This window comes from Stenella coeruleoalba (genome assembly GCF_951394435.1).
Source record: "Stenella coeruleoalba genome assembly, chromosome: 1".
Lineage (NCBI taxonomy): Eukaryota > Metazoa > Chordata > Mammalia > Artiodactyla > Delphinidae > Stenella > Stenella coeruleoalba.
In genome coordinates, this window is record NC_137169.1 from 2,169,773 (window position 1) to 2,298,436 (window position 128,664).

Sequence of the window (128,664 nt, forward strand, 5' to 3'; positions counted from 1 at the left end):
CGGGGGACGCGAACCATGGAGCCACAGGTGTCGGGGCCTGAGGGAAGTCTTCGCCTGAGGCGGTCTCTGCGCGTAGAAAGCAATCCCCAGTGCACGACCCACGTGTCGCCTTGGACACCCGTGCGTACCTGCGCAACGCGAAACGGAATCCGGCCCCGGGGGCCGGGGGCGGGATGGGAGGCGGCGGCGACCCGGGAGTGTTTGCTTATAGAATTATTATTCCCTGGGGGCCGTGGTCACATCCTCCGCCCAGGAAGAAAGCAGGCTGGGGCCGAGAGTCGCGTCCAGAGGGTCCCCGCGGATCCGTAATGCGGGCCGGGGCCGAAGCGAGGCCGTGACCTCCGCTGGGTGAGCGGTGTAGGTGGCGCGCCCTCCGGGGCGAAGGAGCCCGGCTAGTACCACCCGGAAGCAAGCGGCTCCATTTAACCCCGGATCCTGGGGTCGCGACCTTCACCCCTGTCCCTAGCAGGTCACAGCCAATGCGGACACTCCGCAGACCTGGGTGGCGGCGTCCCTACGGTGCGCGGCCCTTCCCCTTCCCCTTGGATCCCCAGCGCCCGGCGCCAGTGGGGGAGGAGGAGGGAGACCCGGAAGATGCGATGTCTCGGGGAAAGGAAGGCGTCGGGACGCGGAGTCTGCATCTCTGCCCCACATCCCGGTTTCCGCGCGCCCTTGCCCTCGCTCCCAAGCCGGTCGAGGGTCGCCGTCCCTTCTCCGCAGCAGCAGGGCCCCGGCGCCCTGCCCGCGATCAGCCCGAGGCAGGCCCCGCCGGGGCCGACAGGGGCGACGCGCGCCAAAAGGCGGCGGGAAGGAGGCGGGGCGGAGCGTGCCCCGGGACCCCGACTCGGACGCGGCCAGCTGGGGGGGCGGAGCGCCGGGCTGCAACCTTGGCCCCAGCCTGGCCCCGCCGCCCAGCGCTCCTCCTGCCAACGGCTGAGCGGCCCGCGCTGCCTTCCCGCCGGCCGGCTACGGAAGGCGCTAACGCCCGCGGCCACCCCTCCCCGCGGCGCCTCCCCTCCCCGCGCCCATATAACCCGCCTCGGCGGCCCGCGCCCGCCCTGCCTCCCCGCCCGCGCCCGCGCCCGCCCAGCTGCACCCGCCTCTCGGCCCGCGCCTGCCTTGCGCCCCCGAAGGGGTTACGCGGCTAAGCCGGGGCGGGCTAGGGCATAGCTTCCTGGGGCTCCGACGGCACCAGGTAGGCAGCGCGGGGACCTGGCGCGAGGGGCTTGGGCGCGGTTGGGCTCCGCCGGCGGGGCCTGAGCTCAGGGCAGCCGGCGCACTGGCTCGCGGCTCTGAAGCTGGGAGGCGGTTAGAGGAGACCGCGTGCACGAACTCGAGAGAGGGTGACATGGAGGCTACCCCGCGTCCGACCAGCTCGTGGGGCGGGGCACGTGGGGCGGCGGGGAGCCCGGGTCGGAGTCCAGCCGGCCAGGAGATGCGGCGTCCTGCCAGCAGTGCGGCGGCCTCTGGGGCCTGGAGCAGCCTCCCTGGGATTCCCAGAGGGCCTGCCTGGGGTTAACTCCTCTCCACCTCCGCTTCAAGGGGACATGGAGAACGCGACCCCGGGGAGAGGCTCATTCGGGGGTGCAGGCTCCTGTTGCTGACGAGCCCCTCCCTGCCGGCCCCCACTGCCTCTGCACCTGCGAGGGCTGTTACCGATCTGGAGGCGTTAGCCGCCCCACTCCTCACAAGGCTGAGTGAAATCCAGGTCTTCCCCTGGACCCGGAAAACTGGGCATGCCCCCTAAGCTGGTCCCAGGGAGCCAGGTTCCAGAGCGGCATCTCTTGGCGGCCCTGAGCTGGCCCGGGTGCCCCACCTGTCTGCCTCCTGAGTCTGTTCCAGCCGGGGAGAGGATGGGTCAGAATGTGGTCCCTGGGCCGCCGGCCTGGCCAGAAGTGACACCTCTTTCCTGGATCCTTTCTCTCCGGATCCTCCTGGCCTCGCACTCACCCTCCTTTTAGGCCCTGGATTGCGGGGTGGGGGGTAGTTGTTATTACCTTCTTACTCAGCTCGTAGTTTTGTCTGGTCCCTAAGTGGATTTGCACAAAGTATGCACGTGTCTACATGAATACCTGGGTGACAGGTAGACCATTGTCAATCAGCAAGGGGCTGGGGTGGGGGCGGGCGGGGGAGGTGTGCTGTTCATCTCTCACCAGAGGTCATTTGGTCCAAGTATCCTGTGGCCTGTTTATTAAATACTGGACATTTGGGAGCCATCAGCTCAATGGTTTTCTTTTGTTTTGTTTGCTGACGTTGTTGCTGTTTATTTGTATTAACCTTAATAATTAGCTTTGGGGGGAAATGCACTGTATACCAAAAATCCAGCACCCATCTTTCGATTTACTCAGTAAAAGTGTAAAAAGAATTGTCTTGAGAACGAAAAGACAGTATTTAAAAACTTGCCACGTGTGAATGTATGGAGTATGCATGTGATTTTAAAAATAAGACAAAAAGGTGTGCGGGTACCAGAAGCTGTCAGGGTGTCAGCAGGAGGCTACCAGAGGAACGGGCGCAGGAAGCTCAGCCCTGTCTCGAAGTCCTGGTGAAGGTTCTGGAGAACAAATTCCGCAGGGCAGCCCCATGGAAGGGCCAGTATGGTGCAGTGGTTAATCGTGTGGGTGTGGAGGTCAGAATGTTAGGGTTCAAATCCCCTCTTCGCCACTTACAAGTCAGGGACCTTGAGCAAGTTACCTAACCACTCCAAGCCTCAGTTTACCCATTTGTAAAAAAGGGCGGTAATAGCCCCTGCCCCAGAGGATTGAGAGAACAGTAACCAAGATGCCACGTCTAAAGTTCTTAGAATGATGCCTGGCGCCCACACGTGGGCCCCGTAGTGCCGGCTGTTGGTGCTGCGCCAGAGACTGGAGAACCAGAAGTCCTTGGCGAGGTGGAGGGCACAGTTCCCTAGTAGCCAACAGGTCTCCCCTGGGAGCGGGTGGGGGGAACGGAATGGCCGGCAGGGAGGCAGGAATCTGCCTGTGGTTTGGGTGGAGGCTGATGGCCTCTGTCAGGGGTACTGCAGCAAGAATGCCTCCTTTAATAGTTATTTATAGGGTATTACCCACATCCACAAGTGGGATGCAAAGGACACAGCCAAGATGGCGAGGAAAAGGAGAGGCTGAGAATTTGGGGACAGGACCTGGCGGAGGTCCTGCCTGTAGCCAAGGACGGCATTCATCCCAAGATTCTGACCCCAAAAGGGAAATCATTTCGTTGGTGGCTGAAAGGAAGCTGCATGTTCATCTAACTGGGAGACAGTTTCCGGTCACCAAACTCAAGGGGAATTTATCCTCCAGAGACTTGTATAAAAGATATTGCACACAGGTTGAACTTTGGGTTTGCAAAGAAAACTCCAAAAAGCAAAACCCAGAAACATTCTTCAGTTGTGCGTTTCTTCTGTCCAGCCCCCATAAAAGGTAAGGGCACATCCTTATTTTCCAATTTGGGCGTTTCTGTGCGAGTGCTGAGTCAGTGTTTTAACACGAGTCATTTTCTGATGATTTAGTTTCGCACAGCAAAAAGGAAAAAAGAAACCGAGAGGTGTGGTCCCTTGTCACCCCGACCATGCTTCTGTCTGGACGGTAAAGGCCTAACTATGATGGGGATTGTGTCCCCAGGACACTGTGTGACAATTTACCCCTGCAAATTGCTGTCAGGTGATCCCATGTCCTGCCCGGATTTCTAGAACATGGAAAACACATCTGGAGCTAGCAGCATCCATTTGTGTGTAACCAGAACATACAATGTCTCTTCTGTTTTTAATTTGCCTTAAGTAGGTTACATAGGACGCCGGGACAATCGTTTCTCTGTGTGTAACGCAGAGGAAAATTGATTATGTACAAGAAAATCTCCCTCTGCTCGTCGGGCTTCAGGTTAAAGACAGCTTTCACCGAAGCCGGCTCTGAGAGTCTGCACCAGTGGGCGTAAACTTTCCATCTGTCCCCACCCTTCGTGTCCACTCTCTGGCTGGGGTATTCCTTTGCAGACCAGACATTTGCTCCTCAAAAGTGCTTTCTTTTCCTGGAGATGCTCCCCCGAATCAGAGACCCAAAGAGAACAAAGCTTCTTCCCAACGGAATCACTGATATTTTCAGTGTGCGTGGCAGCTGCTATGGACATCGCAAAATTTCGTTTGTGCTTGTCACTGAGTTGAAACGAGTCGCCAGACGTGCCGCCTGCGGCCCCACCATCACCATCTCACAAATGTGCTTTTATTCTATTTTTAGTTTGCCTGAGCCACACGGCTTGTGGAATCTTAGTTCCCCGACCAGGGATTGATCCTGCGCCCTCGGCAGTGAAAGCGCGGAGTCCTAACCACTGGACCGCCAGGGAATTCCCCCAAATTTGCTTTAAAATATCATCATAACTGTGTTAGTTTCCTGGGGCTGCCATAGCAGGTGACCACGAACTAGGGGGCTTAAAACAATTAAAAAAAAAACACATTCTCTCAGGGTCTGGAGTCCAGAAGCCCCAGATCCAGGTGTGGGCAGGGCTGGTTCCCTCTGGAGGCTCTGAGGCGGAATCCGTCTGCGTCTCACTCCAGCTTCCTGGGCTTGTAGACGCAGCACCCCAATCCCTGCCTCCGTGTTCACACGGGCTTCTCTCTGTGTCTGTGTCTCCCCTTTGCTGCCTTTATAAGGACACTTGTCACTGGATTTAGGGCCCACGCTAATCCAGGGTGATCCCATCTTCAGATCTTTATCTTACACATCTGCAAAGGCCCTCATTTCTAAGGCTCTGGGTAGACATATCTTTTGGGGGGGGGTTGCCATTCAACCCACTAGAATAACCATAATTCAGTGTAATTGGTTTTCCTTTGTAATTTTTTTTTTTTGGCCTGCACCGCGTGGCTTGAGGGATCTCAGTTCCCTGCCCAGGGATCGAACCCGGGCCGCCCACTAGGCCACCAGGGAACTCCCTGAAATATTCTTCTGAGAAGCAGTCCTAAGCCTTCGGGCTGCCCAGGGGCCAGGACACAAAAGGTGAGGAAACGTTCTAAGCCACGTCCCTCTTTGCTCAAAGAGGCACAAGGGACACCCCAGTCTGTTCTAAGCACAGCCAAGGGTGCAGGGGCCGCTCCCCGAGCTTACGGGCTCTTCCTCATGCCACCCCTCCCCACACATCTACAGCCCCTGCACCCTGGAAGGCAGGCTTCAAACCCCAGCACCCCCTCTCCCTGGGGACTGCGTGGGTCACCACAGCCCCCAGAGTAGGGAGGGAGAACAGACACACACACAGCGGCTTTGGGCTGTCGGTGCCAGAGAGGCGCTTAGAGGTGGGCAGGCGGGCGGGACGTTCAGCCTGCGGGCGGTGGAGGATTGGGGAGGAGCCTCGGAGGGAACCGGACCCAGGAGAGAGGTCCAGCAGCAGGGAGGGCTCTGCTAGCCTCGGAGAGAGGAGATGGGGGTCCCGAGGCCAGGTCTCAGGGCCGTGGAGTGGACGTTTCGGGCGGCACCAGAGGGTCTGTGGCTGGGACACTCTGTGGACCTTGGACTTGGAATCATGTTCCCCAAAGAGTGAGCCCCGGAACGGACCTGGGAGCTGGGGGGGGCGGGGCCCCCGGAGGGAGAACCGTGCTTCAGCCCCGCCCGCCTCTTCTGTTCTCCCGGTCCGTGTTTTGGGTCCGAGGACGAGTTATAACCATGACAGTAGATATTCATACGTGCCCCCTCTGATACACACGCATCCGGGCGCTCACCCCACTTGCAGATGTGAAGCTGAAAAGCTCGGATCAAGTGACTAAATCGGACGCAGGGGTTGGTCTGGCCGCCCACGCCCGGCACACCGAGGACTGAGGGCGCAGCGGGCAGGGCCCTGGGCTGGTGGTCCAGATAGCTGCTCCGTGCCTCGGTCAGGTCCCCAGGCTCTTCGCCCAGGGGGGTGGGGCACACACCTGCCTCCTCGCTGTAGGAGCCCGAGCCGGGGCTCCTCTGAGTGGCCCGTGGGAACACACCTGACAGCCCCGGAGGGCAGACACAAGGTGCCCCGGGAAGGCTGGTCCAGCCCCTCCGTCCCCAACAGGCAGGCACAGAGCACCTGGGCATCACCCATCCTGCCTCTCACCAGCCTGGGTGCAGGGCCCTGGGCGGCAGGGCTGGGCTGGGTGCCCAGGGGTCCCTCCTTTGTGGTCCTGCTCGGGGTGGCTGCACGTGGGAGGGACCTGTCCGTGGTGTGTCCCCGCCCAGCGCCAGCCAGCAGGTCACTCCCTGAGGCCCTGGGTGCCTGTGGGGAGGGGCCGGGGGCTCTAATTGCTCACCCCCTGCTCCGAGGTGCCAGGCCCTGTGGGGCGGGCATCTGGGGAAGCCCCTGGCTAATTGGGCAGGTGGCTTCTCCTGGGTGCAGGGATGCCTGGCTTGCGAGAGGTCCTTCGGAGCGGGCAGAGGAGATCCCTCTCACCCCTCCTGCCTGGTTTCCTGCGATTTTAGACGTGGTTCCTGGGCTGTTTTCTCCGTCAGGGCTGAGACGCGTGGGGAGAAAGTCCCTGGGGTTTCTCTTTGGCAGCCTCCCGGCCTCCGGGCTCACCTGGGCAGTGCCCATTTGCCAGACGGAGGCTGCTTCCACATGTGTGGGGGACAGGCCAGCATGGGGACCAGGAGGGCAGCCCGGGGCCCCGTGTGTTGATGTAGGAGCGGGTGGCTTGAAGAGTGTCTGTCGGCCACGGAGAGGGGTCTCTACAGAGCCTTTGGGCCTACAGGAGGGAAAGCTGTGCTCGCCGTTTTAGAAGCCTGTGCTTCCCAAGCAGGACACAAATAAACAAATCCAATCACCCTCTCTGCACCAGGCTGCTCCGCACTTAGGGTCCTCGGTCATTTGCATTATGCGCAATGCAAATTTAGCACAATTCCCCACCAGACCGAAGAAGGGTAGCTACTCATTAGTATGCAGATCAGAGGAGGAACCCCTAGGTATTTACTGCGCTGTGATTTGCAAGGCACTGTAATTAAAGGCCCCTCTCCTTTTTACTCGCACCTCCTCTGCTTCTCTCGCTCAGTGACAACCAACAAAACCCCCCCGTAATTAGGAGAGACTCCATCTTCTTTTTTTTCTTTCGGAGTCAGGCAAGCTGCAACTTGCTCCTGGCTTCTTAGTTTCTGATCAGGGATGCTCCTTGCCTAATTACTTGGCAGTAATGAAGGAGGAGAACACGGGCTGTGAAAGTCTCCCCGAGCCTTTAGAATGAAGCTGCAAATTGAAAACGAGGTATTGGTAAACAGGACGCTAACTGGATTAATGTGAAAATAATGCATTCTGATAAAAATAGCCAAAGAGACAATTGGAAGATTGAGGTCAGTGTAATTCCAAGAACACCGCCTAATCGTCATCTGGTCCACGTGATGTTTGAAAAGGATGAGAATAAGAGTAAGAGTCTACTCTTGACAGTGGAACATGCAGGTTAAAGAAAGTGTAAGAAAGAGCCCATGTGAGTAGAGTGTGGGTAGCGCCTGCGATCCTGGCAGGCTGTCTTTTCAGAGTTTTGGGGACTCTCTGGCCAGGGTCATTTTGAGTGGCCAACAGAACCTCAGGTTGCCGACTTCCTCTTTCTTTCCTCTGCTGTCATTAAACCTCTTTCCATTCCGTTTCTCTCCTCCTGACGAATCCACTCTCCCTGGAAGTGATGGCAGCTGTGCCTCCAGGGACGGGAGCCGTGTCTGGGAGAGACGGAGTGGGAGAGATCAGATTGGCCCTGCCTGGACCTTTTGAAATTTTTGCTACTCGACAGCATTTCGTTGACAAAAAAATCCACAGAGGTAAAAAGTGACAGAAGTCACGGCGAGCGTGGCCGACTTTGGAATCAGCCAGCGCAGATCTGCCATGCGACCTGTCAAAAGTCGGCTTTGGTCGATGAGTGGAAAATACCTTCCCCGTAAGGAGAGGATGTGACCAGCTCAGCACTCAGTTGTCCCAGGGAGGGACCCTTATCTGGGTGTCTCGGGGTATAGCCGGGCCCTGGGGCTTATGAAGAATTGGTGTGGCCTCCCCACCTTATGGTCCAAGTTAACCCTGAGCCCCTGATATTTCAGAATTCAGATGAATATTTTTCCATTTTAGAAAAGTAACATAGTATCTGAGTTGTTTGTCTTATAACACTACAAAGGGATCTGATAGAAGCGCTCCACAATCGAGCTCACCCATGTTTCTGCAACGACACACACAGATGTTTACCCTAAACGGCAACAAAGACCACAAAGAGCCTTGTGTCCGTCCGCCCAGTGGCGTGGGCCCCAGACCTAAGGAAAGGCTTTGGGTTTTCTGAGCTTTTTGGATTTCAAAGTTCAGAAAAGGGATGTGGGGCTTCCCTGGTGGCGCAGTGGTTGAGAGTCCGCCTGCCGACGCAGGGGACGCGGGTTCGTGCCCCGGTCCGGGAGGATCCCACATGCCCCGGAGCGGCTGGGCCCGTGAGCCATGGCCGCTGCGCGTGCGCGTCCGGAGCCTGTGCTCCGCAACGGGGGAGGCCACGACAGTGAGAGGCCCGCGTACCGCAAAAAAACAAAAAAAAAAAGAAAAAGAAAAAGGGATGTGGAGCAGTATTCTACAGGGGCCTTAACTCTTCATCCATCCATCCATCCATCCTTCCATCACTTGTCATTCATTCCTGAGCGCCCACGGTTTACCAGGCTCTGTTCTGGGGGCTAAGAGCCCACAGCCTTGACCCTCAGTGATATCAGCTTAAAACCAAGATGCCTGCTCCTCAGAGGCCAGGCAGCGAAAGGGGAAGCAGGGCGCTTGCTGGAGCCCAAGCCTCCCCCTGCCGAGGGCCCCTGGGAGCAAGCGTGGCCCAGAGCGTCCTTTGTTCACGGCCACAGGCGGGGACGGGTCTTGAGCACCGGGACCAGGATGGGCTGTGCCCGGAGCTGAGATGGCAGGACCTCTGAGCAGCTTTGGGGCAGCAGCTTCTCCAAGCCCGTCCTGCCAGCATTTGGAAACTAACATGGGCGGCGGGGAGAAGGTTGCGGGACACACAGCAGGTGAATCAGAAGTTTGGTCAAACTGCTCCTGGAGTCCCCTGCGCCTGCGATGGTGGTTCAGTCCTGAAAAACAAGCGCATCCCAGGAAACACGGGAAGTGCGTTGCGCGGGACGCATCTGAAATGGGTAGTTTAGTCAGATGTTTATTTCCTAATGGGTTTTAGGCCCAGCTGTGCTGTGTGACGTTGGATAGGTTCCTCAGCCTCTCTGTGCACCAGTGGCCTCATCTGTAAAACGGAGATGGCAGTCTTTCTCCTGGGTTGACGTGATGGCTACATGGTTCGTGTTTGTCAAGTGCCACGTCCAGGGCTCCGTGCGTGCGCGGGGAGTCACGTGTCAGGTGGAGCAGCGAGGGTTCAGGGAGATCCGGCTACTGTCGACTTTCAGACACATTTTTGGGAACTTATCCTTGTACGGGGAGGGGCTGCTGGGAAAGGTTAAGAGCTGGAGGGAGGTGGGAGGGGTGTGGGGCGGGCCTCGAACGCCCCTCTGCTGCCCCCGCCCCGCAACCACACAGCCGCCACCCTGCAGGGAGCAGGGGTTTCTGCTTAAAGGCGCAGAGCAGTTTTAGCTATAACCCCGCACAGCGGGCCCCCAGGATGTGTCTTGGAATGAAGGACATTTATGGAAGGCAGAAGAATGGCCCCCCAAAGGTCCTGATCCCCAGAACCTGTGACTTACTTCACAGGGAAACGGACGGGATTAAATCCAGGACTGGAGATGGGGGATGACGACCCTGGGGAATCTGGGTGGCCCAGTGTCATCACAAAGTCCCTCTGAGAGGGAGGCCGGAGGGCTGGAGCCAGAGAGAAGATGGGATGGAGGCAGAGGGTGGAGAGCGGCAGTTCAAGATGGGGGGAGGGGCCCGGAGCCGAGGAATGCAGGCGGCTTCTAGAAGCTGAAGAAGCAAGGACACAGATGTTGTCCTGGAGTCTCCAGAAGGGACAACCCCGCCAGCACCTTGACTTCAGTCTCATAAGACTCTCTCTTTTTGGACTCCGACTCCTGAGCCACAGAACTGTGCGAGAATGAACAGATGCCGCGCGGCCATCTGTTCTGGCTGCAGAAGGGAAGTGAAACGAGCTGGTAGCTGCAAGGCTCCCGCCCTCCTCTCCGTGGTGATGAGCAGAGGCCTTGCCCTGGTGCTCACACCTGGGCTGACCCTGGGTTCCGGCCTCGGCAAGGAGGAGCTTTCTAGTCGTGCCTCATGTTGGGAGAAGGGGTACGAAATACTGGTTGAACTCCTTGTTGAATGCCCTACCCAGAACTGATGGCCAGAGGTCCAGCTGTGACCGTCACTCAAGGGTCACCCACCCATCTTTGGTCTCTGACATCCTTGTTTCTGCTGAGGAAGAGCAGAGTTTGTCACCCGTCCCAGTCCTGAGGGTGGGGCCCCAGCCTCCCGGAACTCAGGACTTTCCTGTCTCCATGGGGGAGGGGGAGGGGTGGGGGAAGGGTGGGCCAGGAGGTCACCCCACCAGAGCTCAGGATGGTGAGATGCATCCGTCTCGGCTTGAGAATGGGCAGTAGGGGCTTGGCTTCAACGAAGACCTGCCCACTGTGGCCATCAGCTGGCTGGGGGTGGCTGGCAGAGCCCGGGGTGGGGGCAGGGGGAGCCTTGGCATCCCTCTGGCTTCTCCGCCTCTTTTGCCAGGACCAGGAAACACCTGCCTCCCCCCAGTACTCACTCTCGCTGTGTGGTCATAACGCCTCACGGCTGCACGGGTGTGTGTGACGTCCCGGAAGGGCGAGGGCTTTGGCTCCCGTGCTGGCTGTGTCTTCAGTCACCGCCTTTCTGTCCAGCCCAGGGCTGCTATTCTGCAAAAGCGTCTTACACCCCAGGGGTTTCTCCTCGGACTTAATGCGGCACTAATGCCCGTTCCAGGGGCCCCGGGAAATGGGAAGATCCCTGCAAATGATGCTTCCCAAATTTGTGTTACGTGAGACTGTATCCGTTTCCTACGGCTGCTGTAACAAATTACCACAAACTCAGTGGCTTACAGCACCACGGACTTGTTTTCCTCTGTTCTGGGGGCCAGATGGCTGAGATCAGTCTCACTGGACTGAAGTCCGGGTGCTGGCGGGGCTGCCTCCTTCCGGAGGCTCCAGGGCAGAATCTGTTTTTTGCCTTTTCTGGCTTCTAGAGGCGCCCGCGTTCCTTGGCTCGCGGCCCCGTTCTCCCTCTGCAGAGCCACAGCTCAGCACCTTCTCTCCTCCCCAGCGTCCTGCCTGCCTCTGTGAGGACCCTTGCTGGTGACCCTGGGCCCACCCAGATAACCTAGGGGCTGCCATCTCCAGGTCCTTAATCCCACCTGCAATGTCCCCCTTACCGTGTCCGCCCAGAGCTGGGCTAAGCCTTCTGCGCTGCTGCCCGCCGTGGGGGAGGGAAGGGACAGTGTGTATGACATGGATTAGTCTGCCAAACCTGTGTCCTCCAAGTTCTTCTGGCCAGCAGTTAAAAACAGGTCCTGGAAATTCAGAATGTGGTATTGTGGCTGTGTATTCTGTTGAATTATCTGAATTTACTCTGTGTGTGTGTGTGTGTGTGTGTGTGTGTGTGTGTGTGTGTGTGTGTGTGTGTGTGTGTTGGTAGGAGAGAAGGAGCTGAATAATTTCATGGTTGGACCTGATGTCGACATAGATGGGTCCTTGTCCGTTTGAAGCATCTACTGATGTACCACAGGTGAAATGATAGAATTTGTAGAATTGGCTTTGGCTGGTGGACAGACTGATGTTGGGGCCAGGGGACAGATCAGTGGATTCATTGCACCAGTCTCTCTGCTTCTGAGTGTGTTTCTGAGTTTCGACAAAGAGGAGGAGAAGAAAAGGACACAGACACAGTGGAGTCGGCGGCTCCCCTCCGGCTTCCATGCCTCCAGCTCTACTCCCCGCGGGCGGGGCTGCCTCTGGGTCACTGTGCAGAGGGCGTGGCATCCATCTGGAGCAGGGGACACAGGCTGGCCGCTGGCCCCAGGGCTCCTGGCCACGCTCCGCCCCGTCTGCCCCGAGGCTCCAGGCCCGCCACGCTGCTTCCAGGGCTCCAAAGTCATCGCCTAGGCGACCGGGACGCTGCCGCCACCGCCTGCCTAGCCGAGGGCCTCCCAGCTGTCCCCCTCCTCACAGACCCTCCAGGGCCCAGGCTCCGCCAAGGTAGGCTTGGCTCGGGCTGGCCCTCCTCTTTCAGGTGCCAGTTGGGGCTCCCTGGGGCCACCCAGGGGTGCAGAGGCCCCTCCCTACTGGCTCCCACCCGGCGCTTGGAAACAGGGTGTCCTGGGGGCAGCGGTGGCAGATGGGCCATAGCGGGGAGGCCATGCCTGTGGGTCCCCTGATGGGACTCGGGCAAGCTGGAGAAGCCACTGCTGTGTGGCACTGCCATCTGCCCCCAGGGGGGTGCGGGGCAATTTGCATGGCCCGGGGGTGGGGGGGGGGGGTGGAACAGAAGTCACTCTGGTGCTGCCGCCCCATGGACCCACCGGAACTCTCTCCACTTCCTGCCAAAGAGGCCCTGCCCTGGCCACATGGCCAGGCTTGTCCCGGCTGGGGGCCACCATTCCTCAGCCCCGCGGGGCCAGCCCAGAACGGCTTTCCCCGGCTCGCTCACCCACCGGGGGCCCCGGAGCCCGCCCTGGCCACGCTGGCCCTCACCCGGCTGCCTCCCAGGCATCACTGAGACCTGGGCAGCAGGAGACGGCTCCCTGTGCTGCCCGCCGGCCACTGCAGTCCCACCTATGCGGCGGGGCGCCCAGGGAGCCTCTGGGGCCACATACTTTTTTTTTTTTTTTTGCGGTATGCGGGCCTCTCACTGCTGTGGCCTCTCCCGTTGCGGAGCACAGGCTCCGGACGCGCAGGCCCAGCGGCCATGGCTCACGGGCCCAGCCGCTCCGCGGCATGTGGGATCTTCCCGGACCGGGGCATGAACCCGCGTCACCTGCATCGGCAGGCGGACTCTCAACCACTGCGCCACCAGGGAAGCCCTGGGGCCACATACTTGAGCGGAGGGGCTGGGGTGGGGGATTCACCGTGATGAAGGCAGAGTGTGTGCGTGTACAGGTGTGTGTACACGTGTGTGCCTGCACGTGTGCGTGTGCAGGTGTGTGTACATGTGTGTGCCTGTGCACGTGCAGGTGTGTGCACACGTGTGTGCCTGCACGTGTGCGTGTGCAGGTGTGTGTACATGTGTGTGCCCGCACGTGTGCGTGTGTGTCGATGGTGCTGGCAGGGGCTGGACACCAGTGGCTGGTTCAGGAAGTAGCCTCTGGAGCTTGAGTGGAAAGGGGGATGAGGGTTTGACTGACACAACTGATAGCAGATTTCCAAACGGCTCCAGAGGTCAGACAGGAGCCGCGTTTGCACCCCAAGACACCCCGGGAGTCCTGCTAGAGGCTTCTGTGTAGGTCAGCCCTGCATGGTGGGTGTGACTTCCCTCTTCTCCGGATGAGAAGACAGAGGCCTGACCGTGCACGCAGCTGGAGGGTGGCTGAAGGCGCCTGAGTCTACAGCCGGTTGAGGGCTGAGCTCAGAAGTGCATTAACCCGACGCGGATCGGCTTGGCAGGGGGGGTCCTCATCCCTTCCTGCCCCCTCTTGCGTCCCTGCGGCCCATGCCCCCACCGCCTCACCAGGACCCAGCCGAGGCCTGCCTCGCTGACCACCAGCCTCTGGGTTCGCCAAGCCCACGATGTGCCCCGCGGGTGACCTTCCTCACCCAAATCCCACTGCATCCCTCTGGGAGCCGAGCCCCCCTCTTCGCTCCCCGAGGCCCACGGCTGCAGGTCCAGCGCCCTTCCTGTGGCCAAGGCCTCTGGGCATCCTGTCCCCTCTCCAGCCCACCTGGCTATTCCTGCTGCCCCCTGACCTGAAGGGCCGTCAGGGCCTGTCCTGGGCTGAGCTCTGCCGCATCGGTGCCCCTTCTCCCAGCTTGTGAAACCGAAAATGACAATCATGTGGACCTTCATTTACCCTTGGGCTGACCCTGGGCCTGTCCACACCGCTCAGGGTGCCCTTCACACTGGGGGGGGAAAGGCTGGTTCTCTTCTCTGCCTCCCAAGAGAGGCCCCCGGAGGGTGGGGCTGCCTGGTGGGAAGGGGTTAAGTGGATCCTCACCAGAGTTGGGCTCAAATCCAGCCTTGGCACTTCTGAGCTGAGTGGCCCTGGGCAAGCGGTCCCCTCGCTCTGCGCTTCTGTAAGAACATCTGGAACGTGGGACGCAGCAGTGCCTTTGTCTCGGGGTTACTTTGAAGACTGAAATCAAGGAATACAGAGGACTCCAGGCTGGGGTTGGCACTGCGTGAGCACACGATAGATGCTGGGTGTCGTTATCGGAAAGAGCCCCAGGCCCAGGGGATGGGATGGGGGCACGTGGGCGATACGGAGGCGGGCGGCACAGAGGTGGCTCTCTGGGACAGATGTTCCTGGAGTGAGTGAGCGATGGATGGACCAATGCCATGGCAACTTGGCTGAAGTCACGTCAGAGGTCAGCTGACTTCAGAACCAGAGAGGAGTGGAACTCATGAGTCAGATGGAGCTCGGAAAAAAAATCACGGCCCCGATGGACGGGGCGGGGGCGGGGAGCTGAGTGGGGATGGGTAGAGAGTTCAGGAAATTAGTGCGTCCTGGGCCCATAGTGAGGACCCCAGGGTAGGAGGCAAGGAGTCTACACAGGGCGGGGACACAGCTGAGTGGGTTCCCTTCAAGGAATGTGGAGGAGTCCGGAGAAGGGTGGCCAGGCGGGGCCAATGGTTTGGGAATGACCGTGCAGAGCATGGTTGAAGGAGCACAGATGCTTGTCCGGGGAAGAGAAGATTCTGGAGGACAGAGCATGGCGCACTGGCATGTAGAGGTGGGACCCTCAAGAGGGGAGGAGGGGAGCCTTGGAGGAGACGGACGGAAACGGCAGGGGTGCCTGGCAGCCGGGTGGGTGAGAGTGTTACCGAAAGCGGGGTCTGGCTGCTCGCCGCTCAAAAGCCAAAAAAGGGCCAGGCCGGTGGAAAGGAGAGGTTGCTTTATTTCGGAGCAAGGGCTCCATGTCCTCCGAATCCCCCAAGGGCTGACTCCCACCCACCGCCCCCAACTGACAACCGGGGCTGAGAGCTTTTGTAGATGGAGGGAGGGGCTCCCTGCAGAAACAGCACAGTCAGCTCTGACGGCCACCTTGCAATTGGTCATGTGGTGGTCTGACCAGCGTCATCCTGATTGATTTAAGCACAGCTAGTCTTCAGTTCCGGGGTCAGTTCGTTCCCATTTCTTTGAGGCCAGTTCTGTCTGTTTGTGTTTTTGTCTTGGCTGCACTGCACGGCATGCGGGATCTTAGCTCCCCAAACAGGGATCGAACCTGTGCCCCCTGTAGTGGCATCGCGGAGGCTTAACCACTGGACCGCCAGGGAGTTCCCTGAGGCCGGTTCTCAGAGTTATGACACCTTATGTCATAGCTACAGTCTGTCATCGTGTAGTTGACTTCTTCCACCGGGTGGGGGGGTACAGGGGTGGGGCGTACGACCTCACATACATCTGGCCACTGTTGGTCCATCCGCTGAGGCAGAAGCGGGGAGCCTGGCTGAGAGGCTGCTGCCCTTACGGGGGCGGGGGTGGGGGGCTGAGGGGATCTGGGACTAGGGTGGCCTTGTGGGTGGGAGTGCCGGATTCTAGATCCCTGTGGAGGCGGGGTTGGAGGTGGGCAGTGAGACGGAGAAGTCCAGGATGTGCCCAGCCACTCCTCTGTCCAATCCTGGCCGCCCTTGGCGCTCACTTGGAACGCGCCATGGCTGAAAGCTCAGACACCTGCTCTACCGTCAAGCGTCTCTTCCTCTCCAGCCTCATGAGGCTCCCAGCCCTGCAGCTGCCCGCCTCCTGGGTCCCCTTCCTGTGCCCCATGCTGGTCTGAACCTCCCTCACCGACACCCTCACTTCTGCTCTCACTCCTCCAGTCAGGCCCCCCCAACAGGTGGCTGGGTGCTGCCGTGGAAGCCTCCCCACATGGTGACGCAGGTGGGATCGCGGCATCTCCAAGCTCAGGGGCACTGTGCCAGCTTCCGGCCCCAGTAGGAATCCATTATTTTGCCTCTAGCGGGTGGGTTGTCTCTTACCCCTGGGTTTCTGCTGCCATGGAGTGCTGGGTCCCACTCATCCTTCTGCAGGTGCCTCGGTCTTAGAGAGACCACTGATGGGGAGGTCCCTGCAGCTGAACCAGGGACAGACCTGGCCTCTGCCCTCTGCTGCCCCTGGGACCAGGGCAGGTTTATTCTTCTTCCTCCGCTGCAACCCTGATCCTCAGTAACCACTGGTCAATTGCAACTCACTCCCGTCTCTCGAGCTCCAATCTGTGCCTGTGTCAGCGCCCTGCGGAGTGCTTTGGCTTTTTCCACACATCACAGGAAACAGGCTCAGAATGGGCAAGACACCGGTCCAGGGGCCACACAGCTACAGAGCAGAGTGGCAGAGGTGCAGAGGTGGGCTATGTGGATGGAGGGGGAGGGGGGGGTGGCCGGGAGTGTGGCAGGCAGGGCGGAGCTGCAGAGCAGAAAACCAAGGGACAGGAAGCCTGGGTCCAGGTCTGACCTGCATTTGTTGGGGGTGGAGGCCGGGATGGGGGGTGGGGGGGCGGGGACCGGATGTGGGTAGGGCCTCATTGTGTGGGTGAAGAAGTAGGGGTGGACCAGGGACTTCCCAGCAGCGTGTGGTGAGAAGGCAGGCCGGAGAGGGGCTGGACCTCCTTTGCTCACCTCCTAGAGAGGCCAGGTAGAGGGCGAGGTCAAGAACAAGGACGTTAGAGCTAGCTGCTGGGTTGGACTCCCTGCTCTGACCAGCTGTGTGCCCTTGGGTGGGTGACCTAACCTCTCTGTGCACGGCTCCACGTCGGTCAGTGAAATGAGCTGCGTGGTGCACTGCCCTGCGGGGACATGGCGCGGCTCAGCCGTGCTCCAGTGTTTTTTTGTTTGGTTTGGCCGCGTGAGTTCCTCCACCAGGAAGCTGGGCGTGGCAGTGGTAGGGTGAGGGGGCGTGGGGGCATGCGCCACTGGGTCCCCAACCCTTAGCTCGGCCGAGAGCCCCTCCCAGCAAAGGTCTGGAGCCTGGCAGCCCTGGGGGATTGGTCAGCCATTTCCTTCCAGAAGTACGTGAGGCCCACGTGGTTAGAGGGCCGCCACCCAGCTCCCTGCCCCACGTGGGTTCTAGACCAACCGTCAGATTCAAACAGAAACTGCTGGGCAACCCCACGGTGCTCCAGGCCGGGCCCAGGTGCCGGAGGGAGGCCGTCCCTGCCCCTGGCCTGGCTGCGGGACCGGGACCGAGGTAAGAGGCAGCAGGGCTGGGGGATTCCTGGGGCCGCTCCCAGGCTCTGCGTCCCCCGCCTCCCCACGGGCCCCAGCCCAGGAGGGAGAGAGGGCGGCTTAATCGGGCACCTCCAGCTGTTTTCGTATTTCACAAGCGCACCCTGCCCCAGGGTGGGGAGGCTAAATTTGTCTCTCACCATCAGTGCGGGGCTTCCCCTGAGCAGGCAGAGGGGGAGCAGGGAGCCCCCCCCCCCCACCAAGGGTGACGTTGGCCTCGGCCGTGCCCTCCTCCCAGGCCCCGCAGGCCCAGTCTCTCCGCAGGAGACCCAGGTGCCGCCCTGGCCGAGGGTCCTGTCCTAACCCCACCCCAGCCCCTGCAGGGCCAGCGAGGACAGAGGCTGCGCAGGCTTCCATGGCCACGTGGCCGGGCGCGGGCGGGAGGGGCAGGTGAAGATGCCACTGTCCTTTGCTCTCTGAGGGTGACACGCTCCTGGCCACCATTCCAGGGGGGACTCCTGCCCCAGCCCCACCGGGCGAGGGCCTCCCGTTCCCGGGGTTGGCTGAGGTCACAGAGGCCCCTCAGCTCCAAGGGCCCAGGAGGCTGGGCGCCGGGTGTCCTGCTGGAATTCGGCTGGGCCGCCGCCCGGGGACAGCGCCATGTCACAGCAGGGCCTCCTGCCTCCTGTGACCCTGTGTGATGGCCGCCTGACCCCTCTGCCCAGGTAGGGGGACTTCTGGACGCTGGGACGTTCTGCTGTCCCCTCAAGACAAGGCCACAGGGGATGGGAAGGGTCCCTCCTGAGATGGTGTAGGTTTATCTGCCCCTTGGATTTCAATCCGCCATTGTTTACTGAAATAACCGGGGACGGACCCACCGGAATAACCAGTATGTGACTGAGGACCATCAAGATGGATTGTTTCGGGGTGGGTGGCAGGGTGGAGTTCTTCGGGTCTTTCCCCACTAAACTGAATGGGGCCGCACGCCCTCCCCCAAAGCTGGCATCCAGATGGCCGTGGAGGAGGGGCGTGTGCCCCAAGCTGTCCTTCTCTGCACGCGGGCCAGGCGTCCACTCTGGACCAGGGCTCTTGCAGGGGGGTGGGGGCCTCCCTCTGTGGATGGGGTGTCCCTTCTGGGAGGATCACAAGGACCCCAGTTTACGGAAGCTGGTTTCGGGGCCCTGGGCAGGGGTGGGCCCAGGGGACAGGGAAACCAGAGTCCTCAAAGTCCTGCCCAACCAATGGGGCTGCCCGTGGGGGCCACGTAGCTGAAGGGCTGTCTGTGCTCTGCCACCTGCCAGGTGATGGGGGGGCAAGATAAGGGGCGTCCTGACCTGGAGTCGGGGAGGACAGTGGCTTCCTGGAGGAAGCCTGGCCTGGCAGGACAAGGATGGGGTGGGGAGTGGACGGTGGACCAAAGCTGAGCGTGGAGGCCGCCCTGGCTGGGGTGCGTGGGGACAGGGCCGGGGGCAGAAGGGGACCTGTGGGAACAGGGCCCGGAGCCCACGGCAGGCTGTAGCTCTCGCCGGGATTTGTGGAGGACGAGGTCAGAGGGTCGAGCAGAGCCGGCCAAGGAACAGCTGCTGCCCCCCGGGGCCTCCAGCTCCCACCAGCCTGGGGCAGAAGGTCTGCACTCGCTTGTGGGGCAAGGTCTCCAGCTGTCTGGGCTGCGGCTCGAGTCCCAGCCGGGACCCTTGGTAGCTTGGGCCTCTGAGCGCCTGCCCCGGGGTGGCGGTTCCTGCCCGACAGGGCAGTGTGGGGGCCTGGGGCCCCGGCAGCAGCTGGCCCGCTTCTCCCCTGCGGCACCGGACCTCTGGGCTGGAACCTCTGCCGTGGTGCGCTGCAGGATGTGGGACTGCATCCCCTCCCTGGGGGGCTCTCAGAGACCTCGGGGCATCCCCGAGCCACCCAAAGTCAGTGGGGTGTGGGGCTGTGTCTCCACTCCAGCTTGAGTTGAGTGTGTGGGCCACACAGCCCCTGCCCCGCCTCTCCAGGGTCAAAAATTTTTGCTGGAAATTCCTTGAGGTGAACTGGTGTTGGTGGCCCCAGCCCACGGGGAGCTGGGGCAGGTCGGAGGTGCCTGAGCCCCGGCCCAGCTGCTGTGAGAAGGGGCCACACGTTGCCCTTCTCGGGCTGCCTCTGACTCGGCAGTTCCCTGTGGGCTGGGGCTCAGGGATTCCTTGAGTCCAGCCCCCACCAGCACCGTACCCCACCTTCTCACACCCACGTCTCCCTTGGAGACCGGCCCTGACCAGGACTGGACCCCTCCTGGTGCAACAGGCTGCATTTTTTTTCCCAGAGCAACTTCATGGAAAAGCAAAGCTGTCCACCGTGCATGTGCACTTCGTGGCATCATTAATGCCACCTGAAGAGGTGTCATCGAAAGTCAGTCTCCCCTCACACACGCGATTTTTTAAATGATTCGCGTCGTTTGCAAAAGCAGTTTCCACCGTGAGCACATTTCCAAATTTGAAGTGCATGTCGGGGAAACTGGATTTAATTTGCAGGAAGTGATTTTAGAATTGCTTTCTTTTTCTCACCTCTGCAAACCTTGGCCACCTTGGCCGAAATGCTGCTAGTGAGTAAAGGGAATATACTGTCCCTGCCCTAGGGGAGAGAGGGCTGGGCCCATGGAGCTCTGGGGGAGGTTCCAGTTGCGGGGGGCAGCCTGAGGCCGGACATCAGTTGTGCTGCTTCCTCACGCCCAGCTCCGGCCCAGGCGGGTGCTCCCTGGCGCCTGCCGGAACCAGGTCTGCGGCTCTGTCACTCGTAGCCCAGTGCAGCCTGCTCTGCAGAGTTTTCCAGGGAAGTTGGAGGTATGGGCGCTGCATGGCTTCCTGGGTCAAGTCCTCCAGGCCCTCTGGGCAGGGCAGGTTTCTGGACCCGTTTTGCCGATGGAGAACCTGTGTGGGAGTCACCGTCAGAGGCTGGTGCCGTCCTCGGGTGGACACAGCCAAAGGGGCCCCTCAGTGGGTGAGGTGAACCTGTGTGTTGCTCTCCCCGCCCCGCGGCGGGCGGGGAGGTCTGTCCTAGAGTCACTGTGAGTCCTGGGGTGTTGGCTAAAAGCAGACACAGAGTCCTGGGTCTGAGGGTGTACTGGGGGCAGAGGCAGCAGGATCTGCTGAAGGCAGTGGAGTTTGGTGACCCGGGACCACCCCTTGCATCAGTAAGGCTGAGCAGTCTCCGTCTTCAGTCCTGGTGGTGAGGGCTGGTGGGGTGGGTGTAGGACAGCCCCCCCTCCACCGCTTCCCCAGAGGGCCGGGCACCTGCAGGTCTGTCACCGAGCCAGAGCCGGCCTGTGTGGTGCAGGCGCCTCTGACCCCGGCAGCTTGGGGTGAAGCAGGGGGTGGGGTGAAAATGCTGGTTGTGTCCCCCAGAGTGCGGGCCTCTGTCCCCCCTCCCGGCTGTTCTGTGGGGAGGGAGGTGTGGGAGCCAGGGGAGGGAGGGGGCCTCGGGGAGATTCCCAGTGCTGACTTGCCTCCCCAGATGCTGGGTGGCAGGGGCTGCTGAGAACTGGGGCTGGGCTTTCGGAGAAACTGTCTTTAACTTCCATGCAGCTTTATTGAGGTGAAATTCACGTAACATAAAGCTAACCCCTTTACAGCAAACCCTCCAGTGGTGTTTAGCTCATTCACAGTGTCGGGCAACCATCGCCCCTGTCTTACTCCAGCAGTCTCCCCCCATGCCCTGCCCCCAGCCCCTGCAACCGCCAGTCTGCCTTTCGCCTCTGTGGACTCAGCTGTTCCGGACGTCTCATAAATGGACTCGTATAGCACGTGGCTCTTTCACTCAGCATGATGTTCCGAGGTTCATAGTGACATGGCCGGTGTGCGCGATCATTGCTTTTCATGATGGAGTAATATTCCAGCGTGTGGACCGACCAGGCTTTGTTTATTTGTTCATCCGTTGATGCACCTTCGGGCCGTTTCCACCTTTCCACTGTTGCGAATGGTGCTGCCGTGACCAGGGACAGGATCTTGCCGTCCACTTGCTGTGTGATGTTAGTCAAGGCGTTGTCTGTCTCTGGGCTTAGATGGTCCATTAGCAAAATGAAGGGGGTGGGACCAAATGGCCTGGGCCAGTTGAGCCTCGTGTTGGTACACCCTGCCCACACCAAGAGGCCCCTCTGACTAATCTCTGCTCATCCAAAAAGGACCAGCCTTGGAGAGTGGGTGAGGGTGCGTTTCCGCCCAGCTTCGGCACAGTGACCTGCTCCGGCCGGCATGTTCTGCTTCCTACCAAGTCCACCCCGTTCTGCGTTACCACATGGCCAGCTCCGCGCCTTACTCAGCTCTGCTGGGTTTTGGATAGCTCAGCCCAGGATAGGAGTGATCTCCCCAGCACAGGAGGCATGCAAGTGAGCGCTGACCCGCCTCTTGTTAAAATCCTGTGGATTGTGTGCTGAGGGTTTGAGGTGAAGGGGGGAGGAGGCATGACTACGTTAATTTCCAATTCTGAGAAAACCACTTGGTTGTCCCTGCACTTACAGCTATGCTGTGTGACCTCGGCATGTCACATAACCTCTCTGAGCCCTGGTCTCCTGAGAGTGGGTGGAGTGGCCTCCGAGCCTGCTGGAGAGTTGGTCTGTGGCCAGCACTTTCCAAGCTCTTTGTCCCGGCCATCCTCGCTCGGCCCCGCCCGGCCCCTCCCAGCTCGTGCCGCTGCTCCAGGGACGGTGGCCTGGCACGTGGCAGCCCCGGGAACAGGCCACCGGCCTCTCTCGGGGCCCACCGCCTGGGAACAGACGAAGTCTGTCCGAAAGGTTGCAGGCCGCACCCTCCCTCCCCCGACGGCCGTGGGCAGGTCTGGGCCTGCCCGCTTGGGCCCGGGCCTGCCCGCTTGGGCCCTGCCAGGCGGTGGCCAAGCTGATTCCCGTGGCCCCTTGCCAAGAGCCTGGAGGCTGGCCCAGGGGAGACATCACCTTGGCCTGGGTGGGGGCAGTGGGCAGGGTGGGCTCTGGTTTCCCTGCCCCTCCCCCCTACCGTAGGCTAAGGGTTCAAGATGTGCCCGGTGTGGTCACCGCCACCTCCTCCTGGGTGGCTGTTTCGGGTGGGCATGGAGGCCCTCAGGAGGGGTGACAGTGGGGACAAAGGCCAGCGGGCACTGAGTCAGGATGCCCCAAGCCCTGGGCATCTCCTTGAAGGGGGGCCACTCGTGCAGTGACCCCTCCAGTGACAGAAGCTTCTCGGCCTCGGCCTTGGCGGCTGCCTCGTGGGGTTGACGCTGCTTTTGTGTCCAGGCCGTACGCAAGGATCCCACATCAGAGGTGAAAGGCCGCCCAGCCTGCAGCAATCGGGCACAGCCAGGCTCGTACCAGGGCCTCAGCTCCAGCCTCCGGTGCGCCCTGCACACGCCCTTCCCGGGGGCACCTGGGATCTAAGCTGTCGCCAGCTGCTGGGGCCTCAGGAGCCCCCAAACCTGGCTTGAGCCACCCCCCAGGCCAAACCTAGAGATACAGTTCGTAATAATAATGACCACGCGTGTTCCAGTGTAATTATGACCCGGGCACAGCAGAGACTTTATTTTTTTCTTTTGTTTTAGTTTTTAATTTATTTTTTATTGAAGTGTAGTTGAACTGCAAAGTAGTGTTAATTTCTGCTGTACAGCAAAGTGACTCAGTTACGCACACGTATGCATTCTTTTTCATATTCTTTTCCATTACAGTTTATCACAGGATATTGAGTATAATTCCCTGTGCTGTACAGTAGGACCTTGTTGTTCCCCTGTTTATACATACTAGTTTGTAGCTGCTCACTCTAAACTCCCACTCCATCCCTCCCCCAGCCCCCTCCCCCTGGGCAACCACAAGTCTGTTCTCTGTGTGAGTTTGTTTTGGTTTCGTATATAAGTTCATTTGTGTCATTTTTTTTTAGAGTCCACATGTAAGTGATTTCATATGGTATTTGTCTTTCTCTTTCTGACTTATCTAGTAGAGACTTGAAATTCGTGCTCCCAAGGGGCCCTGCAGCAGCCCCATGAGGGGATGCTGCTGTCACCCCCATTTCACGGGTGGCGGCTTTGAGAAGCTCCTGCTGCCCAGGCCCCCAGCCGGGTCTGAAGCCAGGCTGCCCACCCCCAGGCCTCAGTTCCCACCCCCAGAGAGGGCAGGATGAAGGGAGGGGCTGGGTGAAGGGCGTGTGCCTGGTTAGCACGCCAGGGTGTCCTCAGGTGGTCCTTGTCGGCCCCGCCTACCACCTGTGCCCGAGGATGCTGGTTGAGGAGCGCAGAGGATGCCCTCCCAACCCGCACTCTTGTCCTTTCCTCCTGGCAGAGCGAGCTACCCTCGGCCGGGAGTGGGAAGATGTCGCAGTCCACCGCCACCGACGAGGGGGCCACGTTCCAGCACCTCTGGAGCTCTCTGTGAGTACCTCGTCTGAGCCCGCTGGACTCGGGGGCTGCGATGGACTCGGGGGCTGGACAGGGAGCTGCTGCCTTGGGCTTTCTCCTGGGGACGCAGGGTCCAATGTCTGGGCTTCTTCCTCTGACCAGCCCTCCAGAGGGGTTGGGTCCAGGGGACAAAGCCTGTGTGTGGCCACGCCAGCCTGGCACTCACACCAGCCCTGGAGAGGCTGGTAGGGTAAGGGGGCCGGAGGCTGCAGGGGCTGAGGGTCAGGGAAGGAGTGGAGGAGACAAGGGGCTGAAGGAATCCGTGGAGGTGGGAGAGGGAGGCCCCCCCCCCGGGAGCTGCGGGCTGGCGTTGAGCTCCAGGCCTGGGCCATCTGGGCTGATGGCTGTGCTCTCTGTTCTGTTTCCCTCTTCTGTCTAGGGAGCCGGACAGCACCTACTTCGACCTTCCCCAGCCGGGCCAGGGGAATGATGAGGTGGTGGGCGGTGCGGAGGCCAGCATGGATGTCTTCCACCTGCAGGGCATGACCACTTCTGTCATGGTGAGTGGGCTGCCCTCTGCGGAGGACTCGGGGTAGGGGCAGTGAATGTGGACTGTCCTGTCCTGGGAGCCTGCAGAACCAGGAAACAGGCTCTCGGGTGTACGGCTTCCTCTCTGGGCTTGTCAGCACATTTCAGATGGCAAAGTGCAAGATGTATCAGCTCATGTAACTGTCAGTCCAGGTGTAGGAAGGCCTTCAGGCATGGCTGGATCCAGGTGTAGGAAGGCCTTCAGGCATGGCTGGTTCCAGGTGTATGAATGAATTCAGGCATGGCTGGATCCAGGTGTTCCAACAGCTGCCTCTCTGTCTCTTGCTCTGCTTCCCCCGTGGTGGCTTTGTTCTTAGGCAGCGTCTCCTCTCATGGTAGGCTCCATCATCATCCCCCTCCCTGTGGGGAAGGACCCCTCTTTGCCCAGAGTCCAGCATGCCTACCTCTGAATGCCTATCGCTGAGCCATCCCTGTGCCTCTGATGGCCTGGGTCCCCTGAGACAGGGTCAGGATGGAGTGGAGTGGTGTGGGCTCTGCCCACCAACCGCACTGACTTATGGGGAAGAGCGCCCCGAAGGAAGCTTGCGCTGCTGTTTCCAGAGGAGGGAGGCTGGGTGGGGGATGCAGGGGCACCTGAGGCCCTGACAGCCGCCAGCCCTGCGGCGTCTCAGGCCTCGCCACGCTGGAGGAGGGTTGTGATAACCGGGTGGTGGCCACACTCCTGTCTCTCTCCCTGGCCGCCCACTGCCAGGCACTGGTGGGCCAGGAGGTGGGGGGCAGGAGAGACACAAGAGGGTGTATAAGGACCCCTGGCCCCGGGGAGGCCCAGCGACGCCTGCCATCCCCAGCGCCCCCTGTGGTCACCTCCTTGGGACAGCCTCTGCGGGACCCGGGGCTGCTCCGTCCTGCCCACAGCCTTGCTGTGCAGCTCCCTCAGACGGGGACTTGTTGTGGGACTTTGGCTAAGTGCGTGAGGGAAGCACCTGGATCTGCCGCTTGCAGCTCCCCAGATGGGGGCCCCCTGGATGGCGGCTCACTGGATGGCCGCTGGCCCCCAAAGCCCAGCACAGTGGCCTTGGGGCACCACACCAGGCCAGGGCCAGGGTGCAGGAGGGAGACGGAGCTGGGAACTCTGGAGGCGGGCGGGCGCTCAGAGTCTGGGCCCCTCTCCCTAAAGCCCCCTTCCAGATCGGAGCCCTCACCCCAACACACACCCGTCCAAGGCATCTGGTGAACAGTGGAGACCATGGGGGCTCCGGTCGTGGGAACGAGTCAGGGTATAGGGGGTGGGGGATGAGGAAGGGTCCCTATGTCCTACGTCAGTGTCCGTCTCGGATGCTGGGCTGGCCCAGGGCCCGCTGGCCCGCATGGGGCAAGGAGAAGGCACCTGCTCGGGCAGTCGCAACTGGGGCAGGTGGGGGTCTGGGGGGCAGTGAGCTCCCTGTGACATCCTTGCTTCTGAGGATCCTCTCAGAGTGGCCCTGAGGAATCTGCCTGCCCAGCCCAGGCCTCCTGCCTCTGCTCAGGACACCATCAGAGCAGAAACATCTGCCTGTTATAGTCCCATTTTACAGGTGAGGAAGCCGAGGCAGACGCTGGGCCTGGGCGGGGCCAGGTAGTGCTGCCCTGTCCCTTTGGACCATTTCCTGTCTGCCAACATCTCCCCAGGGGCCAAGGGTCCTGACCTTTCACGGTCCCAGTCGCCCCTCCTGGACATCAGCGTCCTGGTGCCACTGTCGTGGGTGGGTCTCAACCTGTCAATAGTGATGCTCTGGGCTAGGATGCCTGGGGTGTTCACCTGAGCCCTGCTACCTGCACTGCGGGGTGGGATGGCGGGGGAGAGAAAGAGAGAGAGAGAGAGGAGACCCAGGGCTCTGCCTTTATTGGGGCTGAGGATGGGGTGCCTAGGGTTTGGGGGGTTGATTCATTATTGGTGAATTTAAAACATAACAGTGGAATTAAACTGTGAAAGGGAGAAGTGGGGTCACTCCAAGGTCCATTATCTGGTCACCCAGGGCTTTCTGAACGGGAGCCTTCGGGGATGAGGCAGCGGGGCTCTTGACCTATAGTTGTATAGCTGTCGAGGTGCATGTCTTCTAAGTGGGTGCCTCACCCATCCACAGCCTAATGTCAGGCACTTACTTTACAATCAAAAAGCAAATTGTCAGGCAGGGCTTCCCTGGTGGCGCAGTGGTTGAGAGCCCGCCTGCCGATGCAGGGGACGCGGGTTCGTGCCCCGGTCCGGGAGGATCCCACATGCCGCGGGGCGGCTGGGCCCGTGAGCCATGGCCGCTGAGCCTGCGCGTCTGGAGCCTGGGAGAGGCCACAACAGTGAGAGGCCCGCGTACCGCAAAAAAAAAAAAAAAAAAGCAAATTGTCAGACACTCACCCTACATCCACTCTGGGGAGGGACAGGAGCTGCCCCCAGGCTCCAGGGAGGGAGGGCCTCTGAATGCGGTCTCCTAAGAGGCCTGTCTTGTAGTTGCAGAAGCCTCCACCTCCCCTCCTCCCAGCTGCCCAGCTCACCCCCTGGAGGGCAGTAGGCCCAGGAGACCCCAACGACCCAGTGTCAGGAGCGGACCAGCTCTGGGCTCCTGTGGGGTGGGACGCCCCCCCTCCAGGGAGGATGTCTGATGCTGAGAAGGTCTGGGCCAGGGAGGGCAGGACACCCCTCTCACCAGCCGTGGGGTAACCAGGATGGGGCCTCTCACCTCTGCCAACAAGAGGGCCGAGTCTCTCAGCTAGTGCCACGCCTCTTAGTAAAAGTCCTGCAGGTTCCCAGAGGTGGGGGTGCCCAGAACCACGCTGGCCCTGGCTGGGGGCAGGGGTAGGTGTGGGGAGCCAGGCCCCCTCCGAACGCCGCATCCTGACCCCTGCCTGACATCGTGTAGCCCAGCCCTCACCCTCATGTAGCCCAGCGCAGCCCAGAGGGAAAGGCGAGGCTCAGAGACACAGCTGGACAGCTGGGCAGCTGGCTGCAGAGCCCACTGCCTAGCTGCCTTGCAGAAGGGCCTCTGCCTGATGCGTCCAGAGGCCTGGAGCAGGGGCCCACGGAGTCCAGGGTGCAGGCAGGAAGCCCCGCAGAGTTGAACTGGGTGCTGTTGTCTTAAAGTCCAGACTGGAGGCTGAGAAGACCTGACCTTCTGGCCAGAAAACAGCCCTGGCAGACGCTGTGCTGCTGAGGGTGACCTGGTGATGCTGGGGTGCGGGTGGGGACTCCTGAGTGCCTCAGCCCCACCCCCGTGGCTCCATCCCCACCCACCAGCAGGTCCCTCGTCAGGGAAAGCCTGGGGCTCAGCGGGGAGGGAGGTAGCCCCTCCTCCAGGCTGGTAACAGGTCAAGTGCTCCCCAGGCCAGGCTCCAGGTCAAGAAAGCAGCAGCTGTAGAGTCAAAAGTTCGCACTCGCCACCCGCCCTGTAGTCACGATTCAGGCCCATGTGAACGCGTGCGTGCACTCGTGCACACACACGCACACACACACGGGCCCCCATGCCGCTCCCTCTGGCCGCTGTCCTCTGAGATGAAGGGTGCCCGTACCCCAGCCCCGGGCTCTGGGGCCACCCCCCCAGCCGGGTCGTGGGGCTCATCCAGGAAAAGGCTGAGGCCGAGGCAGGCACAGCCGTCGCATCAGGGGACACTGGTCCTTGCGGGTGGCACACACTGTGGTCTGGGGGCCTTGGGTCTCCACCCTGCTCGGTTGCCGTGGTGACCAAGCAGATTACTTCCTGCCGGACCTGCAGGTTCCTGAGCAGCACCCCGGCCCTGTCAGGAAACAGGCCGTTGCGGACCCCCGGGACGCCCTTAACTGCTGCTTCAGTGGCCGGTGGGAACAGGCGGAGTGGGAGGGGCCTCGCCCGAGGAGCCAGTCTGTCCCGGGTTCGAGTCCCCATGTCTCTGAGCCTCGGTGCCCTCACTTGGGGACCTGGGGTGACAGGCCGTATGGGGTCCCAGCAGAGGCTCCGCCAGCCCTGTGGGGCCTCGGGCCACCCTCCTCCCATGCTGGGCAGCTGAGGAAGCCGAGTCGGGCAGTTAAAGGAGAAGGAGAAGGGCCCCTATGGGAGCACTTGGCCCCTCGGCCTTGGAGGAGTCCCAGAGCACAGGTTCTTGGTGGGGACGCTGAGCTCCCTGAGGTCGTTGCAGCCAGGGTCCACCGCACCACAGGGCCGAGATGGTGCAAAGGGCGTCGGGGGCTCGGAGGTCAGATCCCACCCCTGCCTCTTCTTTGCTTGGAGAGTTATTTGACCCTCTGGGCCTCAGTTTTCTTGTCTGTAGAATGGGCCAGTGAGGATCTAAGCCAAGGTTGCGAGGAAGATTGATGGTGCCTGACCTGTAGGAACGCATGACAAACACTAGACGTGATGCTGAGACCGGGGACAAGGGCTGAGTTTAAGAGAGCTGTTCCCCCTGGAACCCAGAACAGTGGAGCCAGGGAGGGCCCGGGAGCAGCTGCTTCCAGCCCCAGAGCCCGCTGTGCCCGGGAAGGACCCGGCGCCCCAGGTCCACCTTGGGGCCCTTCGGTGGAGCTCCTGCCCTGTGTGGTGGCCTCCAGTTCTAGCTGTTCCTGTAGACCCCCGGCGGCTCACCCATGACAGGCACCTATAAAATAGGCCCCCACCTCCTTCAAGGGGAGAGAGGGGAACACCCGGCCTCCTGTGGGCTCGAAATGAGGGCTGCCCAGAGGACACGAGGTGGGAGGTGACTCCTGGGCCCCCAGCGGGTGTGGTGACAAGGGGAACCTTGTAGGGTCTCCCCTGGCCCTGGAGGCCCTCACAGTCTGAGAGGAGCATGGACAGGATGAAGCCCCCCATGGTGAGTGCTCATGGGGTCCCGAGCAGGCAGCGGCCGTATGCACCCCGTGCTGGGTCTGGGCCTGGGCTTTGGGCCATCCAGGCTTTCTGATTCTCAGTGTCCCTCAGGACAAAACGGGGGCAGGGGGACTTCCTTGCCGGTCCAGTGGTTAGGACTTGGTGCTTTCACCGCCGAGGGGCCTGGGTTCGATCCCTGATGGGGGCACTGGGATCCCGAAAGCCTCCAAAAAAATGGAAGGGGGCAGGGTTCTGGCCAGCTGTGACGGTGCACGAACGGTTGAGATGGAGGAAAGGGGAGCTCGGTTGAGGATGGGGCTGGTTGAGGTTGAGGCTGGCGGGCTCTCCTCCCTGACCATCCCTTCCCTGTCTCTCCCGCCCATCCTCCCGGAGTCTGAGCACCTCCTGCCACCCTGGCTGCCCATGCCTGCCCCCTCCCTGCATCCCTTCCCGCCTCTCCCGGCGCCTTTCTCCGGTGACAGCTGTTGTGGGCGCCTGGGCCGTAGAGGGGGCTGTGTCTGGGGGCTGATCCACCCTGGAGCCCTGCCGGCCCCTCCCCAGGTGCCCAGTGAGCTACGCAGGGGACAGACACCAGGGTTAGAACCTGCAGCCACTCGGGACCTTGAGACCCCAGCGGTCATGCAGGACAGGCCTTCCTGGCCTGGGGAGGGGGCGTTTCTCCCCAGGCCTGGGAGCAAGGAGGGCGCAGTCCGGTAGTACACTCCCTGGAGCAGGCATTGTCAGGGAACAGAGCCAGCCCCCAGAGGGATCTGGTGCGCTGAGGGAGGGCCTGCCGCCCCGAGGACGTAGGGCCGGAGCTCAGGGACGGTGAGCCCCGCCAGCTACCGGATCACAGAGCCACCTGCCTGTGGGTGTCCGCAGGTGGTGTGAGGAGTTTGACCTGGAGTTGACACATCACTGGTGCCCTTCTGGTGACTCACCCCTTCCTGCGCAGGTGGGCCGTGCAAGAAAATATCCCCCCTGCCCTGCTGCCGCGAGTCCTGCGGAAGTAGTCAGTGAGGTGGGGTCCCGGTAGGTTAAACTCAGAAGAGCAGGTGCCGCGGGCCCGGCGGGGTGACTTGGGAGGGCAGCGCTGGCAGCTGAGGACTAAGCCAGGAAGAGTTCCTGGGGACAGGGGCCCCGGCTCCCCCTTCCCTGTCCCAGGATGGCCAGGATTTTGGATAAATGCGCAGGAAGTGGGTGATGCTCTGGGGCAGGTGCCGGAGCTCCGGCACTTTGAGAGCTGGAAACGTGCTCTCGTCCACGCTGGGAATCCCAGTCTGGCCCAGGCTCACGCTGTGGGGACCGTGCTGGTTCTCAGGCCGCAGGTGCCCCCGCAGTGTGGGTGGGGCGTGGCACCTGGGCCTTCAGTGCTTCCAGCAGGGCTCAAGAGAGGAGGTCTTCCCGACCTGACCCTGCCTCCCTGTGGGCAGCCTCCAGTCTGGGCACACGTGTGGCCAGCCCCTCCTGGGCCCTGCCTTGTGCCCTGCAGGCCTGAGCCCGAGTGCAGACCGAGGCCAAGGCTGCCCTTCGGCCGCGCCAGCCGTCCAGGGTCCCGCGGAGCCCTGGCCGTCTTCTGCCCAAGGTCTTTGCCTGCCTGCTCGCTCCCCAGCTGCATTACTCAGCTGTGCTGCGTGACACGTCACCGCCAACAGAGGGGCTTAAAGCAGCACCTGTTTATTGTCTCACGGCTTCTGTGGGTCGGGAGTCCTGCGTGTCCCCACTGGGCCCCCTGCTCAGGGTCTCACCAGGCTGTACTCAAAGTATCAGTGAGGACTCTGCCATCTTGTCTGAGGCCGGGACCTCTTCCAGGCCCTGGCTGTTGGCAGAGCTCAGTTTCAGGTTCTCACTGGCCATTGGCCCAGGGCCACTGTTCTCGGCTTCTAGAGGCCGCCCGCCGCACCCTGCCACGCGGGCCCTCCACAGCCTGGCGGTTTGCTCCTGAGGCCATCAGGAGGAGGCTGCCCTGATTAGTCAGGCCCACCCAGACAGCGTCGCTTCTGATCAACTCGAATTTTACCCCATGCTGCGCAACGCCCTGTGCTTGAGCCCAGGCCCTCCCCCTCCTCTCCTACCTGCCTGTGTGTCCCTCCATCCAGCCACCTGCCAAGCCCCCCGGCCCTCTTGGGAGAAGCCCTGGCAACACCCACGGGAATCTCACTGACCGACAGTCTCCCCCCCTCCCCCCCTCCCCCACCCCACCCCGGCCTTCCCGCCTGCGGGCATCCTGTTAGGAAGGCTCTCGGCCGCTGCCTCTGGCCAGAACTTGCAGCCGGGGCCCCGCTGCAGACCCCCTTCCTGAACATCGGTCTGCCCCCCAAACCTTGATGTCTCATTGTGAGTGGGGGACACCTGTGCATTGGGAGTAACAGCGATGGCCACACGCAGTCACGGGGGCTCAGGCCGCATGTGCTGAGCTGTGTTTCTGGCTGCAGCCGCCGAGGCGCCCAGAGCCTGAGCCGGGGGCTCCCGGCCCAGCCCCTTGGGGGCAGCGCCTGGCTGCACGTCCCCTGCCTGGGATCCCCCTTTCCCTCAGCCAGAGGAGCTGGGGGGCTGGACACGTCACGGGCTCCTCGGGCTGGCCTCCCTCTGTGCAACCCCGCTGCTCCCAGCTCCCCGGGATGTGCCGAGGACAGGCCGGGAGAGAGACGGGGTCTACATGCCGTCTTCTCGGCACCTTGCGAGTTTTTAAGCTCTCCTTGGGGGATGGAAGCAGCTGGGCTCTGGGGGCTTGGAAACTTCACATCCACTTTCACGTGATCTGGGCCCGGTTGATCTCCCAGGGATGATCCCAGCCCCTGTGCCAACTTGGTGTCAAAGACGGTTAAGTTACAGTGGTTGGTCCTCCAGAAAGGGAGTGGCTGTGAGCACCGCGAAGCCGCCGGGGAGGCAGGCCCCCATCTCTGAGCCCCTGGCAGTGCTGAGGGCAGTGCCGGCCATGCACTGCGATGGGCGGGGCTCCAGCGGTCCTGCTTCTGGACCACCTCCCTCTCACTCCGGGGGCTCGGCAGCAGTGGGGACACGGCCAGCGGCAGGCCGGGCAGTGTCTGGGGTGCGGGCTCTGGGCTGCGTTGGGCCACACCCAGATGCTCACTCCGTTGCCAGGCTCCCTGTGGGGTTCCGCAGGCAGCAAACCTCCCTGAGTGCGTCTCGTCTCTGCTCAGCCCTTTGGAGCAGCCCTGGAGGGCCACCGCATTACCTAGGCAGGAGTGAGATTCGCTCCACCCTGGGCGCAGGGCCGGAAGCGCCATCTGTTCCCTGCCCGGTGGCCTGGCTCTGCCTCCCGAGCTCTTGAGGGCCCGGGCTGGCCCCCTGATGCTCTGGGGTGGAGGCCTGTGGCCCCCAGGGCCTCCCGTAGGCAGCATCTCAGAAGGAGCCAGGCGCAGCCTCACTGCAGAGGTGGCCCATGGCCCCGCGGCCGCCCCCTCCCTGCGCAGCCGCCTTGGTGCGGTCCGACCCAGCAGTGGGCAAGCTGAGGCCTGCCCTGGACTTTGATGAATAGTCATGAGGAATAAAGGGGTGGGCCGCCCGTTTTGTTGTTAGATGCAGCTAGTTGACAGGACCAAGGCAGATGGAGAGGGCCAAAGTGCCCACGGCCAGCCCACATGTTCTGCAGCGTCCTGTGCTTCTGCCCGCCTAGCCACGGAGCCTCTCTGCCTGGGTCCACCCTGCCGGGCAGCCGCACCCCTGCCCCCGGCTCCCCGGCCGCCCATCCCCATGCCTCGCCCCGCAGCACGCCAGCTCCCCGGCGTGTGCAGACCCCCGTGCGCCCACCATGCTGTACGTCAGTGACCCCGTGCAGCACTTCGCCTCGGTAGGTGCGCGTCGTGCATCCTTTTCAGGGGGCCTTGGCGGGGCTTTTGCCGTGGTGGAGGATGCACGGGGCATTCTCTTGTCTGTCGCCCTGCTCGGCACCTGGGGCCGGAGGGGATGCCGCCATCCAGGGTGAGCAGAGGCAGGCAGGAGGCGCCGACGGGCTGGGGCCGGCCCCAGGCGCGGAGGCAGGAGCCTGCCCATCCTCAGAAGCTCTGGGGACCAGTGCCCACTGGCTGGGCAGGACCGACAGCCAGGGGGAGGAGGGTGGGTGAGAGTCCGGTCAGCTGGTGGCCTTCCCCAGAGACGTGCAGGTTTCCCTCACTCCCCGGCTTTGGGCTGTCTGAGGCTCAGGGCGGGCTGCCCCACCTGCCCGGCCCTGCCCCCGGCTGCAGGAGCTCAGTGTGCCCTGGGGGCTGTCTTTGCTCCCTGGGCTCTGGCTGGCTGTTGGGCTGCCACCACCTGCTCCCAGGACAAGAGCATCCTCACCTGGGAAGCTGCTCATTTGGCTGTGGGGGCAGGAGTGTTTCCTGCCGGCCAAGCTGCGGGTCAGCGGCTCACAGAAAGCTGGCTTCGAGGTGTCCTGTTGCCCCTCACGATGGCGGTGGGCCGGGCAGAGGGAAGGAAGGGACCGCAGCTTGTGCCTGGCCCCTGTGGCCTGAGCCCCGGGAACCTGGTCTCATTTCCAAGTGTGCCCAGTCCCTGGGGCCAGCGGTCACCAGGCTGCTAGTTGAGCAGGTTGAGCTGGGGCTCAGCTGCTCCCCACCGGGCCTTTTTCCTGCCGGGGAGGTGGATGGCGTGGGGGCCACGGGTACCACCTGCCCTGTGGGAGACCCAGCAGCGGGCAGAGGGTTGGGATGGACAGCTGGACAGAGTCCAGGTGTCGCCAAGCTCTGCGGGTGGAGGACAGGAGCCATGAGCGCAGAGCCACAAAGAGCTGCGGTCCCTTGGCCCTGTGCGCGCCCAAAGGTGTGTTTGTGTGTGCGTGTCTGAGCGTGTGAGTGACAGTGGGTGTGTGTGCTCTTGTTCGCATTGTGTGTTGGAACAGGTACGTGTCTTTGTGCCTGCAGGTGGGTGTCCCCAGGCAAGGCCATGGGAAGAGTAATGCCGTGTGTGGGGGACCCAGGAGGGGTGAGGGGTGTACGGCCCGTCTACACGGGCTGACCCAGGCACTGGCTCCGTTCACTCACATCTGGAAGCTTCATGGCCTCTCCCACCCACGGCATGAGCTTTTCATCTGAAACCCAGCCCTGGAAAAGGGTGCAGCCCCGGGCGGGCCACAGCTAGAGTCCTCATGGCTCCCTTCTGTCACTTATTCCGTTACTGACTCATTTACCCACTAGCACCTGTCACTGGGCTCATACAGTGGCCAGGGGCTCCCCGGGGAGCAGCCTTGTACCCCCAGCCTCTCCATGAAGATGGTGCGTGAGCCGGGAGGGACTGTCTCCCTGCCGCCTGGGGGTCTGTAGTCATACACGGAACCCAAGGCAGAGCCAGAGGCCCGGGGACCTGGAGACCAGTGTCCCTGCCCGGCCAGCTGAGAAGCCCCGCGGACACGCAGGACTCTGGTATAATCTTTTCTCTCGAACAAAATGGGTGTCTCGGTGTAAGTCAGCCGAGGCTGCAGCTCATCGCCTTTCAGGGAGTGGGAGGGGTCCGTGATGGGAGGCACGGGCCCCCCCCACCCCGGCTCCGGGCCTTGGAGCGTCGCCTTCCTGCAGGAGCTGTCGGCAGCAGGGGGCCGCTGGCGTCCACCCTGCTGCCGCCGCCGCCCCACCCTGGGGACCAGCAATGGCCAATCTCATCATCACCCGGCTTCCTGTAGACCCAGGATGACCGTGGCCTGTTCATTCGTTCGGTCAGCAAGTGCCTAGAGCAGCTCTGATGGCAGGTAGAGGCTGCTGGAGCCCCTTCCGGGCCAGCTGGGCTGGGCTGGGTCGCACGGATCTGTGAAAGTGTCTCCGTTTCCGTCCCGGAGGGAGAGTATCTGTGATCTTACCACTGCATGCAGAGGGGAAGTGGTATGAACAAAAAGGGTTGAACTTGAGGTCGTGCGGTCGCCTTTGTGGTTATCGCGAGCCCACTGGGCAGGGAAGGGGGCGTGGAGCTGCAGGATGCTGTCGGGGCCCCTGCCTGGGTCTCCTGTGGGACCCACCTTTCTTTTTTTTCTTTACCTCTTTTTTTTTTTTTTTTTTTTTTGCGGTATGCGGGCCTCTCACTGTTGTGGCCTCTCCCACTGCGGAGCACAGGCTCCGGACACGCAGGCTCAGCGGCCATGGCTCACGGGAACAGCCGCTCCATGGCACGTGGGATCTTCCCGGACCGGGGCACGAACCCGTGTCCCCTGCATCGGCAGGCGGACTCTCAACCCCTGCGCCACCAGGGAAGCCCCACCTCTTTTTTAAAAAAAATATTTATTTATTTATTTGGCTGCACCGGGACCTTTAGTTGCGGCATGTAGGATCTAGTTCCCTGACCAGGGATCGACCAGGGATCGAACCCAGGCGCCCTGCATGGGGAGCACAGAGTCTTAACCGCTGGACCACCAGGGAAGCTCCCCGGGACCCACCATTCTGAGCCCCGGTTCTGATGCTGCTGCCCGTAGCCCACGCTGTGCCAACGGCCCACAGCTTCCCGGTCAGGGCTGGACAGCCCCCTGCCGTGGCCCACTTACTGGGGTCCTTCAGCTGATGCCGGGGTGGGCTTACTGCTGGTCCAAGCATCTTCTCCCACCTACACAGACCAGCAGCTCACGGGGCAGAAGGGAGTCAGGGGCACGCCCCATGGGCCCCTTCTCAGATGGGATGAGCGCGGAGAGTACCCAGACTCTCCAACTTTCCCCGTCCACTCCTCTTTTGGGTGGGCATCCAGGGACCCCACCCAGCCGCCTCCCAGGCTCCTGTTTCACTGTGTATCAGTTTAGACTTGCAAGAGATGAGAAGGGCTGTGCTGGACAGCACTGGCTCCCCCATGCCTGCCTCTGTTGACGGGCCCAGGTCCATCTGGGCCGCAGGGTCATCGAAGGCTTGGTCTCGGGTGACTGGGCCTGGCCCCATGCCACAGTCCCATGGGCCAGGCCCATGGTGGGCGTCGTAGGTGTGTGCCCTGAGCTGGGGTAGCACGGGAGGGCACAGCGCTTGGGTCTCCCCTGCAACCTGGAGCAGGGTCCCACCTGTCGCTACGGACGGGACAGCTCCTATAGGAGGGGCAGCCTTGGACAGGAGGACCCCAGGAGGGGAAAGTCAATCAGTGCTTTAAGAAATATTTGCTGAGTGCCTGCTACTGCCTATGAGGGCACACAGGAGGAGGGCGTGATCCCTCGTGAGTTCTAGAGGCTGCCTGGGCTGCAGTGCTGAGAGCAGACCACAGGAGGGCAGGGCAAGGCTGGGAGCCGGCTGGAGGCCCGGGATGGAGAGGGATGTAGGCACCTTGGACCCGGTGGGAGCAGGGGAGGGGCTGAGAGCCCTGGGGTTCCAGATGGACGGGGTCTGCTGATGGGCTGGGGGTTTGGACCCAGGTGACTGGGTGAAGGGAATGATCACTTATTCAGCTGGGAAACTGAAGAAGTGGGATTTGGGGTGAAAAGTAAGCGTTCTGCGTTGACTGTGCCGTGTGTGAGACGCAAGCAGCAGACGGAGGACCGTGGGAGGTGGGATGGAAGTAAGCGTGGAGTTTCTGAAGCCGCGGGAGGGAGGGAGGGAGGGGATGTGCGGTGCGGGCAAAGCAGGTCGAGCCCAACAAGGGCCGCCCAGTGGAATGGAGGCATCACGGGAGGTGGTGGGAAGTGATCGGTGAGAGGGAGGCTGTTTGATCTCTGGAATAAGGGCAGGAGAGGACCGAGGCCAATGCCCAGGCTTCTGGAGCCTCGCGGATGGGAGGGCGGTGCGGAGCCGGGGCGCATTGGCTGGGGCAGCGCTTGGACACCTCGGGGCAGGAGTCCTGCGTGCTGGAGGGTGTGGGTGGAGGTGACCACTGGGGAGTCTGGCACAGGTGGGGTTCACAGTCAGGGCGGGGTGGGGCCCCACGCAGGGAGAGGGTCGGAGCCGAGCACAGGGAGAGACGCCACCAAGCAGACGAGAGGGGTGGCCTGGGAAGCGGGGGGAGGGGCGGCACGATGCTGGGAGGTGGGAGGCGACGAGGACAGAAAAAGGACGGGCCTCTGGGGACCTGGCAGGAGGCAGTCCCGTTCCGTGACTGGGAGAGGACAGAGCTGAACTGGGAGCAGGTAGGCCCTGGGCTGGGGACAGAGCAGCAGCCTCTCCCTACCGCGCGCTGAGAGGGTACAAGGCTCTCGGGGCTCGGGGAGGGACTGACCTTTCCGGAAGGAGATGCCGGAGCCTGATTCAGGGGGACAGAGGGGTCGCCCCATCAGCCGGGCTCGCTGGCCCGGCCTCCTGCCCCTTCGCCAGGTTCTAGTTCTATCCCCGCAGCGCCAGCCCTCTGGCATCCCCACTTCCACGTAATACATCCCCCTCTGCCCCCCATGGGTGACTGTCCCTTCTCAGCTGGCGGAAAATCCACCTTCCTTCCTTCTTTCACTTGGCCAGCACCTGGGAGCTGTTCCTGGGCCCCTCCTGCGGCACCCAGCATCCCGCTCTTTAGGGCCTGTCAGCCTGACCGGCATCGTGCTGGCCCCGTGCAGCTCCCACTCGACTCGGAGCTAGAGGGTCCCTCCTGCGTTCAGTCCCCCGTGGGCTCCCGGAGGGAGGGTTCTGCTCCTCTGAGCAATGTCCCGCCCTCGGCCCCGCGGCTCTCTGGCCCTCTCAGACATCTGGGTCTAGACCTCCCCAGTGCCTGGGCAGGTGGTGGCATCTTCCTGGAGGAGCACCCCTGGCCCGGCCGCCCCCCGCTGGGTTGCTTTTGTCTTCTTCCTTTGCCGTCAGCCTGTTCTGAAGCCTGGTTCGCTGCTTCTCTGCTGTCCCCTCATGAGAGTTAAGCTCTGGAGGCTGGAGGGTGCAGGGTACGGGCTGCGTCTCTGTGCCCACCGCTGTCTCCCAGGGCCTGGGCGGTGCCCGGGAGATGTGTGTTGAAGGGCTGAGCTGCAACCCCTGCCGGGAAGCTGGTCCTGGCTTCAGAGCTGGAGGGAGGGGCCGGGGTCGGCCCTCAGGACTCACTGAGTAAGTCCAGGCCGTCCCCAGTTCTGTGGGCTGCCCCCTCCTCCCCTCTGTGCCATCCCGCAGCACCCTCCCTGCCCCTTCGTTGCACTTGTCACAACTGTCCCCACTGAGGAGGGCCGCCTCCCCGTGATGGCCCCCTTGGTGTCCTCAGTGTCTGGTGCAGGCGGGGCATGCTTAGCGTCTACAGGATGGACAGACAGACGGACAGAGTGGTGGATGGATTAAAGGATGTCAGGGGACACGTGGCTCAGGCTCTGGGGGCGCAGGCAGGGGGTGAGGGCAGACCGCCCCCCAGTGGTGCTCAGGGAGGAGAGAGGAGCCCATACCCCTGCCATACCCCTCGAGCTGGGCCTGTGACAGATCACCAAGCTCCCCACTTTCCTTCCAGGCTCTCAGCATGCTGGGAGGTGAGGCGTGGACTGGGCTCGTTTCCTGATGGTTAAAAAAAAAATCTCTGCATCCCATGGGTCACCTGCCTGTTTCCTGGCAGCTCCGCAGAGCCTGGCAAGGGCGCAGCCTGAGACTCCAGACCCCCCGGGGGACCCTGTGGAGGCTCTCGGGTCCAGGCTGCGCCCTCACTGTCTCCGCAGCGCCGTCTGCAGGCGGAGGCTCCGGCTGCAGGTCCTGCAGGCACACGCCTCCCTGGCAGCCCAGAGCAAGGTGTGGAAAGTTCCACATGGCCCTGACTAGGATTGGGCAAGGCCCCGTGAGAGGAGAGAGCGTATGTGCATATTTTCAGGAGGAGAGGGAGCCTTTCCCCCCAAGCACAAGTCGAATCTTGTTGGCATTTCCATCCGTTTAATCACAGACTCCTGGAGATGCTGTGGGAAATACCAGCAGGATGGAGGTCCTGCTCCGAGTGGGACGGGTTATCTCCCAGCCAGAGCCTAGACGGCCTGTCAGTCACTTACCTCTGGGCGAGGTTGCACCCAAGCCCAGACATGCCTGCCAGCGAAGATCACGGAGTTGGAAGTTTCATTCTCTATTTTTTGAAAGTCTGGTTTTGGTATCCTCCGGGGAGCACGGGGACACTGGGGGTCAGAGCAGACAGAGAACGCCAGAGGAGGGGCACCTGGCCGACCCTCCCCAGGTAGAGCCTCTGAGATCAGACCCCAGGGCCTCAAACCTGGGGTGACAGTGGTGACAAACAGACGCATGTCTGCCCCACTCTAACCCTAACCCTAACCTTTCCCCAGCACAGGAACAGGATGAACTGGGTCACGCAGGGTAGAAGCTTGGGTCAGGAGGTGCTGTACCTGAAGTGGGAGTGATGGGCTGGGGGCCTCACTGCAGGAGGTGACAGTTGAGCAGGAGGGGAATGGGGAGGGGCCACAGGGCAGGGGGCCCGGCAGAGCGCGGGGGGCAGGGGGCTCCACCTGGTGACCTTTGCACCCAGCCCCCCTCCTATTTGGATGCACACTCTGGTCCCATGACGAAGACGCAGATAACACTACAGTAAGTCCCCTTACATACGAACCTTCGAGCTGCGAACTTCCAAAGACACGAACGTGCGTTCTTGTGTCCAATCACGTGAGTTAGTTCATGTGTCTGGCGTACATTGTACGTCCATTGTACGTTGTAGAGGACGCGTGCGTTCTCTACAAGCGGTTGTGCTTCTGTGTACTTTACTGTACAGGACTGAATCGAGTACAGTAGTACAGTACCTTTATTTCAAGCCCAGGGTGTCCGGAAGCAAGCGTAAAGCAGCGGTGATGTAGCTGGTCCTGTTGAGAAGCTCCAGGAGAGACAAGAGGAAGAAGTAACTGAAGAACCGAAGAGAGTCACGATGCAGGAAATGGCAGGGGATTTTCTATATTTGAGGAGGCGCTGTTAGGAGTTGAGGCACAGGACGCAAATGTAGAACAGTACGTGAAGGTTGCAGCAGCCGTTCAGAATGCAATCCAGTGCTACCGTGTCATCTAGGACGAGAAAAAAAGAGCTACTACCCAGACATCGCTGGATCGTTTTTTCAGGAGGGTGGATGGAATTGAATCCAGCAAGGAACCAAACCCTGTGCCATCAGCATCAGGCGTGAGTGACATTGCAGCTCGCCCTCCCTCTCCTACAGCTGACGATCCTTCAGCTCTACCCTCTCCCACCTCCTCTCCCTCCTCCAGTCAGTAACTCTTCTTGCCTGTTCACTCGACGCCAGCCCCTGTATGCCAGCTGTTGTCCTGTACTACTGTACTTTTCAAGGGACTGTACTGTAAGATTAAAAATGTTTTTTTGTTTTTTTTTTTTTTGCGGTACGCGGGCCTCTCACTGTTGTGGCCTCTCCCGTTGCGGAGCACAGGCTCCGGACGCGCAGGCTCAGCGGGCATGGCTCACGGGCCCAGCCGCTCCGCGGCATGTGGGATCTTCCCAGACCAGGGCTTAAACCCATGTCCCCTGCATCGGCGGGCAGACTCTCAACCACTGCGCCCCCGGGAAGCCCTAAAAATGTTTTCTTTATTTTTTGTGTTTGTTTTTTTTTAACTTTTTATTTTTTTTAATTAATTTATTTATTTGGTTGCACCGGGTCTTAGTTGTGGCACGCAGGCTCCTTAGTTGCGGCTCACCAGCTTCTTAGTTGTGGCATGTGAACTCGTAGTTGCGGCGTGCATGTGGGATCTAGTTCCCTGACCAGGGATCGAGCGTGGAGTTTTATGCACTGCGCCACCAGGGAAGTCCCTTGTGTTTGTTTTTTATGTATTAGTTGTGTGAAAAGTATTATAAACCTATTACAGGACAGTGCTGTACAGCCGATTGTGTTAGTTGGGTACCTAGGCTAACTCTGTTGGACTTAACGAACAAATGGGACTTATGAACGCGCCCTTGGAATGGAACTCGTTTGTTATGTAGGGGACTTACTGTATTTACCATATTTCCAATTTTTGCAAAGAGGTCCCCTGCTGGACCACACAGCCAGGCCTTGCAATGGGCCTTGGGCAACTTGAATACCGGTGCACAGAGGCTGACCTTGGGGGGCAGCCTGGAGCCTGTTCCCTCAGGGCTGTGAGGGCACTCTGCAGGCCCTGGGGCAGCGCTAGATGCATGGTGGGTGCTGAAAGCCGCAGGGGAAGTGGGGTGCAACAGACAGCGCAGGGGTAGGCAGCATGGGCATGTCCGCTGGGACCCAGCGAGCTCTGGAGGGACGGTGGGAGGGAGGGAGTTGGGAGGAACTGTGAAACTTCAGGCTGGTGGGTCGCCACCTTGCACATCTGGGAAGGTCACGGGTAGATTTTGCTTGGAGCTGCATTGGGGCTTCTTGGGGTTTTTTTGGGAAACATCCTCACTCCCCGTTGTCAGGGGTCTCAGGGAAAGCGTGGAGGACAGCGATAGGGCCTCCCCGGCAGCCGGGCCTCCCCTTCTGGGGTCTCGAGGGTCCCCTGCCTGATCCTTGTAAGCCTGGCTGAGGTCCCAGAGTGAGAGGAGCCTCAGCAGGAAGCCCAGGCCAGCTGCCGCCAACTTGCTGGCTCTGCACAGAGCAGCCGGGGAGACCTGCTTCAGCTTCTAGAAAGAGCTGAGGGTCACGGGTGTGAGATACTGCACGCGCTTAGCCAGGGTGCCGTGGAGCATTTGCTGTGGCTTCACAAAGGCGTGGACAGTTATTTTGGAGGCTTATGGCCAGAGGAAAAGGGATGCTCCCCTCCCCCAATTAAAAAAGACAAACCTTGATCCTTTAGTTCCTTTCAGTCTGGTGGGACCTTAAATACTGCTGCTCGCAGGACCCTCCTCTGTTAAAAACGCACAGGCTGGGACTTCCCTGGTGGCGCAGGGGTTAAGAATCCGCCTGCCAATGCAGGGGACACGGGTTCGAGCCCTGGTCTGGGAAGATCCCACATGCCGCGGAGCGACTAAGCCCGTGCGCCACAACTACTGAGGCCGTGAGCCACAACTACTGAGCCCATGTGCCACAACTACTGAACCCCGTGCACCTGGAGCCCGTGCTCTGCAACAAGAGAAGCCACCGCAATGAGAAGCCCGTGCACCGCAACGAAGAGCATCCCCCGCTTGCTGCAACTAGAGAAAAGCCCACGTGCAGCAACAAGGACCCAACGCAACCAAAAAAACCCAAAACCCAAACCAAAAAAATAACTTCTCCAACCCTTTCATAAGAAAGGGATAAAAAGACCCAACCCTTTATGGAATAAAAAAGGTCCAAATTTCATCTATTAAAAAAAAAAATACATGACCCTCCTGGAAGGAGCAGGGACACAGGTGCAGTCCCGGAAAGTGCCCCCCAGGGACACTCCTGGCTTCTCTAGAATCCGGCAGTTCAGCCCCAACCCAGCCCCAACCCAGCCCCACGGGCAAACCAGCGGCAGCATGGGCGCCCTGGGACCCAGGGGGCAAGCGTTCTGCTGCTCGGCCACTGTCTCCAGGTCTCGCGGCCTCCTCTCGAGAACAGAGTAGGCAGTGGCCAAGCCATGCAGCTGGGCCACTTGGAAAAGCCAGGGCTGGAACAGGCCAATGGTGGCTGGGTGCCCTGGGATGGGCGGGGACCCCAGCACTCCCTGGAGGCAGGACCAGAGCTCTGTCTCACAGGGCGAAACTTCATCCCTGCCTGACAGGGAGGGGTCAGCTCTTTGTCAGACTGTCCCCCTCCACCCTGCCCTCTGCCAGAAGGGGGCCCATTTTAAAGAGCCAGAGGCAGGTCCTCTCCCCTCACCGCCCACTGCCAGCTAGCTTGGCTCCTGTGGGGACAGGAGCTCCTGGTTAGCAAGCGTTCCGTGCCACTTCTCTCTCCAAGATTCGCCTCACACGCTGGCTGTCCTCAAGGCTCCGATTAGGTCTGCAGTCGTGCCGTGGCGCACACTTTGGGCACCATGGACTGAACGGCTGGACAGCTGCCCGTGTGAGCTGCAGGTGTCCTGGACACTCAGCAGGTTCTTAATGCAGAAATAGGAGCTGGAATAGGAGGAAGGTGTCTGGATGGGTTGTACACTCTGGTGGAGAGAAATTAGCTTAGCAGAAGCCTCTCACCTCTGAGCTCGGGGCTTCCGTGCTGAGGAGAGGTTTCTCTCTCCCGACCCTGCTCCCTGGACAGTGGGGATTCTGTAATTACGTGTCCCATCTTGGGTCCCTGTTCACGCTGGCTGCCAGTCTGCCCTTGCCGCCGGGCAGCCTCCTTTGCGCTTTCGAGTTGTCCTGTCGTTTCTGTCCCTTGCTGAGTCCCTCCTGATCCTTTCTGGGCGTGGAGGGAAGGGTACACTATGACCTACTGGATCATTCTCTGCTGAACTGAAGTAGCACTGGGGGGGGGGGCATGGGCCCAAGCTGCCGGAAAAGGTCAAACCTCCCAGGGGGCCCCCCCACCCCGAGATGGGCCCTCAGATCCCTGGGCGGGCGCCCCGAGTCATGGTCTTCTGACCACACCTTGAAAGAACATTAAAAGCGTGAAACCCCCATTTCTGCCGGAAATGCAGAAGAATGCAAGATGAGTGAGCTGGCCGTCCCATGGCTTAGGAAAGAAGGAGCCAGAACCAGTGTTTCTGCGACAGCCATGCATGTGGCAGCTCCCAGGACCGTGGCCATCCATGCCCACCTGGGGGCAGGTAGGGGGAGAGGGAGCCGGTAGGAACGACAGCAGACACGTCTACGCATTCCGGGTGTCGGGCGCCATTCTCGGCTTCTCAGTGTATTAACTGCTGGGCCCTCACAGACGCCGTTGGTAAGAGGTGGGCACGGATGCAAACCCACAGGGGTGTGCATCATCATGTTACTGAACCCAGAGAAGCAGCAGAGGAAGTCCTTGAACACCAGAACAGGTGGAGAGAGCCTGGGTGGCTTCAGGGAGGAGGTGATCCTTGAGAGATGGTACAGGTAGGAGAGACAGTTTCGGGAGTAGGTGACTAGCACGAGAAAAGGCCCTGTGTGTGGACCTGCAGTGTCGAAAGGAGGCCGGAAACTGGGGCTTCCTGGGAGCTGTTATCACTGCCCAAAGGCGAGCGAGTCCTGTCTTTCGAATCTTTGTGTCCTTGCGGCCGGGACAGGCAGATGCTTCCTGAGCCAGTGTTTGAGCTCCGCATTCCCCAGTTGCCCCCGCTTGGCCTGGCTTCGAGTCCCCTCCACTGGGTGAGGCAGCCTGAAACCGTAAGCCCCTGGGGACATAACCAGAGTCGTTTTAAATTTTACTGACAAGTTTTTCTGTTGCCACGTTCACCAAAAAGATAAGTTTTACTCCGGAGAGCACGTGTGGCGCCTCAGTGTAAATCTGTGCTGGGTCCCCTGACTGCGCGTCGCAGCCCGTCTGCACGGTCCTCGTCTAATCTTAGCGTCCTGGAGCCTTGCTGAAGGTGGTCGTGGATGCAGGGAGGCTAGAGATCAGGAGGGAATGGGGACACAGACTGTCAAAGACAGTTTATTTCCCAGGTACATCCCCCCAAATCATTTGAGATGGTTTACAAATTCTACATAGATAATCACATAAAATGGGATACTTCTAAACCCACAAAATCCAGCTCACAACGCAAGGGTCGACCTGGTGAAGCGGGAAGAGCCCAGGCCCTGGAGAAGGCTGGCTGGGACGGCCATCTGTGGGGGTCAGAGGAGGGTGCCGGGGAGCCGCCTCCCTGCCCTCACGGGGAGCTGGGCAGCCCCCGTGCACTGGCAGGGGTGCCGGTTGGCGCAGTGTGGTCACTGCCACGGGGTCTCCTGGAAGGGCTGCCATGGGCTGGAGCTGCCTTGGGCCGCAGAGTGCGCCCAGCACAGGAGTGGGTACACTGGGCCTGTGTGGTTCGGGGGGCCTACTTGGGAGTTCCAGGGTCTGGTTCATTCAGCCCGGAGTTTCTGAGCGTCCAGTCTGGGGCTAACCTGTGTGCGGGAAGGCCCGCAGCAGATCTGCAGGGACTGGGCAAGAGGCCCCTGAGGCTGGGGGCTGGGGACATGGTGGTGGGGCTGGGGGTGGGCGGGACCTGGGCCCCGGGGCAGCCCCCTTTGGACCTCTCTCCGCAGCTCCTCGGGAAGCCTCCTCCTTTCCCTGGGACTCCGGAGGCTTTGGCAGCGGCCGAGCGGGATGTCCGTTCAGGGGCGGGGACCCCCTCAGCCCCGCCCCATTCAGCCTCCTCCCTCTGCAGATGGGTGGCCACACTTGAGGTCTAAGCCCGGCGCCCCATCTCCGCGCGTGTTCTGGGCCCTGCGTGAGAGCACACGTGTGCACATGGCCCCCCAGAGGGGCCCAAGGTGCGCCCTCGCCTGACATGGAGCAAAAATAGGCCATGCTGGATTCCTGCCTGAGAGACGCTGACCCCAGGAGCAAGCCTGGCTGCCCTGCGGAGGCTGGGACGTAAACCCAGGCACACGGTGTGGGTTTGCAGACGGCTCGGCCCATACCGGGAGGGCAGTCTGACCCCCCTCCCCCGGCCCAGCATCTGGCTCTAAGTTGACAGAGAGCCTCAGAACAGTTTGTGGAGCAAATGGATGGACCGCCTTGGAGGGGCTGGAGAGAGGGGCCCCCAGGGCACCGTCCTGCTCTGCCGGAGGCACTGAGATCTGAGAGGGAAGCCCGAGACCCCCTCCCAGAACTCCAGCCCAGCGTACTGGGCGTAGGGGCCTCCGAGGCTCAGAGGCAGGCCTGGCGCTTCCGGGGATGCTGGGGAGAGGCCACCCGCTGGCTCCCGACTCCCGCTCGCTCGCGGCCCTCCTTGGGTCGGGCCCAGGAGCCCTGCGCGCGCATGTAGGCACATGTGGGCCGCCGCGGGCCAGGCGTGCCCCAATCAGCCCACTCTCTTGGGAGTTCTTATTGAAAGCCAAACAAACCAAAAACGCCCTGGTCTTGCCTGAGTTCCTCCCTGTTGCCAAGCGGGTCTCGTCTCAGCTTCCGGGGGCCTCTGGTTCTGGAGAACCCCTACCCCTGCCGGCTTGGGTGCAGCCGCCTTGGGCACGACACTGGCCTCCCCTGGGGTCCAGACTCCCCTGTTTAGCAGCTGGGTCTGTGTGGGGGTGGCCCCAGCAAAGCTCCCTGCCTGGCGGGGGAGGAAACGCAAAGTTCCCTGTGGGTAGGGAAGGAAGGGCCTTTCGAGGTGAGGATGCAACACTTCCTAATCTGCGCTCAAAGCCTCAGGGAAACCAGGGGGACAGACGTCTCTGCTGTCTCGCTGTCTCTCCGTCTCTCCGGGTGTGGGCAGGGGTGTCCCTGGGGAAGCAGGACGGAGGGAAGGAGCGGCACTGGCGGTCTGCCCCGACAGCATCCGCCCAGCACAAGGCTAGTGTCATCAGGCTCCCGCAGAGAAGGGGGGCTCCCCAGGCCCCCAGACCACAGGAGGCCCCTGAGCCTGACACCTTGGAGAGCTGGAGCGAGAGGAGAGGAGATGAGACCCTCGCTGGACGAGGGATGCAGCGGTCCCACATCCCATTAGGACTCCTTGTGGCGGCCGGCGGCCCGCTGGAAGCCTCCAGGCTCCCTCTTGCTTTGTGGCTGCTGGGCGTGGAGATCCTATCAGCCCTGCTCCTTTTGGTTCAATGACTAATTCCCTGGCACTCGCCTCAGATCTGTAAAGAATGTGGACAAGTTAAAATCTGAACACGGTTGTCATCGTGGGGCTGCCTCCCCCTTCCCCTGAACACGGTTGTCGTCGTGGGGTTGCCTCCCCCTTCCCCTGAACTGGGAGGCAGGGGCAGTTTGCTGTGCTGGCCTGGACCGTCCTCCTGTTGGGGATGGAGCCGGGGGAACAGACATGAAACCCCAGGCTGGGCTGTTCTTGCTAGGGATGTGGAAGGCTCCCTGCAGCCCTTGGTGGAGCGAAAGGGAAGACCCTCCAGAGGGGTCGTGCTCATCACCTAGAAGAGAAAGGAGATCTCTGGGGGTTGGGTTGGCAGGCTGGGACCCCTCCCCCCAGGACCCACCAGGTTCTCAGCCTCCTGCAAGTGGGAGAAGCAGGCTCACATCCCGTCCTCATTCCTGGGCATTTGTATGGTGGGGTGGGGGGCATCCTGCTGCCCCATGCATCTATCTATCCATCCATCCCTCCCTCCCTCCATCCAGCCATTCATCCCTCCCTCCCCCTCCCTCTCTCTCTCCCCGCTCCCTCCCTCCCTCCATCCAGCCATTCATCCCTCCCTCCCCCTCCCTCTCTCTCTCCCCGCTCCCTCCCTCCCTCCCTCCATCCATTCATCCACCCATCCATCCATCATCCACCCGTCTATCCATCCATTCGTCCATCCCTCCATCCCCCCCTCCATCCCTCCATCCCTCCATCCCTGTGCCCACTTGCTCTCTCATTCAGCAACCCTCCTGCGTAACCACTCTGTAATGAGAAGTGCGCTAAAACCCCGAAGGACGTGCTAATAATTAATAATAATAAAAGCAATAACAATAGTTACAGTTGCGAGTCCCTCACTGGCCACTGATGGAGGACGCTGTCCAGTGCCGGCCATCCAGTAGAAGTGGGACGCAAGCCACACGTGTAACGTTGCATTTTCTTGTAGCCACATTAAAAATGGTGAAAAGAAACACTGAAAATAATTCAAGAATTTATTTTGCTTTTCCCAAACTATGCTCATTTCAGCAAGTGATCAATATGAAATTGTGAATGAGATATTTTATTCTATTCTTTCCATTGGCACTAAGTCCTTGGAGTCTGTGCCCTTATGTCCACAGCACAGCTCAGTTCACACTGGCCACGTTTTCTGTGCCCGTGCAGGGGTACGTTGATGACCCGTGGGACAAGGTCTGTCCTTGTCGGGTCTGAAGTCCAGTGGGGAGGCGTAAGTGGGGGGGACGCAGAGCAGTGCCGTCCTGGAGCAAGGGGGTGTGAAAGCACGTGGGGCCCCCACCCGGGCCCTCTGGAGGCGTTGGCTGTCACTCCCCTCACGCCCACAATGGCCCGGGCCAGGAGAGGTGAGGCTTGGCCGGGTCCCTCAGTTGTTTTTATTGAGTTATAATTGGCATACCACACAATTCACCGACTTAAAGTATACAATTCAGTATTTTTAAAATATATTCACAAAACAGACTCACAGACTTCGAGAACAGACTTAGAGTTGCCAAGGTGGGGAGTGCAGGGTAGGGAAGGGTTGGGAGTTTGGGATTAGCAGATGCAAACTATTATTTACAGGGTGGACAAAAAACAAAGTCCTCCTGTAGAGCGCAGGGAACTATATTCAATATCCTGTGATAAACCATCATGGAAAAGAACATGAAAAAGACCGTGCATGTGTGTGTATAACTGAATCGCTTTGCTGTACAGCGGATGCTACCACAGCATTAACTCAACTCTACTCCAGTTAAAACAATTCACAGGTATATGGACCCATCACCACAGTCCATTTGAGAGCGTTTTCATGGCCTCAGAAGGGACCCCTGCACCTTAGCTGTCACCCCGAAGCCCCACCCCAGCCCTGGCCGCCCCCATCTGCGTCTGTCCCTGTGGGTTTGCCATCCCTGGACTTTCATGTAAAGGGAACCGTATGGCGTGTGAGTTTTCGTGTGGGCGCCTTCGTGTGGCGTGTTTTTGCATCTCCTCCGGGCTGTAGCATCAGTAGCTTGTTTCTTCCTGATGCTGGAGGAATAACATTCCGTGGCACGGACTCGGCATCTGTTTCTCCACCTGCAAGGCAGGCGAGGCAGTGGGCACTGAGCCTCCTTCGTCTTCCAGGCGAAGCCTCAGGAAGTTAGGAAGGCCTTTGAGGGGACCGCCGACCAGGGAAGGTGGCCTTAGTGGGGCGGGGAAGTGGGGTCTGCCCGGCAGGGGGCGCCCATCCCACTGGTGTTGGGGCCCTAGGTTTACAGGGTGGGGGGAATGGCCCTGGAGGTTCAAATAGAAAAGCCTGAGAGCCACCCAAGGGATCTGTCAGGTGGCAGTTTCTGCCGGGGCCTTGTGCCAACCCCCTGACGGCGTTGCCCAGTCTGGCTGTCCCCAGCGGGGAGGGCATGGGGTCGGGCCTGACGGCTGGTCCGCACTGGGTGGCAGCGGGCCGTCAGGGCTGGAGCACCTGAGGGAGGCACGGTGGGGGCAGGAGGAACGGGGCTGGGCGGGCGGGAAGCGGCTTTGGTAAGACTCAGCCGCCTGTCGTCCATCACCCGTCACCTCCCTCCCCCTCGGTCGTCACCTGTGCTGAGCTTCCTCCAGGCTGGGCAGACCTCAGGAGAGGGTTTCCCTCCCCAGGTCGGGAGGGGGCCCGGGGGGCTCTGCGATGTGGACACGGGTGTGCCTCCGGGGTGCCGAGCTGCAGGGGCCTCTGGGTTATGGAGCCCAGCCCTCCTGACGTGCAAGAGGGAGCTGAGCACTGGGGTCGCCCCACGGCCGGGGTTCTCCCCACCATCCAAGGAACTTGAGGGGACAGAGTGCTTGCCTCGCAGAAGTGGGTGCAGAGCAAAGGGGCCCCTCGCCCGCTGTCCGGTCTGCCTCTCCCCTCCACCCCTCTAGGGGGACTCCAGGCCCTCTGCCCGCCAGATGCAAGTCCCCCCAGTTCACGGACCCCCGGCGTTGCCATCCCCACACCAAGCCTCAGTGTCCGCATCTGCACATCGGGGGCAGTAGCGCCCGCCCTCCCTCCGAGCCTGGCTGGCACAGAGAGGAGCTGTTTAAACATTTGCGGTTAGAGCAGGTCTGGCCCGTGTCAGCTACTGTGTCGCCCTCCTGTTGGAAGCCTCCTGATTGCCAAGGTGGGTCTTCCCTGCCAGCCCTCCAGGGGAGACCTGCTCTGCCCCGGATTCAAGACGCGGAAGCGTGGGCCGGCGCCCGCCCCCTCCCTTCCTCGCCGGGGCCTCCCTTAAGCTCCTGACAAGGGCTGCTGGTCCGGACCCCACAGGGGGTGACCAGGGGACACGCCCACACCACGAGGCTAGGAGCTCCTGTTCCTTCTGTGTGTGGCCCCGGAGGGGGCTAGGCTGCCAGTGCCCTGGGGTGGGCAGAGGGTGTGGACCAGGCAGAGCTGCTAGCGGGGGGAACTGGGGGTCGTTCAGGTGCGGGGGATGAAGGTAGCCTGTCGTCGTACAGAGGCCCTTCGCAGGTGGCCTCAGCCACCGTCCTTCAGCCCCCAGCTCTGCCCCACCACCTACGGGGCTGGACCGAGGGGCCACATCTGGCCTCCCAAAGCCTCTTGGGCAGACAGCCCCTGCACCGGAGCCTGGGGTGTGCCCACACTGAGCGCGGGGGCCGCCCTCTGCCCTGCTCCCGGGGGTGGGGTCTCCCCAGCTTGAGCTGTAACGGTGACAGTAGGAGGCGTGGCTCCCTGGGCCGGGTGCTGCCCCTGGGGAGTGCAGCCGGGCACCCAGGGTGTCAGTCGGGGCTGGGAGCCGCCCCCCCGCAGGCCGGTCCCCTCCAGGTGTGCTCGGCGGAGCCCCAGGAGCCCAGGCACTGGGAGGCTGATGGAGAGGGGAGGGCGAGGTGAATATGTCAGTTTATCCCAACACAAGTAGTGACCTGTCAGGTGGGCCCCCCCCACCCCCCGAGGAAATATTTGGGATGACTGAGCTGCTGGCCCTTTAAGGCTCCTGTAACAGGACACCTCCCGGACGGGATGGCTTCCACTCTCCAGCCTGACTGTGTGTCTCCCCCTTCCCTCCTCCCCTTCCTGCCAGTCCCAGTTCCATTTGCTGAGCAGCACCATGGACCAGATGAGCAGCCGCGCGGCCCCGGGCAGCCCCTACGCCCCGGAGCACGCCGCTAGCGCTAACGTGCCCACCCACTCGCCCTACGCGCAGCCCAGCTCCACCTTCGACACCATGTCGCCCGCGCCTGTCATCCCCTCCAACACCGACTACCCCGGCCCGCACCACTTCGAGGTGACCTTCCAGCAGTCGAGCACAGCCAAGTCGGCCACCTGGACGGTGAGTGGCGCCCGGCTCCGGCGGTCCCCTGAGGGGCGCACGGTGGGGAGGGTTGCCCGCGACCTTGGCACCCAGGGATGGCACCGTGCACATCCGTGTCCGCTCAGGGCTCCCACCCGGCCGGGAGGCGGGTCTCGGGGCCGGACAGTCTGGGCGTGCCCGCCCCTCGGACGGCCGCGTGGCCAGAGTGGGCCAGCCTCCCACAGGGCCCCAGAGGAGATGGACATGCCCCTCCCCCTGGCGAAGACAGAGGCAGACCCTTCTCACGAGGACTGTCTGGCCGGCATCCCTGAGCTCAGTGGGGGCTCTGGCTTGAATCCTGTCCTGGGTGGGCAGCAGGCTCACAGCTCTGACACCTGGAGCTGTCTGAGGCTGGCGCCGGGGCCCACGGAGGCCACCTCCTCCAGGCAGTGCAGGGCTGGCCAGAAGTGTCTGTTGTAGGCGGGTTTCGGCTTTGCCCACTCCCTCTCTGGGCTGTCATCTCCAAGCATGGGTGTCAGGGATGGAGCCGCAGTGCCGCGGACCCCAGGTCCTGCCACCGTGCCCTTGGGAACAATCTGACCCCCCTGTCGAGATGGTCGAGATTTTGCCAAGCTTGTAACATCCCCCACACCCACGGCTGCTCCCCGAGAGCTGTGATCTGCTGTTGCCCTCTCTGAGGTTGTGTAAACCCTTGAAACTGCCTGCAGCCACGAGGTAGAATCTACTATTGTCCCATGTCAGAGTCCAGGACGCCGAGGCACAGGGAGGGGACGTGGCCCGCTCAGGGTTATGCAGGTGGTAAGTGGGGGCACTGGCATGGGAACCTGGTGGCTGGCTCCTGCGGCTGTGCTCCCAACCACCGAACTGCACTGTCCATACTGCGGCTGGGAGAGGAAGGTGCTGCCTGATGTCCCCGCTAGGGAAGAGTAAAGGGTTAGGGACACCAAGACCCCCGGATACACTGCCGGCTTGCCTCGGAGCCTAAGGCATTGGGCAGGAAAGGGTGCGCCAAGGACCCTCCAGGTCTGCCCGCCCCCAGGAGGGGAGAGTGAGCCTGGCTCTGGCAGTCCTGGCCGTGGGGCCACATCCCCTCCTCTGGGAACAGCAGCTCCGTGCTCACACCGGGCCCCTGGGAAAGGACCCTGGAGCAAAGGAGTCCATTGCAGGGTGGATGCACTCCCTCCTGCCCCCGAGGGAGTGCTGAGCTGGTGACACCGAGGTCCTGCCGCTTTGAGAACCGGTTCCCACTGCCCCCACTGCCTGCTGGCCAGGCTGTGGCTCTCCCGCACTCCTGGGGTGGCCAGAGGTGGGGCGGGGAGGCAGGCAGCCTGGACGGCCCCCTGCAGCTACCTCTGGTTCTTGCCTGAGCCATGGGCTCCCGCAGCTGCCGACCCATTGCTGAGTCAAGGCTCAGACTGACTCCAGGGCTTCCAGTGGCCGAGAGGGGCATCTGCTCCCGTCAGTGCCCAGATGTCCTCATCTGGGAATCTTCACTCCATCTCCATTGGTGGAGGTGATAAGGCTTAACCGGGATGGGCTTAGCGCAGTCGGCGCCGGCATCTTCATTATTTCCTTGGATGATGGGGGTGGGGGTGGGCTGCCATGGAGCCTGGTCCTCCTGGACAAGGTTGTTTAGCCAAAGCTGCACCTGCAGGAGCTTCTTTATTGCCTGTGGGGTCCTGCTCCCCACACCCCTGCTTTGAGGTCTGGCCCTCGAGGCATCCCTACACTTGCACGTCTCTAGTGACAGGAGGCTCACTACTGCCCCTATTCCACATTCTGACTTTTGCTCCCTAAGCCCTTTCTCTCCGTTCTAAGGGGGAGGGTCCCGGTCCCTCCTTCACTGACGTTCTGTCATCAGGGCCTGAGTTGCTGGCCCCGTAGGAGTCCTGGTAGGCAGCTTGGGCGGGGGGGGGGGTCCTGGCTCCCTTCCTGTCCATTGTTTGAGGATGCTGATGGGGTCTGTAGCATCTGGGGGGCTTTGAGCACCTGGGATGGTCTGAGCTGGTCCTCAGGGAGGGACGGGAGCCGCCCCCTCCTGGTTGCCTCCACCACCCCCTGCCAGGTGTGTGGCCTCAGGGCTGGAGGGGCTCATGGCTTGGTCACAGTTGTGCTGGCCGTAAGTGGCCCCGTGGGGTGGCCTGTTGTCCAGGACAGAGGCAGCCCAGCGGCTGCACCAGAGGGCAGGGGAAGGCTCATTTGTCTGAGCAGCTGTGTCTCCAACCCCAGCCTTGCTTCCCCCGGTGCCCGAGCAGTGGACACCTCCCTCCCAGCCTGGGCACCTCCACCTGCACCCCCGCTGAGGGCTCGCGGAGCGGAGCTGAGGAGGAGGGTGCAGCTGCTTGTGCCCAGACGCCCTCCCCAGCCCTTCTCCATGCGGGGGTGGAGGTGGGACAAACATCCGTAATGAGATTCGTGGCGCCTCGGCTCTGGGGGCAGACGCCACCCCTGCAGGCTCCCTGCCTTGCCCGGGCGGGGTGGGGGACAGGCGGCCGGCTCACGGGGACCCCTGGGCATCCCGCCTGCTTGCAGCTCTGGGGGCCTGGCTGTGCGGGCGCTGCCCAGACTTGCCGCCCGGCTTGCCCTCCGGGCCTCCGCGCCGTGCCGTGCGCGGCCCCGCTACGCCAGCCGGCTGGTAACTGATAGATAATTCGTATTTTTCTCAAGTGCAGTTCCAAACTGACTGCTGCCTTCTCTCCTCTTCCTGCTCAGGAAACACACTCTCAGCGGCCCCCACGTGGCCACAGCTGTTTATGGGTCTTTGGCTTCTGCTCGGCCAAGGCCTCCTGGGAGTCCCCCCAGCGCCGGGCGCTTCATCTGCTTTGACCTGTGTCCCTTGACTTCAGCTCTCACGCCTGCATTCTTTGGGGGCAGAGGGGCCCGGAGCCCTCAGCTCACAGGCGTGTGTGCACGTATGCGTGCACGCAACACTCGTACATGCATGCACAAACACGAACACGTGTGCAGACATGCACACACAGGCAGACGTGCAGACACATGTGCAGACATGCACACACGCAGACACTGTACACGTGTACTTGCGCACACAGGCCCGCAGGCCCCTCCTGGTCGCTGCCCAGGGTTCTGACAGCCCCTCCCCTCCCACAGGAGTCAGGAGGAGGCGGGTAGCAGGCAACTGAGCCGCCGGAGGGACCTGTAGCCAGGAGTGGGGGCAGGATGAGATGGCACTGTGGCCGGCGGGGTCGCGGTGTCACAGGGGTTCGGTAACGCCCCGCCAGCGGTCGCTGTTTCCGAGCGTCCTGGCCGAGGCTTGTTCTTTCGGGGCCGTCTGGGCTTTGGAGAGAGACAGACGCCGTGAGAGATCACAGCTGTGAGCAAGGGCCCGGGACCCCGGGCACTGATGTTCTTTGGGCCAGTGGACGGGTGGAGCCCGGACAGGGATGGCAGTGCCGGGTGCCTGGGTCCTGTTGCACACCCTCCCCGGGACATGGCGGGTTGGCCTCTGGGCCCTGATGGCCACTCCCATCCCCGGGGCCCCCGTGGGTTGGCAGTGTGGGGCCTGCTCCCAGCCTGAGCCTCTCCAGGGAAGGGGCTGTCCTTGATGTTCTGGAGGTTTGGGGAGGGGCTCCAAGGTCAGCAGGCAGGCGCGGTGTGGTTGGAGCCCTGGCCCAGCTGGGCATCTGTGGGCACTGCTGATGGCCCTCAGGGAAGGCTGCCATGAGGCGAGATGGCGCGGGTATGCACGGGTGCGCACGGGTGCGAGGGCACACAGCTTGTCCCTGGGGGCCTCCAGCCAGCCCCCAAGCCTGAACACAGCCCTCTGAGTGACCTCCAGCTGCCCCCGCATCCGACGGGGTGTGTGTCCATCCGTCTGTCCTGGGGGCGAGCTGGCCCATGTGATGTGAATGCCCTCCCGTCCCACCCCTGCCCCAGAAACACGTGGGAGGGGGCCTGGGAAACGCAAAGGCTCTACGAGGGCTTCCTGGGTAGAATGTGGCTGAGTCAATGCTAATGGATTCGGGAGAAAACTTTCCAGCCCCTCGGAGGTTTGCAAGTAGGAGAATAATAGTGGAGGTGTCCCAACATGATCGTGGTATCAATTGCGTTATCCTAAAAGTTTATGGAATGCATGAGTGGAATTAATACCTTTTACTGGCACCAGAAGCAATTATATGTATTTGAAGCTGAGGGAAGAGTCCTAACAGTGTTCATTGTAGAGGTGAACCACCGAGTATTCAGGCGAAACTGGGGAGAATCTTCAGCAAACGCTTGCCCTGTGCGGAGCTCCGCGGGGGGTGCGCTCCCTGCGGCTGGTCCTGGGGGGTCAATGCCCCGGCTCGCGGCCCAAGGTGGGGGTCCCCTCAAGCAGCGGGGGAGCCCTGCGCCTGGAGGTCACAGAACTCAGCCCGGAGGGCCCTGAAAGGGGCCCCGAGTCCCTGCCGCCAAGGGGTCCCAGGGCAGCCCCCCCCCAGCTCTGAGGTTCTTGCAGGGGAGGCGCGGGGAGGCCCAGGGACAGGGCTCCAGCTCCCAGGTGCGGGGCTGTGGGCAGGGCATGACGCGATAGACGTTTTACCAAGAGTCCTCTCTTGTCTGGGGCTTGTTTCCAAATTGGACGCAGCTCTGTGGATTCTAGGGTGTCTGGCTGGTGCGCAGACAGAGCCCTTGCAGGGCCCCTGCGTGGGTAGCCCGCCCGAGCCCCCGGTACATGTTGTAGGCTCTCATGTCCTCCTCACTTTACGGATAAGGAAACTGAGGCTCGGGAGGGCAGGTCCCTGCTCAAGGTCGCCCGTCAGCAAAGGGTGGAGCGGGGGTCTGAGCCCCGGCAGCCTGACCCCTGGCTTTCATCACGCAGCTTGTGGGGGGCGCAGCCTGTGCCCCTCTGTGGAGCGCGTCAAAGGAGCAGCCTCCTCTCGGCTCCGAGGGGTGGGTCCAGGGACCCCCCCAGGACCCAGTGGTGAGGGGGGCTGACCCCTAAGAGGTCCAGGGCCTGCCCTGGTGGGGATCAGCTGGCCCAGCAAGCCTGCGACTACTGTGTGTCAGTGAGTGAGTGACAGCTGCCACTGGGCGGGGAGAGTCTGCCCAGTTTGCCTTCGCAGCCTTATTTTAACTGACTGATGAAATTTCCTTTATACGTATTCCTCTATTATACAGAACACTTTATCATTACAACGCTCCAGGGCTGACCAGGCTCAGAGGTAAACGTAGCAACAGGCCGGGAGGACCTGGGACCCCCCCCCTTCCTCTTCTCGCACCTGAACCTGGCCCCTGTTCCCGCCCCACCCTCCGGTGCCCTTAGCCCCCTCTCTAGCTGGGAAAGTGAGGCCCGAAGGGGAGCTCTCGCCCCAGCTTCTCCTAGAGCCGCTGCTGCAGCCAGGGGGTCCTGAGTGCCCTGGACCTTGGCCCTGGGGGAGCGGGTTGGAGCTTGGCTTCCGAGCTGGGTGCGTCCCTGTGGTTGGTTGCCAGGGAAATCTGCTTTGGGGTTTTCTCAGATCCCAACCTTGGAAGCCAAGCTCAAGCTCATGGATCCCAGGCCCTGAAATCCCACCCGCCACGATCGGGGCTGTGAGTGTGCCGCAGCTCATTCTAGGGCAGGAAGGTCCCCGTGAGAGGTGCCCAGAGTTCGGTGAAGTGAGCAGTCAGAGGCTGTTGGGGGAAACACGCAGTGGCCTGGAGGCAGGCTCCCCCAGGATCGCAGACCTGCCCAGGGCGAGGCGCCCCCTTCCTCCGTGGGTCCCCGTGTCGTGAGGGGGCAGCCAGTGCCTCCAGGGCCTCGGAGAGGATGCACCAGGTGGTGCTGATGTGATGGGAGCCGCCATGTGGTGCTGATGTGATGGGAGCCGCCATGTGGTGCTGATGTGATGGGAGCCGCCATGTGCTGTGGGGCCAGTGTGTAGAAGCCACAGCGCTCCCTGCCCCAGATGCTTCGCCGGATACTTACAGGTTCCAGTGAAAACCTCGATGGCAGCCAACTGTACTAAACGCTGAAAAGTGACCACCCCGCGTGTCCAGGGCATGCAGGTCCCCGGGGGCTCCTCTCCTGCTGGCCGGGAGTGGAGCTGATTTAGTGAAGAGAGGCACTCACTGCTTCCTGGCTGGAGGGCGTGGCTTTGCCTGTGGTCCTGAACTGGGGACTTACCTGCAGCTGCCGTGGCAGGAAGGTCAGAGACAGGAGGGCCCATCCTCAGGGCTCCCGTCGGGGCTGACACGATGGCCCTCCGGAGAGGCCACCTTGAGTATCTGCTACAGCTGCGGCCACAGCCTGACCTCCCCTCCCGCCATCCCCCCTGCCTCCTGCTGCTGGTCCAGCCCCAGGCCATCTGGAAGCTGCAGGGTGCTGGGGGGAAGGAATTGCCCACACTGGACAGTGGTCATGTCCAGCATGGTGGGCCCAAAGGCAGAGGCTCCTGGACTGTCCCGTGAGCGGAAGATGCCCACTGACCCTTGCAGTCACCGTGCTCACAAGGCCAGGCCGGCTCAAACGGCTGCAAGTGGGATGGGGTGAGCATAGTGGGGACCTCCTTCCCCTGGCCGTCAAGGGGGCCCTCCCGGGGCTGGGCAGAGCTGGGCTGGTGGGCAGCCTCCCCACGCCGCCCCGTGCCGGGCAGTTCTGAGGCCCGGCCCACAGCCCTGCTGGCTGGGCTCTTGCCAGAGTGCTCTCTCTGTGAGGCCAGCGGGAGGATGCCGCCTGCCGCAGGGACGCCGGGCACAGGGGCCAGCGGGGGGATGCCGCCTGCCGCAGGGACGCCGGGCACAGGGGCCAGCGGGGGGATGCCGCCTGCCGCAGGGACGCCGGGCACAGGGGCCAGCGGGGGGACGCCGCCTGCAGCAGGGACGCCGGGCACAGGGGCCAGCTGGGGGACGCCGCCTGCCGCAGGGACGCCGGGCACAGGGGCCACGTCTGGGCCTGGCTGAGGCTCTCTCTGTGAGGCCAGCGGGGGGACGCCGCCTGCCGCAGGGACGCCGGGCACAGGGGCCAGCGGGGGGACGCCGCCTGCCGCAGGGACGCCGGGCACAGGGGCCACGTCTGGGCCTGGCTGAGGCTCTCTCTGTGAGGCCAGCGGGGGGACGCCGCCTGCCGCAGGGACGCCGGGCACAGGGGCCAGCGGGGGGATGCCGCCTGCCGCAGGGACGCCGGGCACAGGGGCCAGCGGGGAGACGCCGCCTGCAGCAGGGACGCCGGGCACAGGGGCCAGCTGGGGGACGCCGCCTGCCGCAGGGACGCCGGGCACAGGGGCCACGTCTGGGCCTGGCTGAGGCTCTCTCTGTGAGGCCAGCGGGGGGACGCCGCCTGCCGCAGGGACGCCGGGCACAGGGGCCAGCGGGGGGACGCCGCCTGCCGCAGGGACGCCGGGCACAGGGGCCACGTCTGGGCCTGGCTGAGGCTCTCTCTGTGAGGCCAGCGGGGGGACGCCGCCTGCCGCAGGGACGCCGGGCACAGGGGCCAGCGGGGGGACGCCGCCTGCCGCAGGGACGCCGGGCACAGGGGCCAGCGGGGGGACGCCGCCTGCCGCAGGGACGCCGGGCACAGGGGTCACGTCTGGGCCTGGCTGGCTGAGTGTGCTGCTTGGGCTGTCGACGCTCTTTGTGCCCTGGGGGTGGGAGGGGTGGCCGCTGGCAGGAGTTCTGGGGCTCCCTGCAAGCCCGGCCTGTCCCGAGGGCTCAGAACATGTACTGCTCACCCCCTCCTCAGGGTCTGGGGGTGGCCAGATGTTGGGCCTGGGTTACGGAACAAGGACCAGAGGGAGGCCCAGGCTCACCTCACCCTGCCCGTGAGGGTGTCGCTGAAGCGAAAGGAAGGGCCGGGCCCTGGGAAGGAGCTTCCGGCTGGGGCCAGAGTGTGAGTGATAACAATGGGACCCCCTGTGTGCAAGACCCCCTCCCCCACTGCTCATGGGGGGCCAGTGGATCGACAAGGCCCTTTGGAGTCGGGACTGAGACTCATCCCACGGCATCTTGACAGAAAAGGGGGGGGCCGGAGCAGCCTCCTTTATCTGCTGGCCAGGCACCGGCTGTGGCCCCCCTCTGGAGCCAGGGGGCCCCCGGAGCCTCCAACCACCAGGCCCGCAGCCAGGTGGACCCTCACTGCCTTCTGAGTGTGGGTGCTCTGAAGCAGGCTTGGGGTGATGGTCACGCCCCAGGCCGCTCACCTCCCTGACACCTGTCAGAGCCCCCCATGCTTCTGGCCACTCTCTGCTGAGTGAAGACACAAGGGCTTTTCTACGGTGAGTGAGGGTCTGTGGCCTTGGGGAGGTCCTCAAAGGGTCTGTAACCCAAGAGAGGAGAGAAATGTGGGTGTGAGCGCCCGCACACGCACACACACACGCACGCACACACGCACGCGCGGATAGCAGATAAAAGTGGTCCATGAAAAAATCAGTAAAATAAAGCCCCACCGCAGGCCCCGTCTTCCAGAATCTGTCGTAACAGATTCACCCGAGCTGGTTAACGGTATTTGCGGTTTGCAAGATGCTACACGTCCCTGGAAAATGACAGACAAGTTATTATCACCTCTCCACTCTCCTTCTGCCCAGACCTGCCCGTGCCGGGCACCCAGCTGCAGGGGAGCAGGCGCGAGGAAATTAACAGCCACCACGCCGCGCCCGCCACCCTCTGCCCACCACCCCCTGCACCAGCCCTGCCAGGCCCGAGGCTCCCAGCCAGGCTGGGCCGGGCCTATCGTGGACTGGGGGGGTGGGGTGGATCGGAGGAGAGGAACCGGGTGGAGGCAGGATGGGCACACACCAGCGTCTGGGCAAACCATTTCCTGCAAACACGAAGGAACTCACGCATCCCCGAACAGGCAAGTCCTGACGGCTCTGTGTCAACCGCCGAAGATAAATAAGATTTTATCAGCTCGGAATCTGTTGAAACACATCCATCTAGCGGTTCTAGGGAAGGAGAGGCAGGAGGGAGGGAAGGAGAGGCAGGAGGGAGGGAGGGCGAGAAGAAGCATCGCCCGTGACCTTTTTTACAAAACAGATGAGGACCCAGGCGCCCTCCTCCTCCCTGCCCCGTGCCCGGGGCGGCCTGAGGCCCCGGAGCTCTGGGAGGAGAAGAAGGATCTAGGGGAGGGGGTGGGGGGCTCCTTCATTCCCTCCAGGTCCCACCGTGCCCCCAACCCCAGGTTTGGCTATCCAGGCCTACCCCCTCCCCCTCCCAGGCTTCCTTCCTGCCCTGCAGCCCAGTGGCCGCAGGTGTCACCACCTGATGCTACCAGGGTGGGGAGGCCTCAGGCACCCCTCCCTGACGCTGCGCGACTTGGGCCAGGCTGGGCGTCCGTGGGTCCAGCCCCTGCTGGGGGGCTGGGGCCTGACCGCGTGTGTGCCCAAGGGCAGCGTGAACAGCCAGCTGAGGGCAGTACTGGGCTGGGGACACTACTAGGGGAGCGGGCCACCCAAGGCCGTCGGGGGCCTTGCCGGGGCGCAGAGGGAGGGGGCTCCTCTGTCCACGCTCATCGCCAGCCAGCCGGGGTGAGGCACCCCAGGCAGCTCTGCGCTCCCAGCCGAGCCGGCTTTCGGCTTTCGGCTTTCGGCTTTCGGAGGGGCGGTCAGGCGGCCGCTGCCCTCGGTACCAGGGACAGCTCCCAGCAGCTCCTCCCAGGGGCGGGGCGTCCACAGCTCCGGAGGAGGTGGCCAGTGGGTCTGGGGCAGGCAGGCCAGAGGGAAAGGCTGCGCTGGTGGGGGCAGGGGCTCTGAAGCCACGTGGCGGCGATCAGGGAGCCTGGGGAGGGGGCTGCAGCTTTGCGCCTCCCAAGGCTGCGCCTGGAGCCTGGCTCCATCCATTCCCTCCTTGGGGCTGCCTGCGGTGGTTGATCGACGTTGGAGAGGGGACTGCGGGGCCAGCATGCCCTTGGGGGCCCGTTCGGCTCCATCCGTCTCTAACCACAGCCTTGGACTTGAACCCACTGCCCCTGCTCACACCGGAGGCCAGGAGCCACCTCACCTGGAGATGAGGAAGCACAGGAACACGTGCGGGCGCTTCCACAGTGGGCAAGGTTCAGGGGTGTTCCATGTAGCGGCACATCACAGGCCAGCGATCAAGACGCGGGGAGGTGTCCAGTGGTTTCAGGCATCCCAGCTATCAAACCCAGAGCCAAAACTGCAACACAGTGGCCAGGCCTCCGACGCCTCTCCCCTTGCTGACCACCCCCCAGCCCAGGCAGCTCTCTGTGGGTCCTCAACACGCCCCCCCCAGCCCTGGTCACCTCATTCGCTGGACCCTCTGCAGGCAGGTGGGACACCTGCAGGGGAAGAAGCACCCTTTGGAATCCACCAACGCTGCAGGAGGCCCCGGTGAGGCCGCGTGGCATTCAGGCGTGAGCCTCCTATGAGTCTAGTTTCTTCTGGGGGCTGGGGGGCTCTGTCCACTTTCCTTGGTGAGCTGAGGGGCTGGCAAACACGAGGCGCTCAACAAAGGCTTGCCGAGTGGACGGCTCTCGGGATCCCAGCCTCTCCCTCCACGCTGCTTGTGTTCAGGTCCCTGGAGTCCAGCTGAGGCCCGCCATTCCCTGGGGGGCCGTCCGCTTCCAGGAAGTCCCCCAAGTAGGCCCCTGGAGCTCCTCCATGCCACTCACCAGGCAGTTTCCTCTGGAAACTAACTGCACACTTGTCTCAGGTCAGGGACGGGTCCCGAAGCCTCACACGTGGTGGACAAGAGAGCTGGGCACTAAACTGGCAACTGGTGTTTGCTCTGGGCTGGGCTGCTGCTGCCCTGGGCACGGCCCTCAGGACAGGACTCAGCTCAGGACAAGCTCAGCTTATCTCCCAGACTGGTGCTTTGGGGAGTGAAGGGGCAGCATCTATACTGGTGGGGACCCAGGAGGTCAGCGGTCACCTCCCTGGGAAGCAGGACTGCCCCCCCGTGTGGCCCCAAGCCCACTGAGGGCCCACCTACACCCATGGGGGGTGTCCCTTCCTGCCGAAGCAGGGTCGCAGGCACAGGTGGATGGGGTACCCGGGAGGCGACAAGCCCTGTGGGCATCCAATTCCCTTCCATGATAGGGGCCTAAGGGGGTTCGCCCTGAAGTCACCGCTGAGGGAGTTGGACAGGGTCCCAATCCCCCAGGACACCACTAGGGAGACCCCAGCTTGGGCTTGTCCCCGAGCCCCCTCAGACCCCATCCCAGGTCAGCATTTCCAGCTGGGTTGCAGCTCATCAGAGGAAGGACATCTTGCACTGCTCAGGGCCAAGGGCTCCGAGGCTCTGAGGGTCCAGTGTGTCCCTTGGTGGCCAGAGGGTCAGGGTGTCAGGCCCCAGCTTCCTCAGCAAAGGTGGGATCAGACCTGCTCGTCCTCTGGTCTGCAGCAACCCTGTCTCCAGCCTCAATTTCCCTGACAACCATGGTGGGATGCGATGGGGGGCTCTCCAGGACCCTGTGGCTGGAGTAACTCTGAGTCCCCGGGGGCTTGTGGGGGGCCCAGGGCTGTGGCATGACAGGAAGCATCCTGGGACTCTGAGACCCTGATGTTCCCCACTGTCCCTGGGGGATGGGGCCATGAGGAGCCCTGATGGATCCCCCCAGCCAGCTTGGAAACGAGTGGGCACCCCTGTTTCCAAGGGACCCTTCCATCAAGGGGCACTTTGAACTCGTGAGAGCCGGCCTGGGTCCTCGGGTGGGCCACCTGGACCTCTGGGCGCTCGCCCTGGAGGCCCCTTCAGGTGGCCCGGGAGTCATCTGATCCTCCCCGGGTCAAGGTCTTGGGCTGGGGGTCCTGGGGCTTCAAGGTCAAAGACCGCCACCCGCAGTGGCCAGAAGTAAGCCAAAGGGCTGGCCCCTCAGAGGATGGTCCAGGGAGTCCCTGTGCACGTTTCCTCTGTACAGAGGGCAGAAAACCTAACTCGAGGCTTTTAAAACCCCAGACATGAGGCTGTACCCTCCCCCCTTCAAACTACTGCAGTCCGGGGGCTTAAGGTTCGCAGGCTTGATGCACTGGACCTGGCTCCCTGCCCCCGTCCCAGCCCTGCTCTCCAGCAGCGCCTCCTCACCATCCTGGCCTTTACTGTCCTCATCCATAGAATGGACCTAATGGTACCTACCTCTCCAACCCATGAGATCCAGGTGGATAAGCGTCTCAGCCTGGCTGCACGGGGCACTCAGAGCAGCTGCTCTCACTGAGCCCACACAAGCCAGACACTGATGGGTGGGTGCCGGGGAGAGGCTCTTTGAGGGAAGGAAGCCCAGAGGTGTTCAGCTGAGGGTCAGGCATGCGGTGGCCGGGACTCCTGGTGGGGGACACAGCAGGCGAGGGTGTGGAGTTGGGACGGCCAGCCTCACCCCGGTCCCCACCCCCTGCAGTATTCTCCTCTGCTAAAGAAGCTTTACTGCCAAATCGCCAAGACGTGCCCCATCCAGATCAAGGTGTCCACCCCGCCGCCTCCGGGCACTGTCATCCGCGCCATGCCCATCTACAAGAAGGCGGAGCACGTGACCGAGGTCGTGAAGCGCTGCCCCAACCACGAGCTCGGGCGGGACTTCAACGAAGGTGAGTGTCCCTGCCCCACCCACTCCTGCACTCAGCAGCGGGCGCCCCAGCCAGGAAGGAGAGGGCTGGCCGGGGCCTCCTTCCTGGCGGCGGCAGGTCCGATGCGAGGGGCTGACAGGTGGGCTCAGCATCCCCTCCCCAGTTCCGTGTCCTGCCAGCTCTGCTTGGGGCCTTGGGTGCCGGTGCCCGCAGGTGAGCGGGGAGCAGGGCTGCTGGGCCAAGTGCCCCGGGTGCGTGAGGGCTGCCGGCGGGTCTGAGTCCCACTGGGAGGCCCGAGTCCCCTGCGATGCGCCCGGCACAGGGGCGCAGACCCCGGCTGGCACCTCTGAAGCGGCGTCCCCTCTCGGCAGGACAGTCTGCCCCCGCCAGCCACCTCATCCGCGTGGAGGGCAACAACCTTTCGCAGTACGTGGACGACCCCGTCACCGGCAGGCAGAGCGTCATGGTGCCCTACGAGCCCCCGCAGGTAGGGGGCAGGACTTCGGGGCAGAGACCCCTCGGGTCACTTCCCAAGTGTCCCCGAGCTGTGCAGATCCTCCCCCGACCTCATGTCCATCCCTCCCTTGCCTGTGGGTGGGGCTCTGACCACCTACTCTGCCTAGCTGTGGGCGGGGCTGGGGGGGTCCCCTCCGGCCCTCTCTAGGCATCCACATCCCTTGCTTTACAGTAGGGGGTGGGCCTGCTGACCCTTGGGCCTCAGCCCGGCCCTGCGTCCCCTCTTCCTGCCTGTCTGTTTCCTACGGCCCGGCCTGGGCTCTGGGGGATGGAGGGGCTGAGGTCAGGAGGAGTTAGCCCGGGTAGAGCTGGGGGGCCGCGGGGAGAGGAGAGACCTGCGGTCGGGGGCACAGCACTGCAGGGCCCGGAGGTGTGGGGGAGGCTGTGGGGGATTGTTGCAAGAGGTGGGCGGGGGCGGAGAGACCCTGGGGGTCTGACTTTGACCTGAAGGCAGCAGAAGGTTCTGGGGCTCATGTGCGAGCCGGACTGGGGTAAAAAGCTGGGGTGGAGAGAAGTCGGGGTGGCACCAACCAGTGACGGTGGGGTGGGGCTGCCAGGATGGCAGGTGGAGACCGAGTCCCAGCAGTGCGCCTTGTGGGCCATGCTTCCCAGGGTGGGCGGGTGACGGCGAGCCCTCACCTTTCCTCTGTCTGGGTCTGAGACGCCCTTGCCCCCTGCCCAGAATTGTACCCCGTCCTCCAGGCACCCCCCTTCCAGACCCCATCGCTGTACCTGGTCCCTCAGGACCCCCTGTGGTTCCCTAGGAACAGCCCTTACATTGGCGGGGCCCGGGGAGGGCTCACCACCCTGCCTTCCCTCCCCGGAGCCTCACTGGCACCTCCAGGACCAGGAAAGCAGGTCTCTCCCGCCCCCTGGTGGCTGCCACGTGCCAGCAGTTTTGTGAAAGGCCAGGTTTCCTAAGCCATCATCCTGACCCAGAGAGACCGTGAGAACTGCCCATTTTGTGGTACTGGGATGCCCACTGGTCAGGGGTCCCGGGTTCACATCTCACTGTCTCCACAAACTCCCCGGAACAAGTGTGTGTGCTGGGAGCCCACTCGGACGGCTCTGGTCCCCCCTCTGCCAGAGCTGTGCCATGCACCCCACTGCCCAGAAGAGCCCCCAGTTTGCAAAGCCCACGGCTGTGCCCACAGAGGCCTGTGCATGTGCTTGCCCACACTCAGCCTCCGGCGCAACCCCCAGCCTGTGCCGGGGAGGTGGTTGGAGCAGCCAGACCAAGGCGCTCGGTTCCAGAGCCAGCACAGCACACGGTACTCAGTGTACTTACTGTGTGGCTGGCTGGCTAGGTAGGTGGATGGGTGGGTGGGGGATGGATGGTGGATGGGTGGATAGACAGCAGAGGACCACAGGACAGGGCCCAGCTCCCCCTTGCCTACCCAGAGACGCGAGGGGCAGGTGCCTGGAAGCCCAAGAGCCCCCAGCCCTGTGGACTGGGGTCCACGTGCTCACAGCACAGCTTCTCCCTGACCCTCCTGCGGCAGGTGGGGACGGAGTTCACCACCATCCTGTACAACTTCATGTGCAACAGCAGCTGTGTCGGGGGCATGAACCGGCGGCCCATCCTCATCATCATTACCCTGGAGACGCGGGAGTGAGTCTGCCGGACGCGGGGGTTGGGGGGGGCATCGGGGCAGGGACTCGGGCCCGTGCTTCTGGGGCGCTTGCTGGAGAGACAGGGAGGCCATGAGTAAGGGGAGGTGCAGGCCCTGCAGGCCACGTGCTGGGAAGGGCTGCTGGGGCAGGAGCTGCCTCGGGAGGGACGCAGGGCACCTGGCGTCCCAGAGCAGCTGGGCACTCAGCCCTGAGCCCTCGGCCCATCAAGGCCGGTCCTGTGGGGTCCGAGGTGGGTGGGGACGGTGGGCCCCAAGGCTCACGGTCCCGGCTGTGCCCCTGGACAGCGGACAGGTGCTGGGCCGCCGGTCCTTCGAGGGCCGCATCTGTGCCTGTCCTGGCCGAGACCGCAAGGCGGATGAAGACCACTTCCGCGAACAGCAGGCCCTGAACGAGAGCGCTGCCAGGAGCGGGGCTGCCAGCAAGCGCGGTGAGCAGGGCCGGGCCGGGGGTGCGGGGCTGGAGGGCCACCCTGGAACGTCAGAGCCAGGCCACCCTAGGACGCAGCTGGACCTGTCTCGGGGCTCGGGGGAAACGCACGAGCCTGTGTCCGGGGGACAGAGCCAGCCCCGCCTGCGTGGCCGCCCCCGGTGCCCTCCGTCCAGTGTGGGTGGCCGCCCGGGTTTGCTCATCCGAGTGGGTGACCGGTCTCCGGGCCTGTCCACAAGGGGCACCTTGGGAAGGTCGGCTCACGCCGGGGGGCGGGGTCGGCTTGGCTAACCTGCGCGTGGCCCCTCCTCCCTGCCTGCTCACGAAGCTGCCCCACCCCGCCCCCCCTGCCAGCCTTCAAGCAGAGCCCCCCTGCTCTCCCTGCCCTGAGCACCAACGGGAAGAAGAAGCGGCACGGGGACGAGGAAACCTACTACATCCACGTGAGCGCGCCGCGTCTGCGGCCCCCAGGCTGGGGCAGCGGGGAGTGGGGGGGGTCCTGGGGCCCCCAGGGTGGCAGGTGCAGCCTGGCACATCCGAGACCTGAGACCCCGAGCTCTGCAGGCTGCAGGGCCTAGAAGGGAGAACCAGCTCTCAGAGAGGGAGAGCTGGCCTGACGCAGCTCCCAGCGCAGGAGTGTCGCCGTAGATACAGTGGTACAGCGTGTGGGGCAGTGCAGGTCTCCCCACCGCCGGGTAGGGCACGTGCCAGGACTCCCACGCTCCCACAGCCCGGCAGGCCCCAGCCACATCACCAAAGTGAGTTACAGCCTGTGGCGTGATGCGGCCATCCCAGCTCGGATAAAACCCCACCTGCTCTGCTAGGACTGGTATCCGTGACGTGAGCTTATCATTTTTTGAGTCTTTCAAGAATGAGTTCCAAAAAAAAGAAGGAATGAGTTCCTTGCTCTAAAAGCCCCGTATTTGTCCAGCACCCCAAGTGTGCTGAGCTGTGGGAGGGGGAGGTGGGCCGCGAGGCAAAGTCCCAAGGGTAGGAAGGGGTGGGCGTGGTTTGTGCAGACAGGAGACCCACCCACCAGACTCCCCCAGACCTGCTTCCTGGGAGAGGAGAGTAGGGTTGGGGGACTCCCGGCCCGTGGGGGACTGGGGAGCCCCGAGAAAGGAGAGACGCTTCGCCGCGCGGGGGGGCTGGGGCTGGGCGGTGCCCACACGCACCTGGGCAGAGGGTCCACCTCTCCGTGCTCAGGTGCGGGGCCGGGAGAACTTTGAAATCCTGATGAAGGTCAAGGAGAGCCTGGAGTTGATGGAGCTGGTGCCCCAGCAGCTGGTCGAGTCCTACCGGCAGCAGCAGCAGCTCCTGCAGAGGCCGTGAGTGCAGCCCCTCCCGCCCCCAGGCTGCCCGTCCTGCCCAGCTGCCCTGGGGAGAAGGATGGGGCAGGGCGACCCAGCAGGGACGGTGCCAGCAGCACCAGGCCGCGCTTGGCGTCTCATCCCCCGGGAGGCCTTCCCTGAACTGCGGCGTCTCAGCCCAAACGTCTCCCGAGTGAAGGCGAGGGGCGGTGGTGGGAGGGACGCCGACCCACCAAGAGCGGGGCCGGTTCCAGGGGCCCCACCCCCTCCCACCCATCGCCCGGGTCCTGCCTGCCAGCGGGCCCGTGGCCAAGTGTGGCCACTGTCCGGCAGGGAGGCTGGGCGCGGAGGCGGGCGCTCTGACACCTCAGCTCAGGGCGGGGGCTCCAGGCCCCCGCAGCAGGGGGGCTTTACATGTGGAGGTGCTTCTTACAGACCCCAGCTGTCCCTTCCAAGCAGGGGCCACCTGCAGCCTCCGTCCTACGGGCCCGTCCTCTCGCCCGTGAGCAAAGCGCACGGGGCTGTCAACAAGCTGCCCTCCGTCAACCAGCTGGTGGGCCAGCCTCCCCTGCACGGCTCGGCGGCCGCGCCCAGCCTGGGGCCCATGGGTGAGTGGCGCGGGCAGCGTGGCCGAGATGGGCGGGGAGGCCCAGCGGGCGGCCGGGCTCCAGACTCCCCAGCTCAGGGCCACGCGGGGCTCTCGACGGCTGCTCCCTCCAGCAGCTCCCGCCCAGGAACAGGAGGCCCGGCCACGGACGGTCTCGTCTGTCCACTCCCGGTCTTGGGGAGGGCCGAGCGTTACGAGCCTGCCCCGCACAGCCTGGGACGCCCAGCCCGGCCCCCTCTGACCGTCCCACCTGCCTCCCACCCAGGCCCCGGGATACTCAACAACCACGGCCACGCCCTGCCAGCCAATGGTGAGATAAACGGCGGCCCCAGCTCCCAGTCCATGGTCTCGGGGTCCCACTGTACCCCGCCACCCCCCTACCACGCCGACCCCAGCCTGGTCAGGTACGTGGGCCGCTGCCGGCCACTGCCACTCACCCACTAACCTCAGCCCTGGTGGCTCCTGGTCGCCTGGCCCCCAGCCGGGGGGCGGTCTCTGCCTGCTGCCCCTCGCAGCCTGTGCTCTAACGCTCTGCCGTCTTGAGAACAGACAGGGGCAGAGGGATGTCGGGAGTGAGCATCCAGCAGGTGCTCGGAGGGAGAGCAAAACAGCCAGGGGTTCCTGGAGGCTGTGCCCCGGTGAGCGCGTCCCCGGCACCGCGGCCACCGCTGGCCAGGGGCGACCTGTGGGGTGGCCAGTTCCCACCCAGACGGGCCGCACAGCCAGGTTCTTAGAAGTTAATGCTGCTTTATTTCCCCAATTCTCTCTGCAGTTTTTTAACAGGCTTGGGGTGTCCAAACTGCATCGAGTATTTCACCTCCCAGGGGTTACAGAACATTTACCACCTGCAGAACCTAACGATAGAGGTAACGGCCCCGGCAGGGCAGGTGCAGGGAGCCCACCCCCAGACCAGCGCAGGGCCCTGTCCGCGGGGCAGGGAGCTTTCTCCCCTTGCTGGGGCAGTCCCTCCGTGTCCTGTCCTCCCCGTGTAAGGGAGGGCTGGAGAATTTAGAAAACCTTCCCACCGGCAGCCCGATCTATGTGCTGACATCCGGCTCCATGCGGCTGGGCGGGACTCGCCGGGGCCCCTCATTTGGACTTGAGTCTTGTCTCCTGTGACCCGGCTGCCTTTGATTTGGGGGACTGGCTGTCTCCAAGGCACGAAGAAGTGCAGAAGGCGAAGGCCGGAAGGGTCTTGGGGCTGGTCTAGCTCAGAGCCATTGACACAGGGGGAAGCTGAGCCCCAAACTGCCTGCCGTGCACGCACGGCCACTGAACGTCTGGTCCAGGATGTGCGGGGTACAGGTGCCCCGCCCTTGGCATCCTGACTCCTGACCTCACAGCCAGGGCTTGTCTTTAGGTTAAACAAGAGTCCCAGCAACGAGCACTCGTAGCCTGGTGTTGCCTTGAGTGTAATGACTATTAGCCAGAGCCCGGGAGACACAGCTGTCGGCCGGATCCTGGGGGGCTCCAGCTCAGCGGGCTGGAGTCTCCGCAGCCCCTGCTCTGCAGCCGGCTCCGGGTCAGAGGCCCGTCCAGGCTCGTGCCCAGCCAAGGCCACAGGGCAGAGATGCGGGTTTGCCAGAGGGAGCTGGGGCCAGTGGCTTAGAGGGCTGCCTTGTTGTGTGTCCACTAATGCCCTCCCTAGGGAACAACCCCTCTTGTTCCAGGCAGCTAACCCCTACTGGGCTAGCTCAGTGCATGTTAACCCTGCCTCACCAGCAGATGCTGTGCCTGGCCGGCGGGGTGGGGAGGGAGCGGGCGACAGGAGCCTGAGAATCTGCTCTGCCCTTGCTGCGGGGGGCGGGGGGGGGGGGGGGGCGCCCGCCCTCTAGGTTCCGGCGTGCGGGGGAGAGGGGAGCTCCATCTGTCACTCTGACTGTGCTCAGGGCCCAGGAGTGGCCTCAGCACCCCCCCCCCCACCCCCCCCCCCCCCCCCCCCCCCCCGTCCCCACACGTCACTTCTTAGCTCTCCTGCCACCTGTCTGGGGCAGAATTCAGTGCGGCCAGACCACCAGGCACAGGGCAGGCCCAGCACTGCCCCTCCTCCGACCGCACTATCTGCTTCCCCCACACCGTCCAGTGCCCGGACAGGTGGCCCTTGGGGTGTGGGTTCCTCGCCTCCCTCCTGGTGGTCCCACGATGGCTGTGCGGGGGCAGGCGGAGCCCCTGGCGGGAGGGGGAGAGGGCAGAGCCTGCCGCTGAGCCCTCTGACAGGGGCGGCCGTGTGCGCTACGCTTGCAGGACCTGGGGGCCCTGAAGATCCCGGACCAGCACCGAATGACCATCTGGAGGGGCCTCCAGGACCTGAAGCAGAGCCACGACTATGGCGCGCAGCAGCTGATCCGCTCCAGCAGCAACGCGGCCACCATCGCCATCGGGGGCTCGGGGGAGCTGCAGCGGCAGCGGGTCATGGAGGCCGTGCACTTCCGCGTGCGCCACACCATCACCATCCCCAACCGCGGGGGCCCGGCTGGGGGTGCGGGGCCCGACGAGTGGGCCGACTTCGGCTTCGACCTCCCGGACTGCAAGTCCCGCAAACAGTCCATCAAAGAGGAGTTCACGGAGAGCGAGGCCAACTGAGGTGGGGCCGGCACATCCAGGGCCCCCCGACCCGGTGCTACCGACCCAGAGAGCAGAGAGCCCCGGGAGCCGCGCTGGATGTCTGCTTCCTTTTTGTCACCAACTGCCTTGGGAGGCAGGACCTCTGGGCTGTGCCGGGAAAGGGACTTGGGCAGGGGGATGCCCCTGAGGAGGAGCTCCCGGAGCTGCACGCCCAGGACCCATCCTCCAGGGGTCCGGGGGGCCTCCCCCTCCCTGCCTTGCCTTCCTGGGGCTCTGCTGACCGACTGCCAAAAAGTATTTTCCGATGTCTCTGGCTCTGGGTAGCAACCCGGCTCGGTGCTTGTACCTAGACACTCCTGTTCTCGGGTCAAGGTTCCAGACCACATCTCTGCCTGAGGCTGTCCCTCTGCTGGTCTTGAGGGTCAGTCTGCCCTTGCACCCCTGACCGCTGGTGCAAAGCCTACTGCAGCCACCTCCCACTTCCTGCCCCAAACAAAAACCAGAGTTTCACTGGAATCGGGGAGGCAAGGAAACTCCTGGTCGGCGGCCTCCAGCCAGCACCCGTGCCAACGCCGCTGGCTGCAGCCCGTCTCTCCAGTGGCCCTCTTAGCATAGACACGGACGGCAGGCTCCCCAGACCACTGGAAAGTGTCAATATTTGATAAAATGATGCCCTTTTCTACATGGTGGGTGAGCCTTTTTTTAAATTAACTTTCGTTCTTAACATTCACGTTGGGTCAGCCTAGCGGGATGCCCGTCTTCCCAGGCCTGTGTAAACAAGATGGGCTAAGAAAGCCGAGGGGCAAACCAGGCGGGGTCCATACCAGGCAGGGGTAGGTCACTTGCTTCCGCGTGCGGGACGGGAGGCAGGCATAGGAGGGCAGAGCCCACCACCTGCAGCCGTGGCCCCACTCTGCTCCCTGGGAGGCCGGCTCTGTGCGGGAGAGGCCCTCCTGTCCTCGTGGGGACAGCACTGAGGCAGGTGGAGGGGGTCCAGGCCTTTACGGGACACCCCAAGGAGTCAGCGGGCTGGGGGGGGACAGCGTCAGCACCCTAGCTGGTGGGGACATTTCCATCTGCAAGAAGCCTTCTGAGCTGCTGTAGCCAGAGAACTTCAGGGCCGGAAACAAGACCACAGAGGGTGGTGGAAGAGGGGATGAAGCAACGCCCCTTGCTCCAGGCAGGCGGGATGAAGGGACTCCTGACTAATGCGTGCGCTGAGACGCTGCCTACTGCTTTCGTAGCATCTCTCTGTCCCTCACTCTGCCTGGGTCGCTGTGGTTAGTCCTGCGGTCTGGGCCCTCCTGTCCAAGGCCCCCAGGCCAGGGGGCGGTGCAGATGGAGCCCTAGTCGCCCTTTGGGGGTTTTCCTGTTGCTATAACCACCCCCCAAGCCCCCGGCCCGGGGAGGTTAGGAAGCAGCGGACCTCACACAGGTCCACTCAGACGCCGAGCTCTCAAGACTGGGTGTTCAAGTTCCAGTTCCCTTGTTAGGTTCCCAGGCTCTGCGGAGGCGGGCACTGGGCAGAGAGAGGGGTGTCAGCTGTACTAAGTGGCTCAGGGACCGGCCAGCAGGGGACGGAGCCCCAGGGCCGGCTCTGCCCCTGGCCCCCTGGCAGGAGACCTCCAGACCAGGGCTTCATCCTGGACATCGAGCGTAAACACTGAGCAGCAGCTCTCCTTATTTGAAAAAGCGTTTGTGCGAAGGCAGGTGCCTGTGTCCAGGGTAGCACCCCCTCCCCCCACCATGCGCTCCCTGGGGACCCCCTTGGGGGCGGAAGGGGGTGTCCTCAGCGCCCAGGAGGCCCCGCCTGCAGCCAGGCCTGAGAGCCACAGGGAACAGACCAACAGCCCCCGGGGACGGGGGGCGGGCTCAGCTTCCGGGGGCCTGCGGTCGCCCGGCAACCCGGACACACGCCCTGGCGGCGCCTGACCGGCCGTTGCGCCGTCCCGTTTCCTCTTGACACCCTCACAAGGCCGCCCGACAAGGAAGGTGAAGCACAGAGCGCTGGCTCTGAGCCCTGGGTCACAGCCGCTGCCGTGGTGTCCGGCTCTTGCTCCAGTGGCACACGCTGGGCCCCCGAGTCGTGCCCCGTTGGGAGCTGCAGGCCCTCCCCCCAGCTCCCCTGGGGCCCACGAACCTGACAGAGGAGCAGCTGAGTGCCCGGGGCTCCCGGGACTGTCCCTCAGGCTCATCCTATCGGCTGGTGGGGAGGCCACGGGGGCCCCAGGGTGCTCCCAAAGTCCGGGGGCTGCGACGTGCAGGCACGGGCCGGGCGTACCCCCAACCCGGAGGGAGGGGAGACGCATCCTCCCAGAGGGCCCAGCACAGGCTCCCCGCCCCTTCGGCCCACGTGATGAGCCCCCGCGGCTCCTGGGCCTTTGCTCCCGGAGCTGACGGTGGAGCGGCCGTGAGAACTGAGCCGATGGGGACTTCCTCGTGGTTGGAACACGCACAGCGACAGGAGCAAAGACGGGCTGCACGAAACTCAAAGATCACGAGAAGATAAACCTGTGAAGAGGCAGGAGGGAAGCGGCCGGGAGAGGGCTGGGCTGGGCCTCATGGACGCCGGCCGGGCTGAGCACAGCTGCCCGGTCCCAACCGGCTCCTCCCGGCTGCTGGGGGCGGTCACCCCGCCCAGGTTTGGGTGGCTTCTTCAGTGGCCCTGGTCCCCAACATGCAGGGACCAAGAATGCGGTGTCGCTGTCCCCTCGGACATGCCAGCCTTGCAGACACAAACACCTGCTTCTGTTTCACCGGTTAAAGTGCTTTAACGGTTTAAGGTTTAAAAAAACACCCACCCTGTCGTTAACGTCGGGCGATGCTTCTTCAGGCGGTATTGACGGAGCTATCCCAACAATATTATTACCTTCTCTTGGGAATGTAACCTTGGGAAAATGTGGTATTTTTTTAGCTGTGTTTTGGTGGGAATTTTTGGTTTTGTAACATAATAAAGCACATGTTCCGACGACTGACACTTATGACTGAATCAGATACAAAGACGAGAGCACACATGACACAAACACACACACCCAGCGGCGCCCCATCTGGGTTTGTCCCGTGTTTTCGGTGAGTGTGATGCACCCCCAGGCACCATCCTCCCCTGCGCCTCAGAGCCGTGTGCCTCGCGGGGACTCGAGTCCAAGGACAGCCTGAGGACCGACACCCGGTTCTGTCCGAGCGCCGCCAGCCAAGCTCACGGGACTGGCTGCGGCCCAGCCACCTCAGGCCTCCTAAGAGCAGGGGCCGGGTCCGACTTTAGGAAGTCTTCGGGGCGTCCCTGTAGACAGTCCTCCAGCTGTTTCGAGTTGAAGTTCATGTTCCTCTGCAAAACTCAGGAGCTCGGTTCAGCCCAGCGCAGGCTCCAGGGCACCGGGCGTCATTCCGTCCCTCCAGGCTTCAGGTTTCTGGATGTCAGACCTGTGAATAAGGGACTGGGGACTTGGTACAGCAAAAGGAGGGCTCTCAAAACCCGTTCAACCTCGAGGTAGGCCAGGGTCTTTCTAGACGTGGGGCTGAAACCTAGCAGGACAAGGCGAGATGGAGCCCCGCCCACCTCCCTGGCCCCAGTTTCCTGGGTGGGGCTCTGGGTGCCCCCTTCTCCCCGCACCTCTCAGTCCCTTCCCCAGAGCCGACAACCTCATGTGACAGTGAGCTGTCCCCGCCCCACTGCGGTGACAGGAATCCGCATCACTGACGCCAGCACCTCAGGACTGGACGGAACAAGGACTCGGGAAGCTTAATTAGAAAGAGACTGCCACCGCCATCACAACAGGGCCCTGAAACCAGCCCTTTGAGGGGTGAGCACGGTAATGCTAGTGTGTTCAGCACAAGGCGATTTTAGTATCTTTGTTGAAAAAAAACCTTTTTTTAAAAACTAGGGTACTTTAAAAATACACACTTACGTTCAAATATATAAAAACATCTCCCATAGGCTGACGTGTAATTTTTGAAAGATAACCTGGGTTCAGAGCAGACCTGGCACTTTGCAAGGCACTGGGCTCTGGGGACACTGCCCCGAGTAGCCACCAGGGGGCGGAGGAGGCCACGGCCCCTCGGGAGGAAACAGCATCCCCTCCTCTCCCCATGGGCACCCAAAGAGGAAGGCTATATATTCAGGCAAGAATTTAAAAAAATGATTCTTTAGTATCACATTTCCTAAGAATAGTGCTGCATTATATATTGTGCCCAAACTCACAGATGCTTCAAGAAAGTGGTTTGGTTTTTAAAGACGGCTACAACTGCCCCGAGGGCCCAGGGGAACCTGCAGCCCCGAGTGCATGGCACACGGTCTCAGATGCTGAACCAGCCTTCGCTTTGCTCACCACACAGAAGAGGAGCTGCTCAGGGCGGGAGCTGCAGCTTCCGGCCAGTTCACGAGGCCCAATTCCTGCCCTGCGTTCTTCCCAGGACCCCTGCGGAGGAGACCCTGCCTGCCGGAAGGGCGTCCCTCACTCACCAGGCCCAGGCTCCAAACAGAGCAGCAATGCCAACCTCTGCCTCCTGGCTCTGACATCATGTCCTAAGCAATCCCGTTACCCCAGTAACGAAACACACTCGGTCTCCAAAGGATAAGGTCACCAAAGGTCCCATCTCTCCCAGCATCGGGTACGTGGGGACGGGCTGTCAGATCTCAGGCAGGGCCCCGGTGTTCGAGCCGCGCCGTGGCTCATGGTGCTTCTGTCTTGACTGCACGGGCCTCGATCGCTTCGTGCTGAAGGTCCATGGCTGACCGGCTCCACCAGGACTGCTGTGAGGCTGCGGCCACCTGGAGTGTCCCGACGAGCAGCTCTCCGGTGACTGCAGGAGCTTCTTCCCTTGGACAGAGTGTGTTTAAGCAGAGTTAGGGTGAAAACCTAGACCCCAAGCAGGGACAGGACATTCCTTCTTTGTCTGGGGCCACGGGGCCATGGAGAGGTCACGGGCCTCCTGGGCTGGTGCGCCGGGGAGGCCCACGGACTCTTCTTGACACATCCCTCCCCCGGGGTCATCCGGTCTCCCTCCCCAGCCACTTTCTTCAAGGACACCTGAAATTCACCCGACCCCAGGAATGTGGAGTAACTATCGTGTCACAGGCTTCAGAGCTAAAACATTTCTGATGACGCTTCAGGCAACGGGGTGTATTCACACAACCCTAAAGGGACACCTACAGGACGGCACCTAAAATACATGCAGTGCCAATGATTATTTCAAACAAACAACTTTGGGGACTTCCCTGTGGTCCAGCAGTAAAGAATCCGCCTTCCAGTGCAGGGGATGTGGGTTTGATCCCTGGATGGGGAACTGAGATCTCACGTGCCGCGGGGCAACTAGGTGGCATGAGGATGGAGGGGGGATGAGGGCCAAGAGCACAGATGACTCACGGGCTTCACTCCAACAGGACGAGAGACGGGCCATCGAGCTCAGGGCCAAGCAGAACAGAACTCCTTGAGAGCCAGCAGTGCGACACAGCACGACAAGTCCCCCATGCCGGAGCCCCAGACGTGCTGTCCCAGGCGGGCTCTGGTCTCCCACACGCGCGGCTCCCGCACACCTGCTCAGCCAGCCGGCTGGGGAGCAGACGTCACCTTCAGTCCTGGCCCAAACACGCACAGGGGTGAGCCTCGTGGGTGTCACCTACCACGTACGTTCCCAGGCAGCCTGGAGAGACCAGGACCCCGACCACAGCCATGGGCTGACCCTCGGGCCCCCCTCCCTGCCCCATCTCCTGCGGTTCAGGGTGACACAGCTGAGCCTGGGCCCCCCAGGGTGCCTCAGTCCCTGACCGGGCCCTTCTTCCCGCCCTCCCTCCGACGTCTGACCAGCTCTTACTGTGCGCGTCTGCTGCACTGGTGGCCCCGATGTCCCCACCTCCCTCGGGACTGCCCGAGGGTACTCACACCCTCAGGCAGTCCCCGGCCCTGGGACCTGCCACAACCCACAGAACGCCGCGGAAATGGTGCCGTGCCAGCTCAGGGCCCGAGCCTTGAGAGGCCCAGCTGCTTCCACTCTTGTGCCCTTGGGGGCCCTGAGATGCCGTCAGAAGTGGGGTCACCCTGCCGGGGAGACCCAAGGAGGGGCTGCCCTGAGACCACACAGAAGAGAACCCACGTGGGGCTTCCCTGGTGGCGCAGTGGTTGAGAGTCCGCCTGCCGATGCAGGGGACACGGGTTCGTGCCCCGGTCCGGGAGGATCCCACATGCCGCGGAGCAGCTGGGCCCGTGAGCCATGGCCGCTGAGCCTGCGCGTCCGGAGCCTGTGCTCCGCAACGGGAGAGGCCACAGCAGTGAGAGGCCTGCGTACCGCAAAAAAAACAGAGAACCCACGTGATTGCAAGACAGTTGCCGGCAGGCCACCAGCCAGCTGACTGCATTCGCTGGGAGCCCACGGGGAAGACCAGCAGAAGGGGCCCCGCTCAGGGGTGAGCGGCGCGTATCGCGGCTTCAGAGCATCCTCGGCCCCCGCCCCCGCCCCCGCCTGCCCGGGATGCCGCCCACAGCGCCTCTGCGCGCCCCGCCGGCCGCCCTTTCCCTCGGACACGGGCCTCTGCCCCCTCAGAGGCTGCACACGGCCTGTCTCACGGCGGGGGCTGGAGGAACGTTTACTGAAAGAACGAATCTCTCAGTTCACAGATGTGAACTGCTTCTGGCTCGACACCTCTTTTAACAGAGCCTCTGGGGAGCAGCTGACGAGTTCAGTGAGGTCACCCGGCTCAGCCGCGACCCCTCGAAACCGTTTTATGCATCATGTCCCGCATCACTTTACTCGCTTCTCAAATGGGGGGCTGGGGGCTGTGGCGTCCTGTACAGGGTCACCAACTGGGGCTACAGCTCAGATGCTGGGGGGAGGACCTTGCGAGGAAAGCCGCACTCTCACCCGGGCAGGGGGTGCTCCCCAGGGCAAACATGGATTCTCCAGGCAACGCGCTGACAATGTCCACGTCAATGTCCACGTCAATGTCCACGTCAATGTGCACGTCAATGTCCACGTCAATGTCCACGTCATGCACGGCAACGCTGTAGAAAATCCTACCTGGACACAAGGGGGAGCCCCCCTGGCGTCCGGAGCGTGGCTACGGGCGCTCCCCACCGTGCGTCCCCGACCTGACGTCCTCAGGAAACCCGGAGAGGCTCCTGGGTACAGACTGCTGACGGCAGTGACCTGAGGGACCCTCCCCGGGGCATGGCCATCTCGGACCTTCTTGTGCAGGAACTGGAGAGCCGGGTCAGAGGACCTGGAAGGCAAGGATGGACACCAGGCAGCCCCGTCCCCACTGCCCATCTACCGGAGAAGTGCATCTGGCCAGCTGGGCTCTGGGCCACGGCCCTCAAAACCTTCCCAAACACGTACATTCTGATGGGCTACTAACAGCCCTGTCCATGGGGTGCAGCAAGGCGGCAGGCAGCACGCCAGCCACTTTACTTAAATCCCAACCCCATCCTTTCTGCATCCCGATGTTCCAAACCCTGTGTGGTCTCTGGGATGAGATACAGGCTGCTGACTTCGGTAGCTGCCCCCATTTCAGATCGTGAGCTCCTGGGAGCAAAGGCCTTTCTGCTTCTCCCCCAGTTACACCAGCATGGCTTCTGGCAATGAGGAAACACTTGCTACACTCTGGTCCAGCAGCAATCAGGTGACCTGAAGTATGTGCATCTCGAGGAAGACAGAATCGGCCCCAGAGGGCAGCCCACAGTCGCAACACAGGCTTGGACTGTGGCTGGACTCCCCCCACCCACCCCCCAGAAGTCTGCTTTTCTCCCGTGTGACACCCTCCTACTACCGGGTCTCTTCCTTCCTTTCTTTTCTTTCTTTGCTTTCTTCCTTCCTTCCTTCCTTTCTTTCTTTTTCTTTCTTTCTTTCTTTCTTTCTTTCTTTCTTTCTTTCTTTCTTTCTTTCCTTTTCTTTTTCTTTCTTTCTTTCTTTCTTTCTTGCTTTCTTTCTTTCTTTCCTTTTCTTCCTTCCTCCCTCCCTCCCTCCCTCCTTCCTTCCTTTCTTTCTTTCTTTCTTTCTTTCTTCCTTCCTTCCTTCCTTCCTTCCTTCCTTCCTTCCTTCCTTCCTTCCTTCCTTCTCCTTCCTCCCTTTCGACTGTGCCATGCAGCATGTGGAATCTTAGTTCCCCAACCAGGGATTGAACCCACAGCCCTTGCAGTGGAAGCATGGAACCTTAACCACTGGACTGCCAGGGAAGTCCCTACCAGGTCTCTTTAGAACAAGTAATAGCCAAACAAAAAAGTCAATCATTATATCTATCCCTCACTCCTGGAAATGAGAATCTCATTTAGAAATTGCAGGTTAGTATTTTTTAAAAAGTACTATGAGTATTTCACATAATTTTATTTTAAACCTTTAAAAATCGCTAGGAGGATGCTCTTATTTGTAAAATACACAGACCAGAGGCCTGCTGCACCTGTCAGCCTCATCGAAGCTGGACCCTGCCATCTGCCCGTCCAAGCAGGGCAGGCTCTCGCAGAGCACACCCTTCCCTGGAGACCGCAAGCAGGGAAGCCAGGGTCACAGCACGGAGAGTGGAAGGCCACAGACTGGAACCCCAGCCTGCTTTTCTCTACAGCCACAGACCACCCTGGGCTGGGCAGCTGTCATCCAGAGCCTTATTCCTGGTGAGCGAAGTCGGGCACACTGCTTTAACGGGACAGGACAAGGCAGGGGAAAAATTACATCCACCTCAAAATTTGTAAATGCAGATGTAATTTCTATCAGTATTTCTCAAACTTGAATAAGATACAGACAACTTGAAAAAGAAATTCTCACGAATTCCCAACATTGACAAATTATTTTAAATATAACCTACATAACATAAAACCAGGCACTAATTCCTCTTTTTTCAAAAAATATTTTTAAAATTTATTTATTTTATTTATTCTTTTTTTGTGTGTGTGGCGGCGTTGGCTCTTCGTTGCTGCGCACGGGCTTTCTCTAGTTGCGGCAAGCGGGGGCTACTCTTCGTTGCGGCGCGCAGGCTTCTCATTGCGGTGGCTTCTCTTGTTGTGGAGCACGGGCTCTAGGTGCACGGGCTTCAGTAGTTGTGGTACGTGGGCTTCAGTAGTTGTGGCTTGCGGGCTCTAGAGTGCAGGCTCAGTAGTTGTGGCGCACGGGCTTAGTTGCTCCACGGCATGTGGGATCTTTCTGGACAAGGGCTCAAACCCATGTCCCCTGAGTTGACAGGCGGATTCTCAACCATTGCACCACCAAGGAAACCCCACTAATTCCTCTTATATAATTAAATTAAAACTATTCTATAAACTAAACATAATATCACAAAACCAACTAAATCCAAACAAACATCTCTCTGATGTGCAGATGCTCTGCCCCTGCAGAGTGGCTGTCATTCTGCCAGCGTCCACAGGGGATTTCAATGGACGAACTCCTGACTGAGGCCTCCGACTCCCTGCTGCTTTTCTCCATTCAAACTGCTGCAGGTGCTTCCCTGGGGCCAAGGGCACCACTTACAACAGAATCCCAAGACAATGAAAGTCTATGTCTTTTTTTTTTTTTTCCTGTGATACGCGGGCCTCTCACTGTTGTGGCCTCTCCCGTTGCGGAGCACAGGCTCCGGACGCGCAGGCTCAGGGGCCACGGCTCACGGGCCCAGCCGCTCCGCGGCATGTGGGATCCTCCCGGACCGGGGCATGAACCCGTGTCCCCTGCATCGGCAGGCGGACTCTCAACCACTGCGCCACCAGGGGAGCCCAAAGTCTATGTCTTGATGCCAGCATGTTGATGGACTCGACAGCCTGGACACTGAGATTATGTCATTATTGGCTACGAAGTGGTCACCCAGAGCAATGACAAGAACTAACGTTCGTGCCTGAGCACTTACTGTTAAGGGGGCGCTGCTGACACAGGGACCAGCTTCCTTTTCTCTAATGCGGCCGAGGGTGAGAAAGGCACCCAGGATCACACGACTCTCGGGACCGAGCCAGGGTGGGACCCTGCAGAGTGGCTTGAATCTGTGGCCCCTATGGATGACCAAATGTGGTCTCATTTTCTGAGATCACCAAAGTGCAAATGCCGAATGATGAACCTCTGAGGACAATGCCAGGCCTCAAAGAGAAGCACCCAGCATGAGATGCACAGAGGCCCATTTTGTAGGTGAACATTCCTGTCCCCAGAATGGACCAGGAAGTCAGTCCCAGGGGTGGGGACACTTCTGGGAGAAGCATTATCTGTGGCCTTAAGCAAGGATCCCTGAAACATTCCTAAAACTTCTTCTCCACAAGCAACTGTCAGCCTGTAGTTCCTGAATAAAAGTTTATGACTTCAGAGCCTTAACTCAGCTCCTTTTGTAGAATACGGAAATCTTCAGCTTAGGAAGTTACAGTGACCTTGCTTCTATCTTAAGAGACAAGGGTTGGCAAACCAGAGCTGGTCTCTGTTTTGGACAGCCTGGGGCGCTGAGAATGCTTTTCACGTTAAAGAGAAATGAGTGCCTATTCTACACAAACACTTCCAGAAAAAGTGAAGAGGGGAACACACCCAACTCATTCCATGGGGCAAGCATTACCCTGAAACCAAAACCAGTTAAAGATATTACCAAACAACAACAACAACTATAGAGGAATACCTCTCATGAATGCAGACAAAAATTCTTTAAAAATTTAGCAAATGGAATCCAAAAATGTATAAAAAAGGGTAATACAGCAGGATCCAGTGGGCTTATCCCAGGAATGCAAGGCTGGTTCGACATTAGATCAATCATCCATGATCTCAAATGGTGCAGAAAATGCACTTGACAAAATTCAGCCTCCAGTCCCGATGAAAACTCTCAGCAGAGTGGGAACAGAAGGCAATGATCTCAACCTGATAGAGCTTACAGCTGGCACCGCACCCATGGTAAAAGGCAGAATGCTTCAGCCCTAGGGCTGGGCACAAAAGGAGGCTCTCATCACTCCTATCCTACATCACATGGCAGGTCCTTGCTAGTGCAATTAGGCAAGAAAAAGAAGCACACTGGCTAGAAAGGAGGAAAACTGTCTCTATTCACAAACAACACGGTTGTCAACACAGAAGATCACAGAGAATCCACAACAAAGGAAGGGAACAAGTGACTTTAGTAAGATCACAGAATTCAAGGTCAGTTATACAAAAATCAATTGTACTTCTATATACTAGCGATGAAAAACTAAAAATGGAAAATAAAAAAGTACCATCTGCAACAGCACCAAAAATTCTAACAAAACACGCATAAGATCTGAACACTGAAAAGTACACAACAGTGATGAAAGTAATCAAAGACGACCTAGATAAATGCAGAGATAGGTCATGACCCACTATCATGAAGATGTCAACTCTCCCCAGACTGATCTACAAATTTGAGGCAATTCCAATCAAAATGCTAACAGGATTTTTGCTGTAGAAACCAGCAAGGTGATTCTAAAATTTACATGGAATGGGAAAGGATCTAGAATAAGCAAAACAACGTTGAAAGTGAACAAGTTGGAGGGCTCAGGCTACCTCATTTCACCCCGACTTACTGGACAGCTGTAGTAATCAAGATACTGTGGTGTTGGGGAAGGAATAGGCAAATGGATCAAAGGACCAGAAGAGAGATGAATTTTTGATGAATGTACAGAGACAACTCTGGGGAGAAAGGAGTCACTTCCAGAGCATCCCAGCATCCTGTTGCCAGTTTGCCATCAAGGTGACTATGGTGGCAGAGCCTTCCCAACCAGGTGTCCTGACCCCAGATCATGGGCAGCCTCCTGCTTCTTTGCCTTCCTGGATGCAGCGGAGGTGAGTTCTGAGGTCACTCCACCCAGAGCAGCAGTCACTAATCCTTCCAATGATTGTTCTTTATACTAAGTCTCCTGATGCTTAGGATATCTGCTTTCTATACTAACCCCCGAACGACACAAAGACCAGAAATGATTGGGAGTCTGGAAGAGATACTTGCAAATGCATGTTCATGGCAGCGTTATTCACAAGAACCAAGATGTGGAATCAACCCAAGTGCCCACTGATGGACGCCATTTGGATAAACAAAATGTGGTCCATCCATACAATGAGATATTATCTAGCCCTAAAAAGGAACGAATATCTGATCACAACTTGAACACAAGCAGCCCCTCTCTATTTAAAGAGCTTTCTGGAAAGCCAATGACTCCTTCTGCATGGCTGGGAAATGCCTTAGCTGGGTTAATCCGGGCCAGGCATAAAACCAGGGCTCTGTTTACAAGTGATATTGGATAAGCAGCTGCCCTTTGGTGATCAGGTCCTATTTCTAGATTTTGAATGCAGAATGCATTCATGGGTCACAGCTGAGTAAAAATAAAGGTGAAGACAAAATATCTCGGGTCAGGGACTAATCTCCAAGGGGGCAGAGATCTCATTTTCACCCCACTGTCCCTAGATCCAAAACAAGCCTGGTGTTTTTTTAACTGGCTGACCTTAAGCATTTACTGAATTAAAGTTTGAAAATAAGCTGGAATGTTCTCAGTTTTTAACTGCATTTTTCATCAGAAAGCCTTAAAAGCCAGAAATGATACTCATTCATTCGACCAAATACTCCTACATGCCAGGCATGCTTTACGTGCCCTGAGGCTGGGTAATGAGGTCTGGAGAGCATCTTGCACTGAATATTGCTGACACGGTGTAGTTGTTATGGGTTGAATCCTTTCTTCTGAAAAATTCACATGTTGAAGTCCTAACCCCCAGGACCTGTGAATGTGATCTTATTAGGAAATAGGGTCGTTGCAGATGTAAATGGTTGAGTAAAGATGAAGTTACACTGGAGTAGGGTGGGTCTCTAGTCCAACAAGACTGGTGTCCTTAGAAAAGGGGGAAATTTGGACACAGACACACACACTGGGGAAACGCCGTGTGAAGGGGAAGCAGAGATGGGGATGATGCTTCTAAGAAGCCAAGGAGGGCCAAGGAGGGCCAAGAATCACCAACAAACCACGAGAGGCTAGGAGAGCAGCCTGGAAACATCCCCTCCACAGCCTCAGAAGGAACCAGCCCTACCGACATCTTGATCGTGGACTTCTGGTCTCCAGAACTGAGAGAGAATAACTCTCTGCTGTGTAAGCCCAGTCTGTGGTGCTGTGATGCGGCAGCCCCAGGAAACCAGTACAGTAATACCCGCCACTGGGGATTCTGGCTCCATCCTAGAGCTCTGACACCTTCTAAATGGTCCTCTATCATGAGAAACGCAGGCCTCAAGGATCTGGCCTCTGTTGCTCTTGAATAAGCCAACCTCGCTTTCACCCTCAGCTGATGAACTGCTTGCTCTGCGGGGGACACTCTTCTCAACACTTCTGCTTTCTGCCTCTATGAGTTTGACGACACTAGGGACCTCCTATAAGTGCAATCATGCAGTATTCATCCTTCTGTGACTGACTCACTTCACTCAGCGTCATGTCTTCATAGTTCATCTATGTTGTAGCAGGTGTCAGAACTTCCTGCTTTTTAAGGCTGAACAATATTCCATCGTATGGATGGACCACATTTTGCTTATTCATTCGTTTGTCAGTGGACACTTGGGTTGCTTCTACCTTTTGGCTGTTGTGAGTAAAGCTGCCATGACACAGGCATGCAAATATCTTCTGCACATTTTCGTCCCTCCCAAAGTGATTAGGATTCTATTTGAGCTCTACATTAACAAAGAGCCAATCCTGCTGTCCATCTTTTCCTATGACCTCTGGGTTGCAGAGAGAAAGGACCGAGTGGATCTGGTTTTTCTTCGTATCTCCACTGGGAGCGCTGAGCCTGGCACACGGGAGATATACTTTGTTGTCATGGGAGAGGAAGGATGACAGGAAACTTGCTGAGGGCTCGCAGAGATTAGGGAAAATATGGTGTGTTAAGCACTTTGCTGATCTCGCACATTTTATCGGTGGATTTTTGGTGTGAATCTGTAAAAATGAAATTGCTTATTACTGCATCATGTGAAAATGTCTCCATGGATTCTCAGTAAATGTGAAGGCCATGTCTAGGATACACTGACTTACGATACAGGCCACGCAGCAGGGATGAATTACATTTCTGGAGGCACCAGAAGAGAGGCAGGGAGCCCTTCTCAAGAGAGTCTGAACAGTTACAAGAGGCATGGACCGCTGCCAGTGGTGAAACCTAGGCTTCATGTGGCCATCCCAGGAGCGTGACAGTTTATGCCACCTCCGTGTAGAGTCCGGGGCAGAGAGAAAGCCAGAAGACACAGAGCAGAGAAGAAGAATCCAGCAGCGGTGGGAAGTGAAAAACTGCTTGGAGAACAGGAAGCACCCGGACCTGGTGAATGGGAATCAGCTCCCCAGGCAACTCTCAAGCAGAGAGCCAGGGAGGGGCGTGATGCTCATCTGCCTGAAAAGCTCACTTGCCCCCTATCCACCTGGCCTAAGCCCTCCCATCCTTCAGGACTCTCCTTCCGCGTGCCTCCTACAGGAAGCTCTTCAGGAACCTCCTTGCCCCGCTCACCCCCAAGACGGTGGGAGGCCCCTCTTAGGGGTGAGCGTGGACTCTCAGGCCCCCCCCCATCACAGCTCTGTTCACGCCCTGCTGGGTCCACGGGATCTGGTTCCCCAAGATGGCCAATCTTCATTTGTTTCCTGGGGCCACCATAATAAAGTACTACAGACTGGGGGGCTTAAACAACAGGAATTTATTCCCTCACAGTTCCAGAGGCCAGAAGTCGAAAATCAAGGTAGGGTTGTGCTCCCTCTGAAGTCAGAGGGTCCTCCCTTGCTTCTCCCTAGTTCTGCTGCCAATAGTTAGTGTTCCCTGTGGTCACATCACTCCAACCCTTCATCTTCACGTGGCCTCTTCCCTCTGCATCTGTGTCTAAATTCCCTTTTTTATAAGGACACCAATCCCATGGGGCTAGGGCCCACCCTAATGACCTCATTTTAACATGACCACCTCTGTAAAGACCCCATCTCCAAATCAGGTCACTTTCTGAGGTCCTGAGGGTTAAAGACTTTTAACATATCTTTCTGGGTGGGACACAACTCAGCCCAGAACAGTAGGTCTGCATTTCCCCACCCGCTTTGTGATCAGGCATGGCCAGCTGACTGGCCTCGGTCTGTAAGATGTGAGCCTCAGGAAGAGGCATCACTTCCAGGCCAAAACGTTGCTCGCCGACATGAGACCTCAGAGTCCCTCGTTCCTGCATCTGTGATCCAGATGCCAGTGACAGAGGCAGAGCCTCCAGCATCCTGGGTCCCTGACTAACTGCAATGGACAGAGACTCTCCTGGACCAAACAGGCTCCTCCGAGCCCTCTTCTCGACTAGGCTCCACCTTGGCCTCTCATGTCCATCCTTTTTGAGCCCAGTTTTAGCAAGAATCCTGCTAAGTTCAGTTTAGCCGGAATCCCCTGACCCTTGGCATCTGATCGAATTCCGCTTTCCCTGACCTTGCCCGTCTGAGCCCTCGTATTTGAGTCCTTAGCCTGCCTTTAGCAAGAGTCCTGTTAGGACAGTTTAGTAAGAATCCCCCTACTGTTTTTCTTTTTTTTAAGTCTTTATTGAATTTGTTACAATATTGCTTCTGTTTTATGTTTTGGATTTTTGGCCACGAGGCATGTGGCATCTTAGCTCCCCGACCAGGGATCGAACCTGCACCCCCTGCACTGGAAGGCGAAGTTTTAACCACTGGACCGCAGGGAAGTCCCAGAATCCCCCTACTCTTGATGTCTCCTCCCAGGAATTTTCCATCCACTGACCTCCTCACTCTGCCATTGGTTATAAATCCCCTGCTGTCTTTGCCGTATTGGGGGTTGAACTCAATCTCTCTCTCTTACTGCAATAGTCTTGAATAAAGTCTTCCTTATTGTTTTAACAAGTGTAGGAGTAATTTTTCTTTAACACAATCAGTGGTGTGCCTGCAAGGCCCTACATCGGACAGCTAGCACAAGTAAGAAAAAAAAGTTTGTGTGTTCAGCCCCTGAGATGGGAGTTTGCTGACTGTCACAGCATAACTTGGTCTATCTCAATGATTCCACAGTGTCTAGGACAGTGCCTGGCACTTGGAAGACATTCAATAAGTGAGAATAAATGAAAAAACCAAAGGTGCCAAAGAGATAGAGAGGCAAATGTAAAACTAATTTGCTTTATGACCTCCTTGGTATCCAAATTGCTAATAATGATCTTGATGAAGGCTGCATTAATGACTATTATTACATAGGTCAGCATGATTAATCACCACTTTTGTTCACATTCTTAATTACTTAGGCAATCCAAATCCCTCTAAGACAGACAAAAAGATGATGGTGATGGTGATGATGGTGATGATGGTGATGATGGTGATGGTGATGGTGATGGTGGTGATGGTGACAGTGACGGTGACGGTGACGGTGATGGTGATGATGGTGATGATGGTGATGGTGATGGTGACGGTGACGGTGATGGTGATGATGGTGATGGTGATGGTGAGCATGATGAAAATAATTATCATAAATAACAATAGCTAATCTTTACTGACTATATGCCATGCACTATGCTAACTCTTTACATATATTTCCTAAATAAATCCTCACAACTCTATGAGATAGGTAAAATTTTTTTTTTTTTTTTTTGCGGTTCACAGGCCTCTCACTGCTGTGGCCTCTCCCACTGCTGAGCACAGGCTCCGGACGCGCAGGCTCAGCGGCCATGGCTCACGGGCCCAGCCGCTCCGCGGCATGTGGGATCTTCCCGGACCGGGGCACGAACCCGTGTCCCCTGCATCGGCAGGCGGACTCTCAACCACGGCGCCACCAGGGAAGCCCCGAGATAGGTATAATTTTTCTCTCCATTTTAGAGATGATCAAATTGGCCCAGGGAGGGGAAGTAACTTGCCCAAGGGCATGCAGCTACTAATAACATTGGAGCTGGGATGTGAACCCAAGCAGTCAGGCTCCGGAGCTGCACTCTAACTGCCTTGCTGTACTGCCTTGGACCCAATCAAAACAGAACCTGGTACATATATGAGGGATAAATAACAAGTTCCTACTGCACAGCACAGGGAATTATATTCAATATCCTGTGACAAACCATAGTGGGAAAGAATATGGAAAAGAAGATATATGTATAACTGAGTCGCTTTGCTGTACAGCAGAAATTAACACAACATTGTAAACCAACCATACTTCAATAAAAATTTTTAAAAAGTCTATGCTACTACAGGGTAGCTCATAGTATTATATTTTAAAATATTATAAACCATGTTAATGAAAGCATGATCTTAGTAAATTAAATGCTTAATGATATAAAAAACAATAACAAAATCCAACAACAGCAGAAGCCAGAATGTGGTGCATCACACGGGTAACTCTTGGACATCCTGTCCAGAAGGCACCCAATTGGATGAAGGGCAATGTAGGCAGCGCTGTTCAGAATATGGACCCTACAGTCAGGTGACCAAGGTGTGGGTCCCAGCTCTGCCCCTGACTCGCTGTGTGACATTGGGCGGGTTCTGTAAACTCTCCCTTCTTCAGTGTCTTCATCTGTAAAATGGGGTCATACTCGTACCTACATCGTTGAGAAATATAGGAGTTAATGTCTATAAAGCACAATTAAAAATTAACCTAGGAATCCTAGGTGTGAAAGAAAGATAAATGCTTCCTCATCAATTTCAATAGCAAACAGCCTGAGTCACCAGAACCCCTGAGACATACTTCCCTAAGGGCTCAGCATGTTTACAATGTCTGCCCCACACTGACTCTTTTTCTTCAAAGGTAAATGGGAGCAGAAGGATTCCCTGCTGATGAAGGTAGCCTAGCTGCTAGGTCACCATGCCCCTCGAAGCCAACACCTGTCAACAGGGGAAGAAGGAAAACAAGTATATTCTGCATGGCTCCCTGCAGCTGCCCACTCATTTGATATCTCTCAGGATTATACTGTGAAGTAGTTTTCAGCATTCAATATTTAAAAAATTCTTCCCATGGGATTTTATTTCCCAGAAAAAGAAATCTCTTGCAGGTGATTTGTTACCTCTACGTCTATGAAGGCAACACACTCTATTTCCCAGATGTCACATTAAAAATCTGTCTCCACTCAGAATTGGCCACCAGTGTTATCTTTTAGCTAGTATTTGGTCCAAGAAAGAAAATAAAGAGAAGATGCTTTGATGCCGCTCATTTCCTTGAGGAAGCACTTTCTCCTTTAAGGTTTTGAAAAGCAGTATTCAGACCAAGCTCAGCTAGTCCTTCCCACACTGTATCCAATGAACCATCTCTGCCTGGGTCCCCCACAGCCCTGTGAGCTTGGGAGGGCGGGTTGGGTGCTTGGGTCCTATTCATGGCCTAGTGCAGTGTTTGCTTGGTGATCACCTGATAGGCAGTAATGTTGAATGGATGGACAAAGTTCCTTCCTACACACCTGAGTCTCCACCACCATCTATGTTGTGTTAAACATTTACTTGCATTTTTCTTGGGTTCAAATGGAGGTACCCCCCTATCACACCCACAGGCTCTCCCTCCTGCCAGGAGCCCTTGCTTCTCCCATCTCAGCAGCTCTGGCCATTCTGGTTTTTTCCCAGGATCCCTCTTGTCTTAGTCTGCTCGGGCTGATACAACAAAATACCACTGGCTGGGCGGCTTCATCAGTAGACATGTATTCCTCACAGTTCTGGAGGCTGGAAGTCTGAGATGAGGGTGCCAGCTTGGTTGGGTTCTGGCTCAAAGATGCCACCTTCTCGCTGTGTCCTCACATGGCCTTTCCTCAGCATGCATGCCGGAAGGAGATCTCTCATCCTTTCCTTCTGAGGGCGCTAATCTCATCATGGGCCCCACACTTCATGATCTCATCTAACCCTGATCACCTCCCAAAGGCCCTTCCCCCCAATACCACCATATTGGGGGTTAGGACCTTGACATATGAATTTTAGGGGGACACAGACACTCAGTCCATAGCACCTGCTCGTGCTGTCCCATAGGCAGGCACACCAGGTGAGGGCCTTTCCACAAGGTCCTCCCTGCTGTTGGGCACCATGACTTATTCTTCAGTAGGTTTGCTGGAGGTCCATCTATGAGATCCTGGAGAGATGTCCCAAATGGACCCAGGGGGCTCTGTTTCAGAATGGGGGAAGGAGCTCCTGTAAGAGGGACCCTCCTATGCCTCCCACAGAAAACAGCTACAAACTAGAGTAAAAAATGCAAAATATAACTACTGAGCATGCCTGAGGATAAAAACAGAAATATTTTGGAGGGGGGTAAAAATGTGGAGGAAGCGACTGGCATGGGTGAGTTCACCTTTTGGTTGCTTTTCTCTAAGGAGAAGCACAGCTGCAGTGTAGGGTGGGGTGATGAAACGTCTGACAGGAAGGTCCCCTTCTGTGGTCCCTCTGGCTGAAGTAACCAGGGGAAAGAGCCAGGGAAAGCACGGCCATTGGACAGCAAAGGAGGAATGCCAGGAAGGAGAGCCAGATGAGGGCACCCTCAAACCCTGTGTATAAACACCGCCCAAGCCTCTAGCTGCCCTTCAAACTACACCTGCCTGGGACAGACGGAACAATCTCCACTGAGGTTGGAACTGCTGTCCACTGCAGGTAAGACAGACTTGCAGTCTTAGTTTAGCCATGTGAGTCACCGCTAAAATGAAACCATCAACACTCTTCAGAGGAATATAACAGAACTCAGAGTCTCCACAGCATAACGTTCACAACGTCTGGGATACAATCTAAAATTACTCTACCAGGAAAATGCAACCCACTCTGAAGGGAAGAAATTAACAGAGGGCAACCTCAAGATGACGCTGACATTGGAATTGTCAGACAAAGACTTAAAGCAGCTGTTATAATTATGCTTGGTTAGGCAAGTACTCTCCTAATGAATGAGGCAATAGGAGACCTCAGCTTATAAATAGAAAATATTGAAAAAAACAAATGGAAACTTTAGAACTGAAAAATATATATTTGAAAAAAAACCTTTTAAATCACTGGGATTTAAAAATCCTGGAGTTTAATAGCAGACTCAAGATGAGAGAGGTAAGAGGAAGTGAAGTTGAAGACAGGTCATTAGAAATTACCTAGTCTGAAGAAGAAGAAAAAAGATTTTAAAAAGTGAGAACCTCAGGGACTTGTGGGGCAATGTTAAAAGAGCTAAGAGATGGGTAATTGGAGTCTCCAAAGAAGAAGAGAGAAAGGAACTGAAAAAATTATTTAAAGAAATAATGACTGAAAACTTTTCAGTTTGGTAGAAAACATATATTTGTAGATTTAAGAGGTTAACAAAATCCAAAACAGTGAAGACGCACACACAAAATCATGCCTAGACACACCAGAGTCAAATTGAAGCCAAAGATAAAAATAAAAATATTGAAATCCACCTAGAGAAAAATTAAACATTACTTACAAGGGAACGACAATTTGCATAACCACAGGACCCTCATAGGAATTATAGGGACCAGAATCCAGAACACCTTTACGTGCTGAAAGGAAAGCCACTTGTCAACCAAGAGTTCTATGTTCACAAAAATGTCCTTCAAGAATCAAGGCAAAATAAATATATACCTAGAAGAAGGGAAACTGAGAGGATTTGTTTCCACTAGACCTGCATTGCAAGAGATGATCAATGAAATTTTTCAGGCTGAAGGGAAATATATGTGTAAATACAAAAGACTATTTCTCCTCTTAATTTCTTTGAAATACTGTTAGAAGGAGAATTTATAACATTGTCTTATGAGACATAGAGTATAAGTAGATGTAAAACTTATGACAACTATAGTTTAAAATATGGTGGGAGAGGGGTAAGGATCCAATTGGGTGCAAGATTTCTATCTTTTTACATAAAGTGGTACAATATTAACTTTACTAAACTGTGAAAAGTAAGGATGTGTATTGTGAAATCTAGAGCGACTTCTAAGATATAATGCAAAGAGGTGTATCTGAATGTTCAGCAGGTAAATTAAAATGGAATTCTATAAAATATTCAACAAATACAAAAAATAAAGAAAGAGGGATAGAGAACAAGAAACATGTGGGCAAAGAGAAAACAAATAATAAAATGGTAGGCCTAATCTAACCACATCAATAATTACGTTAAATGTTAATGGGCTGAACACTGCAATTAAAGGAGATTATCAGAGTGAATAATAAGACAAGACCCAGCCATATGTTATTTATAAAAGATATAGTTTAAATATGACACAAGTAGATTGAAAATGAATGGATGGAAAAAAATACCATACAATGGGAGCATAATAAGGTAAGAGTGACTATGTTAATATATCAGTAAAATAGACTTTAAGGCCAAAAATATAAAAGAGAGACCTTTCATAAAGATAAAAGAATTGACTCATGAGGACGACATGACAGCCTTAAACGTGTATGTGCCCAATAATAGATCCCTTAAACACATAAAGCAAAATTGACAGAACTGAAGGGGGAAATAGTTCCACACCATAGTTGGAATATTTCAATACCCCTTTCTCAGCAGATGATGGGGGAAAAGTCAGTAAGACAAAGAGGACCTTGGGAATTCCCTGGCAGTCCAGTGGTTAGGACTGGCCACTTTCACAGCAGGGGCCACAGGTTCGATCCTTGGTCTGGGAACTAAAATCCCGCTAGCTGCTAGCTGCAAGGTGCAGCCAAAAAAAAAAAAGGAAAAGACAAAGAGGATCTGACTAAGATACTCGATCACCTTTACCAAATTGCTGTATTAAAACACTACATCCAACAAATGAAGCAGGGTGGGATCGGAGGCTGCCTCTGACCCAGGGCTGAACCACTCAACAGACAGACTTGAGACCCTAGTACTGCAGAGGTATCAAAACATATGAAGAAGAAATTAGGAAAGTATTTAATAGATCCCAAAGAAAGCATTAGTATAACATCTGGGAATGGTCAGTGTTTGATTTTCTTACATTTATTTTGTGATGCAGGATCACCCTTGTACTGTCTTTGTCTCTAGTGACATGGGATACGAGGCACCAAAATCTTTGCAGTGTTGCCCCTCTCTCGCTCTCATTCACCCGTTTGTTCATATAGGTCCCTCCAGGATGGCACGCGGTCCCCTGCCGGCCCCCATAGCCTCTGAGTGTAAGAGGGACCCTCTCCTCTCCTTTTAGACTCAAGATCACAGACAGGAGTGGAAACCCAGACGGCATTTTCATCCTTCTGTGTTGCAGAACTGAGAACTTCTCGCCTGGAGGCATCCCTCGAGTGGACTGGAGAAAAAGCAGCAGCAGGTGACACTGAAATAGGCGGGAGACCTCAACTCAAAACAATACCCCACTTTCCCTTGAAACTCTGAGCTGGGCCAGACCAGCGAATGGTTATGGGAGAGGAGGCCATGCGGAGCTGGAGAGGACCCACAGGGTGACCCAGAGGGGACTGGACTCTGGGAAGGCACCTTGGTTCCCTTGAAAGAAAGTGAGGCTGCTTCAGAACACAGCTCTACATGCTGCCTGCAGGGGCTGGCATTTTCTATTCCCCCTGAAGGATGGGCTGAAAGAATATGAGCTCGAAGTACAGTTATTATTTTAAATTGAGATAAAAATCACCGTTTTAAAATGTACAATTCAATGGCATTTAGTCCCTCTGCAGCGATGTGCTCCCGTCACCCCTATCCAGTTTCAGAACATTTTCATCCCCCCACAGAGGAGCCCCGGGAGCCATGTGTAGTCACTCCCCGTTCCTCCCTCCCTCCTGCCCTAGGAAATCAATGTGTTCTGTCTCGGTAGATTTGCGCATTCTGGACTCTTCAAATAAATGGAATCACACACCATGTGGCCTTCTGTGTCTGGCTGCTTTCACTGAAGAGAATGTTTTCGACATCAAACTGCAGTTTGAGAAACATGAAGTGGCCAAAAAGAAAATTTTTCAAGTAGCAGCCTGGATGCAGAGAAACATCGACACCATTTCTTTGTGACCTTTGCAAGCCTGAGGCCTGTGTGTCCAAGAATCGGATGGTGGGAATTTAGCAAAATCACAGTAAGTCTCTCTCCTCTATCCCAATTCCATTTTTAAAAAAGAAGTACATACAGTATTCAGGTGTTAAGAAATATGTCTAAAGTGTGGACTTTAATTGAAAAGGTTAAATTTTCACATCAGAGCCACTGACACAGTGTCAGATTGTTAAATAAGGTGAAATACTAATGATGGGGAAAAAAGAAAACAGAAGAATGGGCTGCTAATGCCTCGGGGCACTTCTCCTGCGCTTGTAACATTCTGTGTGTACAGCGAAGCCGCTTCTGGTTCCCCTTCCCAGCCGAAAATTAAGACAGATGACAGGTGCTGTTTCTAGGTTTCTATGGAGACATCTGTGATGTCATAGACTGCTCCCAGGACCCCCTAGGATGTGGAGCTCGGGAAGCTGGTCTTCTCCCGGCCTGTGCTTGGGCCTGCGCACCCATGACTGGGGCTGTGTCCCCCTCGACACGCTGCTCCAGACCCGGAGGATAGGTCCAAGTCATCATTCAGGTGGCCAACCTTGGCCCTCTGCTCCACGTTCCCGATGTTACCCATCAGAGCCAGCACGCCCAAGAAGAAAAGTCTGGTGCCCAACTGGATAGAGAAGGGCCTGATCGTCCTACGGCAAGTGTCCAGCCGGAACGAACAGACCCCAGAATGGAAACTTCGCCAAAAAGAGCGCTCCCTCAGCAGGTCAGCTCAGGCCATCAACCGCTACTACAGGAAGATGGTACGGAGTCTCGGGAGAAAGGATGGCCCGGCCACACGCAGCTCATCAGGAGATGACCTGCTTCTCCCACTGGATGAGAGGCCTTGAGGGTGGGGGGCTAATAAGAGCATCCCAGATCAGCTTGGCTGATGGATTACAGTGGGTAGATTCTGGGAGTGGATGGAGACTGGGAGAGAAGATGCAGTGTCTGCTCTGAGCCTTCCTTAGGGAAGTCTTGAGAAGGAGGGAATGGGGAGGAGAGAAAATAAGGAAGAGAAAGCGCGGGCGGGAAGGTTCAGGCAGGTACCACGCGCTGGGGGAGACTGGAGAGCCACCACACTCCCCAGGGCCCTCCTGAGTGGACTTGACTCTGGGCTCAGCCGACTGCAACTTCTAAAGCAAGGTCCCCACGGCCCTCATCAAGCAGCCAGTCTTCCGGGTGGGGACAGCCCACTGGGGTCGGCACACACGGCAGGCCCTGGCGCTCCGCCAGAAGATGGGAGAGGGGCTTCCCGGGTCCCTCTTCTCCTGCTGGTCTCATTTTCCTGCTCCTCAGAGCGATTTCAACAAGGACACCAGCCCCCAGGACAGCGGCTTCCTGTCTGAAATGGAGGAGCTCTGGCACAAGTTTCTCACACGTCCGGGCTGTCCCCAGTTCAGCACCAGGTCCACGTCCATGACCCACTATGGTGAGCGTGCCCAGCGGGGCCCCACGTGGGCACACCCCCTCCACCCAACCACCCAACCCACCCCTCAGAGTCCGGGACCCGCACGGGGTCCTGGCACACAGCAGCCTGGGGGTGGCCAGAGGGGACGTGTGCAGTGGCCACAGCTGCTGCTTCTGAAATTGGCTCTCAGCTGAGGCCAGAGTGGGAGGGGGAGGGAGGGAAGGCAAGGCCTGTATTTCTGGTCTCCCAGTCCTCTTGCTTCTTCTATGGTCTCACTCACCAAGATTCAGTAGGGTTGGGACAGGGGAGGAGAAGGTTGAAGGTTCTGGAAGCTTCAGGAAAGAGGTCCATAGGGCCAAAGGCAGCTCATTAGGGACCAAGCCCTGAAAGGGGCCTTAGCAAGACTGTCGTCTAAGCCTACGTTGCTCTGATATGGATGAGAGGCTCCGAGAGGGCAGCTAAGGGCCCAGCCGTCACCCGAGTGGCATCGGTCAGGCCAGGTGTCATCCCAGACCTCCAGCTCCGGGACCTGGGCTACTCCCATTTCCCCACACACGGCATTTTCCTTAGCGGTGTTGACGTCGAGGCCGAGTGCCTGCAGCCAGCAACTGGGGTCCTGTGTGTGGCTCTCAGGCGGCAGTCAGGCAAAAGCAGGGCCCCGCCCACCCGTCCAGGCTCTAAGCTTCCCGTTCTCAGTGCCAGGGCCTCAGAGAGCAGCCGGCACTCCAGGACTTAGAGGGGGAGCCACTTTAACAGGAGGGAACGGGGCTGCCCTCCAGGGAAGGGGAGGCACCAACTCGCAGAGCTTAAGGTGCACGGATCGGTTTCAGGTGGACACACCCGTGGTGGGTAGGGGGACAGAACTACGCTTCGATTCAGTCGCGTAGTCCAATCCTATGCAATCGCTGAGAAAACCACCTTGAACCCTACCCAGCATTTAAAAGGAAAGGAAATACTAGTCTCTGTCCTGGAGGTCTTGGGAAGACTCGGCCTTAGCCGTCATCTGTTGGCACGTTTACCGTCCTGCAGGTTCAGCCACGACTCTCGATCTCCCCGAGGACAGGTGCATCAGCTCTGAGACCTGGAAGGTGACTGAGGACCTGCTCTCTGGTCAGGAGGGCTTGGACATGAAGGTGGACGGTGAGGACGGCGAGGACGGCCCTGCTGGGCACGTGTGACCCATGGGGTTCTCTCCTCGGACCCCAGCCCTGAGGTCCTCTGCCTTCATCTGCAGGGACCCCTGCTCCTCGCAAAGCCACCCGATCATGTCCCATGGAACTCCCTTCCTAGGACCGCCTGCCTGGCCCTATGTCCCTTCCACAGGCTCCTGGGATGCATCCCTCCTTGATTAGAGGGACCCACGTGCACTGTTCCTACAGACAAACACTTTTGTTTATCCAGAGGTGAAATCCACCCCCCCTTGAATTTGCCTGAATTCAAGGAAACTCCTCAAAAGTGTCCCCTGTGCACAGGGCAGAGTCAGGATGTCCCCTCTTGTCCTGACCCCCAGGCTCTGGGAATCCTGAAGCGTGCTTTGATGCTCTCATACACACTGGGCTGGGTGTGGGGGACGGACAAGGGTGTAGAGGAGCCCCGCTGGCAGCGAAAGGTTTCAGGGGGAGTCTTGAAAGGGGGATGTTACGGAAGATCTGGGGCAACTCAGCTGGGGGAGAGTCTGACCGACCCCCCCGCCGCCCCGCCTCTTGACAGGCTGCCAACTTCCCTTTAGTAAGAGTGCCTGCGAGTTCAATTACCTTCGGAAGAAGAGTGAAGCCCAGGTGTTGAGCCCGGCCCCCAGCAACCCGGTCCTAGGGCAGAGCTACCCAAGGAAGTGGGTACCTTGGTACATCTCCGTCATCCACGAGAAGGTACGGCCGAGCGCGGAGCCTGGGCACGGATCCTGGTCCTGGCGCCCCGGCTCCACCTCCTGCCCGAGAGGATGCCCGACCCTGGGGGCTCTTGTTCTAGTATCTCTTTGGCTGTGTAAGCAGGTCCCAGACATGGCCTGAACTGACATCCAGACCCCCTCCCATGGCTTCTACGAATCAGATGTTTGACAAGCCTAGGTCCTGCCCATCTTCATCCCTGTGGGGGACAGTTCAGGCTGGCCTGGACGTCACCCACTCTTACACAGCTCCCCCCGTGAGTCAAGACCTTCAACATCCATATATTCTTTAAAATAGTAATAACCAGCTTGATGGGCAATGATCTCCCTACGGGTTGACTCATCGTGGTATCATTTTTTCCTACATGTTTATGAGAGGGACTGGCCCATAATTTACCCGCTTTGTCATTCCCTGTTTGCTTTTGGTGTCAGAGTTTTCTGGCCTCATAACAACAACAAAAGTTGGAAAGTTTTCGCTCTTTTTCTATTTTCTGGAAGAGTTTGCATAAGGTTGGTGTTATTGCTTTGTTAAATTCTGAAGAATTCATCATTGAAGCCATCTGTACCTGGCAATTTCTTACAGGGTTGGTTTTTAAAATAACAAATTCAATTCCTTTTAAGATATTCCAACTTCCTTTTCTCTCGTTTCAGTTTTGGTAAGCTATGTTTTTCTAGGAATGTGCCCATTTCATGTAAATTTTCAAATCTGTGAGCCTAACTCTGTGCACAAGAGTCTCTTAGTATTATTCTTCCAAAGTCTGGAGAAGATTCTGCAGAAGATTGCCTGTTTTTTTTGTTCCTGACATCGTTAACTTGTGCCTTCTCTCTTTTTCTCTCCACCAGTCTTATCAATGTTAAAAGTCTTCTCTCCGCGGAGCGGCTAGGCCCGTGAGCCATGGCCGCTGAGCCTGCGCGTCCGTAGCCTGTGCTCCGCAGCGGGAGAGGCCGCATCAAAGAGAGGCCCGCGTACAGGGAAAAAAAAAAAAAAATTCTCTTCCTGCTATGTTCTTTAGGCTAAATTTCCAGTTCTTCTTCTGAATTCTTGAGCTGGATACTTAGATCTTTGATTTTCCGTTGTTTCCCCTGATCCATGCATTCGAAGGCTATAAATCTGTCCTTAATCACAGCTTTCTAGTCGCCCGTCTTGACGTGTCCAAATGTTTGTTATCATTCAGTTTAAAATATTTTCCAACTTCCTTTGTGACTTCTTGGACTTGTGGACTCCGTGGAAGCCTATCACTTAACTCCTAGTTATCTTTTCCTTCTAGAATTCTGTCTCTGACCCCTTCCCTCTTGCCTGGAGAATTCCCTTTAGTATTTCTCTCAGTTGTTCAGCTCTGCTGGCAACGAATTCTTCCAGTTACTGTTTGTCCAAAAACACCTTTATTTTGTCTTCAGTTTTGAATAATTAAGGGCATGGAGGTTTTGAGAGTGGATGGTTGAGGGGCAGTGGGCCCAGCCCTGACAAGCCCCTTGGAGGTGGCCCTTGGAAGGGATGCTGGTTAGGTGTCCTCGGCCGCACCTGGGGGCTGACCGGGAGCCAGGCCTGGAGATCCCCGGGCAAGGGTGGCCCTTAAGCAGGAGGTGGGTGGGGATGACGGGGGTGGGGAGGGTGGGGGGTGGGGTGGGGAGGTGGGGGGGTGGGGGGTGGACGGGGTCTAGGGCAGCAGGCCTGCTCTTCCTGGGCCCAGAGCTGCTGCTCTGCTGGGGGCTGGTGGTGCTGGAGGCGCGTCTGAGTGGCTTGACCGTGCCCAGGGCTGCCCTGTTTCTGCCCAGGACCGGTGCCTGTTTGCACTGGGGAAGGAAGTCCAGCGCCTCTCCGAGCTGGAGGTGCAGGTTCAGACGAAAGACGAGGAGATCCTGGCTCTCCAGGAGGAGAGGGAGGCCTTGAGAAAGCAGCTGAAATGCCTCCTGAAGAGCAAAAGCCAGGAGGCCTCGCTGAGCGAGGTCATGACGGTGAGCAGAGGCAGGCGCTCCGCGGGCGGCGGTGGGTTGGATTAGCCTGACCTGTTCTAGCTGTGGGGGTTCTGTGTCCTTGCCTGTAACATCGGGGTGGGCCCCCACCCCTCCCCCAGCTCTGGGGGGCGCCCTGGAGGAGGCGGGTCGGGGTAGGGCTCTGTGTGGCCCAGGGGAGCAGTCGCCGAGTCTGAGAACGGACTTCTTTCACGTCTGGGGATACAGCCAGTGTTTATGCTGGGTCCTCGCGTGAAGTGGGGACTGGAGGCTTCCGACCACCACCGGACCCTCTGGCCGCCGCCAGAAAAGCTACCCAGGCACCGATGGTGGGGGACTGGTGGGCGGGGACAGCAGGAGTCTGGAGAGGCCTGGAAGCATCGTCCTGTGACCCCCGTTCCCCGGCCTCCTGGGGGCTGTCAGGCGTGAGCGGGCAGTGCAGGGCGGTGACCTGCGGGCACGTCTGAGGTCGGGCCCCTGCCAAACTCCTCCAGACGAGCGTGCTCGTTACTGCCAGGCCACTTGCCAGGGCTGTTCCTGGGGTGGGGGGGAGCCAGAAACAATACGGCCCCCCAGGGCTGCCATCTGCACACTATGGCCCCCTGCCCACTGACAGGGCACCCCTGGCAGGAGGACGGTGGGTCCCCCTTCCAGGAAGACAGGTCTCGGCAGCACGGCCCCTGGGGGAGCTGAAGGTGCAGATTGAAACTCTGAGGCTCCCACGGGCCTCTTGCAGGAGTGGCCGGCGGAGTCGGAGCCGAAGCTGCAGGGGAGACTGAACACCCTTAGGACCTTCCTCGGAGGCAAGGAGGAGCCGGAGCACAGGCAGCAGGTGCGGGCTGGCCGGGGCCTCCTCTCCCAGGCTGCCCACGTGATGCCCAGGCCACAGGTTCCCACCTGCTCTCCGCACCCGGTGGTCCCCGCCCAGGCGAAACCCTCGGCCACACTGGAGGGGAGCAGGGGAGGGGTGATGGGGCAGCTCCTGGAGATGTAGCCCCGGCCCCGCCCCCTGGGGGCCCCCTTTGCAGTGCACCCTCTGCCCCCGTGAATGGCCGAGCCCCTTTCCACAGGGGTCCCGCAGTCCTGCCCAGCATGCCCGTCCCTCCCCCAGATGCAGGGAGAGCACGCCATGACCGACAGAGGCAAGGACCTGGAAGGAGGCAGCTACGAGGAGGAAGAAGGCCTGGAATGGGAGGCCGAGCTGGCGGCGGACGAGGGGGCGAGGGCCAGTGCCAGCAGGAAGGGGACTCTGCAGGAGAAGGCGGCGACGGTGGTGGCCGCAGAGGGCGCCGCGGAGGGGGAGGCCGCGGGCGGGAAGAGGGCTGCCTCCATGGCCCACACCTTCACGGGGGAGCTGAGAGCCCAGCTGGAGAAGCATGAACAGCTGGTCCGGGAGTTCCAGTTCCAGCTCGAGATCACGAGGACCAGACACTCCCTGGCAACAGGTGGGAAGTTGGAGGATGGTGAGGCGGGGCCAGCAGCGAGCATGCCCAGCTCTGCCGGCTTTGCCCCATGTCCCTCTCAGCCGGGACCATGTGGCGGCGGCGCTGGAGCCCCGGGGTGGGAGCCAGCAGCCCTCAGCCTGCAGTCTCAGCCTGGAGCCCCCGGGATGGTGCGGTGACCAGCACCCTCTCCTCCCCTCTCACTGTCGCCTCACCCAGGAGCCATCATGTCTTTACAACGACAAATGGAAATCCAAGAGTCCCAGCTGCAGAGCTTCAAAATGGAGAACGAGGCCTTGCAGAAGGAGCTGCGAGAGCGGAAGCAGCAGCTGCAAGCCATGTCCGACAAGGTGGCGGTGTCCTCCGTCACGTCACAGGCGTCCTCCCTCTGGGGCTCTGGGACCGGTGCCGTCTGTCCCATCCCCCTGATGGAGACACTTGACTAGGGAGCTGATAGTGGTGGAGCTGGGCTTCACACCCTGCCCCGCCGTGCTCTGCGCTGCCCTCTGTTCCCAGCAGTCATCTCTGTCTCCTGGGCCACTGGGCTCCTGGCCATTTCTCAAGCATCTCCTGGCCCCTGGGTCCCAGGGCTGAGACCCCCATGGACCTTAGGGAGATCGCCACTGCAATGAGCCCAGTGCATTGGTGACCTTAGGGATATCGCCAATGCACTGAAGCATTTGTATTTTTTAATTGAATTTTATTTTTTGGCCACGCTGAATGGCTTGCAGGATCTTAGTTCCCCGACAGGGATTGAACCCGGGCCCTCGGCAATGAAAGCACGCATGGAGTCCTAGCCACTGGACCGCCAGGGAATTCCCTGAAGCATTTTTAGCTTTTATTTTTATCCAAGTTTCTTGTGCACAAAGCTACACAGCTTAAGGAACCAAACAGTTCCACGGGCTTATTATGCGAAACAGGAGTCTGACCCTTCTCTTTCTCATTTGCCCATCCCCCAAGACAACCGCTTTCAACTCTTCTAGCTGATTCTTGAAGGCTGGCTCTTTACATCTCGAGATTGCATGCTTACAATGCCCATTCTAGATGTTCCTCCATCTTGGCATCATCTAACGCTTCCCTCTTTCCTCGCTTGCCTCCCCAGCCCGGGAACTCCTCCCCCTCCCCGTACTATTCCATCGCGGCGTCAGTGAGTGGACGCTGCATTTACATATTGAGACGGTTATCAGGTGCACACGCACGTGACCGAAACACACGTTTTGTGAAACAGTATTAAGATCCATAAACCACATTTTAAAGCCACTGCCATCCACATCTTTTCTCTTTCTTGACCTACTCCCATAGTTTCACTGGAGCACATCCTTCAGTAGTTTTTTTGAGAAAGGTGAGTGAAGGTAAAATTTGGGGGACATCGTAAGGACATTCTGCAAATGTCCTTCTTCTACACATTAATAGAATTTGGTTGGAATAGAATTCCGGAATGGCAAGCACTTTCCCTCAGCAGTGTGAAGGCATTGCTCCACGTGTCCGAGCTTCTCGGGTTCCTGGTGGGAAGCCCAAACACACCCTGACTCTTGCACTTTCGTACAGCATAGTTTTTGGTGGTGCTTCGTTTCTCTCTGGAAAGTTGCAACATCCTGCCTTTGTCCCTTGTGTGCAGAAGCTTCCATAGTTGGGACTTACTAAGGGTCTGTTTTCATTTGTCCTGGGCGCTCAATGGGCAACTGGAAACTTGTGTCCTTCAGTTCTAGAATTTTTCTTTGTTTATATAGTTTTTATTTCGTTCTCTCTGTTTCCTCTGAACCCTCCTTCTGGCATCTCCATCCATCGGCCAGTGGACCTCCCCTTCTGGTCTCTTTTTTCCTTCCTGTCTCTTCCCTCTTACCTTTCATCGCTTTGTCTTTCTGTTCCTCTTTTATGAGATTTCCTTAACTTTGGCAACAGCCCTCCTGCTGAGCTTTAATTTTGCTTATTTACGGTTCCCAAGATCTTGCTTTTGCTCTCTGAATGTTCCTCTCCCGCTTTTTTGGAAGCACACTCTCGTTTTGTTTCTCAATTGCAGTATGTCTCTGACCTCGCTGAGAGCGTAAGTGATCATTATGCGTTTTGGCTTCTTGTGCCATTTCTATCTCCTATAAGCTCCTTTTGTAAGTCTGGTTTTGGTTTCTGTCATTCCTGCAAGAATCTTGCTCCAAGGTCAGAGCTGCCTGGAATCTCTGAGCCCCTGAGTGATAATTTTGTGCTTCATGGCAGAGAGCTGGTCTTGGGCGTTTCAGCGGAGAGTTAGTTCAGTGGTCATGTTGTTGGGTCTCTCCTCTTGGTTTGCCCAGATTCTCCTGGAATCTGGGAAACTGGGAAAGTTCCTTTCCCGGAAAGCAAAGGCCCAGCTGCCGGTGTTTTAGGACCAAGACGGGCAGAGGCTGCAGTCTCCACATTCAGCCCCCACAACCTGTGCCTGGAGCTGGGGGTCTCCACCAAGTGAGCTTGGCATCTCCCGGGCCAGAGACCCCCTGCGGCCCCTCGGCATCAAGTCTCCTGCCAGGTGGAAAAGGGGCAGGCGCTCGGCAGCTCCTGGTCAGGGACGAGTCTGCGGCTCCTGGTTTCTGAAATGATGTTCCTCGTCGTGTTGGTTTCCACGTCCAGAACAGCCCAGCACCACCAATTTCTGAGATTTCCAGGGACTCTGACGGCTCTCCCCACTGCTGGCTCTGGAGCCAGCTTCCCAAGTGTGTTTGGTGCCGCCCCTCCTCCCCTCCCTGTCCAGCAGAAACCAACCACGGAGCTTTGGTCTTACTGAGGTTCAGGGAGGGGGCTGTCTGGTGTCTCACCCCCAGCCCCTGAGCGAAGCCCCCTCTGCCTTGCAGTTCTCCAACCTCCGGGAAGACAAGAAACACATGGAGATGATGGGACTGATCGAGAAGGACAACCTTCTCCTCCGACAGGTGTCCGTGGGGTGGTCAGGGGGCAGCCGCAGGCCCGGATGGTGACGGTGGGGGGAGAGGAAGCTGGCAGATCCCTCACCGCTGGGCAACACCCCATTCAGCAAATCCAGAAGCACAGACACCCACAGGGGTCCCTGCCATGGCCAGGGCCGGGCTGACTTGAAGAGCTCAGGGAGAGGTGGCCGTCTTCAGGGGAAGGAGGGGTGCAGGTGGGCCTACTGCGCCATCTCTCCGCCCCCCAGCAAGTGTCAGAGCTGGAGAAGGAACTGGTCAAGCGGGAACGGACCATCTCAGAGTTGGAGGCCAAGGTCAGCCAGCTGCAGGCCCAGGTGAACCAGAGCCAGGACCATCTGCAGAGGCGGAAGCAGCTGCAGGAGGAGATGCAGAACAAGAATGAGATGATCCAGCGGGCGGAACAGCAGGCCTGCGTGGCCCTGGAGAGCGCCCAGTCCAGGGTACGCCCGGCTCCCCCCTCCTGAGGGCCTGCTCCGGGGCCCTCGCCCAGCGCTGCCCAGCGCCGACCCTGGGGACTGTGCACGGGCCCTCTGGCTCACCCCCCACCCCTTGTGTCCAGGAGTGCTGGTGGAGGAGGGGGCAAGGGTGCAATGGGCGTGGCAGCCTTAGACGTAGGAGCCGGAGGGTGCCGCGTGTCGGGGCTTTGTCCATGGAGGAGCCCCTTGGGTTGTGCTGTGAAAGGGACCCAGGGGTATGGGTGGCCAGCCAGGAAGGAGAAGGGCTCTGAGGTGGGAGAGAAGCAGTAATAATAATGCTGTCCATGTATAATTTAGAGAGCACTTGCTGTGGGTCAGGTGCTGTTCGGAGCATTTACTAAGGCATTCAACCCTGTTAACAAAGCTGGGATGTGGCTTTCATGAGTGTCCTCACCTGATCGATAGGAACCTGCAGCAGAGAAGGTCCATCTGAGGTCCCAGAGCTGCGTGGACGTGGTGCTAGGGTGTGAAGTGCAGGGTCTCCATTCTGAGCTCCCCATTAGATGTGAGCAAAGGCATGGGGCGGCGGATTTAGGAGGGACCCGTCAGAGATCTGACTTGATTGAGTCCAAAACCAGCAAAGGTAAAGGCCCCAAGCTTGCAGGCTTTTGAAATAACATTTTCCCCACTCACCCACCGGGAGTGCCACCTGTAACCAGCCGTGTTCTCCATCCTGTTGGGGCCGGCCTCCTGCTGGCCAGCTGACAGCATCACTGAGCCCCTCTCCCTTGCCTGTTATCTTTTATAAAACTGTGTTTCCCATCCAGCAGCATTCCCAGCTAAATCGCTAGATGGGTGACGGTGTATAGATGGTTCCATTTCTAGTGGGTTTGGTGGAGCCCAGAATGCTGTGTTGAGAAAGATTCTGAGGCTCAGTCTGGGGTCGGCAGGAAGTAGTGCCATGACCAGTGAGTGATGCCTGAGACAGGCCCGGCTGTGGGGCACCGTGGATGGTTGCCCCGGGTGACTACCACCCCTTACCCAGCAGGAGGCACCTCTGGTACAGAGGGCGAGCCCCCGTTTCCCTCATGACCCCTGTACCTAGCATGGTGCCTGGCACAGAGCTGGCATTAATCCATGTTGGAAAGAAGGAAAGGAAGCCCTCTGCCCCCTCCAAGTCCAGGGGCTTGTGGCATCCCTGTCCCAGAGGCAAAGTGGACCGACTTGCGTGGCGTTAGGCAATGCCACATCCCTCCAGCGAGGCTCTCCCTCAGCATTTCTACATTGGCAGGGCCCCCGGACACTGAGGGTGAGAAGCTGGAGCTGAGCTTGTCACCGTGACTTGGGGGACACTGTCTGGGGGCTTCTGGGGTGCAGATCGGAGGATTTTATTCTGAAATTACTGGGAGGCATGATTCACTCTCCTCTGCGGAGGTGGGCTGGGGCCCTGAGCACCCACAAGGATGCTGATGGCAGAAAAAGACTAGACAGCCTCAGGGGTCCATTCTGCTTAACGCCTGGTTAACGCCTGGTTAACCGTTTAATGCAGATGCCCACAGCATGGAGGAAGGGAGGGAGTACAATGACCAAAGGGGGGCTAACAGAGTCTGCAGGATGTTTTCTGCGCCACTGACAGTCTCCTGGGGGTCAGCAGGAGACTGTGGCTGAAGCTCCTTCAGGGAAGGGGGGGAAGGTCTGGGGCTCATTTGGAGATTTTTGTTTGTTTGTTTTGTTTTCTTGTGGTATGCGGGCCTCTCACTGTTGTGGCCTCTCCCGTTGCGGAGCACAGGCTCCGGATGCACAGGCCCAGCGGCCATGGCTCACGGGCCCAGCCGCTCCGCGGCATGTGGGATCTTCCCGGACCGGGGCACGAACCCGCATCCCCTGCATCGGCAGGCGGACTCTCAACCACTGCGCCACCAGGGAAGCCCCGGAGCTTTTGTTTTGTTTTGACCACATGCAGGTTTTGCTTTTTCAATTAAAAACAAACAACAAAAGCTTGGTGTGGCAGAAAGTCTTTGCACTTTGGTGTTAAGCTTCCTGGGTCCAGGTGGTGATCTGGCACCTTCTAGCTCTAAGGCGACCACGCTGACCTCTCCCACCCTGACTCCAATTCCTAAAGCCAGGAAACATGAGGCCAGGTCTACCTTCCCTAGACCCTCAGCGAGGTGGCAGGTGCGGAGGTTGCTGCCTCCTCCGCTAAAGGCGAGCTTGGTTATTTTCCTTGCGCTCACAGCTCGAAAGACTAAGAAACAAGATCATCCAGGCCACCTTCAACACCATAGGATTCAAGTCCTTGGCCACCGAGATCTCTGACAATGACATCCTGGAAGCCTTGCAGGTATATCCAGCCTCCTTGTCCCCGGGGCCACGTCTCCACACCAGCGCTCCAGGGTCTGCAGCTGGGGGCAGAGGGGAGAGGCCTGGATGGGAGGCTAGGGACCCCCATTCTTGTCCTGGTGGTGTCACCCTTTTACCGTGACCCCAGAACTGTCCTTTCTCTCTGCTTAGGCAGAGGGGACTAGGTCTCCCTAATGGGTGGCAATGTCCCCGAGCTGCTCTCAGCATTCAGCGCCCAGCAGCAGCTGCTGCAAACCCACCCAGTGCAGTAGGGAGGGGACCAAACTGCTGGGTCCTGGGCATTTTCCTGCAGCAGGAGCCCATCCCCAGGCTCCGCCCAGCTCAGCCTCCTCCAAGGACGCTACTTTGCAGCTCAGCCTGGCCTCCGCTGGAATCCCTGCTGAGCCAGGAGTCTGGCACGGACCCTCTCCCCGGCCTTGGTCCATGCCAGCTCCTCACTGACAGGCAGAGGACTCAGAGGGGCAGGGCGGTGAAGGGGAAATAGTGCAGCTTTGGGGTGGCAGGAGTGAGTCACCACCTCCTGGACCTTAGCTTCAAAGCTGTGGGCCGGTCACTTGACTTCGCTGAGCCGTAGAGCTTCCCTCTGTACCCGGGGCAGCGTGTCTGCCTTCCAGGCACCACGGGGCCCGCAGCTCTGGGAGGAAAAGCACCTGAAGGACAGGTGCTCCGGCCCCACGCCTCCTTCGACAGCACAGCCCTAGGCCCCAGCAGCTACCCGTGACCTGCCACTGGTCCACACTTCCCTGGGGCTGGGTTCCTTTCCTCTGTGAGGGGGGGAGGGGAGTTAATGGTGCTCTTGCAGGGTGGCCACAGCCCTCAGGGCAGAGGGAACCTCTGCATGGGGACCTGGGGAGAGGTCTCTGTTGTTTGGGGCCTGGGGCCTGGTTACTGTTGTTTGTGGGAGGGGAAGAGGGAGGAAGGAGAGAGAAGATGGGAGGGATGGGGGGTGGGAGGGAGGGAGGCAGGGGGGAGGGGGATCAGAGGAGTCGTCACCATCACCCAGTAGCCAGGGAAAACCCCCTTCCTTTGCCAATGCCCCACACAAACCAGCAATGGGCCAGCGAGAAGGAGGCTGAGGAGGGGCGGGACAGCCTTCCCTGCGCCCAGGACAGAAGGGACTTGAGGTTAAGACTTGACGGCCTCTGAGGTCTCTGGGAGTCTGGGCTCCCAGCAATTCCCAGAGGACTAAGAAGTGCATTTGGGGCAGACTCCAGGGGTGAGATGACCTGGAGCCGATGGTGGGCATCTCTCCCCAGCTCCGAGTTCTGTGGCTTCACCCCTGTTCCTGGATCAGCCGTGGTGGGAGGGCTTTCAGAACAGAAATTGGCAAATGCTACAAACCAGAGCTTTTTATTTTCTCCTGGAGAACAGGTTGCAAATATTCACCAGCACAGCACTGAGGCAGCGGGCTCTTCTCGGGGAGGGAAGGGTGGTGTCCCAGGAGCCTGCAAGGACTGGGCACACGCTGCTGCATGTCTTTTCTAGGGGATCATCTCAGAGAGAACTGACTACTACAACCAGTTGAAACAGAAGGGGATTAAAGTGCCCCCCCTGCAGCAGTCGGAGATCTTATCCTCACCCAGCAAGTCCAAGAAGATAACCTCCAAGTAGGCCCAGCTAGGACCCCAGGCGCAGCCAGTCCAGTGGAGGCCAGGACCCAACCTGGGTGTGCCCTGTGTGCCCCCCCTTCTCCTCCGTCAGCCCCCATGGCCTCACCCTTGCGCCCAGATTCAGAATTACACCTGCTGTTGGCCACCGTCTCACCTTCTCCTTCACTAGCACACACAGGGGAGCTTGGGCTACATGGACACCCCCCATTCCAAAACTCACTCGTTGGGGGTCAGCACAGCAGCCTGCACCCCTGGCTCCTTCCTGGGAAGACCCCACGCTGAGCAGGGTGCCCTCTGGTGGTGCCAGGTGTAGGAGGCCTGAGACTGGGCTCCTGTCCACCGCATTCAGTTCAGACCCCAGAGCGGTCCTTCTCTGCCGCACACACCTGCGGCGGTTCCCCTGACAGGGGCTCCCCAGCTGGGGCACTGTTTTGCTGGTGCGACCCCGTGGAAGAAGATGGGTCGGGCTGCGGCACTTCTGTTCACATCCATCGCTCCTGAGATGAAAGATCTGCGAGGACAGGCACGCTTGTCAGTGTCGTTCACAGAGACCTGTGCCCGGCACACAAACACGTGCTGAACCTAGTCAGTCCTCGGCCTCTTCTCTTTGCTCTCTACGCTCACCTGTCCACGCATTCTTTCATCCTTTCCTTCGAGCAGCGCCCGCTCGCGCATGGCCGCCCCACCCAGGCCTCTGGCCGCTCAGAGCGAGCGGAAGGCCGGCTGGCGGCTGGGGAACCTGATGACTGGGCGCCACCGAGAACAATCCGGTGTTTCGGTTCTAACCAGGCGCGCTTACCATCCCTCCTCCCCCCACTGAGCCCGCTTCTGCGCTCGAGCCCGGTTCCCGGCGGGGAAACTGCAACAGTTGAGAGGGGTCTAGGCTCTGGAGAGAGGTGCGCTCTGCGGCCCTTGCGGCTCCTGCGGCCCCGGCGGCCCTTGCTGCCCCTCGCCCCTGCAGCACGCACCTCCTGGAAGGCCTTGGGACCTCCCTCTTGCTCCGCCCCTGCCACGCCCCCGGTAACGGCCCCGCCCCTCCACCCCTCCACCAGGCCCCACCCCCGTTCCCGGAGTCCGGCGGCCTCCCACCCACGGCCTCAGATCCCGCCCCATTTATGCCCCGCCCTGACCTACCTGCCCGGCCCCTTCCCCGGGCCCCACCACCCACCGCCTCGCCCCGCCCACCCCAGCCCTGCTCCGCCCCCGCTCAGGCCCCACCAGCCACCAGGCCCCACCCCCTCCAAGGCCCCGCCCCCCTCAGGCCAGGGACACGTCCGCGGCGCGCGGAGCGGCCGGGGGCTGTCGAGCCAGGTGAGACACGGGGTCGTGGTGCGGTTTCCTCGAGTAGAAGGAGGTGGTGGGCTTGGTTTCAAGTGGGCAGTGGGCAGAGACCCCACTGGCGAGGCCCAGTGCAGCCCCCCGCCCCGCTAGGCCGCGGCCTCTGTGAGCGGCCGGTCCGGGAGAGAGGAGTTGCTGGGGTGCGGGCGGGGTTGAGGCTGTCCCGGGCCCACAGACCCCGAGGCTAACTGCCTTCGCCGCTCCTGCTGGCCGCCCGGGACGCCCCAGGGCCCCTTTCCCTTCCCTGCCCCTGGCAGCGCCGCTCGCTCCTCTTCACCTTTTCTTTATTTTCTGTCTTTCTTTAAGGTTGGAGGCATCTGAGGCTCCTCAGTTCCCGAACTGCGGGCTGGGAGGAGGTGAGATCACTGGCCGGGCTCTGACCATCTTCCTGGACCGCAGAGGCTTCGACCCCCAACGCCGGGACTCTCCCCTTGTAAGCTGTGGGCTCCTTGGAGGTGCCTTGGGGGTGGAGGGGTCTAATGTATATGTGTGTGCCAAGGACTCTCTGTCCCCACACACTCCCAGGAGGCGGTGGTTCCCCTGAGGGCCCCAGGGCTTAGCAGGTGTCCCTGCCAGGCAGCACAGCCCCAGGGTCCTGTGACACTGTGTGACCGTCGCGTGTGGGTTGGACAGACCATTACAAGCAGGTGAATGAAGCCCTCAGAAGCTCAGCTCCAGCACCTCACCGCTTCTGGTGGCTTTCTCCAGCCAGGACTGCCGGAGGGCCACCATCCGCGTCAGTCAGGAGCTTGTTCTGCTGCAAATAACAGGAGCCCACTGTCCCAGGCTTGCACAAAGTGAGCTTGACCCTCCTCAGATCAAGAAGCTCGTGGGTGGGCAGCTGGTGTGGATTTGGAGACCCAGCACCACTGGGCTGGTGTGGCAGGATATCCAGACTGCAAAGTGGCTGCTCAGCTCCAGCCATCACTTCAAGGCAGGAAGAAGGAAGTGGCTGTTCTTTTGTTCATGAAAGCAAAAGCCTCCTACCCCCTGCTGCACCCCAGCACCTTGCTCATATCTGGGTGACATGGGAAAGCAGGGGTCAGAGTATTAAGCTTGTCTTAGCCCGTGACTGTCACTTTGGGCTGGCACACTGCTGCCTGCAACAAGATGGGGACTCTGGCCACAGGAGGGAGGGTGGACATTAGGTAGGTAGCTAACAGAGCTGGCCCTTAGCCCCTTTCCTGGACACATCCTGGGAAAGCAGAACCCACGCTCAACAAATGCTTGGCCTTCCCCAGGCCTGAGACCCGGCCTGCATGGCTACCCCAGAGCACAGGATCCCACAGGAAGGACAGGCTTTGTGGCTTTGAGACAAGCTCCCTTCCTTTGTCCCATGGGCCTGGGATTTGGGAAAGGGCAAACGTGGAAGCATTTCGGGGGTTTAAGAACTGCCGGATTTCCTGAGTTTCTGGGTTCGCTTCTTGCTAAGTGGCTCACTGTGCTTTTAAGCCTCTGTGTCCCAGATTACCTGGACAAAAGGTCAGGTTTTCCCAGGCTGGCGGGAGCTGAGCAAAGTCTCAGCCCCTGGACTCCCAGCAGGGCACAGCGGTGGGTGAGGGAGGGGCTGCAACTCGGACAGCCCAGAGGACACAGCTGCTGCTGCTGCGCAGGCCAGGCGGGCCTCCTCCCCCTACTGGACAGGCTGTACCCGCTGCCCCCAGTCCGGCTGCCCGGCTTGCCCCGTCCCCTTCCTTTCCAGCCTCCAGGGATGGCTCTGGGGCCTTATCTGGCAGGAATGGGAGGAGGGAAGGCCGTTAGTTATCAGGCTTGGTGACCTGGCCCCAGCCAGGGGCCCTCCAGGGTGGCAGCAGCTCTGCCTGGAGGCCCCCCCCTGCCCTGGGGGAGCAGGCTGGGTGGAAAAGCAGCCTCTCGCATTCCTGAGGGCAGGGTTTGGCAGACTTTCAGACTCTCTGTTGGAATTCCCTCTTGCCTCCTCCCACGTGACCCTGGACAAGTGGCCTAACCCCTCTGCATCCTGGTCACCTCCCAAGCTGGATGAGAGGATGCAGGCAAAGAGCCAGCCCACCTGGCCCGTCACGGCCCCCAGGCAGACCCTCACCCCAAGAGCAGGGCCACACGAACCCTGCCCCTGGCCTCACCGGGTCTGGAACAGTGTGTCTTGGGAGGCTCAGCCCACCTTCTGCCCCTCCCGCCAGAGCCCCGTGGCCCCCAGGATGCAGCCCCAGGAGAGTAGCATCCAGTACAGTAGGTGGGAGGACAGCAGCCGGGATGAAGTCAGCGTGGCCAGCGGGCCCGGCGCACAGGAGGCCTCGGGCTGTAAGAGGTGAGGGGCTGGGAGGAGGGCCCCCCTGGCCCTGCGCAGGCCCCTCCCATCCTTCCTGCCAGCCTCTGCTCTGCGCCCACTGGGCGCCCACCCCAGGCGGTCTCGGCAGACCCGGGCCCCACACCTTCCCCGGTGTCTCCACCACTCCCCTCCCTCCTGTCTTCCAGTCCAGAGCGCCTGGGCTGCCCTCCTCCACAGTCCACCTGCCCGGGGCCCCCTCCTTCTCCTCCCCCCGCCCCCCCGCCCCCCCACCCCCGCACTGGGGGCCGCCTGGGGGCTCACGTGCCTGCGGTTCTCACTCTAGGGTCTCCCGGAAGCTGTGCTCGGGCAAGCTGGGCATCTCCTTGAAGGTGCTGGGTGGAGTGGCCCTCTTCTGGGTCGTGTTCACCCTGGGCTACGTCACCGGCTACTTCGTGCACAAGTGCAAATGAACGCTGCCCAGAGCACGCGCCCAGGGGCTCGGAGGGACACCCCGTGTGCGAGAACCGCTCCGTGTACACAGACCCACCAGTCTACACGGACCTTAGTGTATATAGCCTCCCATATACACAGACCCTCCTCTCTCTACACAGGCTCCCCTCTGTGTTCACAGCCCCTCACCATGCACACAGACACTCTCCCCCAGACCAGTGCACAGACCCCAGGGGCACAGGGGGCACACATATTGGCCTCAAGCTCACGGGGACACCACTGTGCACAGCTGTCACAGGCATCCACAGGCGTACAGCCAAACAGGGACACGGGTACACAAGGACACACACCTGCACGCCTGGCGCACACAGCCACCCAGGGGCCCACGAGGCTGGGAGACCGGGCCCAGCCTGAGCTGGGGCTCAGGATACACCCAGGCTAGGCCCTCAGTCCAGGGCCCCAAGAGCTCCCTTTCTCCCCGCAGCCGAGGGCACAGGCCTGGCAGCCCCAGGGTGGGGTCGTCCCTGGGTGGGCATTGTGCGGAGCTGTGTGGCCCTGACCAGGCCCCTGCCCTCTCTGGCCCTTCTGACTCCCGTTGTGAAAGGATGGCTCTGAGGGGGTGTATGTGTGTCCCTCTGTACATCCACCCTCCCCGGGGGCTGAGTCATTTCCTGGGTAGAGGGGCCTTAGCCCTTGTCCCAGACCCACCTCTGCATCTTCCCTCCAGGGAGGTGGACACGTTCCCCAGGGCTGTCCACCCCACAGAGTGGTCCCTGCAGGAGCCCGGCCCCTCCACCGGCACCCTGTAGGAGGCCCAGACCCTGCACACGGAGGTCGTCATTAAATGTCTGTTGAATGAAAACACGGATGACAGTGTCTCCCGTGGGTCTCCCCGGCGAGGCGTGACTCACGGCCCCCGATGTGAGGGCAGCTGGAGGGCATCTGGACAGCGGCCGGGAGGCCTGGGAAAGGGCCTGTGAGCCTCCCGCTGGCTCTGGGCCTTGGGATGGGCCCCGTCCTGGCCAGGCCCTCTGCCGGGAGGTGGGAGCACAGGGGCAGGCCTGCGGGCGCGCATGTGGCTGGACCTGCTCCTGCCTCTCCTGACCATGGACAGCGCCTTGCCGGCTCTGCTCCGGCTCGCTTGGCCCTCGCCTGCTGTGAACTCACGCCTCAGACCCCGTACACCCCTTGCCAGAAACACCTTCTTAGGGAATTGGTCCTCACCCCAGAACTGCCCAGAACTGAGGGCAGGAGACGAGGGACAGTCAGGATCCCTATGGCTCATAGCAAACCTGGGTGTCAGAGGCCGAGCTGGCAGGGAGGGCAGAGACCCCACGGGACTGGCCTAGGGCACAGCGGGCCCACTGCAAGTCTGCCCGGGCCGGGTGGGCGTGAGGTGGGGCTGCACCACCCAGGTGATCCCTGGCTCTGAGCCTGCTGCTGGGCTGGGGTCTCCCAGCAGCGGTGCTTCATCAGGGCCTGCTGTGGGGCAGGGGGCAGGGCAAGCAGATTAAGGGCAGTGGTGGAGGGTCTGTCCCAGCCGCCCTGGTCTCTGCGCCTCAGCATCTGTCTCCGGAGAGACTCTGCCCCCACCTGCTTGGCCACAGCCAGGGAGGGGGCCCCAGCTGGCCTGCACCTGTCTGGCCTCAGCCTAGCACCCCAGTTGGAGTCCCCTCTGGCCATCTCAGGATGGGCACTGGGGTGGAGGGTGTGGGAAGGTGGGCAGGGGCCACTGGCCTGGCTGCATGGCCTCCGGGGGCTCTCAGCGGTCGGCGGTCGTCGCTGGAGGTGCAAGGGCTGACCCTCCCCGAGGCCCAGTGCAGCCTCGGCCAGGAGTGGGGCGAGGGCGCGGGACAGAGGGAGGAGGGAGGGGTCCCCGCTGCCCCTGCCCCCCACTCCCTCTGAGGCCTCTTCGGCTCCAGGGCCGCATTCCCCGAGTAGCCCCTGGTGAGGGGCAGGTCTGCGGATGCACAGGTCACATGTGACTGGCCTGGGGCAAGGCAGGGAGGCGGGACGGGGCAAGGAGGGGCAGCCAGCAGCGGGAGCGGGTGGAGAGGAAGTGACCTCGGAGCCTGTCCGGCTCGGTCCGGCACCGCTGGGTGACGCCCAGGGTCCTTACGAGGCCTGCTCCCCAGGACCGGGGGGAACCTTGCGGGCGGCCGTGGACCATGGACGGTGCTGGGGTCTGGCCTGGGTCTGGCTGGCCACGCCCTGTGTGCCCCACGGCCAAGCAGGCCTCAGCATGGAGAGCTGGGTGCGCCAGCCAGAGCCTGGGGGATGCGTGGCACCCCCTGCCCCAGGCCCTACTGGCACCGGATGCCTGGCCCATGCAGGTGGGGGGCTACAGGCAGGGGCACGCGGGGCGCCAGCTGGACCTGAGTGGCCGGAGTGGAGGTGGCGTCCCGACAGCCCTGGGAGGGTTGGGAGAGGACGGGACAGGACCCTTGGCCTCCGCTCCCACAGGAGGTTCAGGATTGGGGTGGTCTGCTGGAGGCGGGTCCCAGGAACTTGACCCCTTTGGGAAAGCCCCGGGGTGGGGTCCACTTGGTGATGCTACAGGAGCAGGTTCCCAGGACCCAGGGATCAAGGGCAGCCGCTTCTCTGGGCCAGGCCCGAGTGACAGGAGATAACTGCCTCTCACTCCTTGCTGGCAAGAGGGTCCCAGGTCCTCAGCTTCCCCACAGACGCTTCCAACACGCACCTCCAGAAACCCCAGGGAGGACTCACGGGGAAGGAGCCGCGATGTTCCTTCTAAATGTTTTTATTAGCGGGTCGGCCGGCAAAGAAAAAGAAACGTCAGAGCGGTTTTCTGCTGTAAGTTGAATACGTTTCCAAACCTCGCACGGAATCAAACTGCACCAGAGAAGAGCAGCAGGGCCGGCTGCTCCCCAACAGCAAGGCGCCCCAGACGTGGTGCCACGCGGCCGCCGAAGCCACAGCCTGCTGCCAAGAGGGCAGCTCAGCTGCGGCCCCAACCCGGAGCTCCCAGCAGGGCTTCGCCGTGACGCCCACGCCCACGTCAGCCGCAGCATCTGCGGCCTTGATGGCCCGAGGGTCGTGAAGTGACAGCCCTGAGCCGCCGATGCGCACAGACGTCAGGTAGGTTTGGGCAACACCGTCACCCGGTGTCCACTTCAGCCCAGTTAAGCACGGCTGCCCCAGGGCCGACGAAGGGCAGTCCTGGCAGTGACCAGAGAGCTGGGTCAGGGGTCAAGGCAGCCCCGCCATGTCCTTTGAGGAGGGCTGGCCGGGCCCTGGGGAACCCACGTGGTTGTACAGCAGGCCCGGCGTGTGGGGTGTGGGCCTCACGCGGGTCCGGCTCTGACCGCTACGCGCCTGGGTCCGGGGGGGGCTCTCGCATATGCCTGCCAGCCGCCTGTCATTTTGACAAAACACATAAACTGTCCTTTTCAGGTCAAAGACCATGGAACACGCGTTCCCTCAACAAGAAAAAGGTGGCGGGTCAGTTTTTCCTGTGCCGGCTGCTCCTGGAGCAGTGAGGTCAGTGAACTGCCGACTCAGAGCTGGAAATACCTAGAATGCCAGATGCTGAGACCCCCTTGTCCGGCACATGCTCCATGATTCCTGGCATCAAACTCCCCATGCCTCCTCCAGTCACCGCCACCCCCGTCCTGGAGCAAGCTGACGACGGCTGACCGCCCTGAGCATGGAAGCCTGTTTTGCAGTGGGAAACCTGCACACTGACCTCCAGACGCAGGTGTGACACCTCACGGCCCTGGTGCTGGTTTACAGTCGACTGACGCCCCCGCCCTCCCCAAGTCCGGCCAGTGCAGCAGGTGGGTTGGGCCGTCGCTCCCGGATGCCCTGCCTCCCACCCCCAAAGCATCCTACAGCAGCAGTAAGAAAAATGATTTTGCCAGTTCTAAGGTCACGTTAAAAAATGTTTTTATAAAAAGATTACGGTTTACAATAACTGGAAACCATGACATCCCACATTTCTAAGCTGCACTGCTGGAACCGTAGGACTTTAAAAGATATTGTATTGTAGAAAAATAACTGTGCAGCTCAGCAAAATGCATGTTGTTCAGCTTCTCAACTTAGAACTAAATATTCACACCAATTATAGTGTCCTTTCCCCCTGTGAATACAGTGATTTGCTGTGTGGCTACATGATTTCAGAACCCTTTGAGCAGTTAGTTCCAATATTCAAGTGATTTCATTAAAAGCACTGGCAGAGTCAATTCGGTGCTGTAAAGGTGAAATGACTTCAGCGCATGTCAACGTGGCACCCCCTACGACAGAATCGACTGGAAAACTGAACAGAGAATGCATATATCTTAAAAACTACCGAGGTGAAGGAATAATTTAATATCACCACACGAAAGCCCTGCAGAGCCAGTGCAGCTGACAGTGCCTCCCTGGGAGCCTGAGGCAGTGGCCCGGCCATCAGCGGAGCACAGTCACGTGGGCGGCGGCGAGGTCCAGGTCCGTCTTGGACGGATACACCACCTTCAGGTGGCCCTCCTCATCCACCACCCGGACCTGCTCCACCACCAGCGGGGCGCTCCCAGCCTGCTCAGCACCGGGAGTCGCCCTGGGGCCCGGGACTTGTCCAGGAATGGCATCGGCTTCGTGGTCGGAGAGGGAACCTTCGTCTTTGTTTTCCAAAGTGTACTTGTTGATTTCTGCCATTTTCTGCAAATGAAAAATATCTTTTCAACTGAGAGATTAGAGGCAACCCAGGGAAGACAGGCTGCCATCACCCAGATGGCAAAGGGCAGCGGACGCGCCGTCTGTCCCGCGGGGCCAGAGCCTCGGTGGGCAGGATGGGCGGGGCCGGACGCTCACCAGGATGAGGGCGTCCATGATGTCCTTGCAAATCTGCAGGCTGGCGGCGCTCGTCACTTCCAGAAACAGGTCACAAGTGGTTTTCTTAATCTTCAACAGAAATTAGAAAGATTTCAGGAAAGAATCAAGTTATCACAAGCAGACCCCAGCAACTGCAAGGTCTAATCTGCAGAAAACCCTGTAAGACGGTGTCACACAAATCTGGACTGTCGCCCGCCTGAGGGGAGACACACACCGGGGTGCGGCACACGTGGCGAGTCATGGGCAGCAGCGAGCACACACCGCCACACGCGTGAACGCGACACGTGATGCGGTCTCAAAGGTGCCAGACGCTGGCACCGCCCACCTTTGTCTTCTCGCTGTTTGTTATGGGCGGGAAAGAAATCACGTCGCCGTTTGCATCCACGAGGCACGGGTAATGCTCCTTCCCATCCAGCAGGTGAAGGTACCTGGGTGAGAAGAAATACCGATAACAGGCACAGCTGTGGAAACACACCTAAAGGCGAGTGGACGAATCGCAGTTCTCTGGACACAGTAGGTGTCAGGTCAAGGGCACGTGACACAAGCAAGTTCAGAGGAGATGTTCGCAGGGCCTCCTCGGCGCCCGAGCCAGCCGAGCCTGACCTGGATCAAGCGCAGCAGGCCTGGCTGCCCCTCAGCCGTGGCGCGCGCTCCCTGCGCACCTGGTGGGCATGCCGAGGGCCCCCCCGAGACAACACAAGGCCTGCACTCCTGGCACCTGCTTCTCTGAAGCCACGCGACATGGGGCTACGATGGATCCTTCCCCCCCCGCCCCCCCGCCAAGAACCCGAGAGGAGAGTGAACGAACGCTGGGGAGGTCTCCTGAGTTTGGGCAGCTGCGGGAGCGCCCGCAACGGCACAGGCTGATGAAAGGGGCCCCACCTGTGCAGGCCCGACACGTTCTGCCTCTTCTTCTGCTTCCTGTGCTCCTCCGCCTCCAGCTGCAGCTGCCGCACCAGGTCCTTGGCCTTGACTTCCCGGCGCCCCAAGGGGACGATCTACGGGGTGGATACCGCACGTTGGCCCGTCGCTGGGGGTCCCAGCGGGAGGCTTCTGAGAGCTGACAGTCCTCCAGGCGGACGTCCAGCGGGCTGAGGATAGAGGCTGTCCCCATGTCACGTGCAGATATACTGTGCCTTCAGAGGTCACCCCGGGGGCTGAATCTGAAACCCGCCTAATGCACAGCCGGGGCTCCACGCCTGTGGCTCTGAGGAGGCTGAGGGAAGAGATGGGGCCAGCAGCCGGAGCCAGCCCCCTGGGAACACTCCTCCGCCGGGAGCCCGAGGTGCCTCATGCGGAACCCGAGAGACCAGGAGCGGGGCCTTGGCAGAACTTACACTGTGGTCAACCCCAGATCAGGGGGTTTGCAACTGGGATATAAACCACAATTTCTGGTTAAAAGTTAGCGAGCAGGTGAAGGAAACCACTTTCAAATCACCACCTCCTTTGATGAGTTTACTTTTGAAAGTAACTGTCAGCACAACCTGGTTTATTTTATGTTCCTGCTGGGAGCAGAAAAGGGTCAGATTCTATCCAAAATACTCTGACTCAACCACCTGCACGTGTATTTTTTGCAAAACACACAAGGAACACTCAAACTGCAAACACCGGGATGCGTGGCCTCACCCTGAGGTCTTCTGGGGGGCGGGCGGCATACAGCAGGGGCCCCCGGATGGCGCTGAGGTCGTGGGTTGCGATGGTGGCCACCGTCCTCTTCTCACAAAGGTCCTCGTGCAGCTTTGTCTGCAATACAAGTTCAAGGGCAGGCAGAGCTCAGTATGCCAAGGCCGGAGGGCAAGCCCCGCCACCCCAGCCCCCCCGGAGCAGCCTCCCCAGCCAAGTATTTATTTCGTGGAACCTCCGCTGGAAAGCTGGTATCTGCTTATCAGCAGAATTTCTTCTCGCCCTAACTCTACTGTGCAATGCTTGAGACTTCAAAGAACCCATCTCGAGCTAAAATTGATGACTGAATAAACAGAAGTGTGACTTCAAAAGAAACACAACCCCAGCAAGCGTTTCCTCCAAAGCACTGATCTTCCAGTTCCGAGCTCCTGGCTTGGCTTCCTCCCCGTAGGCGCGTACAGCCTCAGCCCCGCAGGCCACGCTCGGGGCTGCCCACGTGCAAGGATGTGCTTTTTGCTTTAAAAGCTGGGCAGACTTCACAGAAGAACAAACTCTAAGTTTGTCTAGCTGAAACTTCACAAAAACTAAACAAGTCACCTAAGAACACGTTGGCAAGAGCTGACGATTTTAACTGCGCCGGGTCCCCTCCCCGCCCCACCCCACCCGGGCCGGCCGAGGAGCTCGGCAGGAGCGGTGGTCGCCCCGCCCACGGCCCGTCCTCCCCGCCCCCATCGCGGCCGCGGGCACCCACCTGGGAAGAGAGGAAGCGCTTGAGCGCGTTCCCGGGCTGCAGGTCCATGCCCCGCACCACGGCGCCCACGATGAAAGGCCGCACGTCTCCGACCCCGGGGCTCACCCTGACCGTCAGTGGGGCCGGGTTCTCGGCCACGTGCAGGACCCGCAGCAGCAGCCGGCTGGCCTCGTCCACCCACGCCTCCTCGCCCTCGCCGCACTCCCTCTTCCTCCGCTCCCGCCGCTTCCTCCGCGCCTCCTCCCTGTCGGGGCCCTCGGCCTTGCCCCGGCTCCGGCAGCCCCCGCGGCCCCCGGCGCGCAGGTACTCCAAGATGGACCTGGTCTGGCAGCCGCTGACCATCTTCTCCAGGCGCTTGTCCCGCAGCCTGTTCCCCCGGAAGTTGATGTCCTTGAGCCTGGGGCAGTCGGCCAGCTCTGCTGGGATCTCACTCAGCTGGTTGTTGGACAGGTCCAGCGTCTGCGAGGGAGACCGGGACGCATCAGACCCCCGGGACCCGCCCTCCTGCCGCCTGCCCCGCCTCAGCCCCACGCCTTTCCCCCAGCCCAGCGCCCAGCACGGATGCAGTGACCCGGGCTCCTCGGAGGAGAGGCGCGAGTGGACTGCCGGTCACCTCTATGAAGTGCTGGTCTTGCTTGTGCTGCTTGACCACCGTGTCCCTGTAGTAACAACCACGGCAGAATTTCCCATCGATGGTTAGGTTAGAGGGAAAAAAGACAACAAGGAACGCGGGGAATGTCTGGTTATAAACAAATAAGGACTTTACATGAGAAACAGGTTCCCCACAAAGTAGCGCTGAGACGTCTTTAATTAAATGAGCAAAAAAGCAAGAACAGAGCAAGAGTAACCAGCACGATGCTCTCGCGCTCTCGTATCCTGCGTGCGTGACAGACAGCGAATCAGCGTCAATGCTGGGACAGTCCTGGGCCCTTGGCGGTGACGCGGGAGGAGGGAGCGGGGGCTACTGCTCCTGCGCCGTAAGGAGGTTGGTGAAACCCTGTGGCCCGTGAAAAGGAACCTTCTGTGACTACTACTGAAGCTGCCATCAGTGTCGCTGACGCGGTGGAAACGGGCCAAGTGGCCACCTCACGTGGTGGGCAGAAGGTAGGGTCCTGTGCCGTGGGAGGGACTTGGCTGGTGGTAAGGAGGACAGGGCCCCTCCCAGGAGGCCCAGGCGGCACGCAGCCCTGCAAGTAAACGGCTTCTTCCTCGTTCTCCTCCAGGGCCCGTGGCAAGCTCTGGATGGGCCCCGCTCGGCTTCGCTTGGACCTGACATGGAGCCTGGGGAGAAACCCTATAATCTGGCTTGGTGGGAGTAAGCACAGGGGACTGGCATTTGGACAGCGAGGCAGTGACGGGCGGCAGGGGCCTCCCCAGGGGCTGCAGACCTGGGAGCGCTCGGGCAGGCCCCTCCTCACACTCAGGGAGCAGCACCCACAGCAGCGTGACCAGCGAGGAGTCCTGGTCCTGATGGGGACACCTCGGCCCCGAATGACCACAGCTGGGCCGCAGCGGGTGGCAGATCTGTCATCAGCTGGGAGGGGGGCAGGGGCCCTGACTATCCACGAGATGCTGTCTGCTGTGGCTGGCACAGAGGGTGGTTTTAAGGGAGCTTCACAAACCCCGGTTATGAAGGAAACTCTGGCTCAGCAGTCAGGCTGCTGCGAGGCCGGAAGAACCAGGGTGGAGGAGGGGTGTGGCAGGTGGGTGCCCGACAGAGGGTGACAGAGGAACCTCCACGCGGCAGGACCGGAGGCTCAGGAGGGAGGGAGCAACTGCAGAGCAGACTTTGATCCTGCAGTCGACCCAGAAATGGAGAAAGAGAAGGTGAGCCTGACACGGTCTCCAGTCACCACTGGGGACCAAGCACTCAGTGGTCATGCGGGCTGTGGGTTAACCGGACGTCACACACCTGTCACCGTTTGGTGCCTCTCCAGGCCTCTCCCTGCTCTCAGGCGAGACTGGACAGGCGGGTAGATGGGCTGAAACGTGGCCCTTCCAGGCTTCTCTGTGTCCTGCCCCCCCCATGCTCACGCACACACACACACACCCGTGCACAGGACTTGGCGGTGCCCCCTGCACCCCAGCCTGGGGTCTGCTGGCCTCCTCGCTCACTGCTGACTGGCAACATCAGCAGTGCTGAGCCCAGGGCTGCGGAGCTGCTCCCCCAGGACACGCCCAGGTGTCAGAACGCACCTGGACGGGAGGACGGGCAGGGGCCGCCTAGGCCAGGTAACCCTGTGCGCACACTCAGCCTGGCCTGGGCCAGAAGAGCCAGGCCCCGCCCAGTGGCAGGCTGTGAACAGCAGACCAGGGCCGGCATCTCAAGGTCGGGTTCGGACCTGCACGCCCAGCTTGGAGTCTCAAGCGCGTGAACTCCACTGGCAACTCTCACTACAGCGTGAAAACACAGCCGCCGCGGTGGAAGGTCTGTGCCTCCACGAGGAAGAGACCCACAAAGAGCAGCAGAGGAAGGGCCGGCGAGAGTGGGGGAGGGGGGCCCCCAGCCCCGACCAGAGCAGTGTCAGGCCAGCAGCCTGCTGAGGTGGTCTCCTCGGAAGACAGGTGCGGGGGTACTGGGGCGGGGGTCTGTCAGGGGCAACGATCGCCAAACACTGGGCATTTCGGAGCAGAGGGCAGTGGCAGCAGCCAGTGCCACAGACAGCAGCCCAGGACCTGCCCCGGGGCCCTGCGGGAGACAAACGGGGAGCAAGGGCAGGCAGCCAACAGGGCTCTGGGGGTGCCATGTCCAGCAGAGACAGGGAGATCACCGACGAGTTCAAAGCGGACCCCACAGCAGGACACGCCACCCGCCGCCAGGCACGCAGAGCCGCAGGTCCAATGGGGAGTGGAGTCCACAGGTTTCATGGCTGGAGCGTGAGTGCCGGAGGGAGAGCCTGCGGCTGAAGTGATGTCTGGATGGCGTAAAACTGCGCAGAGCAGGGGGCGGGGGCGGGAAACCCACAATCGCCGAAAGGAGAATGAAGTGAATTGAGGGCACGTGGAGGGGCCACCAGGCACCTGCCCAGAAGACACCCAGGCACTCCCTCCCTGTAGGTAACACAATAGTGACACCGGCCAGGCAGGGCCAGCCTCTGACCCTAGACTGTGACTCGACTGCTGGGCCGAGCTGCGGGGAAGGGACCCTAAATCCCTGGTTGTGAGACCCTACAGACACACACTCTACCCCGGGGGTGTGGAAGGACCCCTCTGTTCCAGTTGATGGTGACCAGGCCGAGGGGACCTGAACCCACCATCTCCAACGGCAACTGAGAAAATAAGATGGAAGGATTTTTTTAATCAGTTTTTCGTCACTGGACAAAGGTTTCATGGGCAAAGTTCCACTTCTCTGTGAAACGTGATTACGGGAGGAGTCCCATAAATGAGCGACGCCAGACGACATGAGAGGGCCCCATTCCTGGCAGGGCTGGGGGAAACCCTGAGTGCCGTGGCCCTTCAGCTGATGAACGTGCTGTCCTGGAACAGTTCATAAATCTGGGGGCACATCTGGCCTGCCCGTCCCTCCAGCAGTCCCCGGTGGCAGTGCCGTGGGCCTGGGTAATGGTCACTTACAATGGGGGCATCCTGTGGCTGAACCCCATGGGTAACAGAAGCCCAGTGGGGAGAAGCCCAGCTGAGTGGGTCTGAGGTCAGGACAGTGGTGAAGCTGGCGCTCCAGGCAGAGGTAACTGGGGAGGGAAAGGACAGCTCTCCCTTCAGCTTCCGTGTCCCCGGCAGCTGCAGTGGGGCAGAGGGTCCGCCCTTCACGGCTCCCAGGGGAGTGGGCACCAAGGAGCTCTCATGTGCTGTCTCCCGACTGGGAGGTGAGTGGGACAAGCAGGGGCCTGTGTGCTGTCACCTTGGGGGCCCCTACAGAACCACGCCTCCAGGTATTCGCCTCCTTGTGTGGCATCTCCCACAACTCCGCACTGAGCTCCACTTACTGAATCAGCAGGTTGCAGTGGATGTGGCAGGCTGCTAGGTCCAGGTCTGTGCCTCAGGAAGGCATGGCAGCTCCTGCCCTTGTGCTCCAAGGAGCCCTGAGCCGCCATGTGAGAGGTCAGACTACCCGGCGGGGACGGGAGACGTCCCAAGGTGACGTGGAGAGAGGAGTCAGCCACGCCAGCCACGCCAGCTGAGCCTGGCCCTGAACCCACGGCAGCTGACCGCAGCCACACGAGTGATCAACGGCAAGGCAGCAACAGTCCAGCTGGGCTGGCCCACAGTGAAGAACCGTGAGCAAACAAAACGACCGCTGTGTTAAGCCACAGCCTTGGCGCGGTGATGCGGCTGCAGAGAACCTGCACCAGTGCCATCACCGCGCTTTCTTCATGGCACCGTGGTCATCCTCAGAGGGGAGGAGATGGGCAGGAGCCCAGGGCGCCGCTACAAGACACTGAGCTGAACCCACACTTTCTGGTTCCCAGCGCAGCTGTCCGACTCCCGCTGTGCCCCCACCTCACAGGAAGGACAGAGAACACCTCTGTCCTCGGAGCGCCAGGGTGTGGAGCAATGCTGCTTCACCCAGTTCCAGCAGCCGTTCCTCGTGAAGGCATCATTTTAGGAAAGGCCCCCAAAGGACATCTGAGTCCAAAAGGGGTTCCAAGTAGCTCTGACATGACACTCTCCAAGAAACAGGTCTCTTCATGTGAAAGAGATCGATGGAAGTCTAAAAATGGGGAACAGATGGACCGGGCGAGGGGGGATTGAGCAAGCAAGACGTTCTCTTCACCTGAAAGAGGGTGTTCCGGACACAATAAAGGCTACTTCACCGGGCGGGCACCCAGAGGTACTAAGAACGTTAACAAAACAAAACAAAACCCGAACTTGAATACTGCTAAGGCGTTACAGATGTGAAGAAAATATAATAACTGTACACTCACACGACGCGATGTTACACTCACACGACGCACACGACGCGACGTCACACTCACATGACGCACACGACGCGACGTCACACTCACACGACGCACACGACGCGACGTCACACACGACGCACACGACGCGACGTCACACTCACACGACGCGACGTCACACTCACACGATGCACACGACGCGACGTCACACTCACACGACGCACACGACGCACACGACGCGACGTTACACTCACACGACGCACACGACGCGACGTCAAGCTACACATTTGGTACCTCTACCTTCTGGGAAACCAAGAGACGGATGAGATGGGTGATGGAGTAGAAAGGGCGAATATCATGTGTCACACCACAGCCCTGAAGGGAAGCTACAGCCCTGGGACCAGCATCCCAGGAGTCGGCGCCCACAGCTTCTTCCTGGAAATGCCAGCTAGCGCGTGTCACTCTGCAGGGTGGCCTCCTGTTTCTCTTAACTATAAACACACACACACGTACCCACGCACACAGATACACCCTGACGTAAAGACATCTGTAAAATGAGTTAGCAACATCTTAAGAGTAATTCCCGCTGCAAAGAGGTCAGTTGCTAAACTGCACACACGTTTTATTGTTTTAAAAAAGTCTGCATTGGGAACCTACCTCAACATCATAAAGGCCATATACAACAGACCCACAGCAAACATCATTTTCAATGGTGAAAAACTGAAAGTATTTCCTCTAAGATCAGGGACAAGACAAGGATGTCCACTCTCGCCGCTATTACTCAACATAGTTTTGGAAGTCCTAGCCACGGCAATCAGAGAAGAAAAAGAAATAAAAGGAATACAAATTGGAAAAGAAGAAGTAAAACTGTCACTGTTGCAGATGACATGATACTATACATACAGAATCCTAAAGATGCCACCAGAAAACTACTAGAGCTCATCAATGAATTTGGTAAAGCTGCAGGATACAAAATTAATGCACAGAAATCTCTTGCACTCCTATACACTAACAGTGAAAGACCAGAAAGAGAAATTAAGGAAACAATCCCATTCACCATTCCAACAAAAAGAATAAAACACCCAGGAATAAACCTACCTAAGGAAATAAAAGACCTGTACTCAGAAAACTATAAGACACTGATGAAAGAAATCAAAGAAGACACAAACAGATGGAGAAATATACCATGTTCTTGGATTAGAAGAATCAATATTGTGAAAATGACTATACTACCCAAAGCAACCTACAGATTCAATGCAATCCCTATCAAACCACCAATGGCATTTTTTTTTTTTTTTTACAGAACTAGAACAAAAAATCTTAAAATTTGTATGGAGACATAAAAGACCCAGAATAGCCAAAGGAATCTTGAGGGGAAAAAACGGAGCTGGAGGGATCAGGCTCCCTGACTTCAGACTATACTACAAAGCTACAGTAATCAAGACAGTATGGTACTGGCACAAAAACAGAAATACAGATCAATGGAACAGGACAGAAAGCCCAGAGATAAACCCACACACCTACAGTCAACTAAGCTATGACAAAGGAGGCAAGGATATACAATGGGGAAAAGACAGTCTCTTCAGTAAGTGGTGCTGGGAAAATTGGACAGCTACATGTAAAAGAATTAAATTAGAACACTCCCTAACACCATACACAAAAATAAACTCAAAATGGATTAGAGACCTAAATTTAAGACCAGACACTATAAAACTCTCAGAGGAAAACATAGAAAGAACACTCTTTGACATAAATCACAGCAAGATCTTTTTTGATCCACCTCCTAGAGTAATGGAAATAAAAACAAAAATAAACAAATGGGACCTAATGAAACTTAAAATCTTTTGCAAAGCAAAGGATACTACAAACAAGACGAAAAGGCAACCCTCAGAATGGGAAAAAATATTTGCAAACGAATCAACGGACAAAGGATTAATCTCCAAAATATATAAACAGCTCATGCAGCTCAATATTAAAAAAACAAACAACCCAATAAAAAAAAAATGGGCAGAAGACCTAAATAGACATTTCTCCAAAGAAGACATACAGATGGCCAAGAAGCACATGAAAAGCTGCTCAACATCACTAATTATTAGAGAAATGCAAATCAAAACTACAATGAGGTATCACCTCACACCAGTCAGAATGGGCATCATCAGAAAATCTACAAACAACAAATGCTGGAGAGGGTGTGGAGAAAAGGGAACCCTCTTGCACTGTTGATGGGAATGTAAATTGGTACAGCCACTATGGAAAACAGTATGCAGGTTCCTTAAAAAACTAAAAACAGAACTACCATACGACCCAGCAATCCCACTACTGGGCATGTACCCTGAGAAAACCATAATTCAAAAAGACACACATACCCCAATGTTCACTGCAGCACTGTTTACAATAGCCAGGTCATGGAAGCAACCCAAATGCCCATCAACAGAGGAATGGATAAAGAAGATGTGGTACATATATACAATGGAATATTACTCAGCCATAAAAAGGAACGAAATTGGATCATTTGTGGAGACGTAGATGGATCTAGAGACTATCATACAGAGTGACGTAAGTGTCAGAAAGAGAAAAACTAATATCGTATGTTAATGCATATATGTGGAAACTAGAAAAATGGTACAGATGAACCGATTTGCAAGGCAGAAATAGACACAGATGTAGAGAACAAACATATGGACACCAAGGGGGGAAAGCGGGGGTGGGTGGGTGGGTGGGATGAATTGGGATATTGGGGATTGACATATATACACTAATATGTATAAAACAGATAATAAGAACCTGCTGTATATATTAAAAAAAGTCTGTATAAAAGGATGGCAATGAGGAGGAAGAAACAGAGGCCTGCCTCTTTAAGGACAGGAGCCTCTAGACTGGATTTAGGCCATGGTCACAGCAACTCCTGCCCTCTAGTCTCTTCCTCAACAGACTTACTGGGCCCTTGTTCCAAGTCGAGCATTCTGTTGGGACCTGGGGTCCCCGGATGAATAAAATAAACAAGCAGCCCCTGGACAAGAAAGCCTAGACAAAACCCCAACCTATTTGCTATGTACTTTTGGCAACCCCTTCCGGCCTTCTGTAAGACAGGAATAACCACCCCTGCCTTGGCAAGCCGTTGTTGGGGTCAAGTGAACTATCACATGTGAAATCACACGCGCGGCCTTACGCAAATTCCAGTCATTTCACATCTCCACGTCCCGCCTGGGTGGCCCTACGTACAGGGCTCACCCAGTCTTTTCACAAACATTTGGAGATGCAAAAATTTAGACACCCGTCCCTGCTGTTGACCTGCTTCCGACCTGAGCGGGAAGCCCAGTTAGTCCACGATCACGAAACAGTGTGTTGCATGTTAAAGCCCAGTTGTGAGCAGAGTGTGCGGGGCGAGCCGAGAGGACCACCCGAGGACGGAGGCCAGGCTAGTGCGAGGGGACCCGGGGGTGGGCCGGCTTCTCAGAGATACCGACGCTGCGGTGGCCCTTCCCGGCCGAGTTGGGACGGCTCGGCACCGGGAGGAGACCCCCGTCCGTGGCTACCACAGGGCCCGCCCCGCCCGCCCCGCTGACCGCTGACCTTGAGCGAGGCCAGGTGGGCGATTTCGGGGCTGAGCTCCCGGAGGCAGTTGTCGGCGGCCGCCAGTTCGCTGAGCAGCGGCAGCGCGCCGGGGCGGAAGAGCGCGGCGGGGAAGGCGTCCAGGCGGTTGCCGGTGAGGTTGAGGGTCTGCAGGCGCGGCGCGCAGCGCGCCAGGTCGGCGGGCAGCTCGCGCAGCCGGTTGCCACTGAGGTTGAGGCTCTGCAGCTGCGGGAAGCCCGGCGGCTCGGCGGGGCCGAGGCCCTGGCCCGGAGGCAGCGCCTCCAGCGCGTTGCCTGACAGGTCGAGCACGCGCAGCGCGGGCAGCGGGCCGAGCTCAGGGCTCAGGCCGGGCCCCAGCGCGTTGCGCCGCAGCACGAGGCTGTGCAGCTGCGGGAGGCCCTGAGCCAGGCCCGGGCCCGGCTCGCGCAGGCTGCCGCAGCCGCTCACCTCCAGGTAGTGCAGCAGCGGCAGCGTGAAGAGCCGCGGCGGCAGCCGCCCGCCCGCCGCGCGCACCCGCTGCTCCAGCCCGGGCCCGGTCAGCAGCAGCTCCCGCCGCCGCTCCCGCTCCGCCAGCTCCAGCTCCGGCCAGGCCTCCGACACCGCCGCAGCCGCCATCGCGCCGCCACTCCCGCAGCCCCTGCCGGGGCGCTTCCGGGGCACGCGGCGCCACTTCCGGTATGGGCCGGAAGGAGTCGTCGAGAGCTGCGCGGACGCTAGAGCGCCTTAGCGAGAGCCATAGAGGAGCCCGGTGGGGCGTGGCTCGAGGCTGTCGCCGGCGGGGTTGGGGTCCTCACCCGTGGGCGTGTGGGTGGGCTCCCGGAGCGCCCAGGCCCACGTGGGGCCGTGAGTGCTGGGCCTCCGGCCGAGTCTTCCTGCCCGCGAGGATGTCGGGGAGCAGCGGGGACGGCCCCGCACGCCGTGCCCTGTGGTCTCGGCCGAGCCCCTAAGACAAGGCCGGAGAGCGAGTCTGCGGACGCGTCCGCCTCACGGACCTGAGGGAGACGCCCGGGAACGTGGTGACTCCCAGGTGGCCTAGAATTCAGGCTAAACGCCGTCTGAAGGGGAAGGGGGAGGAGATGAGTGGTTCTTAGGGGAGATGAACGGTCCCTAAGAGGACAGACGGGCGGAAGGACCGTGTGACAACGGGTGTGTTATCACTTCTAGTCCCTCCGGGTCTGAGCCCGTCTTCCCTGGGCGGTGCGCTCCCGGGAGGGGGTCTCTGACGGCTGAGTTCCTTTGGGAGGGTGTGTTTAGGCAGAAGGGGAGTTCAGACAAACCTCTCCCCGCGTTTACACAGCTCAGAATAGCCAGTATACCGAGGTGGTACATTTCGGGGTGGTATGATCTGAACTCCTAGTCGTATTTCGGGGTGGCATCGTCTTCTACCCTTCAAAAACCTAACCAAGCTCCTCTTCGTAATTTCCCACCCGCTGGCTCCCTCTCCCTGCCCTGTGGCTATAACCCCCCAGCCGCCCTGTATTCAGAGTTGAGTTCACTGTCCCCTGCTGCAATCTTGCATTAAGTCTTCCTTGCTGGTTTTTAACAAGCATACAGAGCACTTTTCTTTTTTTTCTTTCTTTCTTTTAGAGGTTAGTGACTTGTGTATTGGAACCACCAGGAAGTTACAAGTGACTGATGCCGCAGTCCCTGGGCCAGAGATTCGGGCCTAACGGGCTGGGCTGCAGCACGGGCATGGGGGTGTTACAAGCTCCCCGCGTGTTCTGTTGGGTCCGCAAGGTTGAGGGACTGCTAGGGATCAGATCGTTTCCATGTGTTAGGACGCACTAATCAGGGCTGTTCGGAGGAGGAGGGTGGGAGGAATAGTGCTGAAGTCGGCTGTCCTGTTCTCTGCCCCTGTTTGTAACTCCTCACCCCAGCAGGCTTTCAGTTTTATTTTGTTTTGAAATGCCTGAACATTGTATTGAAGGGTGATGTACATCCAGAAAAGTGTGCACATAGCATAAGTGAATTTTGTCCAGACTGAGCACATCCGTGTAGCCATCACGCAGAACAAGAAACCAGTGGTCACCAGTCGCCCCGGACCCCCCTTGTGCCCCGATATTGTAGTTTGGCCGGTTTTTGCATTTCGTGTGTAAGGTGCAGGGCCGGCTCTCGGTGCCTGGCCTCTCGCCCCATGTCATGCCTCTGGGAGTCATTGT

The 128,664-nt window shown here is 59.5% G+C and overlaps 4 protein-coding genes across 4 annotated transcripts; 3 read left to right on the forward strand and 1 right to left on the reverse strand.

Moving 5' to 3' along the window:
- Window positions 1-494: 494 nt before the first annotated feature.
- TP73 (tumor protein p73) lies at window positions 495-70,714 on the forward strand. Its single transcript, XM_079927288.1, has 14 exons — window positions 495-1,195; window positions 23,501-23,589; window positions 23,996-24,116; window positions 50,346-50,594; window positions 62,833-63,019; window positions 63,370-63,485; window positions 65,017-65,126; window positions 65,434-65,576; window positions 65,930-66,018; window positions 66,782-66,903; window positions 67,345-67,493; window positions 67,758-67,896; window positions 68,265-68,358; window positions 69,737-70,714. The coding sequence occupies exons 2-14, from the start codon at window positions 23,531-23,533 to the stop codon at window positions 70,073-70,075; spliced, it is 1,917 nt and encodes a 638-aa protein (XP_079783414.1). The 5' UTR covers window positions 495-1,195; window positions 23,501-23,530; the 3' UTR covers window positions 70,076-70,714.
- Window positions 70,715-93,263: 22,549 nt separating this feature from the next.
- Window positions 93,264-106,837, forward strand: CCDC27 (coiled-coil domain containing 27; the record flags this gene model as incomplete). The annotated part of the gene is given in 14 exon segments (XM_079941725.1): window positions 93,264-93,399; window positions 93,402-93,687; window positions 93,986-94,025; window positions 94,143-94,275; window positions 95,284-95,394; window positions 95,965-96,122; window positions 97,916-98,095; window positions 98,829-98,924; window positions 99,174-99,537; window positions 99,754-99,884; window positions 102,357-102,434; window positions 102,677-102,889; window positions 105,102-105,206; window positions 106,712-106,837. Coding segments are annotated over 14 exon segments (2,157 nt in total).
- Window positions 106,838-108,077: 1,240 nt separating this feature from the next.
- SMIM1 (small integral membrane protein 1 (Vel blood group)) lies at window positions 108,078-111,733 on the forward strand. Its single transcript, XM_079936133.1, has 4 exons — window positions 108,078-108,147; window positions 108,481-108,607; window positions 110,334-110,461; window positions 110,766-111,733. Exons 3-4 carry the CDS (start codon window positions 110,352-110,354, stop codon window positions 110,890-110,892), a joined length of 237 nt encoding a protein of 78 aa, XP_079792259.1. The 5' UTR covers window positions 108,078-108,147; window positions 108,481-108,607; window positions 110,334-110,351; the 3' UTR covers window positions 110,893-111,733.
- Window positions 111,734-114,761: 3,028 nt separating this feature from the next.
- Window positions 114,762-127,145, reverse strand: LRRC47 (leucine rich repeat containing 47). The gene is made up of 7 exons (XM_079928547.1): window positions 126,506-127,145; window positions 118,077-118,535; window positions 117,329-117,445; window positions 116,585-116,700; window positions 116,028-116,130; window positions 115,682-115,771; window positions 114,762-115,528 (listed from the first exon to the last, which is right to left on the reverse strand). Exons 1-7 carry the CDS (start codon window positions 127,118-127,120, stop codon window positions 115,280-115,282), a joined length of 1,749 nt encoding a protein of 582 aa, XP_079784673.1. The 5' UTR covers window positions 127,121-127,145; the 3' UTR covers window positions 114,762-115,279.
- Window positions 127,146-128,664: the final 1,519 nt, after the last annotated feature.

Coding starts and splice junctions, on each gene's coding strand:
- TP73 (XM_079927288.1), top strand. CDS start 23,531: ATGTCGCAGTCCACCGCCACCGACGAGGGGGCCACGTTCCAGCACCTC. Junction 66,904..67,344: donor CAGCAGCTCCTGCAGAGGCC/GTGAGTGCAGCC, acceptor CCTTCCAAGCAG/GGGCCACCTGCAGCCTCCGT. Junction 67,897..68,264: donor GCCGACCCCAGCCTGGTCAG/GTACGTGGGCCG, acceptor TTCTCTCTGCAG/TTTTTTAACAGGCTTGGGGT.
- SMIM1 (XM_079936133.1), top strand. CDS start 110,352: ATGCAGCCCCAGGAGAGTAGCATCCAGTACAGTAGGTGGGAGGACAGC. Junction 110,462..110,765: donor GAGGCCTCGGGCTGTAAGAG/GTGAGGGGCTGG, acceptor TTCTCACTCTAG/GGTCTCCCGGAAGCTGTGCT.
- LRRC47 (XM_079928547.1), bottom strand. CDS start 127,120: ATGGCGGCTGCGGCGGTGTCGGAGGCCTGGCCGGAGCTGGAGCTGGCG. Junction 117,446..118,076: donor AGCGCTTCCTCTCTTCCCAG/GTGGGTGCCCGC, acceptor CTTGTATTGCAG/ACAAAGCTGCACGAGGACCT. Junction 116,131..116,584: donor AACGTGTCGGGCCTGCACAG/GTGGGGCCCCTT, acceptor CTTCTCACCCAG/GTACCTTCACCTGCTGGATG.